Here is a 144179-nt window from a genome sequence, read left to right as displayed (position 1 = left end):
AATCGAGATCACTCGCAACCTGTGACTTTTTTTCCGTCTGAGAAGCTCAAAGTATCATAAACCAGTAACGAGAGCCCTGGATAGCTATGCAGAACAGAAACATACTACCAAATTATCCTGATTTTCGAACGAGGGGAAGGCTCGGGGCCAGAAACAGCCGAGGACCACCCTGAGAGGTGCGGAGCAACCGGGCTGGGCGAGGGGAGCACCCCTCCGAGCCGAGGTGGGCACTCGTCCCCGGCCAGGGCAGTGCCGACCCCGGGCCGTTCCCACGCCCACCCATGAGCCGGTCTCGCTCCCTCTCCGTGCCTGGCCGCTGAGGGGTAGACAGCGGGAGGTTTATTTGCAGCTGGTTCTCAGGGACAAAAACATTTCCACGCCAGGACAGCAGAAGGCAAATGTCTCTGCCCACTCCCACCTCAAGCCTTTTTGGTCTGGTTTGACTTTATTCAAGAATCTTCTTCATAACCAACCTGCCGCAACACTTTATTTCGGCATTAAGGAAGGATGCTGCCACCAGCATTAAATATCCTACTTTTGCCGACAGTTGCGGTGTTTTATCCTCGGAGAAAAAACTTCATTAGCTTTCAATCTTTTTCCTTCTAAAGAGGCCAGTGTCTTGCAACAACAGAACAAGAGTTTTTCTCTCAGGGAAAATACTAAGGAAGCAGCATCTGTACGGGGGGGGGAGGGGAACGTTACACCACTTAATTTTCACGTCTGGAGGAAACGTTGCCTATGATTAGATCATGAAGAATACGAACATACTTGCAGGAGATTTTCAAATCCCAGAGCAGCAAAACCAAGAAACAGATAGCGGACATTTCCGACGGGCAGAGAAGCTGCAGGCGGAGCAGAAACATCGCGGGACAAGCGATGAGATACGAAAACGGCGGGGAAGCAGGGGCCGAACGGGCACAAAAGCCCCAACGGCTCGACCACTGGAGTAGACACGCACGCCAGGTCAAGAGCAAGGCAGGTCCTTACCACAGCACGGTGAAGGCGCTGTGCCCGCCAGCGGCACCGTACCCGTCCCGTGATTAGACCGTCTCTCCCCGGTGGTGACCGTCTGGCTCCTTTCGCTGCCAGCAGGACACTGCATGCAAAGGCCAGGGCTCCGTGCCAAGCGCTGCGGCGTGCGAGCAGAAAGGCTGCCAGGTTTTGGGAATAAAGCCACGAAAAAGGCAAGTGGGAACAAGGCAGAGCTTAAGCGGAAGAGTAAAGGTACTTAAAAATACAGCGAGCCCCAGTGCGAAAAGGGCCATGAACCAGCGCCAATGAACGCGTTGCAGCCGAGCCCAAAACGGAGCAGGTTGAGCTGTCTGACCCCAGATAACAGCGTGTCCCTCTGCGAGCTTCCAACTAACCTTGGTCCACTTAATTTTCTCCCACTTTACCTACCTTATTTTCACACCAATGGAAGCCCTAACCAAGATAGCAGCCAGTCAGAAGCTTGTTTAGTACAATAGCATATACATCATATTTAGCACATCATATACATCATATTTAGTATGAGAGGAGGTGTTTTTTTTTTTTTTTTAATTAAAGGAAAAAGTCAAACTTTATTTAGAATCCAAAATGAAAGCTTGTGTGAAAGAATCACAAGATGCTAGGGCCAGAGAGGCTCAGCATTAAGTACATGTTGTATTGCACCTTCATTTAGAAATCACCTTAATAACCACCTTTCTCACTGGGGACAGTTAATATTAGAAGCCACATATATCCTACACAGGGACACCTTTATGGAACATCCTACATAAGGATGTTCCTAAAATCCAGTAATTTAAGAAAATGAGCTTTCAATTCACATATAAAATTCTGGTTACACCAAAAAACTTGAATGTCACTTGGTCATTTTCCACCATTTAAACTGGGGATTGTATGGGAAAGGACCATTCTCAGGATGGTCTACTGATCTGCTCTTGCACAGAAGGAGAGGTAGCAGAGCATAGGGAGTCCCCATCCCCTGTGCAGAGTGGCTGCTGCTAATCCTAATCCTTTCACTCAAAGACTGCAGAGTCCATTTCCTCAAATTGTACCTAAGAATATGCATCACTCCCATGGAGCAGGCAATAGAAGCAATGGAGATGGGAGAAGCAGACAGGATTATCTCAGAGAAGGAAATTACATCCTTCACCTCTACAGTCCAAGCACCTCTATTACATTAGAGAGCAATTCATTTTGGCAGAGCATCCTCCACAGACAACAAGAGATTGCTCCAATGATAGTGCCAGTCCTTATTTTTCAAGGTACAGAAGGACTTGCAGGCAGGAGCATGTTTCTACCTCAGTTCCTTTCATCCTACAAATTTGTGAAAAAGAAAGAAAAAAAAAAAAAAAGAGTCCCTCCCACGTCTATATAAATAATAAAAACATAGCTGCTGCTTTAACTGCACGGCAAAATTTCATTTGCCAAAACACTAGTTTTAATCAGGTACAGTATAAAGGAAGATAAAAGAACGCACAAGTTGCTCTGAATTTGTAGCCCAGTACCTTCTGGTGGCTTACTGGCTCCAGTACCTTAAGTGCTTTTGTGAACGTAAACAGTCAGTTGTTAAGATTTTCAATAGCAACAGGGACACAGCCTCAGAAAGAGGTAAAGGCCATTTTACTTCGATTCCACTGGAAAAACCTTCAGTCCTGAGCTCCAACGCAACTTTGTCTTGCTTCCTCCTTGTTTATTACCTTGTGCACAGCAAACAGAGTTAACAAGTCCATCACTGAATCATCAGTATCCTGGGGGCATGGCACAGGGAAAACATTTTACTGTAACAGCCATCAGCACAAGAAAATCACCTCATTGCAAAGTCCAAGAGAAGACAAGCAATAGCTTTACTTTAGTGTAACTAGTCCAGATAACCTCTTAGGTATATAGCACACCCTTAACCCCAGTTAAGATGAACCTTAGCAGATGTTAAACTTGTAGAGTATTGGTTTTAGAAGATGAAGCAAGTAGAGATGAGCACCAGACAGGACACTATAAAGGCAATGAGGGTTATCTCAATGAGCCAAATGAGCATGAGAATTGAAGTACCAAGAAGGGGTACACAGGCCAGAACAGTTCATATGAGTTGAGTGCACAGCACTGAACAGCAAGCCACATTGAAAAGCCAAACAGTTGTTTGCATCAGAGAAACAAGTCTCAAGCACATAGCCACCAACAAGCAAGACCACATCCTTTTTCCATCAAGGATTTTATTCCCCCTACTTTATATGAGCAGGGAACCTGAAGGTAGAGCGCTCATCTGCTATAAGATGAAATTAGTTAGGTAAAATTTACCACAGATCCTACCAGGCTCATTAAATCACAGTAATTCTCACCCACACAACAGCAATGCAGCTTGCCATAATGCATTTCCCCTTCCTGCCTGCACCACTGATTCTTACTCATTAGGATATTTATTATAATCTTATATAAGTTTCTTTTATTTATGTAATCATTCTCCTCTTCCCTTGGTAATAAAAATGAGACAAAGTTGTAAAAACTTACTTCATTTGCAGTTTATTCCATGGTTCTACTTTCCAACAATTTCTTTTAGATGTTCTTTTAAGCCTCCAGATATGTTGGGTCATTACAAATGAACGTCTCATAAAAACACAATATTTTAAGAAGTTTTGTGTGGAAAAGATGAGTAATTTAGGAAGCTTTAAATCCCCCAAATGATTTGGCATTTCCTGCCAAAAGAACCCCTGAATTTCATCAAAACTTGAAAAGCACCGATGAATTCAGCTCTCCACTCCAAGCAGGGTATACTGAGTTCAACTAACACTCAGAAGTCATGTCTGTGCAAAACGAGCACAAGGAAGAACAGCATGACACAGACACTCCTATTGACCTACACCATGAGCAGGGGACAGCTACGCCGAGCTCGGTCTCCTCCAGTTCGCTCCATCTCAGGAGTCACGGCAATACTACCTGGTAATTACCCTGCAGCGGGAGCTGGCAAACCGCAGACCCCTGCCTTTGGGGTCAGGGCTCTGCTGCCAATTCATTCAGGGGGCCTGGGCACATCTCTCCACCAGATTGTTTCAGATTTCCCTCAGCCAAAGCAAGAAATGACAGTCTAACCCCAGAACCATTTCTCAGTACTAAGAATACAGTCCTGCACATACAACACAAGCTTTACCACTCTTCAATGGCCAATTTCATTATAGCTTCTGTAATTTGTTAATGAACATGTATGTGGGTCTTTAACTCTGCATGCTGAGAAGATCACCGCTGAGATAATCACTATCATACAGTGATTAATATTTCCTGTGAGTCTAAAATAGGGAACACAGATTTGTACTCAGCCCTCCCTGTAGTTCAAAAGTGTTCACAACAGATTATTTTTATATTTTAGCTGAGCCCTAGTCCTTGTACAGAGCCTTCAAAATTTCTGTAGACACTCACCAAGGCAATGAACCTGAATCATTTGCTTTCAGCACCTCATTACGTGCAAACCTCGTAACTTTAGCTGCTTAAAACCATCCACCTCAAGCAAAGAAACAGGTAGTAATAGAACAGGAACAGGTAGAGACTACTATAGGTAGCAGTTACAAACTCTAAGCAGCACAGAATAATACTTTTTAGGCAAAAGGAGGAAGAAAATTGGTTTCTGAAGAGTATAATTCAATTCAGAAAGCTAGTATTTGCAAAGTTCTTCTACATACCTCCATGCTTCCGTGTTTCCAGTCTTTCCATAGTACAGCAAGTTTTATATTACTACTAGCCACGTACAGAGAAATAAAATTGTTCTACGTTAAATATTAAGGAGTTGACCTACTATACAAGGGCTTTACAACATTTAATTAAAATTGTACAATGTCATTAAGACTATGCAAATCCGACACTGTGAAGGTCAGCTCTAATAAACAAACATGTAATCTTAGAGCTTCCATAGAAGGATGCTGAGACAGAATTAAAAGTAAGCTTTGTTATTACAGGAAAAAAAAGGAAAAAAAAAAAAAAAGAAAGAAAAACAATTAACTAAGTGAGGTACAGGAAATGTTTTAAAAGACTGAATTTAGCAAAATCCATCCTCAGCATCTTTTCAAAGCCTATACAAGCCTCCTTGGTTCTTCTCTTAAGCAAAGAGTTTTAGAGTAATGTATTCTATCAGATTCTCAGCAGTTGGAGGACTGCAACTGGGATTTCCAATTGGGCAACCAGGCAAATCAAGGAGAGGCAAAGACCCCACAACGCTGCAAAGTCAAGAAAGTAAAGGGTTTCAAACAAGATTAATAGGAGAGTCTGCTAACCCAGGCCAATAACCAAGCATTTTCTCTGTCTAAACATAGAGGATCTAGTTTTGACTCAGAGGGTCGTTTTTACATAGTTATAGCATTGACTTAATGGAGCAATGCCTGAATATCCATTAGCTTGAGCCAACGCTGAATTAGTCAGAGAGCCAAGTTCTGATGTTAATACTTGCACATCATGAAAGTAGAAAAAGAAGGTGCCTGGGTAGAGCTAACCAATTCCCAATCTTTCCTAAATCCTTTCATGTCGGTCACAGATCCTTTACCGCGAGGGTTGTGAAGACACTGTCTAGTCATGAACCCCGAGGGAGAAGGAGCCAGACGTGCATATACCTGCTGAATCAGTAGCTGGAGCCACCAGTTGCCTCAAGCAGTGGCAATTAGCTTTGAGAAGGTAAGAAAGGGCAGGGTAGGGTGGGAAAGTGTTTCCAGAGCTAGAGGAAATGCTGGAAGAGCATGGAGGTGCTCAGTGACCACCTGAGAGCCTCTGATGTGGACCAGAAGTCAAGGCTTCTCCCTTTCACTCTGCTGCTTTCATTGCACTCCCACACCACAGTCCCACAGCTTCTCGTGCACAAACCTGCCCAGAGAAGGGAGGAAGAAAAGCTGGAGTGTGCTGGGCTGGCAAAAAGTCCCCGGGGGCTGCTGCCAACTCATGCAGGTTAAAATTGCTCAGAGCTGGTCACAGAAACAGGGAGCTGTACTGCACCCCTGTGCCAGCCATCTCTTTGGCTTTGCTAGGCATAAACTTCATGGAGCTAATCATCTGGATGAGTATCTACATAAATACATACTTAAACCTCCATGCAGGGTTACAGCTACAACAGCCGAGAACTCTACTTTGGCGAAGCACAGGACCATTCGGAAAGCACAGCCAGGAAAACGACAAATAAAAGGCCTCAAGTAGGTACAATTTGTCTCACTGGTCCTCCCAGTAGCCATGTCATTACATCACTATTTCCCTACCTAATAAAGGTCGAACTGTAATTTATTTTATTTCAGATTTATGGTTTCCCTCAAATAAAAGGTATTTTTATGCCAGGAAAAAGCAAAAGGGGATTATTTGTCCTATAAGATACTGCAGCAAACTCGATTCAAAAAAAAAAAAAAAAGAAACCATTGTTTTCCTAGTCTTTGTAACAAGGCAGGGGGGAAGTGAACAAGAAGCCAAGATTTTTTGTAGACAGGACAGAAAACAAAGAAAAAGAGCATCGAGAGCCTGCATTCCCAAGTGCTCTTTTCAAATACTTTAGGAAGCAGCAAGCAATGCAGTTGTACTTCCTCTGACCTGTAACACTAAGTTTTGGAAAAAAAAAAAAAAATCAAAGAAGGTCATCAGGCTGGAATACTTCACTACACCCACGCCGTGCAAGCAGAGCACTAAACTCTGAAATGTATTTCACTGGGGCATATGGATATACTGAAAGATACTGTGAGGAAGTCCTTCCTGATGGCACAGGAGTGAAAAGATGCTGATCTACAGAGCAGTCTGTCTCTAAAACAGCACATGCTCAGACCTTTATAGGGTAACACAGATGCACTACTGCTCCATAGCAGAGAGTCTGGGGCAGCAACAGGAGGGAGAGAAAAGCACTATCACGACATATAGCTGACACTAAACAGATCACATACACACGCTCATCCTGCTCACAGCCTCAAACAGAAATGCTGGATATCTCCGACAGTGATATAATTACATAGCAAATTCAGTTCACGATAAACTATAGCGCATTAGCATGCTCTTCTACAGAAACATTTGGCTGTGATGCAAGAAGCTATACACACAATGCATTTTACAATACACACACGGCCGGAGGAACGTCGCTTGATGTATTATTAATAGGCAGCCGCTTCTGAAACAAGACAGACTGTTTGAACAGCCTGCAGCAGAAGGGAGGATATAGGACAGAATGAAAATGCTAAACTGCTGCAGGATTTAGATAAACAGACTAATTAGCAGAGAGCTTGTCTACACTGAAAAATTAACTCAAGTGCTGCTCCTAACTTGACCTTCTATCTGCAAGCAATATATCATTAATTTGAGCGTGGTGCTTTTAGCTTGAGTTGGTGGGTGACAGAGGCTAAAGTCTGATCGAGCACATTTCAGTAACACCTAAGCAGGCAACACTTGGGTATCCCTAACTCCTCCAGTTTTCCCCCACCCCAGCAACGTGCACTGGAACAACACCCTCGTACCCTGCAGATGGAGTCGGAAAGCAACCAAACTTTTTTTTTTTTTAATAGCATTCAAACCTCTAGGTGTGCTGCAAGTGCAGATACAGCTATCCAGAGCAGCTCTTTCAAAGCATGTCCAAGCTTGCTTGAGCTAGACTAATTTGAGAGGAGCCAGCTCCACTGAGACACAAAGCTGGAGACGAAGGGGTGGCAAAAGCACTCTTCAGCATTTCAGGCACATAAGCCCTTCATCACATCTAGATTAGCAGGAGCCAGCATCAAGCTTAATATAAATTGGCAAGACAGCTAAGAGTTTAACAGAGTCCTGAAGGGTGCTAGCAAGAGGAAAGCGGGATGAAGTTGCTGCTCCTCCTGGGGAATAGGAATAGGTAATAGTTACACTTGCAAGAAGCAAGCAGGCATTTTGCCTGAATCTTGCCAGATCACAGCCCTTGTGATCAAAAAAACACCACTGAATCTTTACTGCCCACAAGTTGTCTGGAATACAGTTTTAAACTCAGTTAAAAGACTTACAGAAACCTCCCCCCCCAGCACCCTAGTGAGATACTCAGTTGACACTTTCTCCATTCTTGCTTTGACTGTTTTCCATTATTCAGTTCCCCATCATGTAAATGCTATCTAAAAAAAAAAAAAAAAAAAAAAGAAAAAAAGAAAGAAAAAAAGAAGGTTTATAAATAAATTTTTTTTATACTTCCTCCGTGCACATGATGCCATTGGAAACTTTTAAGTACATTCAAAGTACTGCATATGCATATGTAAGGAAATTTTGCTCCTACCTAGATTAAGTGTCTGCATTGCTCAAGTCATCTAGCTTGAATCTTTAAAAAAAATAAATTAATACAAAGCACCTTTTAATAACTATAAAAGCTCTCTGGCAACTCAATTTGCAAAAGGATAGGCCAGCATTCTGCATTCTAGTAGGCGGTTTATCAAGTGTTTTGAGGAAAGATCTTGTCCAAAGTCTTGTCCCAGAAATTTAACACCACCATTTACTATTCTAGCTATGCAGTCAATGAACAGCAAACAATTACGTGAGCGCAGCCAGGCAACTGCTCATTCTGTTCACAGGCTGAGTTGCTTCACAATCTTAAAATCTAGAAGTCTCTGGGTACCAGCTAATGTAATCCAACTGAGCTGCAGCCAGGATCAGCTCTGCGAAGTTAATACTGATCTGCTTTATTCCGATTTTCTAAAACGAAGCCAGCTCTGAACAGCCGGAGGCCTCAGTCTTGCAAAGGAGGGAACTTCGCAGTTCCCACTCCTGAAAAGTTGCATGGGGTCCTGGAAAAAACTCCACCGCGTGATTCCCCTCAGAGGGCTCACACAAGAGGGAAAAGACGCAGAGAAACTAAGACAACACCAGAGCACCGAGGCAACTCAATACAACGGAAAAGCCAAAGAAGAAAAGCTGCTACGTGCACACGAGCAGATGCCCATACAGAAAACAGGAAAAACAGCCAGGGGCAGCAGTCCAAACCACAGGAAAGCAGCGCTTCTGCGAGCAGCGCCGTCGGAGCCCGGTCGGACCGAGCCCGCCGCGACGGCCCCGGCTCTCCGTTCCCTGCACGCCGCTCGGCTTCCCGGTGCTGGGCACACCGCGAGGTCTCCGGACACTGCGCTGTCAGAGGCACAGTGCTTGAGGAGCGTGGGATCCAAAAGAGGGAACACAGACAACAGGAAAGCAGAGAAAATGAGTGAGGTGACGACACATCCAGGCCTCGGGGGAAAAGAGCGGTAGAGCTACGAACAGACCTCGGGCTCTGGCCCCATCCAGCCACCCGCAGCAGCATTCGAGTCATGGGTACAACCAGCTTTTCTGTAAAAACTCAAACAAAAAGCATATTCTGAACAAAAATTCCCTAAGGGAAAAATGCATCAAGGAAGATTTTTGAGCTAGCTACTTTTTCTCCCAAGTTCATGAACTATTTCTGTACGTTGTCAGTGCCAAAACAACATCTCTCCCCCTCGGCAGATACTCAGCTGGACAACATGAATCATCGCCTATAGTGCGACCTGACAGACGGTATCTGCATTCAGCATCACAGATGTGAACTACAATAGGAAGCCTTGAGAGGAAGCCTCTTCTCTGGAAACCTAAACAAAAGTAGTTAATACACGCTCATATGCTAAAACTTACAGCAAAGGGGAGGAGAGACCCACACGTGCATGGGGGCAGAAAGCTAGGAAGTTCCTCCCCATCAGAAGCATTTCCTCGGTCCTTTACTCCTAACTTGTCTGCTTGGAAAAAACAACAACAACAACAACCACCTCAACATGCACGATTCAAGCAATATAATAGCAGCTTTAATAACAAGCATTATCATTGCACACGATCACAGCTAAGAATCAGTGTTTCGCTCAGAAACCGCTTTTCCTCAGCCATTGCCGATCTGCAGAGAGGTAGCAAACTTGTTTTCATCCGCCCAATCCAAATGATTTCTTTACATGCAGGGCAGGACTGCAAAGCACTGCTTTCACGCAGAAAACTTCTGCGTTCCCACGCTGACCTGCAGTTTGCAACTCTCACGCAGCCTTTTGCCTCCCAAGCCTCGGGGCTCTGCTCCTGCTGGTAGCAGATGGTGCTGCGACCCTTCCAGGGCAACACGCTGTCTGACTGTTTAAGCTCAGAGTAAACCGGACTGTAAAATTACCCAGGTCTATCTCTTGTCCCAGCTGCTCTTTGCACCCCAACGCACCTTCGAGGGCACACGTTCTGCCTACACACTTCCAGCTCTTCAAGGGGACTAAAAACCTCCGGAGAAATTCGCCCCCTCCAAAAGCGGCAAGCCAGCAAAGGCCCGCGTGAGCCCCATGGTCTGGCCTGGACTCCACCCAGGGGAAATAACGCTGGTGTCTGAGGCTGTGTGAGTGCCATCACTGCTGAGAAGGCCAGCACACCCTTCCTCACCTGCTCCCCAGCACTGGGGAAAAGGGATCAGCCCTAAACCAGCTTCCCCCAGAGCAATCTTTCCTGCCTTTGCCAACAACGGCTAAGCTCTCTGTTGGTTGCTTGGCCGCCAACAGACCTTCAGCCTTCCCTGATCACCATAGGAGGTTCTGTAACCAGAACCGGGCTGTCTCCTGTCTGGTCCAAGACTGACCCAGCCATATTTTTTCGCTCTCGTTTCCATATTCCTACCACACACTCCATCGTCAAGCACGAGGAGGAAGCATGCATACCAGAAAGACATGCAAAATCCTGTCATGTAGGCTAACCAGCTGCAATTCAGATCATATTAGTGGGGCACAAAAACTGACCTCTCCCTCATTTGTAGGGAGGAGTGTGCAAGTCCACAAACGCACACTGAGTAGGCTCGTGTTTTGTTTAGCTGCTTTCATCTTCAGCACTGCTCTGCCTCCCTATACTCATAGTCCTCTCCCATAAATCAGTTCAGAGAACCTCCTCTCTTGTAAACGCCTACACAGTGAACTCCGAGTACTGGCTTGTCTCAAAACTTTGTCAAGACTAATACAGACCCAGCCAACTCTTAGAGAATGATTTGTGTTTCATTTTTCATATGCTTTAAGCTACGCAACGTGTTGAATCTGTGCTACAATCTCCTGTTTATCATGGAACGTGTAACCCGGTTTGGATACATTTCACGTATGGCTTCTATCAGAATTTGGAGAACCTCTGGCTGCTTGAGCACTTCTGTATAAACATCAGTGAAACCCAAGCACCAGGCTTTAGATACAGAAGACAAAGTCTCTGCCTTGAAGTTTTACAGTGCAAGTTAGACAAGAAGGATTAAAGAAGGGACTCTGCACAAATTACAGACTCTTGTTTTCCTTGTGCCTCCACAGGAAGCTGCACACCACGGCACACAAGGCAGGGGTGTACGAGGCATCACTCAGCAGGCAACAGGTCACCTAACAAGGTGCAATGCAGCTATGGAGCATGACTTCCAACAGGGCTCATGCCCACGCAGACACATTTGAGGGTCGCTCATCCTTTGGCTGCTAAGGTCCCTCTTCCTCCCCCCAGCTCTCCGAAGCAGCACAGCTGTGTGATAGCCAGACAGGGCAGAGCATGCAGGGCCCAGCACTATAAGCTTGCAGGACTGACAACCACTGTGGCAGGGGATAATGTGGGGGAACTAGCCAGCTGAGCAGGTCTGAGACAAAACTTCACAGGCCTGCAGGGGTTTTTCATTAGCTTTAAGTCAAGTTAGTTTTAAGTCAAGCTATAATTCAGCTGAATACCTCAATCTCAGTCTCCTTACAATATCAAGTTTTATAAAGGTATAGTAGTTCTTGCATCCTTTTAGGAAACTGTAAGGCATGGCAGGACTCTTCTTCCCACAAGTTACATACAACAAGACAGTATTTTGGATTGTGCTGTTATATCATCCACCTTCTGATTTCTAGCTCCTGCAGCCTGCTCTGCTACACCTGGCTCTGAAGAAGCTCTCATAACCCAGCTAGCCAGTCCCTACTTGGCCAGCTCTGCCTGGTCCCCACTCCTACTCACCCAGATCCCACCGTGTCTTATCCATCCCAGGAGATCAGTTAATCCTGACAAAGATGACAATAGGAAAAGTGTCTTCACTGGGGTCATCTCTTGGCCCCCTATTTTCTTACAGCAAACTCATGTTCATCACTTTCTTTCCAAAAGGAATGGCAATATAGACAAAGTAATGTCCAGGTCCCACTAGCACCAAAAGCAGGGCTTTTCCCGGCCTTTAACAGGTATTTCATCCACTGTGCTGTTATAAACTGGAGGATCAGGTTCTGATCTTTACATTTACGGCAAGTAATATCCTGTCCAAAGATGGTCTCAACGCCTTTGGGCAAAAGGAGTAGCAAATGCAGTGAGGCTCAGAGGAAAGGTGGCAGGGTATGAGGACACGCTGGATACCTTTCTTCTTTTTTACACAAAAACAAAAACTCCTACAGACAGTTGCCCCATTTTGGTCATAAACACACATGCTGTGAGAGTCACTTTAACAGAGCAGATCTAAAGAACAGAAATGTTGCTCCTCAGCGCATGCAACAGTAAAGCCTGGCCATGTAGTCATAGAAAGATGATATAGCACATTTTGTAAGAACAGGAATTAACTGTAGTGTCCCAGCCAAATTTCAGTTCAGCATCAGCAGTCCAGCTGAATACACTGTCCCGAACGAGTGGGTAACTGATCCTAAACTATTGCCACATGTGTTGTAGTTTCCCTGCCCGTCCAGTCCCTCCCCTTCAAAGGAAGTGGCTACAATAAATCAGTATATCAAAGCAAGCCCCTACAGAAACATTATCTTGTTTCGACCATTTTTGCATTTACAGATGCCTGACAGTAAGACAGCCTTGCGTAAATGCAGCTGGCCCAACTCTGCAGTCTGTTATTCTTATGCAATGCCCTGAAGCGAACAGAACAGCATAAGGCACAAATACACGCAAAGTATGTCCTCAAAATATGTTTTGACAACTGCATTTTCATACCAGTACTGTATTTCACGAGGAGCAAAGTGACTGCTCCGGACAGAGCGGGACAGCGGAAACAGCTTCTCCTTTCAGAAACAAAACCAGCCCAGGCATTTATTGTGAGAAATTCAAAGATTCCCCCATCCCAATTTTTGTTCCTATCTCCAAGATATTTTCACTGATTAATAAACAATCTTATTGTTTGTACCAAAGGCAAAATTTCCAGTGGGAATTATTTACTTTCACCTCAATCACAGCAGTTCTGACAGTCTAAACTCAAGGTACAGATTACGTACAAGTCAACTAGCAAGGGCTCACATGCTGAGAACTGTTCAAACAGGAATAATTCACGCAGTTTGTAGTTTTATCCCAGCTAATTTGCACAAGCTCTCTCTTTTCAGATGTGAGATAAAACATGCAATAAAACAAGCTGGATTAAGCTGGCAAATTCAGAATCAGGTCATCGACTAAGAGTTCAGGTCAGGTAGTTTCCCACTTAAAACAATACTTTTTCAGCTTCACAGGGTTAAAGGAACAGAAGTTTATTGCGCTAAACAAACAGTTCTCACTAGACAAGTTTGCAACAATTACTGAACCAATGCAAACAATTCCCAGTCCTCACGCAAGGAATGTATGCTGTAATTGCAGGGCATTTTCTCCTCCACTAGCATTTTGCAAATACTTTTTATGTAGCTATGGAGACATTAAAGCCTTTTTTTTCTGCTGTCATAACTAGACAGCTAGTGATTTATTTGTAAAATTACTTGAAGAAGGAAAAAAGGAAGAGGGAGTTTTAAGTATCACAAGGTCCGAGAACAACAAGTTGAAGAACACTGTAATGGATTTAAGATGGAAACAGCAGCATGACAGCTCCTTGCACGATGCAGCCTTGAACTCCAGGTACTGCTTTACTACTTCTACCAAATAAGAAATAAGAAGGGAAATAAACACCACTATGTAACATGGAGGCAACAGACAGCCTCCCAATCAGGTCAAAAAGGAAAAATGCCTCTAGCTGCCACTACCACCATCACCCTGTACTGAAGGGGGTGATCTCCAAGCATCTCTTGGATGGGAATCCATCCTTGCAACATTGCTACAACAAGCAGGACAAAACAGGGCTCCAGCTTCCAACCTCACTTTGAATGTATTTTGTAAAGCCGGGAGACAGGCAGTAAACGGAGGGAAAGAAGGAGGGACTATGAAGTTTGAGAATGTGCAGAACTGCTTTTATTATGGAAAGCCTTCAATCACGCAATTGGTAAGGGCAATCATCAGCCGCAGTTCAAAGACGTCCCCCACTCCCTCCAAACAGTTCATTTGGAAATTTCATCCCTGGGGTGTTCCTCCTCAGGTCTATCCTACCTTCCTTGTGCGTTGCAGCCCCATAACAGTTGACTACTTGAACAATTTGGCACTTAACCCTTCTTTCTAACAGCAGCTCAATAGTCAGTTTTATAAGACAAGTAAAATGCTGGCTTTCAGTGACCAATTCCATCATGAAGTTTAAAATAACCCTGAAAGAAATCTCCTTCATCATATTTATGTCTTTATGATCAAAAATTTTTGTGTATGTGGATTTAGGACTGCACATTGGGACAAGTAATTCTGAAATCAAAGATATCAACCTGGAAAATACTGTGTTGCACAGATAAGGACATGCAAATAACTGCAGACTGAAATCCCGTTCAGAAACTCCCGCAGTAATGAGAACAACATATCAGGCTGGTAGCAGATTTTTTCCTTTGGATAAAACAGAAAGGAAAGCCTGTTCTACCAAAATATTTTTTTTTATTCACCTTAGACCCAGTCACAACAATGGAGCCAGAACCTGCAGAATTATCTCTGTGACCAAGTTATGGGAAGTTTACTAGCACCACCCTGAAAACAAATTACAATGCTGTTATCTCCAGGTTGCATTTTGCTTCTCATGGCTGCTCACTGAAAGAACACTCTCCAGCAAAGCAGGACGTTGCTGCAGAAGCACTTGCACTGACAGCGTGTTTATTACAGCTCTTTTCATGTAACACCCATCCATCTACAGAATTGCGTGATCAATACTATTTCGTTAATTCGCATGAAGGCTGGGAAGGGAGAAAGGATTAATCGCTCCTAAGCTCCCCAAAAAGCTGGTGGATGACTATCAAAGCCTGCAGAACATAGGGTGCCACCACCTTCTGAGGTGGCAGACTTGGCCCTAGACGGCACCCAGACACTTTCACCGCTGTCCGTAACAGCCACGTGGGGCCACGTCAGAACCACGTGGCCATGTCCTTCTGCAGCTGGCATTACCAGTCTCCACCAAAACGGGCTCCAGCCCTTCCAAGCACAAGGTGGTGGGAAGAGACACACACTCCCCTGCAGCATCTAAATTCCTGAGGGAATTGCATGACTTGAGGATATGTATTTCTGTACCAACACTGTCAAGAGATGCCCATGGTCCTGTCCAACACTCAGCAGGATGAATTACAAAACCCTCTAGAGGATATTTTCAGTTAAGACCTGATAATTGCAGGTTTCACATCCAAGGAAGGAGTAGACCAAGCTGAGAAACCATCTGCTTTTTTTTGAAGGGAAAAAAATACGTATATAGAAAAAAGTGCCAGCCTAAGACAAGAAAATTTCCTCTAATGAAATAAGGAAAGCAAGGTCTCACAGCCAATCTAAGCCTAGCCAAAAAACATAAATATGCATTTATATTTCCCTGAAGTTTCCTTTAAAAATAAAACAAACTAAAATGCTTTGACAAGTTGAATGAATCTCAGTTAAGTGAAAAAGAAATACTGAAGGGCTCTAAAATTCAACTGACAAGCCTTTTCAAGTCTCTTATCAGAACCAAAACCAACTTCCCATAGAGATTTAAATTAAGAGCACAAGAAAATGTCCCTTTGTTTAACCCTGTTTCGACAGCAGGAAAGAGCATACTATAACAAAGCTAGAATCTGAATCCATCAGGAGGATGATAGTTATCATATGCCTTTCCTAGAGATTAGCTGATCAACACCCCTCTCTCTCTGAAGCAGACCTTTTCCCCCATGGCCTTGCAGGAACAGACAGAAATCACAGACATTCAGTGTGCTTCAGTTGTTCCACCATATTTTTGTATTCCTCCCTTTATAAATTACCACTTACTTGCTGAAATTGTCTGTATTGCACAGTCCTCCCAAAAGATTTCTATATTTTCGGTCTACACGTCTATCCCTTAACAGTCCAGTGGTCTGCCCCTTGACTAAGAGGGGGGCAGTGGCTCTCTCGGCCTCCCAGCTGTGCCGGGAAGGTGCTCCCCCCTTGCAGCACAGAGCGGTCCCCAAGAGGTAAGGTACACAAAGTACTCGTCCACATACAGAGCACGTTGTATTTTCTGTGCATCAGCATTTTGAGGAGGATGAGTTTTTCGTCTTGTTCTTAAAAAAGGAACTCAATGTACCTTTCCTCTAATTCCACATAACAATAGGCTCTCAGAGATGCTTCTACTCCAGGGGGAAAGCAAATGCCTCCAGCTAAGCAGCAGAGGCAGTAGAGATACCAGACCCCTACCCTTTCACCATAACAGCATTTTTTCAGCTCAAAAATTTGGATGAGGTCCCAGCAGCCACAAACACTCCCTGCTCCTACACATCATGCCACACCACCACAGCCTGCTCTGTCCATGCCTCAGCCCCTTGCTTCCCTCCAAAACCCTGTTCAGAGCAGTTCTCTGGGGCAACATGCTACCTACCAGGCTCGCTCCCAACACTCCTCTGGGATGGGTAAGGATAAGCCCATGCTACATCTTAGTGCAGGTTTACAAATCTAAAGCTAGAGTAGTACAGAAGACGCTTCAAATCTACAAGTTTCCATAATTATGTAAACCAACACAACCCTGTGCACATGACTGACATCTACGAGTATTCATCTATGTTCAAACTGAGATGTTCTCAATGGGGTATGTTCTCCTTCCCCTTGCTAACACTTTATCTCTGCAGGACCACTTCATATAACCAGAGTATCTGACTTCACACTAAAGAAAAACAGAATTCTAACACTCCTGATACGGCAAAAGTTATTTTTCCACATCACTTTTGCCTTTATTAAACTCTACAGAACCTCAGACCACAAGCGCAAGTGCTAAAACCATGTTGGATGTTAACTATTTTCAGCAACACAGCAGCAGTTCAATGCTTTTTTACAATCAAGATGCTTTTTCTTTACTTGCTGTTTGAGGCAGATGTTAATTATTAGCATCATACCCCACAGAACCTTGATTTAATCCTACAGATGCCTTCACGTGACAATCCCACGACTTCTGAGAACACACAGACCAGACTCCAAAGAGCCTAGATGTTTTTCCAGCGTCCCTATCATCTGGGCCACTTTAAATGCCTATCCTCTTTCAACAGTGCTTACATGTTCCACATGTTTTTCTCCCTGGACCTCATACATGGCTATAGCTAATGCACATATACATATTAGAGAAAAGATATCAAATCTAGCCTTCAGTGAAAAAAACAATGTAGACTTTGTGGATTAGTCGGAATCCTTTGAATAGACTTGAAGTTCCCTGAATGTTGGAGGTAAAGTAATTAAAAATGAGATTCTGCTCCAGTCAAGACCCATGCTGCAGAAAACCACCCAACTTCACGTAACACAGGCTAAGCACCTTCAGTAAATCCAGCACATCCTCAAAGTGACTAATTTACTGCAAAAAGCTCAAATCAACTATTGTCTGTGTAGCAAATGCCCTCCTCCCTTCTATCTGAGGGGTCTCCAGGAAAGCAGGTAGCCAGCAGGAAGCCACAGCCACAAAAAAAACCTGATGAACAGAACAGAGCCCATGAGGCATGGATCCATCACTCCTTTGAGTGCAAATGTTCCACAAATCTTAACTGTGCCTTACTGCTGCAGGAAAAGATAACAGCTAAATTCTGTTTTAAGAGACAAAAGCCAACAAAACACCCCCAATTCAGTCACCAAATGACTCCTCTTTACAGGAAGAAAAGACATACTGGAAATAATTAAGGACTTTCTTCGTGAATTTTGGAATTTGGCCTGAAACAGCCTACTACTAGCACTGTGCTAGATTAAATCCCTCAGCCCAAGAACAGTCACACCATTTAACCAGGAAGAGAATTAGATTCCCATGACTGTGGCCACCGCAGAGTGGATGGACAGCAGTGTACAAAGCTGTCACAGGACTGACGTAAGGTACCAGCCATCCTTATACTAACAGATCCTGCTTCTAACTTGGTAAATGCATGCACTTTCTTGATTCTGTCATTTCTAAGAGATCGTTACAGGGGAAAGATTTGTAAATGAGGAGATTAGGGGCTTTCTTGGGGGAGCTAGTTTTATTGCTGTTTACAGTGTTAAAGTCATCTTTCTGCTAATAATTTAAAAATTGCACACCTTACATTTCCCTTTTGAGTCACTGCAGTATGCATAAACTTTGGGGGTTGTAGTCTGCCTTCGTTTTTAAAAAGAACCTATACCATTTCCCTAGGTTTTTACTTCAGAATTGACCACTCCAAAAAAAGACATTTAAGACCAAATCATTAACTAGAGGCAAGCAAAATAAGCCTGCTAAAACCTCATCATCCATTTAACTGTTCCCAACTTAGATCTCTTACAATGTCTCTTACTTTGCCATACCTGTTGCAGAGCAAGCCAATGAAGTTGTTCTGACAAATCAGCCATACTTGGTGCCATAAGAACTCTTTGAAAATACGACAACTACTAGTCATAAGTCATAAATCAGCACATTTGAAAGCAAACTGAAACATAAATAATTGCTGTCTTTGAGAATACAAAGATTCTCCAGTTAAGAGTCCAGATGCTGTAAAAGCTGGCTCAAGTCTCAGCCTTAAGTTCTCCACTAAGATTTAGCAAAAAGCCTTTAAAGATGCAAGTCCAAATCTACTCTTGCATTTATGTACTTGCTCTTGCAGCCTTTGTTCACAGGTAGCACTCCCTGAAATCAATGGAATTTTACTCATGTAGGAGTTACAAGGCTGTGACTAGTGGAAGTGTGATTACCATCAGGTTGTATGCAAACGGCTGCTCAAAGTCACACTTTTTGTTATTTTTATATTGCCTTGAATACCACAAGACAGAGGCTCCTTAAATGACTTCTGGCCCAAACTCTTTGACTCGATCAATACTGCTCGGTGATACACAAAAACAGAGGGGAAAGCAAACATCCCTACTTTTAACAGTCTGGGACATCAATCTCCTGTCCAGTTCCAGACAAATTATCATCTAAATCTTTTTCTTTTTTTCTTTTTAGTTTCCCAGTGGTTTTAGCAAGAATTCCTGCTTGCACCATGCTTTTGAAGAAACAGGAGATTATTACTGGTCTTCGACAGGGGCCATTCCTGGTGCTCCTGAGGTGATTTGCAAGAAAAGATGGAGGAAGCAAGGAAAGAGGCAGGGGAAGATGAACAGCAGCAGGTCCCCCACTACTCCTAATGAAGAGAGCCCCGATGAAACACTAGCTCTCTCAGCCCAGAGGGGCCCAGCACTCACTCCCACCCCAGCAAACATCTACCAGGGCTCTACAAGGCCACACTGCGCAGCTTAAACCCTTCCCAAGTCTTCCTCCTCCTCCCTCCCCTATTACAGAAGGAGATGGCCAAGGGGGAGTCAGAAAGAAGAAATGCTATAACTACAACTGGTTTCAAAACCTGTATCTAAATATATTTCCACTGAGGAAAGGAATCAGCTCTTTCACATAATTGGTTTATCTTGGCCTTTTGACAGAAACAGAAGCACAGCCGTTGGAAAAGCATAGAGCTTCTACCCCACCGCACTTTCCTCTTGTACAACAGAAGTCACGGGAGGAATAAAATGCTCTAGGAGTTAAAAATTTCAGGAAATCATATATGCCCATATCAAGGGCAATACACATCACAGGCCCGCAACTGCAAATCCTGTGTGATGACTGAATTATTAATGGAAAAATCCAATCTTTATCAAAAATAAAGCACTATCCTGGCAGTACACACTACTAGATAAATAACAGCTGTTATCCTCAACCTGAGCAGAGCCAAAATACAAGTTAATTTGTAAGACAGAGGTGAAAAAGAGAAGAAAAAACAGATACCTCATTCACTGCACCTTGAGGTGTGTTCACAGCTGAACCCCCTTGCTTGGCATTTTTGTCAGAACAAGGAGAGATCCAAAGGAAATATCCCACCAAGATAACTATGATTTAGCAAAATCTCTTTCAAACTCTCAGCTGTCTAAACTTAGAGACATGCAACAACTGCAGATAACCCAAAGGCAAGAGAAACATTGTCTTAAAAAAAAGAAAGAAAAAGAGCTCTAATTCTGGATTGAATACTGACTTTTCCACATGTTGGGCAGCAGACGTAATCTCTCAGAAATAACATGCAGCCTCTCCTATATGAGGCTGCAAAGATTAATGCTGATAAACCTGTCATCCTCAAAGAGCTATGCAAGCAGTACACCTCATTGATTTCTGAAGTTGTCTTTAGGTGGCAATCTCTTCGTTTGCAGATCATCTGCTTAGCAGTGAAAGTTTCAGCAGTAACCATTTTCCTATCAAGACTGACTCCCACTGAAGCCAGAAAAGTTAATCATAGAATCAGTAAGGTTGGAAGGGGCCTCTGGAGATCATCTAGTCCAACCTCCCTGCTCAGCAGGGTCACCTAGAGCATGGTAGACAGGGTTGTATCCAGGCGGGCCTTGAAGATCTCCAGAGAAGGAGACTCCACAACCTCTCTGGGCAGCCTGGTCCAGGGCTCTGTCACTCTCACAGGGAAGAAATTCCCCCTCATGTTCAGGTGGAACTGCCTGTGGTTCAATTTCTGCCCATTGCCTCTTGTCCTGTCATATGGGACAACTGAAAAGAGTTTGTCCCTGTTCCCCTGACATCCTCCCTTCAGATACATCACAACTACAGAGATACCGAGACATTGCAACAGTCCAGTTAGAGCCTGGGCACCCGAGCAAATTACAGCAGGGCAAGATAGGGTGTGAATTTTTAACAGATCAGCCATACTGTGCTAAACGTCTGAGTAATACGTCCTTGCCACTAATAAATACGAGGCAACCCAATGCAGTTTACCTCTCTTGGACTGTATCCATGAGCAGTCATTAATGAGATGACTAATGGGATCTCATAGTTACAAATGGGGCAGAGGGTTACCAATCAGCCTAAATACAGGAAGACCCTCAGTGTCTTCCTATATTTATATTTTATTTATTCTTAGTACACCATCTTATTTATTCTACCTTAGTACATATTTCTTCTTAGTACACTCTCTTATTTATTCTACCTTAGTACACTTTTTATTTATTCTTAGTACACCACCAGGTCTGTACACAAGAGCTCCACACAGAAAGAATGATCACAGCAAAATCAGGCCAAACCTTCTAATAAATTTATTCTTGGTACTTACAAAATTACAGATTTGGCTAGGTCAGACAGAAGGACGTCAGATTATAATTGCACAGCTTTAAAGCAGCAACTTAGCTTGAGTTTTATTTTGAAGTTTGAAAATAACTAGGGAAGTATGAGAAGAAGCTGTCTCAGGTACACCACCTTGCTAACTCATATACTACCCTTTATGAGCTGAGGCACAGGCTGCAGAAAAAGCAAGGAGATTCAACAGTGCAAAGGGGGCTTCACCAACCACACATAACACCACAAGAATTTCCAGGATGCTCAGTTATCTCCCTATATCCTGCTCAAAATGCGAGCTATGACAATTTCTACTGAAGGCTACTTCAAATAAAACTTTGGATTCCCCAGTCACAGGCAGTTATTTTCCTGCACCCCTCTTACCCAATCTTAAGAGTCAGAGATTCTTTTTTGGACTGTCTCTATCAGATTTATGGTCAAGTCACCTCTCAGTGCTCCCCTATCTTCACAGATAACACGTAGCATGAACCAGTCAGTTATTCAAACAGGTTTGCAGCAGCACTCTCTTGTTCTCAGTAAGCCAAAGGTGTATTTTGATGCAACCACACATCTGTTAAGAAAGTGACCAAACGTTCTTTGGCCCAAACCTCTTACTTCAAGGAACTCAGGTGGTTGCCATGAATACTAAATCCTTCCCTTGAAGCCATGAAGGGCATAAACCTCAGAGAAGCCCTAGATGGATGGATTCAAGAGACACAAGACCTCCTGAAGAAAACTGCATCATGCATCTCACAGCACACCGTGTTTCTTGTTCTCTGACCTGTTGCATCCAACCATTGAGACCTGACTGCTGAATAGGCTTCATAGTGTGTGTCACAAGCAAGCGATGGGACCAGATAGACTGTCAGCACTGCATGGGAACCTCAGTCTCCTGGGAATGGCCATAATTTCAGGAACAATAACATCTGTCTTCACTTAGATATGGGCGGCAAGCAAGGTCTCCCCATTCCTCTCCACAGACCTTTTCACCAGGACCCAGTGCTACTTTCTGCCGCATCTTATGCTACCTTAGTAGCGCAGTGCAAAGTAGAAGCGGTCCAACATCTTGGCTCACTAGACCCTAGCAGCAGCTGGAAACTGGCAGACGTCAGGCCACGTACAGCACATGCTGGCCTTGCATCAAGTGAGCTAGACATCTATTCTCTGAAGCTGCTACCATATAGCAGGGCCAAGCTGTCCAACAAGGTGATGAACTTTCTCCACAAGACAGCCTCTAGCACAGCACTGCAAAGCCCCAAAACCTGCAGCTGCAGAAGCTCTCCAGGAAAGTAAAACAAACACTTATCAATAGTGTAAGAAATGTCCTACAGGCTCAGCCTGAAGGTCCATCCAGCCCACTGTCCTCCAACAGCAGCAGTAGAAAATGTCACCCAAATACAATTTAACTCCAAGGAGCCAAACAAAGAAGGAATTTACCACTGCATCTTTTTCCTTCTCACCACTTACAGAACTGGGCTTTTATTATAACAAGAAGGACAGAAAATGTAACAGTTTGGACACAGGGTTTTCTACCAGAGAGCCACTTGGGAACTCGGTGGTACAGTAATGAGACAGGATTCTTGTCAGATCCTTTACGTACTCCAGTACAGAAGAGACCAACTCTCATGGTCATGCTCTTCTGTCCAGGATTTGGATCCAAGTGGGGAAAAAAAACAAAAATAAACACATTCAACACAGCCTTCCACCTCATGTGACACCACTGACCTCAAGGTGCTCCACCCTGTATTTTCAGGGACAAGCAAAAATGTTACTCACCCATATTTCAGGAGCATGGATCTGCTGTAGACACACACACACGACAAAACAGCTTAAATATTTTCCACTATATCTATTAAATCCAGAACTTAGGCAGAAAACAGCTTGAAAACCCAAGTCAAAACTCACCAAAGCTGAGGAAGTGCTGGAATCTGGACCCATGTGTTTTAATTCAGGCTCTCACCAGCACTGCATTTAAGAGGGTCAGCAGCTGTTGAATCCTTAATAGCACCTTGTTCAAAGGGAGCATGCCCCAAAACTGGAGAAATGCAGGTTAAGACAGAGAATCAGCTCCCAAGGACCAAGCTGTACAGCTGGCCTAACATATGGAGCTCCTACTGCCAACAAGCAGGACAGAAACATCAACTTCATACTCCAGGCACAGGAACACCAGTCTTAAACTATGAGCAACACGGCACCCATCAACAGTCTCAATGGCAAATCAAATAATTCCTTTTCCTTCTAGGAACTGATCTACATGATACAGCTTTCTAGGAAATGATATTAAATCCTATTGTCAAATGCTCCCAGAATAGGATTGAAGCTAAACTACAGGACATTTCAGCTCTTAATTTCCTACTCACAAGAAGTTAAGAGACAAAAATGTTGGTTGCATTTAGAACCAAGAGTTTAAACAGATTTTCATTTTCCTTGTTACTGGGACTGCCTCTCTAACCTACCTGCCATACTGCACCAGCGAGCAAACTTGCTTTTACCGATATGTATATTCCTGGTTTTATTATGATCATAAGTCACTTTTGTCCTTCACAAACGTAAATCCTCAAGCTATGACTGCTACCTTTAATAGAAACCATAAATCTGGATTTGGCACACCGGAACATCTTGCTGTCAGACATTTGATCACGTAAGCACAACGAACGGTCTCACTTTGAGTGACCCATTTCTGTTTAGCTTTTGGAAGGCAGATATTTGTATTGCTCAACCAAGCTGCCATTTCAATGGCATACCACGGCTTACACACTTTGCTGTTGATAGAGTCTTTCCTGGGGCTGAAATAAAAAGAACGAGCAAAGGCTCTGAAGGCTCCAGACACGGCCGAGCTCGAGCCCTAAACCCTTCGCCCGTGCTTTCGCACAGAATCGGCAGGGCTTCGCCTCCACGGGGAGCACACGCGTGCTGCCGCACCACCGTAAAGCGTTCAACAACACGGCTTCTTTCTTCTCCCCACACGGAAATAACTACATAGGTATAAAAGCACTTTTTTTTTTTTAGCGCTACGGCTGCACCTCAGCCAGGGTGCGAGTTCGCACAGCTATTTCTGTTTGCAGAAGTATCGCGGACCTAAAAGAAATAATTACAGGATGTGCAAGCCCCAGGCCTTAAAGCAAAACACTTCTGTTAGTTCAAGGCACAACTCACAGCTTAAGTTTTACGGAACTTGTAGCTGAAACGTCCTACCAAAACCTGGAAAGATTAAACCGCAGCTCTCCTCTCGCCAGAAGTCTGCGAAACGCGACGCCGCTTCCAGGCGCGTAAATAAGTTTGCAGAGAGTCACGAGCCAAACGCGAAGCCTCCCTCCGAAGCGGCCCCGCTTTCCCCTTCCCGGGAGGATGCGGCGCTCAGCTCCAGCCTCTCCCCCCAGCTTTCCCTTCCAAGCCCACGGAACGACCAGGCGGCCGCCCCAGGGCGGCATTTTGCCCGCACCCGCTTCCTCCCCTTCCCCGAGGGCAAACGGCGGCGGAGCCTCCCCCCGCCGCGGCTCAGGGCAGGCGGCCTGCACGGGGTGGGCGGGAAGCGCCGGCGGGGCAGGGCACAGCGGAGCTGCTGCAGTTTGGTTTTGCCAGGCGCTGCGCGGGGCGGTGGCGGCGGAGGCGGCCCGGGGGCTCCCCGCGGGGCCGGACCCTCCCCCCCGGGGCGCCCCTTACCTGCGCCCGACGCCCCGCGGGCCCTGCCGCGGCGCGCTGCGCCTCTCCGCTGCCTGCTGCGGGCCGCTCCGCCCCGGGCCCGGCCCCGCCCGCGCCCTCGCACACGGCGGCCGCGACCCAGCGGGGCCGCGCCGGGCTGCGCCGCGCCGCGCCGGGCGCCCGCTGGCGTCACCGCCCGCCCCGACGGGGCGGGAGGGAGGGAGGCAGCGCCCGGCGCCCGCTCTGATTGGGCCCGGCGGCCGTCACTCCGCGAGGCCACGCCCCTCCCCGCCCGGGCCCGCGGGTGGGGAGTGGGGGGGGGCGGCGCCCCCCGCGCGCGCCGCGGCCGTTGCGGGTCCTCGCGGCGCGCGGGGTTTCCTGCGCCGCCGCCGCCGCCGCCGCGGGTCTCCTGCCCCGGCCCGGAGTGTGTGGAGGGGGTGTGGGGGGAGAAGAGCCCGCGGTCCGGCCTGGTGGCTCTGCACAGCCCCGAACGGCCTTCGTTGTGTCTCGGGTTGACCCCAACTTTTCCGTTCGCGCGGAGCAGCGCTTCTGCCACCTGTCCGCTCCTCCGGAGCCGGGGGGGGGGGGGGGGGCGGACGAAACGCTTGATTTCCTGTTTTTTAATGGGTGTGGGGTGTGTGTGTGTGTGGGGGGGGAGAAGTTCTCCTTGTACTCCGTTTCTAATCACAGTTTCTAAGAGCGTGCAGCGTTCCGTTCAGGAACGCGTTAGAAGGAAACTTTGCGAATTTTCGGCAGAAATTAGAACATAAGCATTTGTTGTTTAAGCACAAAGAGGGTAAGTTGAGCCAACACGTTTTTCAAGGCAAGCTACCTGCGTGCAGCATTAGCCATATAGCTGTTGTGTAGCTCAGATTAAACTGAGGTATGAAGTTTCAAACTACAAGAAAAGGAAAAAAAAAGCAATCTTTCCTGGCTTGCTTTGATCTCTTTAACTTCTAGTTCTTCTGTTTCAAAATTTAAGCTTGTAACTACAATTTTTGAGGGGAGGATGCACTCTGAAGTTAGTTTCTGCAATTGGTCTTTCTGCCTGTTTTCCCAAAACTTCCTTAAAACTCCAGCCAGTTAACACTTTGCTGTGCAGCTTGCTGTCTGCTAATGAAAAAGCATTAGGGCTGGGCTGAAGCACAGACCTCCCGGATCCAAGCTCCCCATTCCTCATCCCTTTTGGAAATGACTGAAGTTAGGTTTGCGCAGTAACGAGTGCTTAGAGCAAATACCGATCCCTGTTGAGCCCCAGTATTGATCCGTCTTTGCCTTCTGAATCAACCATTCACTTCTGGTGATTCTTTATTATTATTTTTGTAATATATATTTTAATTACTTTTTAACCCAGACAGTCAAAGAGTGTTATTAAAGACACTAATCCAAAAGGGCTTAGTCAGGACGGTGTATGAGTGAATTTTGTCTGAAAGCAAATCTGAGCTGACAGAACGTTTCAAACAACTATTTGAATTCTTTCCTCAAAGAAAATACCTTTGCAAGCTAAGACAAATCTTTGATAAGGCTTTCTGGCTTGCTTATCGCTCATCTCCCAAAATAGTTTGGTCATTTTTGCTCCAGGCTGGTTTGTAAGGAAAGGTGGATGTTCTCCACCTTTTTGAAAACACAGTATCTGAAAATGCAAACATCTCACCAGTCCCTCCTGTGAAGGCAGCAAGAGGTTGTGACAAATAAGAGTGTTTTCCAACATTTTTCGCTGTCTGCCGTGAAGAGGAAGACCTCTTCCTCACTTTGCAATAGTAGCACTTACTGTCTCTGTAGTTACAAATCAATAAATGTCATTAAACCTATAATTTCAAGAGCTGTCAGAGGCATTTTGAAGGCATAGCCTACATGATCTGCCATTATCTTCTTCAGGCAATATTTGAGTCTTTTATACATCCAAGGCACTGCACAACTAGGGCCATGGTTTTGCCACCCTAGACTGCCCTATTGCCCGTCTGGGTGCTGCTGTCTTTCCTCCATCTCTTGCTTCGTGTTGCCGACCCCTCTTTAGCATCAGCCTTTAGTGGTCGGGAGAGTCTTGGTTGTGTCAGGTTGATTTGAATGAGTGAAAAAATAACTGTTTTCTTTTGTGTGGTTCAGGGGAATGGGCAGACTCACTCCAGACACCCAAGGTCTCTGGCACGAAGAAGGTGCCTGGAGCATGCCGCAGCCGGGGCAGGGCCCAAGCAAGAGCATGCCTTCCAGGGGCAGCAGGCCCTGAGACCAGACTAAGCCCATTGCAAAACAGCAGTTAATAATACTCCTATTAAATCTGCAGCCCATCTGTTCCATGTTTTTGCCTGAGCCTCATTCCTGAAGGATAAACGTACTTCACAGGTTTTAATGCAGTTATCCTCACAACACTTGTGCGGGCACTGCTGTCTCACGGTACGCAGTTTACGTGACTCGCCTGCATTAGCTGGGAGTGTTAATGACTTCTAGTGGTCAAGACTCCAATTTCAGAAGTCATCTGGCTCTAGCAGCACAGCGGCCACGAGCCCTGCTCCCCAGTATCAGTGCTTGCTCACAGGCAGCGCCTTTCACAGGCAGCAACAAGCCGAGCGTAGTGCAGCCTTCTTTTAACTTCAGCACCTCGTCAGGCCCATGAAGTTTTCATTCAGACCGAAACCACTCCACAAAATACAACAGCTGAAAGAGCTGAGAGATCCTGTTCCAAACGGGAAATGGTTTTGCACCCAGGCTGCGCACTCGCTTTCCTTTCGGGCTAGATCAAAGGCGGCTTCTGCGAGTTGCCGTCTTTACCCCCAGCGGGCTGTTAACCCTGGAGCTCGGCCAGAGCACGTTCAGGTCAGGTCTCTGCTACCAAGTCTCCTGGCATGGTTGTGTCAGCCAGAGCTGTAATGAAGTAAGATCCTTTCATGGCAGAGCTCTGCCAGCAAAAGCACCTTGTGCAGACGTAGGTATCAGCAGAGAAAACTGTGCTTTTGTCAGGACAGCTTATTTCACTCGGGCAAGCTGCAATTAGCTCTCTCAGCAAAAGTATGGTTTTACCAGTATAAGTAAAACCATCTACAATGTCAACTACTGTAACTATGCTGTCAAGGCTGCCCTGGCTTTCTGCTACCTGAAGTATCCTGACTATTAAATACTTAACCATTACAGAGCTAATCGTTTCAGAGCTAATCGTTTTAGTCCCACCCACAGGTTTATGTATGCCGTAGAGTTCAGTCCTGGGACAAAGCACCACACAAACAGTTTCTAGCTGTCAAGTAAAGAATTTAACCTTCCTCCCCATGTTTAAATTCCCCTCCAATTCCTTCCTAAAAAGGAGAGGAGGAGAGGAGATTCAATTCAATGCCAAAAGCACCAGCTCACTCCACAGCAGCCTAAGCACAAAATGCCCCCAGGCTGAACCCCCCAGAACTGCCATACTTCTGACCATAGCGATTCCATCCCTGCTTCTCCCAGCAGCTAAGCTTTTACAAATACAGTAAGAAAAGCCTAGCACACTGAATCTACTCTTGGACTCTCCAAAGGGATGCTGCATTGATTCCGCTGGGCTGGCCAGGAAGATCAGTTTGGTGCAGCAATGCTTCAGGCCGGGAGATTCACGCTGGAGTTTCTCATTTAAATCTCTCAGAAGGAAGAATGCCATTTAACGAGAAACCCGAGAAACCCGTCTGCTTCTGTGCATGGGATCCCCCTGAGGCAGGATTACGCAGCAGGCCCAAGTCTCAAACTGCAGTATTTGGTGAGATTGCAACATGAAGAGGCAGAGCACATCACTTTTACCTGAGACTGAGAGGTTAATAGTGAAATCAGTCTGTAAAGAGTCTTCCTGAGGGCTGAATAAAACTCAGCCTCCCAAAGAGGTGCTGGAGATGACACACTTGTGTCATCTATGCTGTCTTTAGCATGTTGCTCGGTGTGGCCAGCTCCAGCCTACTGAGATAGGCAGTCTGGAGTATTTTGTCTTATCTGAGAACCTTGTGCAGCTAGTCCCTGAAGTGTTACCAGGAAAAAGCAAGCTCAGGTTCTTTTCAAGAGGGCAAGAAACCTTTCCATAAGACTTTGCACACCTGTGCGGTTGAAAAAGTAACTAGCTGCAGGGACTTCTCCAGCCTGAACATGGAGGTGGACCTCAGAGTAAGTTTCAGTGTGCAGCTGTGAGAATCGCACAAAATAATAATTTGGAGGAGAAGCAGCAGCAACACCATTTATGTAAAATATGCAAGAGGCAATCTCCTGGCACAAACAGGGAGTACAGCATAGGTAGAGGAATTCATGTGTATGTGGTGACAGTGGTGTAACTGTTGAAAAGATTTGGTGATGGGCTTTGTCTTCCTCTCATTACAGATGATTGCTACCATTAAGAGCAGGAAAGGAGAGATTACAGTTAAAAGGTAAGCTCTACATTCTTCAATTTCTGCAGGCCTACAAAACATTATTTTTCCTTGTCTTGAGATCTCCCACTCACATATTTAGCTATAAGTAACCTTAACTGGGATGAAATATTCATTAGGTTCATGCAAATGCAATTTTCACAGCATTCTCTCTGTATCAGAAGTAATTCTACTTCCATTCAGTAGCTGCTTTCTGGTATATTCTGTAAAGACTACTAGATCAAGAGCTAGTCAGAAACCCTTTAAGTATTCAGAGTGTTTAAATTTAGACATAGAAAAAAAGATTCAGCAACTTACCGGTGTAACAGTAATCAGAAAAAGGCATACAAGTACTGTAAAATGTTTTCAGAGAAAAGCAGGCCCAGTGGATATAGTGGGTCACAACAAAATGTGCATATTTCTCCTAGTGCCTACTGAAAAATCATTCTGAGAAACTCAGTTTGTAACATCTGCTTAAGCCAAGGAGGCTTTTCTTCTAGACACAGGCAGGTCATTTCCTTGTAGAACTCAGTCACGCAGTTGATCACATCGGACCTCGCAGCTACTCTTCATCCATGCCTGGAGGGCGATGACCCTACACTTGTGCCACTGGCCACTGGGGTGATTCTGAACTCACATTGCTCCACTTCACCTAGCACGGTTTACATACAGACATGGCGTTATCATCCTTTAGTTCCTTTCATAATCACCTTCGTATTTCCATGTGGGAAGGTGATTCCCACTAGGAAACTGTGTGAAGACTGTCACCTTAACTTTTTCCTCACTTTCCCAGATATGACACTCACCCACTGCCTCTTTTGGTCCAATTTGTTCTAACCGTCAGCCATGAGATTGTACCAGAATAAAAAACTGTGGGTGCTATTGAGTGTAGGCTTTTATAGATCTGCTAAAATCAGGCCTTTAGGTTCACCCCAAATCCTTCTAGCTGGGCTCTTTAGCTGGAAAAGCCCTAGTAGAGCAGTAGAGTGTTTTTCTTAAGAGAATCTCGAAGTATTGCATGCCGTTATGTCAGAGAAGATTGAAACTAAAGCATTCTCTCCATAGTGCCAGTGAAGAAAACAAGGGATAAAGTAAAGGCTATATTGAAGTTTGCAGTGTAACACCATACAGAGACCCTCCCGAGCAAGGCGGTGCGCTCACGCCACGCAGAATAGCCGAATAGTGGTGTTCAGGCCGTCCTGCCCCTGGGCTAACCTACTCTGCCTTCCCGCAGTGAAGAGCCTCCGAGGTGCAGTGCTGACCCAGTTCCTGAGTAGCGGACATCACCACCTGGCATGCTGTAGACATAACCATAGTCACTTACCCAGGATCACGCGTGACTCAGTGTCAAAGCCGGGAACACTTAGCTCAATCAGCTGGCCCCTAGGCTTATGCCTTAACCGCAGAACCAGCCTTCAGAAGAGGAAAACAGTGCAGGTTCAGACATTCCTTAAATACTCGGGCCGTAAGGGCCTCCGGGGAAGGCAACAGTATCCTGCTCAGACGAGAACAGGAACTGAATTTGCTTCCCATTTCCAAGAGTCTGCGATACTTACTTGCGTTTGGTTTGTTCCTGGATGGACTTCCCTGGAATGTGTTTTGCTGGTGACTCACTGACACGGGAAACAAGGACGCCTCTCCGAGGCTGATTCACCCTGGCACGTGCAGGGTAGGAAGGCGTGCTTTAAGGAGTCAAACATCAAACAAGTTGATCTCTCAAAATTACAAAAACCTTCTGGTCTAGAGAAACAAGAGGTGGCAAGCAAAATCTTAGGGGGCTGAGTAGGATAGTGCCCAAGCTGTCTTACTGTATCAGCCAACGTGACACTTGCTATGCCCCAGGCAAGTGACAGACAAGTATAAAGTAGAGATTATCTTATTCTGAAAGAAAAATAAAGGGAGGAACATGCAAAATGCAGGCAAGAAAGAACACAAGTTGCTGGTGATAATCACTCCAGCTACAATCTCTTTTGGTCTCTCTCTGTCTCTAAAGAGAGAGTTTACACCTTAGGAACAAAAAGAATAAAGCTTTTATTTGTGGAAGATAGATGGATGATTTTTTAAGATTAAAAAAAGCATCAAAATGATCTTTATTCTCCACATCACTTTTGAGCTTTGTCTTTGCTTATTAGGGATAAATAGAAGAGCAGGAAAAGGGATTTTGTTTAAGTGAGGAGAAAGTCTTATCTGATTTAATATGGCTGATATGACAGCTTATAAATAGGACTTCAATAACTATAAAACTAAAATAGTTGCATTATTTGCTTAAAATAAACCCTTTAAGGACCATTCATGACCATTCATGAGACAAACATGGAAAACATTTCAATTAAAATCACTCTTCTTCTGTATTGTTGTCAGAAGGAATCTAGGATGAACAGAACTTAACTAGCTGCTGGTTAACAGGAGAAATATAGTTGCTCCCTCCCATTACAACACTATCTGAATATCTTACTGGAGTTATTACACAGAAAATTTAAACCTAAGATGTCAAGTGCTTTTTCAGATTTTATTTACTCAGCAATGTGTCCATTGCAGCTGGTTAAATGTTTTAACTTCCAGCCCAGACAAAGTGCTGATTTTAACATTTTGAGATAAAAGCAGCAGTGATTTGGGGTAAAGAGATGAACATTTACGATTTTCATGAAAAAAATATTCCAAGCACAGGAGCTCAGCAAATTTATATTAAAAAATAAGGTAACTATTGAGCTCTTTCATGAGAATTCATCAATGTTCGTCCACCTTTAAATCCCATCAAAGCAGTACCAAACAGAGGAAGTGAAGGCTGCGTCAGGATGAATGCAGGTCGGCAGACAAATGGCACGGAAGTGTTGCCAGGCTAGAAGGTCACTCTTCCTTGTTGAGCTGTACCTTCTTCGTTCTTTTTAGATATCCTGCTGCCACAGCAGCCCTTTATAGAGATGTGAGATGGACAGGCTGTGCGGGGGTTGTAGAAGTAAGTGAATTTGAGAAGAACGAAAGCTATAAAAGAAAACTAAGGACTGGAAAACAGGCGAGCATAACAAAGTAAAATAGGGGTGGATAAACCAATGTGCATCTCGGACCAGATTAGCTACGTTCTCAGTCCAGTCTTGCTGAAGGTGGAAAGCTCACCTCCCCTGGCAGCTTGGCTTTGCAGAAATACCTGCAGCTGTCACTTTGTGTTGGCTAAACATCATCACGCAAAATGGTTTAACTAGCCCCCTCAGCTCCTTAAGGCACGATTTGCTAATGCAGAGGCATCAGGGTTGCAAGGCTGCATCAGCCGTCCTGTCCTTTCGTTTTTGTGCCAAAAACTTCTGAGAACGTCTTTAAAGAAACAGTTCTCCTTTATTTCAGGTAACAGACTGAGATGCACCCTCAGTTTCACCAAAGCCTCTAAGAGCTGAAGATACCTTCCAGGGAGAACAGCTGCATCCACTTTCTTTAGTAATGTCTTTTGTTCCTAAAATAAATATTTATCTTAAAACTATTCTTAAAGAAAGTTCAAAATTTAAGTGATCAAAGTTGTTGTCTTCTTAACATCTGTGAATAATTTAAAATAGTAGGAATAATAAAGAATTATTTACGTACTTCCAAATAATTAATTCTCCAGTTCCCCATACTCACATTATGAGAACATTATACAGGATTGCCATAAACCACCTTAAAATTCAACCAAAATGTCATGAGGTTCAGCTATAAGGTCTTAATTCATATACAAGACTAATATAAGGAACATTCAAAAGAAGTTTTAATCCATCTTAGGTTGCTGAGGAGTGACATTTTCATGTTTAAGCTAAAATACGAGTCAGAAGTAAACAGTGTCTTTTGCATGTGTTTTGCCATCATAAATGCCCATTTGAATCTTTGGAAAATAAAGACTTTGGACATGATATTTTAAAATCTTGTTTTCTTTTAAAGTATCTATCTATCTATCTATGTAAGCTGTGAAACAGGATTCATTAATAATTCAACACTCTGCATTAGACATAAGCCTGTTTAAAATAAAGCATGAAATCCTTACACCGGGTATTAAAACATAAGTTTAATGTGTTTTTTAAAATGAATTAAATAAAATCCAAGGTGAAAACCATAAACGTTTGCTGTTAAATGTTCAAAGAATATAAAATCTCTGAACTCATGGAGCTACCATCTGAGCATTTGGAATAAGAACTGGCTGAACTGAGCCAGCCTTTGATAACAGTGATTTGCCTGCATGCGCAGAAAGAATATCGACCCTGAACAAGTTGAATAATCTGAAATAAAAATAGCAATAAGTCCAAAGCTGAGAAACTAACAGGGAACTAAGAGCAAAAACCTTGAGTTGCTCTCTAAGCTGTGAATAAAAGTGAGGAATGAATGCATTACCACTCGGGTTTTGTGGGACACAGTGACCAGTTCACCAGCTAGGAGTGATCCTCCTCAGTTAACTAGTTTCAAGGAAAAACATACTAGGGTAAGTTTCCCCTTGTTTCTTCTGCATTCAGCACATCTGTAATTGCACGAGTGGTTAGTTAAAACTGTTGAAGGAGGAAAAGTTTTTAAATGAAGGTGCGTACCGGGAACAGAGTCATGACTTGCAGCAAAAGAGTATGTGGAGACCCCCAAGGGCTGCTTGGATGCACTGGTCTTCCACCCCTCCACGAACCGTGCAAAGTCAAACAACGACCCCTTCCAGCCCGCCGAACAAATTCGCAGTTTTCTCATTCTTGCATAAGAGGGTAAATATTTTCCTTTGCCAAGCTGGGCCTGCTCTGACACCAGCTCAGCTCGATTTGCCTCGCTGAGCCACGCGTGCGGTGGCCGGGCTGGCTGGGGACGCAGCTCGGCGCCCCGCGCGCCTACCCCGCTATCCTCGGTCTCAGGGGTTTCGAGGCCGCCGGGTTAACGCCAAGCCGCCGCTGCTACGGTCGAGCGACGTTTCGGCCGGTCGCCCTCTTGGGGCCTGTGTTTGACCTCGGTTCTGCCAGCTGGCACCTCATGTCGGTCACAGGAGACAACGGAGGACGTTTTAGGCTCAGAGCAGGATCTGTGCTGCGTTTCTTAGCATCAAGTACACTTGTGGTGAAAAGAGGACTTAAAAACATCGTCATTCAGCACACAGAGTCCCTGTAGCTAAGAGAAATCAAGTCGGGCTGTCAGCTACCCAAACTACATTATGTACATGATGATATTTTTAAATTAAACCTATCTTACGTATAGAAGAACATTAAGGCAAGCTGTACTCCTATTTTTCGTAAAAATTATGCAGCGGATTGATCCTACGTTGCTGGGAGACACACTTCAAAAGAAAGCTGGGAGACTCGCGCAGGCCCCCAGTGGCAGCAACAAAATGAGTTTCAGGCAGTTTTGAAAAATTCATCTCACCCAGCCCTCGATGTAGCAACGGTGTTCCTAAAATAAGGGGGTGGAAGTGAAATCTCCTTCTGCCCAGAACTCACAGCCCCTCCTTTGAGCTGAATTTCCTCATTTATTTATGTTGGAATTTGCTTTTGATGGGAAAGCAGCTTGCCTGATCATAGCACCATTCTGCCGAGAGCTTTGGAAATCTCACAGGTGGAAATAACCTCTGTTACTAACAATCTGAACTTCCAGCATCAATAAAATATTACAGCGGGAACGACTCAGCCTGTTGCTGTGTGGATGCATGAGACTGCAAAGAGCCGGGGAGGCGAAGAACGGCAAATAAGGTTTAGCACGCTCTCAAAATGGGAGACGTTGTGCATCTCGGATAGGTGCGCACCGTTTCCTGTGACTCCCCAAAATGCTATGGGAAATGTCTTCTGGGCCCCATAGAAAGCTGTTGTCCCTCAACGCCCAGGCCCAGAGTGCAGCAGCTATTCTGAATCTTCAACAAGAGATATTTCAAGACATAAACGCGAGAGATGTACTTTGAAAAATGGATTGGTGGGACATAAAAAAACCTGCAACATTCTTTACCAGTAAAAGAGAAATCTGAACAAAACCACAAATGATGCCAATGACAGAAATGCAGTTTCAACAGATGAGGTGCAGAGGTGGCCGCGCGTCTGGCTGCTGCCATTCGTATCGTGGTGCACAAGAGAAGCGAAGGCGTGCGGCAGGGCAAACCTGCCGCGGCTCTCCGGGCTGTCAAGCAGGAGACCCAGGCTGACGTCCCCGGGGCTGCGTTCCCTTGCTGCAAGCCGGCAGAAGCTGGGGAAACGGCAGAGGCCGGACACTTGGCTAACAGCGGCTTGGGCAGATGAAGTCTCGCATGAGAAACTTGGCGGCTTCTCACTGGGAAATAAGACAGGGAGCTAAGGGAGGAAAATAGAAAATTTCCCAACATGGGAGCCTATTAAAGCCTCCAGCTCTGGAAACTACGGACACGCAGAACGCATTTGTGGATGCAGTCACAGATGGACCCTAAACTCTCTGCCTTCGCAGGTCTAATATATTTTGAAAACGCCAAGTTACATAATAGCAATCTACAGTCGTCTCATCCTTGTCTCTGTCCTCCATCCCTCACTGTTGCTTGTTGTAAACACTTGCTTTCTGTTTAAAAAAACAGAAGCAGCTCCTGGAGGCAAGAACATATAATTGCCGGACACCGCCGAGCTGTGCTTCCGTCTCGCCGGTGGCACTGAGGTGCCAGGACTGAGGGTCCCGATGGACCAGGAGGAGCAGATGTACGTATCGACAGTTGTGCTGCCCCACAGCGCTCTGATGTTTGCATCTGCCTGATGTTCAGCGAGCGCCAGTGTCATTCGGCTGTTGGTGCTCTGCAGCTTTCCTGCCCATCTGCCTGCTTGAGGGCTCCCACTTGAGGAAGAAATTCCCTCTGGCTTTTCAGACAAGCTCTGTAGCATGTGGGGGAAAAAAAAGTCAAAACAACTCAGAATGATACTTAAAGCAAAGCGTCACCAGCCAGAGCCAGTGGATCTGGAGGGAACGTTTCTGATCCTAAGCTAGCATGAACTTTGTTGGGAATAACTTGTTCTGCTGCCTGTGCCCCAGTGCACTCATTACGGACTTCTCTGGCTCCGTGGCAGTTCACATCTGTCAGTTAAATCACACATCCACATGCTGTCATATTAGGCTAGATGCCGAGAAAGACAGAGCCACAGCAGTGATTTTTCCGTGGCGATGCCAGTGTATACAAGCTGGGGATCACTTTCAGTGTATGGACAGTTTTCAGATCCCAGGGAGGGTCACACGATGAGAGAACTCAATGAGCAGTAACCACAGTCATTCTTTTTCCATCTCTGATTCATTTAAATCATGTTCAAATAATGTTCATGTGACAGAGGAAAACTATTCACTTTCCTCAGACCATCATCATAATGTTTTAAGAGAAAAGTATAGCTTCTAAGCTTGAAATGACAAAGAGTAATAGGAGGCAGGAAATTCAGCATCTGACTGTAAAACGTCAATCCTGAAATGACTGGAAAGGCGCAGCTTTGTTTCTAACTCATAGAGCAGAGAGCACTGTGGAATAAAGGAAACAAACTGTAACGTGAGAACGAAGCCTGTAAGCAAGCCCCATGCACCCACTTGGAGCATAGATCATCCAGATTCTGCCAGATAAATAACTACTCCGCTTTTTCCTAGCTATGGCAATATATTGTGCCAGCACATTGCACACCTCACGCGCCTTTGCTTCTTTGCTGTTGCACATTGTGCTGCACTCCCCACTGCGCAGTGCTGCAATGTATCTCTCTCCCAAGTGAGCAAGGCTGATAATGCCTACACTCAGTGTTAGGACTTGCCTTGGTAGTTGGAAGGAGGTGCTCAGGCAGGAGCTTTCTGAGGTGTTTCATTGATCTGGAAGAAAAAATATTTACTGTAAGGCCAAGCAAAAGTTTGAAAATTACCCAGTAAAGCAGCAAATGAAATAATCTTATTTTCAAAGGGCATTCATTTTAGCACACTCACCTCTTACTGTGAGACTTTCAATATGTTGGCAGGTATAATGTGAGCAGCAGCAGGTCCACTATTTCATAGTACATTGAGCAGAAGAAAGGACTGAAGCTGGGGTTGCTCTGTGCCATATCCAACCATTGTGAAAGTCAGAAAGACAAAGCCAGTACACTGGGTGTGAACAAGAAACATACTTAATTTAGAGAGGAAACAAGGTGGGAAATGGAGGAAGAAGCTATGAGAAAGTGTGTTTCTTTTTAGGTTTCCAGCTGCTGCACATCATTTTCTGATGCTGGAGCCGCTATGGGGTTCCTTCTGCATTTCCTCCCTCCGTTGCTCACACAGGCCGGTGAACGAAAACGTGAGATTTTGCATCAGCTCTGGCGTTCTCACACGCTTTCTAATCGGGACTAACATTTTGCAGAACTTCAGAGAGACCTGCATGTTTTTTCTGGATTAGTTTGAGCGCTTTGTGCTGTGACTAAAGTAGGTGACTGTTCCAGCTCCCAGCAACCCCCCCACGTGAACCTGGAATGCCCCAGAGATGTGTTTAGGCCATGCACCTCTTTTCAGTGGGCCCCAGTCTTAGAGGGGGCCTGAGAGGAACCTTTGTAGTCTGTTAACATGTGAGGATAGTGAGTCTACAGCTGCCATTGGCAGTATATTGCATTGCAGAATTATGTTCTCTGTGCATCATTATTTGGGATTTAATGTTCAGCTATACAGAATGCAGCTGTGTGGACTATTGTGAGGCAGGAAATGGATAGAAGCACAGCACTGACTTTATTTTTAGCACAAAGCTCATCTTCACATGCAATTTCCTCCAAAACTTTAGAAATGTCAAGTCACAGTTAGAACTCAGACTTACTGTCAGCCTGGTGAGATTTCAATATAAACAATGTTTGCAGTAACAGAAGCGTACAGCTAATGCGCTCACAAGTTATCATTTTCTTTAGGCAATCACAGATCAACTCCATCTGCTGGTTTCTTAGTCAGCAGCTGTGTCCCGGGTATTGATTAGACTTCAGTGAATTGGGCAGAAAAATGGGGTGGCTGCTTGCAAGTGCAGTTTCTCATAAGCAACTCAGGTTTGGCTGATCATGCTTATTTTCTGCTCTTCAAGTAGACAGTTACCAAAAAAATCATTACTTTCATTACTCCAAACTTTCCTCATCAGGCAATGAGCCAAAAGCAGCAAACAGTGGCAAACAACAGAGTTTTCAAGTTCTTGACATCCTGTACTCCAGCATTCCCCAGTGCTCTTCTGCAGAGACACCTTGGACTGTGGGAGGTTTAGTATTAGGAGAATTTAGCATTTCCAGCCCATCCCCAGGCTAGAGTACAAGCTACCACAGTATCGATTTCCTTTACACTGGTATGACATTATCTATCTACTCTGTGCGTAGTTTGTAAATGTAGCCTCTAGCTTGGAAATAATTGCATTTGGCAATTATTAACTCTCCATATGTGCTGCTTTCCTGAGAAAACTGCATTAGTGTATTATGAACGTCTGGTGTTCCTCTGTCTTATGCACTTTATAATCCCTTTTCCCACAACAGTTGAGTGTTCATTCTCACAAAAGGCCTTTGAAGTGTGGAAGTACTTTGAGCCCTATTTTCACAGGTGAGAAATAGAGACAGCAGTACTAACTGAATTCATTCCCCAAGGTCACACAGGTAGTCTGTAGCAAGGCAGTAAAATCAGACTATATGAGGTTAGTTGATGATTATTCAACTTGGTATCCTTGTATGTGCAATGTAACTTAAAATACAAATAGAGATGAAAGAGCTCCCTGTTAATTTCCTTCTCTTCCACAGGTTAACAGAAAATTCTGCATCAATACTTGCATCGTCAAATGCATCTTTAATGTAACTAAAGAGGGAGCTCTACTCCAGCTCCTTGTGAGATCAAGAACAAACTCTCACCAAGCAGTGAGGACAGATGAAGGTCTGGCCACTGATGTTAAAGCACTGAAGTCCGTCTGTTCACCAAATCATTGCCAAGAAGCAGATCTACTGCAATGAGGATGGTTTACTCATGCCCACTTCTCAAAGGCATGAGATTTTACGGGAAATTTAGTTTCTTGGGGCCAGTATGCTCAACCTTGTAACATTACTGAAAATACCAGGCAAGTATTTGAGTTTGGCTCTAGATCTGACTGGTTTTGAATTAAAAATCTGAAGAAAAACCTTGATTCCAAAAGTTGTCCCAGTTTGTTTGTTCTCAATTCAGCATTTTCTGCTTCCTGCCTGCTGGTAAAAGTTCCCGTGGTGAGGATCACCCTTTACCTTGAGGTTCTCACAGACCCAAGTATCACAGACACCTCCTCCCACGTTCACAGTACCTTCAGCTACAAGCTGCAAACATATAAAGCTTATCAGGTGGGTCACCCCAGTATCCGAACCGCAAGTATTTACACAATACAAAACGAACATGATCACAACTGACGCCTTGCTATAACCTGTATTTGAAAACTTGGCAAAGAATGGAGAGTGAGAGAGCACAGCATAAAAAAATTCACAGACTAGCAAGTAAGATCTTTTAGCATGACCTTTAGACAGGGTCATTCAATGCTCACATCCAAATTTCTAATTCTGTAAGAAGACAAACATGTAATGTTCAGGAAGTAATGTTTGCAGATGTACAGCATCTAAAGGTACACATACCTATTCCTACAAATACCTAAACTAAGTTGTTTTTGTTGTGTGCTGTGCCAGACATTCAGGTATAAAAATTCCATTAGCAGTATTATTAATCCAGATTAGTTCTGTTTAGTTTAGCATTAGTTTAACATCAGTAAAAGGTAAAAAAACAAAACAAAACAAAACAAAAAAAACTCCCCTGCCAAAGCTACAGTTAACAAAAAGACCCCATAGCAGTACAAGTTGGTTAGCTCCAAACACCAGTAACACCTGTACTATCCTAGTAGATTTTTAGATGATCTAATTACTCTTCTCAGTCTTCAGCTCAATTAAGAGGTATCTCAGATGCACTTATAGCCAGAGGACTTCCATGAATATCCTCCAGTTAAAACCCACACAATGAGATTTTGTAGATCAAGTCAGTCTCAGTCCAAATTTCTTATTATGGAGACTAGATAAAAACCTATTTGAATCCTCCTTATTCAGAAGACGAGGAGGTGAGACACAGCTCTGAATCACCCCTGTTATGACTTACAGTGAGACTGGGGATATCTCATAAAACTGGAACATGAAAAATGCCAGTTCTGTTGAGCCCATCTCTGTTTCAATTTCTACTTGTCGTGACAACAAGACTTGTTACATGTAGGCTATATGCAAATGACTGAAGAGCTGATATTTTCAAAGAAGCAGAAGAGGGTAAGACCTTTGCTTCTCATGGAAATGCAATAAGAGATAGCACCTAACTCCCTTACACACTTTAGAAATACAAGCCAAGCAAAGGTGCTAAACTCATCACTTAAAGACGTAAGAAGAGAAGTATACATATAGAAAAAAGCTGGGGGACTCAAATCCCAACCAATAATTCCTCTTCTGTTTCATTACGATGTAGTTGTGGGGAATGATCATGTATATTTTTAGAAAAGGCTACTTCAGCTCTGAATGATCAATATTCATTTTGAGCTAGATTGCAAGCAATATGGTCATTTCCAGAGACTCTCATTCACACTAGTCAATCGAATTGGGCTCCCTAACTACTTATCCTTCTGGCCCTGTGAATCTTTCCATTTTTTCCCATACAGTGGCCCAGGTTTCAAAAGTGGATTGGAAGTAATTTCTATTTCAGTTTATGGGCCTGAAGAAAGTAACTGAATTGCAAAAGACATGCAGCGATAACAAGGAGAGAACATTGAGAACTGATAGGCACAGCTTCAAAATCTAGAAGTAGTATCCTGAGTTTTCAAAAGGGAAGACACATCTGTTTAGTAGAGTTTGCAGCTATTTGTGTATGGCTTTGCTTAAGCTAAATAACCGCTGAATTCATATGTTTATCCTGGCCAAGTTTCCTATTGCCACGGCAGAAGCTCTGCTCAGCCAGTCATTACCATTTACATTTGTTATGGAATTTCAGCATATGCCCTTTGTATTGCAGTGTTGTCGTGAGGTAAAAAGAAGTTGGTGCTTCTTTAGTGTTTATTGAAATATATACACAAGAAAATGCTATTAATACCTTTTCTACTGTTAATGATCTTGCACATTTCTTTAAGAAATACTTTGACTAAAATTGTTGCACTATATATCTGATGAATTTAAAATTGGGATGCAGATCCCTTTTAGGTGATTTTTAACTATGGATCAGCAAAAAACCTCATTGCAATTTTGATGCTGTAAACTTTTACTAAAAACTGAAATCTTTGCCTGTGGTTCCATCTGGTTTTTTGTTGTCTCTCAAATGTTGTGCTTCCAGTGCACAACTCTTGTGCCGACATAAGCTGTTAAAAATTTCGCTTAACTACCAACTAAAGCGGCACTTTAATCCATAGAGGGTAGTCCTACCTTGTAAACTCTGAGTGCAAATACTTAAGCACATGACCAATTCTGAACAGAGCTAGTCAAGTGCATAAAGCTACTTACGCTAAAAAGTCACTGAGATTAAGCTTTTAGGTTATGTTTACCTCATGCTGAGCAGTGCTGCGTGGAGATGCCAGAGCTGGACTTGGAGCTAGAAGCTGGAAGAAAAGCCAATTAGGTTAGTTCTGCCAGCTCTGCTGTCTTCCTTAGATGATTTCTAGGATTCCCTTTGCCTCGTGCTGGATTGTGCCATATGCAAAACAGCCTGCTCAGAAGTAGCTCTGGGATCTCTTGGCACAGCACTGCATAGTATTATTGCAGAATTAGTGATATTTTAAAGCAGAGATCCTTCTGCAGGGAAGATGCTGCATCATTTAAAATAACTGCAACAGCACCTTTTCATACACTGCAGGTATTTTTAAAGCATTTGGTTAAAAGTTATTTTTACTTATGCTTTTTCCAGCTGAAAATTCAAATATATATAATCAATTCTAGGCCACTATTTCAAAATCTAAGTTCATAAAATAAGCCCCTCTGATAATTTAAAGCTCTTTTGAACATCTACCAAGAACTGTAGTTTTTTAACAGATAGTTAAATCTAACCATCATGAAAGGGAGCAATGATAAGAAACATCATTAAGAATCTACCACACTTTTATGTTTTATGATTTTCAAAAACAATAAAAATTAATCTTAAAATATAAAGTGACCATTCGTATCTCTCAGCTAAAATAGGTCCTGTATTTCCATCAAGACACTGAAAAGCAATTCAAATAAGTATTCAGTCCAAAGAAAAAGGAGACAAATTTGCCTGAAATGGCAGAAAGGCATCAACACATCTTCGGTAGAAGTATTGAAGATCCTTTGTGCTATAATTTAAACAATTAAGTAAGCTAGGTAAAATATGAACTTATTCCGTTGTTTTGATGTAACCATCTTGCCAAAATGCTCTTTCTAAGCATGTTCTCCATGTGATTAACTATGGCACTATCCTTGAATGCAAGGTATCAGCAATGCTGTATTTTTTATTTTTCTTCCCTCTTAGCTATGAACAGCTGTACACAATTTAAATGTATTAATTCCTAGAAAGCAGCAACCTTTAAAAAGTTTGCTCTTATTAAAAGAGAGATTACTATATCCATAAGTGGCAAAAAATGTTCTGCTATGATGATCTTATCTACAGTCTATGGCTATAGTAGATTAAATACACACACACACACCTCTCAATATATTTATGCAATATTAATTGAAAAGAAAGAAACAAAGAAACAAAAAAGCCTAGCTGTACAGAGAGAGAGAGAGGATGTCTGCATATGCTTGGCCCATTTTCATACTTTGAATTTCAGTTTTACCAGTCACATGGCAATTATTCTTAATGTTGATCTTGGCCACACTGAAGCCAGAGGCAAAGAATCTTACTGATTCCTGTGGAGCCAGGTTGGCACTCAGTAACATTGTATAGTATAATTAACGATAGTGTTAATGTCCACTTGGGATATAACAGAAGTCCTACAAATTCTGGTCTTGCTGCTCAGTGAAACTCAACTTTCAGAAGAAACAAAAGTGCAAAGAGCTAAAAAGTCATTATAACTATTTTAAGGGTTGGGAAAAGCGTACCAAGTTGTTTAACAGCAAGGAGTAGTTTAATGATCCAATGACATACACAAGATTACTGGGGGCAGTTCACTGAATTACAAATACAGGCTGCCCACACATTCCCCTGCACATCACTGTCCAAAATAAAAATACCTATTAAACTCTGATCACTTGGGAAGAAAAAAAACCAATCCAGTCATCCCATAGAGTATGTGCCTAATTCCCCTATCAACAACCGGAATTATTTCTTGACATGCAAAAACATTCAGTTAGGACTCTTGGAACTGGTTAGAAGTTCTGTCCTATAAAAAGCTTCCTGCCATAAAAACGTAAAGCTAATTGCTAGACTCTTTTAGATTAAATTACATCTTCCAAATTTCTTGTTCCAAAAATACTAGAACAAATTTGCCTCTGTATTTGTTTGGGTGGGACTGTCAGCAGGACTGCAAATGTCTTCAACAAATCCAAATTTTGAAAGCCTTATTAACTATTACCAGGTCCTAACGCCGTAGCTTGATTAAAGCAAGATATTAAAAACAGGTTGAAAACAGCAAGATGTTATAAATGGTAACTTCCCAGTCCTTCCAAAAAGGCACATACTTACTTATACAAATGATCTGTTGCAGCAGTACAAGTTTCACCCAGTGTGCCCAAATCCTTTCAGATTAAGGTGAAATTTCAAATTCTGTTTCTAGGTAACCTCTAGAAACCTAAAACCAATACTTACAGAAGTGCAAGGAGAGAGTGGATTAGCCCAACAAGTTTGATTATTCCGTGGAGATGACTGCATGAAAAGGCAGCAGTTGCATTCTAGCCTAAGCAGAAAATAATGAAGTCCAGTAATTTTCCCTCAGATTGCTGTCAGCTACTGAGCTACTAGCCTTTGTGCTTACCAGCGAAAGTTGAAACGCCATTAAAGTGAATGTGATAGGAAAACTTACTGGAATCTGTAAATATTTGGAGGTGTAGATATGACAAATACGAAGACAGAAAGCAAACAGCAACCCAATCCCCTTTGCTTTAGCCCAGAGGAATGGAGCCGAGTACCATTCCACAACCCTAGCTGTACCAGCATTTTGCTTTAGTATGGTATAGAATTGCACTTTAGATCACTTACATTAAGTAGTTATCCTCCTGACTGTCCTTTTTTTGTGGAAAACTTTAATTTTTCCTGCAACTGTATCTAGTGTTTCATTTTATTTGATCTTTTTTGTTTATCTGCATACTCCCACAACGTTGGACTGTTTCCCATGGCTTTCTACCAAAGCAACTGTAAGAACTTTGAAATAATGACCTCTCTTTTCTGAGATACACAACACATGTTTTTATACTGGAAACTTAAATGTTCCTTACAGAACTTGGACACAAAAATGCCCCAAGAGTTAAAACATACCACAACAAACTAAATAAATGTTTTTTTAAAAAGATGATCTAGCAGCATGTTGCAAATTACTGTAATAAACTGCAAGCAGGACAGTTCTAAAGAGCTGTAGGATTCATAATTTTGAAGCTGTGGGTCCATAAAGCGGGACTGTCATAGAAAATCTGAAAAGCCATGAGTAGCACATAAACAGATGATAAAACACAACTGTTCACTGTCTTTGCCAGGACAAGAAGCTGCGATCACCAAATGAAGCTGGTAGGAACCAGGTTCAAAGCAGATGAAAGTGGCCTTTCATGCAGCAGTGGGGAGAGCTGTGGCACTCCAGATTAAAGGATGCTGTAGATTCAAATACTTTACATGGACTTAAAAGAGTGCTTCACCAGATGCATTTGGAATAGACCTCCTTTAGGATTTACTAAATAGACCAAATCAAGGGCAGAAAATCCCCCAAGCTGCAATCAGTTGCTATGCTTATCCTGTTCTTTCTTTCCCCTGTGTCCATTGCTGGCCACAGAATCAGGGCAATCTGAAACACTGCAGCTGCTCTTACAGTCCACGCAGCCTGAAGTGGCCACCAGCCCTGCACCACTCTGGGCTCACTTCTCCAAAGCAAGTGTTTAGCAGCTGGTTATATCTTGCCAAAGTCCCCTAAATTTTGTAGAACAGACTGTTGATGCCAGGGCACATACACTCTGGACATGCAAATGCTGGGGGAGAAAAAAAAAAAATCTACCTCCCAGATGGGGCCAGCACTGTGAAAGCAATGACCAATGAAGGAGACTTTTCCCACACAGCTTGTCATGTTTTCCAAAGATCTTGTGTTTATGTCTAGAGTTTTGACATGTAAACAACTTACTCAGGGATAAAAAGTTCTATGCACTTTAACCCTCTTGTAATTGCCCATACATATGCAGTTATCCTTTAGTAGATCAGATATATTTACAGTATTTTACTCTCCTTCCTTTCCCATTTACCATAATTGGAAAACACTTTGCAGAAGTTGATGTGTCATAATATGTGCACCTCTCAGAGCCTTTAAATATGCTTTATTTAATGTAATAGGCTGGTATGTCTTGGCAGTAGTTCCCCACGACTTTGAATAAGAAGAGTGAAACTGCTCTTGGCTACTTCCAAGGGACATGAGAAGTTATGACATGTCTCAGGAAGCCTGTCACTTCCATGAGGATGATATGAAGTCTCTGAAAGCAATTAAGGCAGGAAAAAGCCAGAAAATTTAGCCATGACAGCATAGTAGAGGGGACCTCTCTAGAGGTATCCTCTGGAAATGAGGTACATGCAGAAAGTGCTATAGCAGCAGCAGCAGCTCATCTACCACTCTACTTACCTTTTTCTGGATTATCTAAGTCTGCTATTACGAAACACAACTTTACATCTTTTAACCTGCAGTAACCTACCCTATACCCCTAGGTATCTTCTTGACCTCCACATTTGTGTACAATAAAATAATTCTCATCAGGGATGGGGAATAAAATTGTCTTCAGAGAAGTCCTATGCAGCACACAGCTTTCCAGCTGACGATCACTTCCTTGAATTCCAGAACATTTTATGAACTTATATGATTTATGTAAAAATACAAAAAAGCAGCAAAAGACTAAGTGAAAGAAATCAGAAGTTAGGGTTTGGGCAGAAGCAGCATTGCTTATGCAGGAAGAAATCCCTCATTTCAGTTCAGACCACAAATAGGAACACAGAACTGCCAGGGGTCACCAAAACACTCAATTAGCCTTCTGCAGTTGGGACTAAATCAAATTTTCCAACACACTAACGTGCATAAGATCCACAGAAAAAATCCAAACTACAATATGCCACAGAAAAGGAAGAGCAGGAAACAAAGCTCTGTTTTAGATCCATGCAACTGCACTGTGTTTTCCTGAGAACTCCAAGGGGATCCAAGAAACAACTGCACCTTATAGTGCAGAGAAAGGATTCTTCCCCTCTCCTCAGTAACTACTGTCAATCACTTTAACAGGAAATACAAAATTAAAGTTTGATATACTGACCTCTTTTCATGATTTCTCACTGTGAGACATGGTGGTATTCCAAAACACTATGTTAAATCTCTGCATCAAAAGTTGCTTCAAGCCTGGCTGCAGTCCACCTCTACTCTTGACTCAGCCTGCTGGTAGCCAACAGATTATTGCTTTTAACCCAGGAGGAATACTTTCTCGTTCAAGTCATATCCCAGATGATATTGATCTGTTCCATATCTTCCTTCCCTTCTCCTGATTCTGAAAAGAATTCTCTCATGTTTTCCTGTCAACACAGGTCTCGGTTTCCTGGAGGAGCTGTTTCTTCTATCAGAACTCTTCTCCCATCAAGCTATTCTGATCCCTAACTCCATAAATTCTCTCAGTAACAAATCCATTGACTCATCTCCAGTTACAGTCATGGTAATTAAGCTTTTAAGGGCTCATTAATACTTGCTTTATCACTCACCTTGCCCACTTATGGCAAGACTTTCTTTGTAAGAACTGTATCCACACACTCCATTTGCTTCTGCTGCTGCTCTGAGAGCCTCCTTCAGGTACAGGCCATGGGTGCTCTCCTTTCCAGAGACAGCCTGATTGGGCTGCAACATTGTCTTTTACTAGGTCCTAGAAAACACGTTAGTTTAGATTACAAAGTTATCCTGGCTGGCAAATACTGCCCTGAGCTACCAAAACCCACATTAGCTCAATCTTTCTGTTTATGTTTGTAAGGAATGAGCTCAGGATCTGAAGCCTGGAGTGCTTAATGTTTAAATTCACTGACCAGGTAGAATTAATCCTCAGACTCTTAAAACAGTGCATCAAAGGTAATATTGTATTAACCACATGCACTGTTATATTGTACTGTTGTTGTATGTTGTACTGTTATATTCAAATAAGCACAGAAGTACCTTAACTGTATTCAAAAATTAATATTAATTTTGCCTCTTTGTTCATCACAAATATTTAAAAGTAACTTTTTGTGTAGGACAGCTTTAAATCAGAAAATTTTGCAAACAGTAAATAGAAGATTTGATAAATTAATTGAGAGCCACAATACTGATCACTGATTGCAGAAGATTCAAGGTTACTTTTTTCTTTTCATTTTTTAGGGAAATTCAAGAAGAATCTGAAAAACAGTGGTTTGATTCTGAATGGTTATATAAACCTTGTGAAAGAATTAACATACTTGTTCAGTAACAAAATCTGAATAATTTTCAACTAATTCAGTTAAGAAAGAAACTTCGTGTCTGGAAAGTTTAAAGTTATTTCTTTATTTCTCTGTGTTAACCACAGTATTTCTTGTTTTATTTTAATTTTAGCTTCATGCTCAATCAAAAGCAGAGAAAAGAGAATTTGTAAAGGAATGCATTTTGCAATAGCAAAATTGAAATTTTCAGTTTTCAATTACATAAATGGAATTCAATTCTTAAGAAAGTATCTGTTTATTTTTCTCAATTTGCTCCATAATATTGCTTAAAATTTTCATTGTGTGGAAAAAACAAAACAATTTACTCCAGTAAAGCTAGACAACAGATCATTTTGGCCCTATGCAAAAAAAATACAAATAAAATAATAATAATGCAGGAAATTGCATATACGTTCAATGGAAAAAACCTACACTCAAAAAAAAAAAAAAAAGAAAGAAGAAAAGAAATTCCAATAAATCATTCTAGAACACTTGGGCCAGATATAACCAAAAAAACTGACAAGTTCCAAAATGTCTCATATCTGTGAGATATATAGCTGCTCCATTAAAACATAGCAGTCAATGTGTGACAAAACCATATATCCATTCATGAAAGGGTAGTTATTCAACAGCAGAAGTGTGACATCTAGTGGTTACCTACAGAAGTCACCTATTTGTTCTTTAAATAAAGTTATACACACACTTCAGTCTTTGTAAAAAAAGATTTAAAACAGGCTGCCTTTCCCTCACTGTTATTGTCAAACAAATGAAAGAGCGCTTATGATTGTACCTGTGTTCAAGCTTTAATGTTTGTAGTAAACGAAAATATCCAAACATCTCAAATCTTCCAATGTTTTCCTTTCATTATCTGAATTATTATTTTTTATGCTATAGTCCATTGATGCAAAAATTCTACCTATACCTACAGTACCAGAGATAAAAGATCCACTCTGGATACTAATGTTAAATTGTTCTAATACAACCTATTAAGTGCCATGTTCCTGGGTGATCAACTGTAACTGGGATACAGGCCTTGCAAACCCTGTCCCCCAAAAGATCATCATACACAGCATTTACTTATAGAGCATTATATTACACAAAAATATTTTAAAAAGTTACAAACTCAAGTAATAGAAAACCACCTTAATCTCTCCAAAACACAGATACTGTAACAGATACTATATAACTCAAACATTTTCACTGACAGACACTGATATCCTTATTCAGAGACCAAGACAATCTATCCAAATTTCTCTAATTAGCCAATAATCTGTAGTGAGACCAAAGTGCTTTATTACAGTTACAGTATTACTTTTCTTTGGTTATAAAGCTTTGTCTCTTTAACAATACTTTATATATAATACAGTATAATAATTTTTTCCCATCTTTTCTTATACCTTTGTTATGTTTGCCCACTGGGGCAATAATTTTTTTTTCAAAACCTTTTGATTTTTATGACGATCTAATTCAAATACTTGTTCCCAGAATTGTATGTTCTATTTTTACATTTGACTACAAAAGTTGCCCTTCCAAAAAGAACAAGGAATCACTGCAGTGTTTAGGAATTAAACACCTTATCTTAAAACTTCAGAGTGCGCAAACCATCATCTCAATGAAATTTAATAGTTACAAATACGCTAAAACTGTGTAAGTACAGTACATTCTACAGAAGTAACACAGATAACCAATACTTCCTTTTGAAACAAAAAATAATTACAAGCTTTTTAAAAGTATTAGAACTAAGAAAAACAAATTCCTGTACACTGTACAGTATCTTTTGGTTAAAGTTTCTTAGCAAAAATATAATAATAATATCTTTTAAGCATTCCAGTTACATATGGTTCAATATTAAAATTTCAAGGTTCTCCATCATGAAAAAAATATTATATTTTTCCATAGGTGCAGCAGAAACTGTCTCTCTGTGAACAAGGTTTAAGTATTTAAAAATATATAGATAGTAGTATGAATTGAGATGAAATGTTAAAAAATTATAGTACAGTACTGAGGATGTATGGTTGTTGTGCATTAAAAACTTTACACTCCTTCTTATTATGCAAAAGCAACACTACAGAGCCCATTGTATATCACTTAGTTCAGCTGGATCCCCAAGTCCTCCATCAGCCTCCAAGTAATTCATGAGAGCAGTCATAGCAGTATCATCATTTTCACATATTGCATCAAAGTCCAGCTGAGAATTACCACCTAGAAAATTAAAACATTTATTTTTGTAGTACAAAGCATGAAGAATAAGCTAACTTTTAAAACTTGTTTTTAAACAGCATCTGCCTTTGAAGTCAAGAGAAAATGTTTACATCCAAGTGTTCATACAGATCAAGTAATTCAAATAATTGCTGTTAGCAGACTGTCATAAAGACACACATAACTTGATTTTAAAGACTCAATCCTTGCCAATGCTTTGGTCTAGCCCAACCTGCCAGCTAATACAAATTGTATCCATGCAGTAAAGTTCATATCACTGAAGCAGAAAACTGCTTTCCAGTTCGTGTCACTTCAGCGGGAAACATAATCACGTGCCTGAATTCTTGTCTAATGTACTACGCCGGAAGAACTTCTGAAACCTTACAAACTGCTATGTGTTGGCTCCAGAAATCAACTCCATACTCTCAGCCTTTAACAAGGGTAAGGTAAAGTAAAGTAAAATATTTTAGTTTAAACACCAATGAAAAATCTTGCCTTGCTTATCTTGGATAAATGCTTTTTCAAATCCTTACTTGAGGATCAGCATCTGTACTTTTTTAAATTGATATAAAGGGCTCATAGCTCAACTGGAAGAGAGCTAAAGTTTTAAATAAATAAATAAACCTCTAGTAACTGATCAATAAAAGAAGATGGGAAAGTTTCTCAAGGTTGAAATACAGGCATAAAAACTGCTTTATTAGCATTTTGTCTTTCATGTTAAGAGTAACACCATGATACTCACAGATCTCTTAAAACTTTACAGTTTTGAGTGTACCGCTTTACAACAATGTATAAAATTATATCATTTGTAAGAACCATCTTGCCCTGCATCCCCTAAAATAATCAAAACAGAAATAATCTTACTGAGGAGAGGTTCAGTACTAGGAAATGAAACAGCACCCTGGTTTTGTTCTGATGTCTCTAGAACTTCTGTTTCTGAAGGACACAACTGAATCAACTCTTTATTTGGCAGCTGGAAGAACAAAAATAGTAAAAGGGATAGAGTTAAAGCCTAAATTTTATTACAATTATTACAGAAGCATTATAAATTGCTGTCAAAATGTTAACAACAGAGCAAATAAAATATGCACTGGAAGGTACATACACTACATTTAAAAATCCATTTCTGAAAGGGTCACGTAGCACTGGATTTGGTTTAAATACACGTTAATATTTGCACAGCTGTTGAAGCTACTTCACAGTGATGGCATCTGGTTTCTCAAGGGTCTAATTCATTATCCAGCAGATAAATCCAGTGCAACTGGCACATTTTCCATGTCCAGTACCATTATCTACAAATTCCCAGTCACATCACCTGTGTTAATGTCAATACATTCTAGTTTAAAGGCAAAGCAGCAAAAAACCTCATACCTCCTATTCAATTGTTGCTAGACTAGTGCTTCCAAAGCACTAAAGGTAATTTGAAACTACTTAGACTCATTCTGTGATGATAACAAGATGCAAAATAACAGAAATTATATTTTTATAATTCATGTAGTTTGATGCACATAGAACCAAGAAGTACGAAATACATGATCCTGGACACGGAAAATGTGTAGCTTTGAGCTATCTGACAGTAATCTTTTACTTTTAGATTTTTATATGCAGTGGTAATACTCACATTGCTGCAGTTTACAGTTAAAACTGGAGAAGGTGACTTCCTCAAGAGATGTGATGGACTTAACTTCCCAGATGGTGAAGAATGCAACCTAAAATTATATATGTATAGTGGATTTATTTTTTTTTTTTACGATCATATTGATCATAAAATGCAAAATGGTCTGTGTGCTGCAGAACCCACCAACATCCTCCTATCCACTGAGAAAATATAAGCAAACTGATCCAAGACAACGTTGTCTTAAATTCTCCTGTAGACTTTAAATTCTCCAGGTACAGGTTTTGATAAAACAAAAAAACAGAAGTGACCAATAAAGACCGTGGGTTGTAATTTCTTAAGCATACTTTTATTTTTCTTTTGAACCGTCCGTATTGACAGACCAAAGAGTGGCAGGTATCACAAGTAAGCACACTGCAACACACAGATGCATTTTAAAAAACAGAAAACACAATGTAAGGAAGCTTTGCTAAATGGTGGAGGGAAAACTAAGAATATCTTCTCATATTCCCTCTGTTATTGTTACATCTGTCTTTCCGTATTTTCACTAAATTCCAACTATAAAACAAAGATCACTTGTCTGTTACTAGAATTCTTTGAGCTCCTGCCCATCCTCTCTCACTGAACATGCCAGATATAAAACTAACAGTGAAAACACCACACTTGTGCCCTTCAGACAGCTCACTCCCATTTTCCCCTACTCACTCTGACTCTCTAAGAACAAGACTATAAAAGAAGTGGGGCACTCTGGATGCTTTACTAACTATCACTTGCTCAGATCCAAAATGTGGTAAGGAATTGGATACAATATTCTTTTTTTTTAAAAAAAGTGAGTAAATAGTATATCTTAAACAAATCTAATTATTTGTGCAAAATCTTTATTAATTCTCTACATTCCAATATCAAATGCACAATCTCTAAAAACTAGGACACGGACTCTAGACAGTATAGGGATTTTAGACTGCCTTAGTGAAACAATCACTCATCAGATACTAAACCAATTTAGATATGCTCATAAGTAGAGCTGCATACATAGTCCTGAAATCTTTTAAAACTTAATGATGCTTAAGGCTCAGCTTGAAAGTCATCTGTCTTAGCAACACTAAAAAGTACAGAGAACAGATTCAGGTAGTAAGTGTACTCATTCTATTTGGTTAAGTTTGTGGTCACAAAGGAAGAAAATGGTGTTTGATGAAACAGAGCTGGCATTATCTCATTTTGACCATTCCTTTGTCTAATTTTGATTCCCTCAGCATGCACAACACAGTAACTTGGTTTCATATGAGATATGAAGAAATAGCATGAAGTCTTATTCTGCAGCTGAAAATAAATACAGCATTGTTCTCTGCAATGGTTTCTGAAAAGTGAAATATATCTGGGTGCAGGTAACTATATCTGGACATCTCCAGAAAAATCCTTTTATTACTGATGAGGCCTTCAACAGCCATTTGTACTTGTGAATGTTACAGAAATAAAAGCATTTATTTTCTCCTGAGATACAGAACTATAGGATAAATATGATGCCAGAGATTCTACTTATACAATGCTATTGCTCTTTTCCATAACCGGATGAAGTGCCTCACTTTGTGTCAAATAGTTTACACATCCCAGATGATTTTGCTCTTAAGTCTTTTCTTTCATCTGCATAGCAACTTCTTGGGCTTCAGCAGAAGTTTCTTTCTCAAAATTTCCAGTGTTCCTGGACAACTAAGATCACTGAAACAAACATATCTGCTCAAGACCAAAATGGTTCAGATTGCTGTGGCTGATGGAGCTGGCAAGTCAAACATTTTTCCTTTCAAACTATTGTGACATTCAGTCTATTAGTTGTGAAGTAAGATGACTGTTCCCCCAAAAAGCAACATATTATTGTTTCATCTGCTAGTCAGTACTCAAGGTGTGAATGTAAACGAGAAAAACACTAAGTTCAATCAATCACTTGAAGAATGAGACTAACCTGATGCAGCTTCTTGAGGTGAGTATGCATTTTAGCCAGCATTTTCACAAGTATTTGTCATGGAAAGTAGGATTCCACCATTCTTTGAATATTAAACTTGCCCTGAATGGGGTCTTCTGTGATTTTTATTTCTTCTAGCATCCTACTTTTTAAATGAGAAGCAAGCCTGGACTATCACTGTGATCACATTTTTCTGAAGAGATGCTTTGGTAAGTCAGACTGGAGTAAATGTCCTGTTGCCTTAAATTGCTGCTCCATAAACCAGTAAAGCCACGCTTTACTTATACAGTGTAATCAAGACATCTACAACATGAATTTCAGACAGACATATGGAGGTAAGCATCATCAACAGCTTCTAGCTTATGACAAGCAGACAGAAAGAAAAATGATGATAGTGTTAACAGTATCAAAATTGAGTTTCCTGATACATAAACTCGACATCTGTAAGGTCTGTTGCGCACTAGAAACCTCCGATGATCTTCTGGGATCTGGAAGAATACAAAATAATAAGGATTCTCCTGAAGAGGCCTCAGTCATCCTGCCTTCACAGTAGAACCAATTTCCATTTAAGCAGACTTCTTGGGGAGGGAAAGGAAAAGAAAAAAAATAAAATAAAAAAAAATAAATAAATAAAAGAAAGAAAGAAAAAAGGCCACCTTTCCAAAACATTCCCCTCAAACTGGGGAGATTAATTCAGTACCATAATCTCTGCTCTAAATTCCAAAATTCTGTCCATCAGGATGGATTCCTGTTTCCTAAGGTGAAAACAGATATATTTTGCTCTCTTGTGATCTGTTGAAATCTTGAAACTTGAGACTTGAAACAGAAGAGAAATGGGTTGATTTGATCTTTATGCAAAGCTTAAACTTTCCCTCCGTTCCTTAGGAAGATGCTGTTTCTGAAACTGTTGTCTCTGTGGTACCATAAAGAGAAAGAGTATTGCTTGAGGTTCTTAAAAACAAACACAAAAACTTCAAGGGGTAGCTTCCAAGAACTTTCTCAGGCATGCATCCATTCCTCCATCATCCAGTAAATTTATTATTCATGTAAGTAATAGACTGGTTCCATTTAGTTGACGACATGGATCATCACATGGATGAGCATTTGCAGTGAAGACCAGGTGATCTTAACCAAGAACATCTCCTTGCTGAGTTAACTGACACCTCTAGAACAAGAGTCAAAATTAAGCTCTTGGGGAATGCCTGGGTATTAGTCAGAGATGAGAACTTCTGCCAACTTACTCTGGTTTTCACAAAGATTTAATAAAAGCAACCATCTTTCCTGTAGGCAATACTGATTACAAAGCATTAAGCACAGTATTACCAAAAATGTAACATCCATCCTTTTTGCTGAGTGCATCTGTCTTTTTTCCCCCATTTGTTGTTGCTTGTGGTTTTCTTCCTTCCGACTTCACTGCTGGAAGGTGATTCCAAAATACTGAAAACTGGGTAAGAAGCATCATACTACTAGGCTCAGTCCATTGTTTCCACTGTTTCAGAAAATTAAATAGCATTTTCTGATGAAGAGACAGCTGAGAAGGCAACTATGTCATCAGGAGATGATCTACAATACTGGATTTCATAGAGATCTTCTAATATCATTTCTAATAACTTGTTGGACACTAGTAAGAGAAGTCTTTCTAAATTGGAAGTACAGGCTAACCTGGTCTAATCAAATCCACTCTAAGGTTTTATCCTGTCCTCTTTCAAGAGGTGGGACCATATAACAACATTATTGGTCAGTATCCTGGTATATTGGTACGAATTACGCTTGAACATATTCATCATTTCATACTTGCATTATTCTGTAGAACAAATCTTGCATTTCCTCTATAATTATGGCTACAGTATGTTTGTACAGTGTTTTCTATTTACTTAGAAATGGTCTCCTTGGAATGTGTGTGAAATGACTATCAGAGTTATCAATCAACTAAGTCTGGAATTTTGAAACAGGTTATTCTGACCTTGGTAAATATGGAACAGAAAACTCCGTATCAGTGCACATAGGGAACTTACATGTCCTAGAGGAAACAAAGAAAAAAAATAGGCTTTGCTCTTCTGTCTCAAAGAGAAAGAGGTTTATCCAACCTGGTTCTGATTATGTATTTTGTTTGTGAATCTCACAAAAGCACTTCAGCTACTACTGAAATAGCAGAAGTTGAATATGCCATGGCATATGAAACTATTCCTGACACCTCTACAAGCACTTCCAAAACTGGTGCATTCCTTACTGGAAGATTTAACATTAATATGGTCTTTCAGGTGTCGTTGAAAAGTGGCACTGGGAAGATTTCAGTGGGAACCTGACACACACTGCTATACAGACATAAACAATTTCTTGGCACTTCTTCAGCTGAAAGAGGAGGGCCTGAGGGATGACTTCACTGGCCAAAGCTGACACTTAAATGTCGTGCCTTGTCCTGATGAGATGATAGTACCATTATGCTATACTTAACCTTAACAAAAGAGGTTAGATCTTCTGATGAAGTGTTCATACCTGAAAAAGTTGTGATTGAAAAGAGACTTTTTCAGTACAGTTCACTCACACTGCGCCCTGAAGTCCTGAAATCAGCTAACTCAGAGCCTTTTAAAAAGTGTTCTTTAACAGCAAAATGTTGATATGGTACAAAGTGCTAAAGAGTAATCTCTCCCTTTGTAAGCAAGTCAGGCACCACCATGGGCGCACAAAACAAGATATGCAGGATAAGGCAAGAATATCAAAATTATCTTTCTTCCATTGGATTCTCATTGCTATGCTGACATACCTATTATGCTGGGAACCTACTAAAACTTATTACAAAATAGCTAAACTTTAATTAACAGTTTAAATCTTGAATTGATTTAATTGACTTGGAATGATGAAGTGAGGTTTCTTAATCTACAGCTGAACATTGAGAAGGAATTGAGCTATCTGGGAGGCTATGAAAGTGTTCCACTGGGCACTGTTTCAAGGCAAATTCTGCTCATGGAGCAGCTCCATTAGAAAAATACAAACTCTGTTCACAGGCAACTAATTCTCCATTCTCCATTTCAACATCAAGTGAAGAAGTTGCATCAGAATAGCTTTTGAAATCATGATTAAATAGTCCTTTAATTAAGGAAAATTTCCTGCCCAGAACGAAACCATTTATCAAGGCCAGTGATCTGTATGGCCCGGCAGAAGGCTCATGTTAGGCTGTTATAATTGGTATCCTGTAAATGCACTTGTGAATCAAAAAAATATTTTTAGATGCAAAATAATAAAAATGGAACTTGAACAACCCCCACATAATCACTTATACTTCTTTTCCATCTTTACTTAAAAGCCTAGTGTAAGATTTTAAAATGTTGTTACCTTTGTAATTCTAATATTTCATTTGCAATTTCAGTTCCTATACTTCCAGCACCAAGAACTGTTCCAGAGGACATTCCAGGTACACTTACTAAAGACTGTTTTGTGGTATCTACAGTTAAAAAAAAAAAAAAAAAAGTTTACAGCAGTTTTATTATACAACAAATAACAATCACCTCAAGGATTCACTTTAAAGTGCTTTTTGTTCTGTATCTCTTATTTTTAGAAATTAAATTCCTTAAGACTAATCTTACACATGGTAGATTTCTTACAGAGATGTTAAGAATCTCGCTCAAAATAAAAAATAAGTGAATAATGTAATTGTGAAAATTGCTGATCTTCACCAATAAAATTATTTAGTTTTAAGCACTACCACCTCTACTCTCTCTCACAGATAATGCAAAAAGCATGAGAAAAATACTTGGATTTTCACAAACAGGAAACAGTTATTCAAAAGAACAACTTCAAAAGTGAAAATAAACAACTTTATAGCAAGATGAAAAAGGAAACAGCACATACAGATCAGATTCTATGCACATCCAATAAATGTTAAAAACACGTATCAATATTATCCTACATTATGTTTTTAAAATCAGATAGTACAATCAAATAAGCCTCATTTCCTTGGAAAAACAGGCAAAATATGAAAAGGCTCTGTGATAGAAGCACAATACCCTATTTTTTGATTAGCAAAACCTAGCTATAGTAGAATTTGCTAGAAGAAAAGGAGATTCTACAAGCCCTTCTGATGACTATTACGTGAATTAGGATGCTGTGAATAACCATAAATTGTCACTTTGAAAGAAGTAAATCCTCTCACACAAAACAACCTAGAATAAAAATCTGCTAGACAGAGTAAATCTAAAATGGTAATGATTGATCAGGACATGCACCTATGATAATCCTAAGAAACGACACTTGCCTTCTGCAGACTGGGAACCACTGGGGACCAGTTCTTCAGCTGACTCATTGTGACCTCTGAGATTTAAACAAACAAACAAAAACTCAGCAACTTTGTCAAAGGCAAAATGAAGCATAGTTGTGTTTGATTTGAATCATTACCTCAAATAGTGTTAAACCCAACTCCCCCAAACTAATAATAAAATAAAATATTCCTCAAATATTTTAATGTTCAATCCTTTGCACTATTGTTTCTGAAGCACTGGGTGAACTATTTATTTCCACTTATTCTCAATAAAACAGGCTAATATAGCTGTCTGTGTTCCCTCACAAGACAATAACGCTGCCACTTTGCCTTCTAGGAGGTAGAGCAGTTAACTAGAAACAACCTTAACTAGAAGAACTGCTCCTTCTGCCACTAGTTGCTGCCCACCTCCCGCCTCTAGACAGCTGCAGATGCCTAGATCTCCAGGGCAGGCATATGTGGCATTTGGCTGTTGGGGCAGCACTGACTGCTTCAACTGCTCTGCGCCATCTTCTCAGGAAAAAAGGTCATGGACAAAATAAGTGGACCATGTTGAATGAACCGACTACAAGATGAGGGAAAGACTCCTTGACAACTTGGTTTAATGGAAATAAAATATACCTGTCTACTTTGCCAAAAAAACTCCAGTCATTGGTCAAGACCCACAGTATCTTTTGAAAAATTTAAATTACATCTCCACTGTCAGGCACAGACAATGAAAAAATAACAAAAGAATGAAATACAAAGTCCAACAATTAATTTACTGTTTCATAGACTCCTCACTTGCAACCAATTTGGAGATTCTGTCCTTTTTGTCCTGCCACTCTACCACTTTATGCACTTTTCTAGTCTTGGTCTGCTTCTTAAAACAGGCTGCGTTCTACTACTAATTCTACTGCTAATTGTAATCAAGACAAAAATTAACATGGAGATCCATATCATGAATTACTTACAATACCACAGTGTTGTTTGACACAATGTACTCCAACTCTTTGGTCCACGGATTCATGAAACTAAACCACTGACTCTTTAAAGTAACGAAAGTCCCATCTTTTGCTCTAAACTTGTAGGAATTCGTAAATATTTTTTCTTTATTCTGCAATACTAGATAAGAAAGAAAAGGTATAACTACAGTATTTATACTTAGGAGAATAGAGTTAAGTCTAAAAAAATGTTTTATAACATAAGAAAAAGTGTTCTATAGGTAGAAATAAAAATCAAACAACGAAAGAAAAAAGACAGGACCCCTAATGAAATCAAACTGCATTTTCGGTAATATCATTAAACTAGAGCCCATGTACTGAGTTTCTGAAAACTACTGGTAAGAAGACTTCCGATTTGGTGAACTTTTATAATCGGTGTCTTTAATAATATGATTAGGCACATTTGCTCTTCAAGACTCCATCTTCATTCTTATAAAGAAGAATTGAAGCAGAGGGCTGAAAGAAGCATTAATGATATTTCTTTGTGACTAATGCACTGCACCAAGATCCAAGACAACAGAAGCTTCTCATTGGTTCAATCAGAGGCTCTAGTGGGCATGTCTTAATGTAGAAGCAGAAAGGGCCAATGTTAAAACTGTTTACTTTTATTAATTCCCAGCTTCTGAGTTTTTGATTTGTACTGTTTTCACACAGCAGTTACATGTAGTTCTATGCAGTCTGTGATGACCAATCATTCTGTACCTTCTTTATGTTTTTCAGCTAGATGATTGTGATCATCTTGATGGCAGTACTCGTAACAAGAAGTTCCTAGAAGCTCTTGTGGCAGATACCCTAAAATTGCTGTTGCACTGTTAGAAATAAAAACATGAACTACAGCGGATTCAAACAACTGCAAAGCTTGTTTTCTTCAATATCAGATAAAGCAGAAGAAAAAAACCAGATGTTGTGTTCATGTTTGGGGAAAGATACAGCACTAGTACAGCTCTAAAACAAGATAGATTGACTGCAGTTTACCTTGGATCCATTTGCAATGAATAATACAGGATATAAAAATCTTTAAATAAATGGCAATTAGAAGATAAAATAACAGCGTTTAATCATGCACACCACTTGCATACACAATTTTAATGCAAACAAAGTACATATGGTTATTAGATCTTCTGGCTAGCTAATAAGGGCACTGGTCACAGGTAATGAATGATTAAAAAAATTTAATAGTTGAATTTTGCTCTGCTACTTTAAGGAATAGATTTAAACTGATGCTTTTAAATGAAATAAAATTATTACAAGCAATAAAAACTTTCTAGTGACATTAATCAAATCCAAAATAAGAAGTGGCAATATAATATATACCACAGGTAAGAGTTTGTTTTAGAGAAGTTCAGAAAATATTAACTTTGCTTTCACTTCTAATGAAATAATTTGGTATCTCATTTAGACATAATGCATTTGTTCCAAATAATAAGATTCTAAGAAGCAGTAATTTTTGATTAAGTCTTAATTACTTGCATACAAATATAAATCATACATATAGATATGCAGCTCTAACATGAGATGTTTCTTTAACAAAAAAACAAACATGAATGCATTTTATGACTTATATTTTAATCTTGGTAGCCTGCCTTTTCCTATAGGACAATATACCTATTCTACACCATGTTTTATGTATAACAAGAAAAAAGCCCAACTATCCGCAGTTTTAGGAGGCACCACTCTTTGCACAGAACATCTAGAAATTCTATCCTGCTCAAAAAACAGTTCTTTGTGACAGAAAATACTAGAAACCCAGCTACTGATGTCATCTGCATTCCCCTATTAAAGAACAAAACGCTTACCGCTGATCTACATAAACAAATTTTCCATCCATGGCAAATCGTGTAACAAATTCTGTTGCTTTGACTTTTATCTCTCCACACCTTTGTGGAACAACATAAGGGTGTAACCTCCCAATTGCAACAAGACAGTTAAAATTACTACTGTCTTTTTCTACATCATTTTCTTCTTCCACTCCCACCTCATTAGGAGACCAGTTCTTCATATATCCAGTACAGTGAATGGTACAGTACTTTCTGTGATCTAGTAAAAAAATGAAACAAGCAGTTATGGCTCAAAATGAAATTTATATTTCTGGATTATTTTCACCATAAGATTAGCATTTTGATTTTATAATTACCTACAACAAGGTACAAATGCAAAATGCTGTAAGTAATTTTACAGAGCATTTAATTAATTAATTTTGTACTAAATTTTAGCTTACCTGGAGAGAGCACTTCTGTATAGTTACAGGTATTGTCAGTTCAAACACATTCTCACAGAAGAGAAAGCAAGCCAACAGTCTGGTAATACACAGATCACTTTCTCTTTCTATGGTTTCACATGTATTACGAATTCAGACAAACTAGAGAGACTCTCCCCATAGCTTCCAGTTCAACCATTTGTCTTGCAAACACTATGACCATAACATATTCTTACTGCAGCTGCTAAAAGAAACTTCTGGGAAGAATGGAGGAAGAGCAACACAAAACCTATTTATGTCAGGCTTCTGGATTTTTCAATTTTCTGGGACCACAAATATGAAAAAAGTAAAGTCCCTACATTATAAGATACACTGTCACTCACTCCTGCAGCTGGTAGACCTATACCATGCAAATACTCTCATATATTCCCAAGAGTAGAGATGATATACTGTCTTACATCGTTATCCTTCCAAAAATTACCAAAAGATTCTTGATATCCATATTCTGAACAAACTATGCTTTCCATAAATTTAACTGCATCTACTCTATCAGCTATGGAAACAGTGACTTTGTCACAGACTGGCAAGATACTCTTCCATCAACGCTGCCTTCCTGAAACACATTTATAAAAGTTAAATTTTTATCTCACCAAGTCAGTTGGCACATCAAGAGAGTTAGAATTCTATTTCCTTACAACGTCAGATCTTTTTAAAAATTTACTCTTGAATGGTATTTATCAGTAATAACATGTTACATTAAAAATAGTAGCAAGATTTTTTTTAATGTCAATTTCAGCACTTCTGCAAATATCAATATTAAGGTGTTAAAAAAGAGCTAGTAATTAGGTCTAAAAAGGAAAATTCATCCACTGAAAGCTCAAAAAGAATTCAGTGCTGTACACGCATGCCAAAATATGAACTAAATTAAAATTACTGGAAAAGTAAATGGAATTACACTGATTAACTAACTTTATTATACGCAAAAGAAGAAAATTCATACTTTGCAAATATACACAACAGTAAAAGTAGCCCAGGAAAAACAAAAATTTTTTTACTTGCTTTTTTTTTCCTCCAAAACAGTAGCTTTTGCAGGCCTTATTCTTAGAGTTATCTTCAAGACATAAGTTAATCTCATTCTTCTGATCGGCTCCAGTGCTTTCAACTTTCCCTTAGACTTCTAAAATTTGACTGGAACAGACTATGTGCTCCTAAACACAGCCACTTACCACAGGTTCCTCCCCCCAGTTTTCAGGAGTGAGTAAGGAGGAGAAAGAATACAATTAGACTGTTTTTCAATACATGTCTCCAGTACATACTCACACTTCTCTACAACTATTTTGTGAAGTCACTGATAACTACTCACTCAAAACTTAAATATACAAAATTTCATGACAGAAAGTTCCCCACTGCATCTATACTGTTTGAATACCTTTCTTCTTCGGGTTGGGCAAGCATTCCTTTTCTTCTTTGACTGAGGTCTTACTACATTTTATCCGACAGAAGAAAGAACGTCGAGCACCAGAATTCAGTCGAGCTGGTCCAGCTTGAAAATCTGTGTGTACTTGCAAGCCAGCTTACAAAAGTTTAGTAAGAGTAGTTTAAAAAAGAAACAACAACAACAAAAAACCCCATAACCCCAACAAAATCTTCAGACTATTTTCATTTCAGTTTCTAGTACATTCTTCTTACTGCTTAGTTGTCTATATTCTGTACTTAAAATTAATTGTGAAATCAGTCTAACAACTTAAATAGGGAAAGAAAATGTGACTGTCACATGGATTCCAAAATTAAAAAGATCAAATTATTTTAATGTCTTACTTGATAGTATGAATTTTATTTTAATACATATACTTTATAAACTTTCAACTCCTATTTGGTACAGGGAAGAACTGCAAAGATGTTTTATAAAAAACAGCTATAAAATAGTGATTGACTGCACAGTACATAATGCTTTCCATATTAGTAATAACTGTAAACAAAGTAAGGTTTGGTTAAATTAGGATTGACACTTAGCATTTTCAGAGAAGACAGTGATTCTTGATATTGAAGTATTTTATCCCATGTTCGACTACATCAGGTCTTTTGTACTGACAAGACCTATCAAATACAAGAAAAAAAAGTAGTATGCCTGGTAGGAAAAACATCAGACCATATCTTGGTAAATGTTTAACAATGAAAATTTCTATCATTCTTATTACCTAAAGTAAGTTCTTTACTGGGCTAGCTTCTAAATTGTAAGCACACTCTAAGCAGCAGATAAGCATTCAAGTATGTTTGGTTCTTAGAAGCTGTATCTCAAGTTTGTACATATGAATACATGAATATGCCATCCATAATAACTGAATTTATTAACATCTGTTAAAAAAAATCTCAGTATATTCATAAATATGACTTACTTTTGCCATCTATGAGCTTTTCCCTCGGAGAAACATCTGAAGAGGAAAGTTGCTCCTTAACTTTGGCGACATCTTTTGGATGCAAGTAATCAAACAAACTTTGTCCAATTAAACTGGCCTATTAAAAAAAAAATAGAGAAAAAGGACTAATAACCACAGTGTTCTAGAATAGAACACCATATATATTAGTCATCTCAGTAACACAAACTTATGCTATTTTTAAAAGAAATCTTTCAAATACCATAGTATTCTAATTTCAATATTTTGACTTGCTTTTAATTTACCACTGTATAATAATATTTTCAGAAAAATATGGTAGTAAAAATGTAATTGACAACTTCCCTTTGAAAAACACTGGATCTAGTCAGATATTGGAAAACTGTCAGTACTACAGAATACAAAGTACTTACTGATTATGTATGCTTTAGTTATTTACTTAATGTGATTCTTGATCATCAAACGTGATTCCAGAACCAAAGAAGGTTAAGTGCAAACCACGCACCCTCACAGATTTTGTTCTGAGAATAAGTATTTACAGCTGCTGAATGACTTGTGCTTTAATTTGGTTGGACAAAATGGCATTAGCGAGCCAGAAGCTCTTTGGAAGCTACACAGGGGTCTGTGCACTTCAGCACTCCTTAGGAGGGGATACTTACAGGGATTTCTCTGTCTGGGAAGCTCTCAACCTGCTGACTGGCAATTCCAACAGCCTCTGCTGATCCAGTCAAAATAATCAGTCTGCTGAACTTCAGGCACCACTACATTCTTTTGAAACAGGAGGAAATTCTCACAGAAGTGAGCTAGCTTTGTGGGGTTGGTGAGGGGTTTTTTTGTTGTTTGGTTGGGGGCTTTTTGATATTGCTTATCTTCACCAAAGCAGGTCAGATCACTGGACAGAAGGCAGCTGCTCTGTTAAGCACTATTCTAGATCCAAACTACAACTCATCTTAGACCCTTGCCACTTGCTGTGTGTTCCCTGCATAAAGGAAGCACCTCTCCAATAAACTAGAGTCAGAAATGGGCTAAGCTTCTAATGGGAAAAGGTTCTAAGATAGCAGAACAAACATACATCCTTTTCCATTTGCCCAGTCCCCATCTAACCCAAATGCAAATGCAAAATGCTGAATGCCACTGAGAAAGGCTAGTAGCAGTTTTGTCAAAATATATTCGAATGACAATGGGATTTATAGCCAGAAATGATTCCCATATAAGCTAATAAGTCCATGGTTTAAGTCAGTCATTTCCCCTGAATCTAGTCTTTTTTGCCTCTATGGCTGGAACAGCAATGAGTCATTTCCCCTGTCAGTCATTTCCCCTGAATCTAGTCTTTTTTGCCTCTATGGCTGGAACAGCAATGATCTTATGGGTCTGGAAGCAGACAGGACTGATGGGAGAGTCTCTGAAAGGCACTTTTAAGATCCTCTCAACAAGTTCTGAGATTCCCCACAAAAACCTGCTTTATGCTTCTTCCCATATAAGATGATTCATTCCACTTTTTTAATTCAAAAAAATTTAAAAAATGATTAAAACATGCAGCCCATGATTTCTAACTTATAAAAGTAGATAGACAGAATCATGCAACTGTCTTTGCTTTTGAAATGGAAATCTTAGATACACAAACAAGTTACTATGCCTTGATTATTTGTGGTAATTGTCCATGATGTTAAGTGTGACCTAGCACAAAGTAATTTACAGTACCTCTCTTTTCAGGTTAAGCTAACTCACATTATCTCTTTTCCTTCAGGTTAAGGGTATATACATGGATAGTTACTGTGGATCAGGAGATATTGGGAAATCTGAGTATAAAGTCATTACCAAGGTGAGCTTTAACTTGCATAGCCGAAATACTAATTTCCCTGAATTTAAAGGGGGGTGGTGGTGGAGAGAAAATTTCTTAGAGGTAGAAATGGGACAACTAGTCCCCTCAGACTAGCACTGTCCTTAAGGATGATCAATTGCAATCTGGCGTTGTCAGTCAGATCAGGAACACTGACTGTACTTGCAAATGCTTCATTCCAGGAAATACAGCCTTACTCTTAAGAAAAGGTTAAATCAAAGGGATTCAAAGAAACGATGCAGAAGGACTGTTTCTTAATAAAACACAAAAAAATCAGAATGTTTAAAAGTTTATAAGTAGAAAAAAATTCAAAATAAAAACAAAACCTCAATTACAGCCACCTGATCATAATTAAGTATTTTGCAAACTGATTCTGAAACAAACAGAATTTTTCCTCTGTTGCATCCAACCACAAACAGGAATCCATCTGCAGCCTGAAAATACAAAGATATAGCCTTTATAAACAAGCAACTAAAATATTTTATGAATATTGATTACTGCAAGGAAATACACTTGTAAACCTCAATGTTTTTATTAAGTTATAAATCACACAAAAAAAGCAATTAAAAAGATTGTAAGAACCAAATTAGACTGCAGACAAGTAGTTTCCTAAACATAGCTTCGGGAAAGAGAAGGCCAGCTGTAAAACACCTTAACTCAGAGTCATTTTACAGATGTTGCCAAATTTTGTTATTGCAGCAAAGAAAAAAGAAAACAGTTGCAAATGAGAAAGCATAAAGGAGTGTGGGTGTATACATGTGCGTGAAAACAAGAAGAAAAATGTTCTTTTAGATATTATTTCTACTTCTACTTCAAAATACATCTTGAAAACTTAAAACAAAACACAGCAAACAACAGCAAGTATATTTACACATAATTAAAAGTATTCTCTATACTTGCAGGCAGAGTTCAATATTAGCATTAAAATATTTTACGTATTAATTATGCAGTTTATATACAGATTTACTATCCCCAAGGGTTGCTGTTTACCCTACTAATGTATTATCTTCCATATCTCTTTATATAAAAAAAAAAATCCTGTATAGTGTACGAAGTTTATCAACCAATACTCACCAAGCAATTAGGATGCTTACTTTAAGGAAAAAAAACAAAAAACAAAAAAACAAAAAAAAAAAAAAAAAAAAAAAAAAAACAAAAAACAAAAAAAACCCCACCTCTTTCAAACTAAAAACTTAAGTTAGAGGCTGGCTTTAATAAGGACATCACTTGACTGAGAGTTTCCTTCTACTTACCCTAAGGATTAACTGTCTAAGCTCATCATCCTTTAAAAATGAAGGTTTATACCGGACTTCTGAATAGGAGCTAGTGGAACCTGCAAAACAGCTTATTTGTAGACTTATATACAATGGCAAAAGTTACATTTTAACAGGGTTATACTTGGTTCATATTTTAGAAATTTTACTTGCAACCAACACCTAAATAAAACAAAAAAATGACCTCTTAAACGTAGCCACAAGAATAAATTAGTAATCTCAAAAAAATTTCTGTACTAGTACAGAAATGGTGTTATGAGAACTGGATTACATAGACACATTTTTATAGGTTTGTTTCAGAATCCTTAACATTTGCTGAATATGAATTATTCTTATGCTGTCAATTATCTTTTGGGCACAAACAAGGCTTCATTAGCACAATCTATCTAGTGATCCAAAAATCACTCTATACAGTTAAATCACATAACTATTGTGTGGTTGATTCACTATGTTCATTGTTCTAGCTCCAAAGGCAAATACTCTAGAAGCATTCTTAAACACTGCAAGTATTTTGGTAACTGCAAACACTTACCAAACAAACAGTTTTTTTTTTAAGGTTCCCTTTGACTGCCGTTCTTGCAGGCAAAGAAAAAAAGGATGAAAGATGACCGTCTGTGTCCAAAACCAATTCTTTCTTTAGTTTTAAGTGAATGGCTTTGCTTCATGAAATTACACTGCACAAGTGTTAACCCACCACTTAAGTGAGTTCTCTATGCTCCCTACCAGTGTAATTACTTAGATTAGTTCTCTTAGGTAAGCATTAACATTGTTTCCCATTGTTCAGGAGACTTTTTTCTGATCTCACACTCGCCAAATAACTCTTCAAAACTACTCAACATTTCTTGAATGACTTGGCCTTCAACTTAAAGCTTTCCCAGATTTTAGCAGGGGGGGATTCTTTTTTTTTCTTTTTTCTTTTTTTAATGTTTTCCACCTTGTTTCATGATATTGTATATTTCAAAGTCATCAGATAAACATGAAATTCAATGCAAGGACAAAGAGTTGATGCAATCACAAACACAGAAACAATGAACAGGAGCACAAAGACAATTTGCTTCTCTATTAGCAGTACAGCTAGTGGTTTTGGTAGAGCACTACAGGTACTGCTGCTGTCGAAAGTATGAGGGAAAATGGAGAGTTTGCAGAACACATATTGACTTAATTACAAAGCATATCCTTAGCACAGAAAAAAAATTAGACTTTGAAGCACTGTTTAATGCACAGCAGAAAAAAGAGAGACAAAACAAGAAATGAAATTTTGGAAGATAAAAGTATGTAAATTTAAATGAAGAATAGACAAATTACAGAGATAAACTTTTAAATATGGGAAATATACAAAATCACATACTACTGCTAATGAACAAGAAGTACAAATGTATCTAGAAATGATTATGTAGAAGTCTACACTCAATTGAATTCAGTAAGTATATAAAACAGATTAGTTATTTATCATTAAAGAAAATATGTATTATAATTCTTGTTAGAAAAAGCACTTTTAGGATTTTATTTTTTATTATAACCCACCTTTTAAAGATTTTAAGTGTTGCACAGCCATCCGTAACACTGTAAGCTTGTCTAGTTTTCGTGCCATGGGATTGCACTGAGGTATCATAGCAGACAATTCTTCTATCAGATTATTCATTTTGTCTCTTCTTCGTTTCTCTGTCTGACTGTGTGCCTCTCTAAGAAGAATTATTTTCAGAAAGATGCACAACAATCTCCCCCTCCACCAACACATCTATTTAATTTGAGAGCAGAGCATACCACAAAAAATACTACTGTGTTGAAAGTTTTCCTTGTGCTTCATATACTTGACAACTGAACTGGTTTAACTTAAACAAAGCAGCAAGTCATAATAATGATGTGAACTATTGAGAGAAAAAGCTGTCAAGCAACAACTTGATTATGAAGACTTTTACAAAGCTGTGAAATTCTCCTTGCGATCCTTGAGGGTCAAGTGAATACCTTGACAGTTTACTGTATTTCAGAGATTATTTCACGTCATTAGTAATCACTGGAAGACATTTCTGCCTCCTGGCCCTTCTGATGCTATTTCTACCTGGCCTGTGTAGCTCAGATGAGGGACTCATTCTACTAGCTTTGTTATAATGAAGAATGCTCCAAGAAGCACCTGCTAAAGCGCCTTTGAACTCCAGTTTATGAAAACTCACTGTAGTTTTAGATGAGCAATATCTTCTTGTTATCTATCTACCTTAAAAGTCACTTAAGTTGAGGTAAGACACAAATAGAAGCATTTATTCATAGCACAGCATAAGCAACAGACAGCACATTTATATATGCTTATAAGAGATACTGTGGAAACTGAAAGAAAAAGCTGTGCCTCATCTATTTTCACTAGAGCTGCTTCAGAATGCTTCCCTTTCAGTCATGGGATAAGGTGGTAGAAAGGGTTTCAAGCTCTGTGCACACCTTATATCTCAAGTTTTATCTCTCTGTAAGCCTCCATCCAAGATCTCAAACACTCTTAGAAGAGTTTTCATCAGAAAAACCCTCTTATTGCACATGACAGTACACATTACAAATCTACTTACATCTTAGGTCATCTCTTCTTTAATTCCTTCTAGTATATTAGGCTTTCTATCTAGTCTACCTCCACCTAACACCCTCCAGCAGGTCAAAAGAAGTTTAATTCATTCTATTTCCTCCTTAACCAGAAGGCAAACTGGCCACTCAATTAAAATCAAGGTAACTTTTCTTCCTGATTGAGACCAAACACAATTGTAGTGAACCAAACTGCGAGACAAAGTTTTGTGTAACTCATCTCTGAAATGCTTCCTCTGAGGCATACTGTTACAGAAGTTAGTAAAGGTAATTAAGTTCACTAAATCTAGCCTGATGAGAAAGAATAAAGTACAATTTTAAAGTCTTCTATTATATCTATTACTTTTCTTTGGAAGGGAAAAGAAAATAAAAAAAAAAAAAAAAAAGAAATTCCTTTCCCTGCAAATAAATAAATAAATTTGGGTCATTCACCTAAACAATCTGCTTTTCTCTCTCCCCTAAAGCTTATTAAAAATTTACTTTCATCAGCTGATTCTCAGTTCTACAGATTCACCCAACTTCTTCTTTGTGTGAGTCAGCAACAGTAATACATTATGCATACTCCTTGAAATGCGAATGTCTGGAAGACAGATAGAAATATATGGGCAAACAGACCAATATTCCACATTGGGAAGATTCAGTAAGAACTTATGGAACCTAGAACAGGTAGATACAGAAATTCCAGTGATGACTGGATGATTCAAAAAGCCTTCTATGATATTCACCAGTTATAAAGAATGGAAGAAAGTAATTTCCTCTATCAGCTTGTACCAACACTGGAGAGGTACGCCTGCTAAGCAAACCTTCAAAATGTCTTCCAACTTTTCCAACTAAGGAACCAATACTTTAGAGAGAAAAAACCAACAATATAACACGAATGTTATCAAAGCACTACACAAAATAGAATCTTGCATAGTGACGGAATACTCATTAAAGAAAAATGAATTTTGGAGTCAAATAAAAAAGTCTGTAGAGATTAACATATTTTGGAATGAACTTTGTCATTCATTTCTTCTGTTAAACTACAAGAATATTTCACAATTATCAGTTAACATACTGTAAAAAGACTACTTTTGACAGCAGAGTGAATTGTAGATATCTGCTATTACATCTTTGCTAACATGTAGAAAAGACAAGTTTTATTCTGAAATAACTCTAGTTTTACTAAGTGGCTTGCCTATAGTTTAAAATAATTACTTGGATGAATCACAATTGCATTCAGTCACACTGGGTTTCAATGAATTTTAATGTGGATTAAGGTAAAATGTGAATTCAAAGCGCAGTGGCAATCCCTAAACAATTCCCTGTTTAAGCATTTTTTCAAGAATAAGAAGTCTTTGACATGCTCTAGCTGCATCTACTTTCACTTGGAATACTTCACAAATAACTCCATGTTTACACAAACCTAAGAGACACAATCCCCAAACTCATATAGTCTCTCTTTATATTCATCAGCTCCCTTTATACACAGCTTGAGCGACTTCATTTAATTCTTACCTCGAAAATTCTAAACCTCAGGTATTTGCTAATGTTTGAGCTATTCTGCAACACAACTTGCACTGAAGTTAGTAGAAAATAAAATCCCAAAGACGGCTCTAACAAATAATGTAAAAGTAGAGAAAAATAAAGGAAAAGGTGCTAAAACTGGTAAATATTTGGAAGTTTTGATGTAAATAATCCACAAACTCATTTTTTAGTGTGAATTTCAGTATTTACTAGCAAAATCTACTTGTCTTGTAAATTAGTACCTGAAATCTTTTATTTTAACATGTTCGTCATCTTCACTCCTAGAGAAAACAAGATACAGCTTTTTAAATTGCATATTTAATACTAGACACTTCTTTACTCCCATGAATTCAAGAAGATACAGGAAATTCTAGAAAATTACTACACTCCAATAAAATCAAAGAATTATCTATTAAGTGATGTATAATACGAAGAGAGAACAAAACATAACTTTGAATGTTCACAAAATTATGTGAACATACTATAGAGATATTTCATAATTACAGGTCTACTTATATTCTAGGGAAAACAGAATCAATGGAACATCAACTAGTCAAAGCTCCAACTTGATTTTTTTTTTTAATTTTGCAAGAGATATCCTCTATTGTGTGATTATTTCCAAATTCTCACTGCGAAAAGATAAAAACAGTTCTCTTAGCTTAGATTGGGCCTAAAATATCATCCTACAATTGCTCATGAGAGCAAACAATTAAGTATTTTCCCTTACTATACAGTAATGACTAGAAAGAGTTCATATAATAAAATTGTAAATGAAAGAAAATTAATTGCTTGTATCATGAAAAGCACTTGGCAGAAAAAATATAAATGATGATTCAAATGAGAGTAATTATCTTTTTTTTCCCTCCAAAAATGACTGTATTCTTCTCCAACAGCTTTTAAAAATGTCATGAAGTGGCTTAATCACCATCTTGCAAATTTAGTATAAGCATTTTTGTTCTGGCAGAGGGAATTCAGAGCAGTTCCCACGTTAACATTGGCTACTGCTTGCTTTAGAAGGAAGGAAAACAAATATGAGTTTTCCTGAATATAGCTGCAGCAGTACTTCAGCTTTTTAAATTTAGCAATGGAGCCATCTCATGCTACACTCCAAGCTCCATTTGACAGGAGACTCACTAGCCTCAGAATGGTCCCAGAAGAGACGTATGTTCTACGAGAAGGGAAGCAGGGAGACAGGCCAATCAGTCAGCTGCCGCTTCCCATGAGAAAATGGAAGCAGGAAATAGAAGAGTAGTTGGAGAATAGAGATTTATGGAAGATCTTGAAAGCTGCTTCCGGCTGTCAGTGGTGTAACTGACAGTGGTGTGAGAATACAGCAGCACCACAGCCAAATTAACCTAAGATTCAGAGATCCAACTCTTCAGCCTGGGATTTTGCTAGAACATAGGCTTCTTCTAGACAGTGTTATCAATCAAAACACAGGAGTAGGTTGGGTTCACATGACCTTAGGTCTTTTCTTCAGTGAAGCTGTTTCAGATTTAGAGGAGTTACCTATAACTAATTATATAGATACGTATGTATGTATGTATTTAATAAACTTTTATCAGAGATGTGTATGTAGTACGAACTCTTAACAGTTACTGGACTACAGTCTGACTGCAAAGTGAAAACAGATAAAGGAAGCCAGACCAAGTGCAATGAAGCATGTGGCCTACCGACTAACCCTCCTCTCTCAGGAGTGCAATTCAGGTAAGAAACTAGAACAACCTTGCTAGTCAAGGAATCAGTCACAGTCTTTGATGGGTTTGTATAGCCTCTGTCATAACTGCTGTGCTGCTACTGACAGAAATAGCTAGGTTAAAACTACTTTGATTATATGAACACAGGATGAATTACTACCTTGTGGCTGTAATGCAGGTGTATTTAATTTTTACAAGCAAGGATAGAATCTGGATTATTCAGAAAAAAATAAATAAAATCTTTTGCTGCATTTTATGAAACATACTTCCCAATTAAAGAGAGAAGCAGAGGTCTTAAATGCAAAGAAGAATCATTTTTGAAACACTTTTCTATCATGGGCATCATGGAAAAGTCTACAAAGAAACAAACAATTTTTCTACAGTGAAAGATTTTAATACTATTCAATAAGCCACACACAAATACTGACTAGAAGGATAAAACAGAATACTGGATAGCTACACACAAACAAACATACATTCTAAGTAAAATAGTGGGGTGCAGAAAAAGAAATTACAAAAAATAAACCACATAATTAAGACTTCTCCTGTACTGTATATTTCTCATGCCTTTTTTTTTTTTTTTTAATGCTGTGCAACCAATCTTAATTATGGCTTGTTGTAATAGAATTTGGAATAGAATTCTTTCTCTGTAATAGAATTCTTTCAGCTTATGTTTGTTAGGTTTATTTTTAAAAGCACATTGACAAGGTTAAAAAATCAAACAAAAAATGTTTACATGGACCAATCATAGATGAGTATCAAATTTTCCTTTTCCCTCCCCAGCCTTCTTATTCCACTGTAACACTTCTTTTTTTCCCCTTTCTTATCTTAATTTCAACCAGAACAAGTGAAGTCTGGCAACGTTATAAGCAAGTCAGTGTTATCTTTGGAAGAAATATCAGAAAATTTTAACAATGGATGGACCTGTCTATCCTGTTCATTAGCTACATGTGTATCATCTCATGTTGTACAAATTTGTGCCCTGCAAATCTGTGCCCTTATACAAGCATTTTTTAAGGCAAACAAACACACAGCTTATCTTACCAAACAGAACGAGTATGTGACATGAAAATAGTAATGCGTTCATTTATAAAAATGTACCTTTTCTGAGGATCACCATCAACTTCAACTGTGTCCCTGCAGGAACAGGTAATGAAGTAAGTTGAATAAACTTGAAGCACAGCAAGACGATTTGATATAACAATGAAAAAAAGTTACAGAAAAGTGTTACAGAAAAATTTCAGTTAAAATGCTGTACTTCAGCAAGACCATCTGCTTTTAGGAACTAACTCGTTCTTGTAAAACAACACTGTTTCGACTGAACAGTCCATCTAGCACGTGAAAACTCTTTCTGACAGAAGTTTCATGATTATCAGGGACTGATTTAGACTTTAGGGAAACACTATTGATGAATCAGCATCTTTACTTAACAGATAAAATTAAATACAAGTGCTACTGAAAAACAATAGAGATATTTTTTTCAGAAACTAATGTAGACCCCTGGAAACTCCAGAAATACAAGATGCACTTGAAATTTTGAGTTGTACAATTTTATCAATATCCACAGTATGGATACATTCTGAAGATCAATGGATTATATAGAAGAAGTACAGATTAAAGAGAACTGCTTTCATAACCACAAACACAAATAAGTTCCCTCTTTCCCCCCCTTTTTAAAGGTGGCTCCTCCACGCTAGTCTGGAGATAGCAGTAATGCTCTAATCTACATGCTGACTTGTCCTCACTTGTAACTGGCAAATGTTTAAAATACAGCTTAGAATAGGTCACTTTTTATACACAATTTCTGTTTCTAAACATATGTGTAACTAGCACTTGTTTGGCAGCTATCAAAGAGGACAAAAGAGTTGACAGTATCATCTCAGGAGTAAAGGGTGACCCACTTAAAGAGGCTGAGTATTAGTGCAGTAAGGTCCTCATTTTCAGGTCACATTCTGTCTAGGTATTTAAGTAAATAGCTGCCCTGGTCACTGAAGAAGCAGTTCTGATTCTGCAGTTCTAGATCAAAGAGCTTAACTAGTAATCTTATTTCACACTTTAAGATGATATTCTTGTGCACACTTGTGAGACTTCAAGAAATTTAATAAAAATTCCCTACAAACAAAACTTGCCTTTAGTTGGTGAAAAAGAAAAAAAAATGAGTTAGGATTGAAATTTCAGCATTAGAGATGCACTACCTAGATATTTCAGGCCAGAAATCAGCATTACAGAATCCAACATATATCTCCTGGATTCAAGAAATTTTTTTTTTTTTTTACAGTTTTAAACGCTCAGGACTGCCAAAGAATGTATATTTGGAAGAAACTATAATAAATAATCATAGCATATATGGCATTTCAAGAAAGAGGATTAGAAAGTTACCATATCATTGAAATAACAGATGAATTTATCATCTTTATGTTGAGGCACAAACTGAATCAATTTGCTTACTGGTTATCAGAATCACTTCCTTTGCGCTTCCTTGGAATCTCAGCCATAGAAATGTTGAAAGAAGTGGTGGCAGCAGGCTTAGATTTTGTATTCATGAGGCTGGAGACTCCAGAATCAACACATGGGCTTCCACTTACCAGGCAACTATCTGTGAATGGGGGAGGGGGAAAGAAAAAAAAAAAAAAAGAAGTGTCCAACAACAGCTATAGTATCATGCATCTATCCTGATTTTCATTTGGGAAAAAAAAAAATCCAATTGGTAACTTCTAGGCCTCTAACATAGACACCATAAAAGCTGCACTGCTACAATGTAAGTCTAAAAACAGCATCTTGTCTCCTCACAGTCATATAATGGTCTCAACAACGCAATCAGCACACCAATAAAATATAACACGTACCTTTCCTTCTCCTCACACAATCTCAGCAGACTATACTTAAATCCTCCAATAGCTCAAATATCCTGCTGCTAAATCATAAGAAGATGTAGCATTACCAAGTAGATGAAAATACTGAGACTGATTCTAATTTAAACTTTTAAAAAAAACCATAGATACGCTTTTTAAACAAGCTGGACATCCAAAAATGCAGACTTGATCTAACGGTGCCTGAAATAACATCTACAATTACATATAACCCCAGTCACGTCAGTTAAAATAGTGCTAAAGACTTGTCAAGCTCTATCTCAGACTCCCCTTTAAAATTCTCCTCTCAATCAAAATGGCTTTATTCTGGGAGGGGACAAAAGAGCAGTCACAAGCCAAAAAAATCCTATCAATCAACTGGAAATCAGTCTCAGGGAATCTAACCACTACTGCACTTTTTCCTGTCACATTCTCTTATTTTACAGATGATCTGCTAACACTTGTCATCCATCCTATCTCAATGCATAGCTATCACAAAGCATTACCCAGTTGATGTTTAAGTACAAAAACAAAATTAATTCTGGTTCAAATGTGGGCAATCATATATGCTTCTTGCACTAGTGAGGAAAGTATTCTGTATTATACATCTAAAAACAATAAAAAAAAAATCCATGAAGGGACAGATGAAGGTTTAACAACAGTCATTTAATGTAGTGAGCATCTCCTATTTTTAACAGGAGCAAAATCCAAGTTGGACACTTTTAAAATCTATTAGAAATGAAAACTGGATACTTTTTTCTGAGCACTGTTAACACCTTTTCACATATTTTTACCTATGCTTTACTGACATCACAGAACAATACATGGTATATATTTCTTCTCGTCTTAGGTGTAAGCACATCTTACACCAGAAATTTTACATCCTAAGTTCTCATTTTTTGCTAGAACATTACTCTGGAGAGTACTAGAGGCTAATATTTGAACAACAGTTTGCTAAGTCTTCTACTAATCCTCTCTCTACCAAGTCAGTGTCAGCCCCTTTTAAAAATTTCTTTGACTATTAAGTCACAAAGGAAGTTCAAAAAAAAAAAAAAAAAAGAAAAAAAGAAAGAAATAAAGTAGGTAGAAAACCAAAGAATCAATAAATATGTGACAAGTAAGTAACAGTCTGTAGGCACCTGCAAAGGAACGAAAATTTAGTCACTCCATTTATACCACATATTCACATTAGGGATATTAAATAGTTATTAAAAAAAATGACACCATAAATACAAGGACAGCCATGGTATATGTTTGAAACAGTCTGATTTTATATTTCTTCTATAAATGCTTGCACTTAAAAAAAAAAATCCAAAGGCATTCCGTTTGTAAAGACTAATTTTAATTCACACTGATATAAACAGCAGTCTACAACTACTAGATTAAGCTACTGAAGTATGATTGTACTTTATAAATATTTATCAAAGAGTACTGACTATACAGAAACCTAAATCAAAGACGAGACTGCTTTCAGCACAACAGATCCTTTCATCCTGTAATAAAGCAGGACAGAACAGACCCACTGACCTAAATACTCTTTTGCACACAGATGGCCAGTATGCTTTCTAAACCACTTCCCTTTAAAGAAAGGAAATGAATTTAATTGATATATCTCTTACAGCTTTTCCAAATTATCCCTCATATGATCAAAATAGCCATCATTTTTCTCAAGCTCAACGGATATATTCTTAACACTGCATCTATTTCTTCTCCATCTCCTATTAACATCCTTTTCACTTTTGCTTAATTAAGAAAAGTTTTTAGATTATCAGCAACAACAATCCATTAAGAACTTGTAAACTGAAAATTTTAGGTGGTATGCTGCATTCTTAAATACTATTTAAAAATTCAACATATCAAGTATCAAGATGACATCTTAAATGCCTTCTTAGATAAAAAGATAAAGGAGCTGATACTGATTTCTGCCATGAAGAGCATGCAGCACTGAAATACCCTTAAAGAGTATCAAAATAAACAGTAAGCCTAAAACAAACAAACGAACAAAGAAAAAAGGGAAACAAATCTAAAGTCTCAGGATTAACACACTTAGAAAAGTAGCTGTACAGAATTTAACAGACAAGACAATTTCTTTAATACCTAATACTCATTGAACAAGAAGCATACAGAAGGAGTTCACACGGCTAAGTCAGTTTCGAGAAGTCAATAAAAGCGCTTTAAATTAATCTCTTGCAGCTTTCCATAATAGCTATTTTTATGATGCTAGGTGATTCCAAGGTGCTTACCTTCTCCTTGAAGACTGTCTTAACCTCCTATACTTTGTGATGAAAGATTCCTTTACTCATCTGGCTATACCATTTTGTGAGGGATGGATAAAGGATTTAAAGATCTTTTGGGTCAGAAACAGAATAACCTAGAATGCAACCCAATAGCTACAGGGTGCATCTACAGCAGGAAAAAAAGCTAGATTCTGACCTTTATTTGTGCACCTGACTTAATTTTTTAAATATTTTTAATTTTGTGAACATTTTCGTATCACTAATACCCCATAAAACATATGAAGCAAAACTAAATGTTACCCATATTCAGAGCATGCTTGATGATCAACAGTATTCAGAAGGACTGCGCCCTACCACAAGTTTATTTTTCTGGATGATTTAAATCATTAGCCAAGTTTTAAATTGCTGAAAATAGTTTAATTTAGCTACAGAAATTTTGTTTTACTACTCCAAATGCCATTTTTTAAAAATCAGGCTGGTTAGCAGGTCAAATAAAATTCCAAGTGAGAAATACTTAAAAAGTGTAAGATGCACTTTAAGACAGATGAAAGTAATATTGAAAAAAGAAATCACTGTAATCATTCTCTCTCTTAAAAAAGAAAGCATATCACAATATTACAAATACAGCATACGAAAAACAGCTCTTCTCAGTAAATGCATTAAAAATAAAAACTATTAACACTCTAGTATACTTCTTAATCAGACAAAACACAGTTTTTATGGAATAGTTATCGATTTATACAGTTTTTACCACTTCAACATACCAGACCATATTCTACTAAACTGCAACTTTTCTCATGTCTTCTACAAAAGAATTTTACAGTCCTGAAGAGGGCTCGTAAGGAAATGAACAGCTTCAGATGAGCCATATGAAACTATCATTCAAGGGTGGCATAGGAAGTAAAGATATATGAAACCAATTCTATCCCTGAGTTCAGGGAATGTTCTGTGTAAATCATACGCACTGCAGTAACAAACAAGACTTGAGGGCCTTAGTTTGCACCTTTTTCTAACATACCTCATACCACTTCTGTTACTGTCAATAACAACTTCAAAACATATACCATATTTCCGAGCTGTTGTCATCACTATCTGTTTTAAAGTTCTCCGTTTCTAAACAAACACATTCTTTCAGAAAACACTTACGGTAAAACTCCACCTGCCACTAAAGGCAAGATTCATCTGAGCACATAAAGATGTCCACATCTAAACAAGCCATTCCAGGCTTCCTTAATATTCAATGGAGAAGAGAAGACATTTCTAGGGTGATTCATCTCAACCTAAAATAGATTCCTTCAGTTGGTTAGATGAAATACAACATTTCTAGGGTGATTCATCTCAACTTAAAATAGATTCCTACAGTTGATTAGATGAAATACAGTTTAAGAGTACCAACTTCCCATCACTAATAATACAGAGACCTAAGTAACTAGCTCAGATGTTGATATACCTGGTAGACATCTGAAGTTGGGTGAGATGAAAGTCACCCAGAGATGACTATAAAACTACCATGCAATTGTTAAAATGTAACATAGACAGCACCCGGTGGATGACACGCAACAAGATTAAGTCCAAGGCAATCTTTTAAACCTGTAGCCTTGATTACGCACTACCATTTCACAACCTCCCTTTCTGTTAGTCACAATATTACTCCTTGTAGTCTTTCTTCATAAAATATTAATATAGTATTAAAACATTTATTTTGACTTTTTTAAATTATCAAAAGGAAATCAAATAAGAGAAACAAGCACTGCAAAAGTCAACAGAAAAATGTAAGCTATGCAAAAATATTAATTTAGTGACAAAAGCTATCAGTCCCTATTCAGACAGTTAAAAAAAGAATGTCTAAATCTATTTACCAGGATATTACTGTGAAATACACTAGAAATAAAGGTCACAGGGTAAATAGATTTTTAAAACTTACAGCTGGCATTCTTCACATTTTAAGAAGAGAGGTACACACTAGACACCTTTCACGCTTATAGAATTAATTTCCATGTTGCATGTCTGCAACTATTTAAGTTATCAGTGTGGTAATGCTGGTATAACCTTTCTAAATACAAGGCATTTTCATTCCAGTTTCCTATTTTAAAACACTTTCTGGCAGGAGGAGGGGGGAAGAAAGAAATTGCTTTGTATTGAAATTCCTAAGGTTACAGATGTATTTCTCAGAACATTTGAAGAGACTTCTATGAGAACTTCTGAATTACCAGAGTATTAAAATATTTATTTTCTCACGTTGAAAAGTATGCTTCCCTGGCATGTACAGTAACCACTAGCAAGAAATTCAAGCTTTGACAAATTTAAAGAAGACAAAATTGTGTTAGAAATGAATGTGATTAGGTGGCATATAATTTTTCCTTTTTCATAACCAGATGAGTAGCTTATTGAAATCTAAATCTTCTCACTCAAGCTACTAGACTATGCCTACATGAGTAACTACTGTGGTACATCAACAAGTCTGTTTAGAAAAGCAGATGGTACAGAAGCCCTCATTTCTATGTAGTTCAGGGGTCTTCTGTTAAATCACATTCAGTCTGGTTCACTGGACCAAAAATCCCTACAATGTAAGAGTTTTAAAACTGTCCAAGAACCAAGTGTAGGTTCAGTCCCTTATATTGTAGTTAGGAGTACATGTGGGGTGTGCCTGTGAGTTACACTAACCTTCCAACACTAAAATTCTGGTGTAGTTTCTTTTGAGATCAACCTGGTTTGTTCATACCCAAACTGCTCTGCAAACCAAACCACTACACAGTAAGCGGGGATGATTGAGGATTTACTTTAAACAATGCTACTGCTCTAAATAAAAATGTTAATTTTGATTAATGCTCCGAGTACTTACTCCTTTCAGGATCTCAATCTAAAATCCTTACAAGTGCAGTCATACACAGAAGCAGATACATACACACACACACACACACAAACCCACACAGTTAACCACCAAAATTTTCTAAGGGGAGGTATTATTCAAGATATCCGATTGGATTCTTAAGGTCTGTAGCATTTGATATATATATATATATTTTTTTTAAGATCTAAAATGTCTTTGATTACCTAACCAATTATAAATATATCTACACACACACACAGGACAGCTGCCAAGTCAAATAATTCTATATAATTATGTCATATGAATTCTTTTATTTTAATAAGGAGTTATTTTTCTAGAATTATTTTAACGAATTCTTACTGCAGATGTCCATTAAAGATTGAGAAAACTATATCTATTTACAGGTAAGCAAAATGCTTCAACAATATAGTACAATGAGATGTACTGATGCCACGTATCACCTTACAAGTCCTACACATCTGAATGCATAAACAAGCAGCAGAGAGATTTGGATTCTTTATATTTTATAGAGCTTTAAAAGAAGCCATGAAAAGCACCTTCCGGCAACTTAGAGTGAGTCTAGCATTCCAACCATAGCCCACACTACATTTTTAATTTAAAGTTGGAGCAATCATTTTTTAAGGGTTGTTTTGAAAATAGTAGGAGTGTACTTGTCTAAAACAGATTTTCTTCTGCATTTTCTAAGCTTCCATAAAGCAAGAGAAAGATACTGAGAATTTAGTAATGAAGTATCTTATGCTCAATACTATTCAGAGAACAGTCTATTTATAGGTTAACTTAAAAGTACAACACTGGATTTGTTTTTAATACCATGAAATGGTGAAAAGAAAAATTACTACACCCTGAATTACAGAAATGAATTTTAGCCAAACATATTAACATGGGCAACTGATTATTTTATGCATCTATTTTTGTCTATTTTAACCATTCACTCATAATAAAGTAGTCAAGAATCATAACTTAACAATTAAATAATACAGTTAATAAATCTCAAACACCAAGTATTTAGCCAAACCTATTAGTGTATTAAAAAGTATGACTTTAACCTGATAATGAAGAGATACTACACAAGCCCTTGAAAGATTACCCTGCTTCCCCAGTCATTTCCAGGTTCAAATCAGGTCGCTGATAGAAATCTAGTCTCATATATCTTAGTTCATTACTGAAAAAAAAAGTACCTTGCCAGCAATGCAGTGCTAAAGAAATTGAGGAGCTAAAACTTCCAAGTTTTACATCCAAATTATTGTGAGTAAATGCTGACTTTGTCAAGTCTGCTGCAGAACTTCCTTGGCCTTAGCAGGCCCAGGCATTCAAGAAGGGAATTTTCAAAGTATTGATATTGATTCACTTCCCACAATCACCCACAAAGTGATTTTCTTCTTGCAGTGAATTTGACTCTTAGCTGATCTGAATTGTCCAGTTCAGAGTGCGTTTTTCCTAATGTGCAACAGAAACAAAAATACGTTGCTCAAATGAAAAATGACTGAGCTGACCTGGTTCTATGCCAATCTTTAAGTCCTTTACATAAATTGATATAAATATATCTTTTAAAAAGTAAATTGAAAGAGATTTCGTCTCTTCAAAATATATTAGGAGAATAAAGAGCATAAATAAGAAAAGAAAACACAGTGCGTGTAGCACAGGTTCTTTCACAACATAACATAAAAACCTATGGTTCATTGCTTTCCCATGGCTGTTCTTATAGGAAAAGTCCACATATTTTGATTTTTATTTAGATTTCATACCACAACTAACTGTATATCAGAAAGTGCATATTACATACTAAGTTAAACACAAATATTTTTAGTCCAGATCACTTAAGTATGATGACACATTTATAACTAATAACAAACCTAAGCAGAGTGTGAACATTTCTTTGGGAGTACACAACATAACACCATTGGGACCACCACTGTGTACCTTAACTAGACTTAAACTAACTGCACCTTAACTAAACTAAATGGGGAAAATAGTTACTGGAGTTCAGGTCGAGACACTGGGCGAGAGACAACAGCATAAAATCGGGGGAGCAAAGAATGAAAAGCGTTGATACTGGAAACGTAACAGCACCGCAATGGAAATAGAAGGCACACGGCTGGTCACGGCCTGCGTGGGCTCCTACACACGCGGGAAGGGAACGCTCCGCACACGGCCACGCACGGACTACAGACCCAACGGCCACGCAACCCCCTGACGGTCGCACAGGGCTCGCTCGTGCCACACCACGCAGACAAGACAGACAGACAGGCAGGCAGGCACCCCCCCCACACACCCCGCGTTACCCAACACGGACAGCGCACACAGACACGCGCGCCACGCGGCCCCACGGACACCCCGACCCCCACGCGCGAGTCTCGCCCGCTGCGCGCCCCACCCGCAGCCGTTACCCCGCCCCCCACTCCCTCCAACGGCTGCTCCCGCTCGCGCCTCCCCCCTCTAACCGCCGCCGCCTCCCCCACCACGACCTTCCGTTACTCGCCGCTCCTCCTCGGCCCCCTCGGCGCTTCCCGCTCCTGCCTCGGCCATGGCGGGCTGCCCCTGCCCCGCTCCACAGCGCCCCCGGCACCGGCGGCATGCAGGAGGTGAACTAAGGTGAGGAGAAACGGCCCGTCCTGCCCGCCCAGGGGAGGGTTTACAGACGCCCCGCTAGGCTCTTCCCTCCCTCCCACCCCCCTAAACCCCGTCTCCGGCGCCGCCTCGGCGACCCCGCCGCCAGCGCCGGCCCCCTCCCTTCCCCTCCCCGGTTCGCCGCGGCCGGCAGGACGCTTCTCGCGAGACTTCCGCCCGCGCGAGCTCGCGCGTGGCGGGGAGGGAGAGGGCGGAGGCGGCAGCCCGGCGCGTGGGGCGGCCGTTGGGCCAACGGCCGCTGAGGGGCGGCGGGCCGAGCCCGGGTCCCAGCCCGGCGGCCCTTCCCCGCGCCGCTAGATGAGGAGCGCTGAGAGTGAGAAGCGGGTGAAGGCTGTCGGTCGTCTGCAGCCCTCCCGGCGCCGCGCGGCAGCCCTGTTGCCCCGAGGTGGCTCCCCTCGGGGCGTATCGGGGAGACGGGTAGGGGACAGGATGCTTCTGAGCCTTGCAGTCTGGGGCATGTGTAAACTAACGAAAAAATAGAGGTAACTTTTACCAATATTTTAAGTTGTATTAATGGACCTGGATTCCACTGGATGCTCAGGGTGTAGCTATGTTTTTAGCTTATCAGGAGTGCACTTCTGAAGTGAATCTACCCATCATCCTCCTTGTGCTTTAGTTCACATCCTGGAGTGGTCTAGGAGCATGTGAACCATATTCTTTTCGTACAAAACGTAAACTTAAGAACACACTTAGTGTGCCTCAACTGCAAATGGGCATTCACTCCATGGGACCTCACTGGAGCTTATCTGAAACTAAGATCTCTAAGACACATACAGTGTGGACATTGGGACCTCAGCGACACTAGTTCTGTTTGACAGAACTACCGTTTTTCTGTTACCCTACATGTTAATACAGCCTCTACTCACTCAGTTCCAGGCCTGTGTGTGGCAGAATAGACTGTTGCCAATGCCTGATACTTCCTCACTTCTGCCATCTTAATGGGCTGAGTAACTGCTTGCTTCTGCCTGTTGAACTCACATATGAGGGAATGTGCATGTACAGTACAGGTGGTATTACTCATCAGTAAGGCTGGAGCCTCATGGATCTATGTGGAGGAAGCTACTTCCTCAGATGTACTGTACGGTGGACTTTCAGAGTTTTTGTCTATTATTAGTAATAGGGGTGTTCTTTGGACCTAACAAGATGTACTAATAAAAATGGAACATTGGGCTCACTGACTTTCTGCATAAATAAAGGGTGCATACAAATTACCCTGACTGTGTGCGCATTACAAAGGACTGTCATTGAGGGCTAGTTACATTGACTATCTTTTAGAATTCAGTATCTCAAGAATTGCAAAGAACATTGCATTCTTCAGTCGTCTGCCCTAGTGGTTAATATCTGAACTGTTAAAATTTATATCTTTCAGCTACAGAGCAAATGATTTGTTCATTCAGGTCTAGAAAGAAAATAACTTACTATAAAAAGAAAAAATTTTCTTAGCTGAAAGTGAAAAGAAAAATATGCAAAGTACACTAAAAAGATTCAATTGCTCTTACTCAAAAGAGGAATATTATTTACATAAGTATTTTCCTAATTAGCTCTATTAATCCATTATGTTATAGGAAAAAACATGCATATGAATGCCAGATACCTGGCCATGTCAATTAAAACTGCAGGTGTGCAAAGGGTTAAGACAACCCATGAGTAATAAAATTGTTCTTGCAGAAATAAATTACTTGAGAGACAGATTTCTGGAAGGTGATTTTCTTCAAAGGACTACTCCTTCAAAGGACTATTCATGCACAACAGAATAATGAGTCTGGAGCTGTACGAACAGTTCAGAAGGACTCCTGTAGTAATGTTTTTAAGTACCTCACTGCTGCTGATAAGACTACAAGTGGTTGCAGCTGTTTATAAAATCACTGGAAACTATTTACTACCGAGTTTCTTAAAAAGCTTTTTTTTAAAAATATGCAAATTAGGCAGTGCTACTAAAGAGTTTTACTATAGTTTGATCTGTCTGGCTGGATGAAAGCCTTACATGTGAAAAGTAGCCTTTTCTATGTCTGTTTTCTCTGTGTAGCTATGCTAACACTTCTTCTTAGAAACACCAGTACGCTGAAACAGAAGTCTCCTCAAATCTTTGCTTGTCTGTTCCTGTCATCCCTTTAACAATCTCTTTTAAGACAACAGTTTGGTGTTTTCTTGGTTTTCATTATGTATAAACGTGTATGGTCAAAATACTTCATAAAACGTAAGAAAGTAAATCTTCACAAAATGATGTGGGCAAAATCCATTTGACCACCTATAAATTTAGTGTAACATAGTGGAGGATGAATAATTTCCCTAGTTACTGTTAGAGTTGGGGGAAAGTAAAAGCCAAAGATGTCTTTTCATTTATAGCCTTCTGAGATTTAAACAGAATTTAGTTGCCTAAACTGCAAGCTATAACCGTGAAAACTGCTAGACAGTTGCAGTCTGCAGCTCTTGGTGCCATCTTTTTTTTACCTTGAAGTTCCCAAGACATGTCAAGTTCTGCTTTAGTGCATAGCAGAAATATCTTGTCCATGTAAGAGTGGGCAGCTCAGCTTATTGCCCATAGCTAAGCCCAAGGATGCATTAGAAATGGGTTTTCTATCAATCATAGTCTCCTGAAGGTCTTAGATTCCAAGTTCGTTAATACCTACTTTGTGCACTCTTAGGCCTGAAAAACATACATTTGATCAGAATTGGACACAAACATAGGATCACATTTTTGTCAAATCAACCAGCACATGCAGCACAGTGCTTATCAGCTTATTGTTTCATGCCAGCTTCAAAGTGGCTGCAGGAGAATGTATGGCATTGCTGTCTTTGAGAAAACCATTACTATTGATACACATTTATTAATATAGAACAACTGGTATTGAAATAAATTTCCAATAAGTTGTTCACAGGCAGCTAAAATGTCATGTTTGGCCCTGCCAACATACTCTTTTACCCCAATTTTGAAGCTGGAGCACCCTCTTACAAAGTTTGCATCATCAGCAGGCACCCAACTGTTAAGGAGAATTCAGAAAACGGGTAAATTGCAGCTAGTCGGTCACACTGGTTGAAAATAGTTCAGATGGTATAACTGCAGAAAGTTGAAGATGGCCACTCTTACAGAGTTCAATGAATTAAAGATATAAATAGTTCCAAAAATATGTATGTTAGGCTATCAAATACAAACTCTCTCCATATGAGAACATTCAATGAGGACATTCAGAACTGAGCATGTCAAATGCAGGTTTTTTTTGATAAAAGCTGACTTACTAGAAATGGTGCTAGTTTATCGTATTTACTTTTCATTTAATATTTTAAGGGCAACAACTGCACTTGTAATGCAGTGAGTGCAGAATTTTTTGTCAGTTTATCATTTTACTGGGCCAGAAAATCAGATCAATCCCTTAGCAATGTTTCTGCATGTCACACTTTCTTTATTATCTTCATATTGTAGGCATTTCTCTTCCTTGCTCGATGTCACTTCTCTTGTCACATACTGCTTATAAGCATAGTGCATTGCCAGTTCATTAACACAGATTTGAAACATTGTCTATTATTCTCATTTCTTGAGTCTAAAGTAGGGCTTGGGATTTTCACTGAACATTTCATATATGACAGTAACTGGTGTTCATAGTGTATAGTAAGCCTTGTTTCTTAGCAGAGGAGGATCCTAATTTACTGTAAGGCACTGATTTTTAGTAGGCCATACTTGGTATTTTTGCCCTGTTCTTAGGTGAGTACTTTCTCTTGAATAGCTTTTAGCAATAAAATAGAGAACAAAATGCTTTATGTAAGCAACAGATAACCTCTTTTTTTCCAAACAACTTATACAACAACTTGCTAAAGGGAGAAAAAATAATAATCAAATCTAAGAGCAGTTAAATAATAGTCCGTCACCAAGCAGTAAAAGAAAGGTGTCTGTATTATTGCTCCTTTTTTTTTTCTTTTTTTCTTTTCCTTATAGATGGTTAATGAAATCTGAGGCCTAGTGTATCTTAGCACAGGACAGGAGGAGCATCCAATCAGCTTTTCTTTGACTTATCATCCTGAAAAGGTTGCGAATTGCTCTGTGTATTTACTGGGGCCAACCTAAATTCATGTACACTACTTTTAAGATACCTGTTTCAGAAGAAGAGAACGATTGGAAAAAAGCATTCCAGCCTGCCTCTCCTCTCTGAAAGAACATTGAGAGCTCTGACTGTATCAGTAGTAGACTGACTTACATTGCCTCATGTAAAAAAGATATTTAGGTGACTACTTAGGGTTAGCTAACTAGCTACCTTTTCCTGCTGGAATTTAATACCAATAAACTGAAGTTACTCAACACTCCTGTAAATGCAAACAGATTCTTCACACTTTCTTCGAGAACACAAGCAGAACCCCTCAGACCAGGGTTCTACATGGCTCAGACTAATAAAAAGAATACCTGTGTCCTGAATCGTAAGTGCTTTTTATAAAGAATGTGTGAACAGACTAATAATTTGAGGAATATGAATGAATACAGTTTTTTAAAAAAGTCTCAATCTGTTTTTAGAATGTTTTATGCTTTCCTGGAGCTCAGTGGATTACATTTAAAGGTATGGCAAGAAATTTATTGAGATTGCTAAAATTCTCTCCCTAGAATTCTGTGGCTCAGTGATTTTTTTCCAAGGCATTCATAAATTAAAGGGAGCTGAAAACCTATACTTCAAGGTGTTGAAAACGTATGCAAATCCCCAGACAAGGTAAAATCTCATTTATATTGCTGGAAAAGCAGACCAAACAAGAAAGTCAAAACATCCTTAAGGTCAATACATTCCTTTTTTTTTTTAATGCACTATATCCATTAGAAAAATATACTGTCATTTTAAAGCAAATATTCTCCCCCAAATCAGGAGTCATCTGCTTTAAAACTTATATAAATGGCATAATTATTCTGTAATCAGCATGTAACAAAATAAGCCTTTTAAAAATATTTCTATTCAATAACAACTGATACAGAAGCCCTTCTAAGAAGTGAAAATCCAGCTCAAAACAATTCAGGTTTTGACAGCAACAAACTGCACTGTATTAGTGCAGTTCAGAAACTACTGAGTAAAGTTACATGACTTATATTACGTAGTATGTCAGACTGGATTGCCATAGTGGCATCTTCTGGCTTTAAAGATCTATGAGTCACTGGACAAATTCCTTTCATGATGAAACAAGTTTAATTTGCTCTTTGAACTCCTACTCACTTCCTCTCAAATCTAAGTATTGGGGCAAGTGAGTGAATTCATTCTCTTTGTGATTTTTGTAACAAAATTTAGAAAGTCAAAAAGATAAGCGTTTTCAAAAGTGTCAAAGTTATTTTGGAGTTCTAGTTGATGAGGTTTGTGCTGTAAAGTTTAATTCCTTGTAAACCTCTTAACTAAAAGTCGCTCAATTTGGTGGTGCCACTTTTGATTAAAAAAAAAAAAAAACTTTTTAAATAGCCTTTTCATTCCTGGCAGAAACAGGTGTTTTCTGAATACCTAGCAATAGCCTAATACATGTTTTTGCAAAACAATATTACAAATCTCTACATAGGAATAAACAAAACCACTTAGGGGGCTGTGTTTAGGCAATTGAAATGTGCCCACGGTGTACAGCCCCACAAGCTGGATCCTAGCTCACTAGATGATCCCATCCAGCCCAGTGCCTTTTCTGCTATGGCTAGAAGAGAAAGAAAGCAGCTATGAGGGCAGCGTATAGCTTAAGGATTAAAAACATGTTTTCTTGCACATGACCAGTATCTAAACCGCTGAGCTGCTATTGTCTCATCCATCTTGCCTGCACAGAAGGTCCCAACAATATTTTACATCACTGTCATATACTTCCTTGGCTAAAACAGTCCTGTCACCCATAATACACATTCCAGTTCCCTTCCAGTGTTAAGATCCTCAGCTTAAACATGTAGTGTAGGAATAATGTAGAGATAAAGTAATGTAAACCACCTGAAATATATGCTACTAAATCATGACAGAATTAACTGAAAACAGAAAGCCAAAGACTTGCACCCAGAGAGCTAATAACTATATCTAACATTAATTACCCAGCAGAATTGTACCTATTGAATGCAAGGTGCTCATTATTCACTGACTGTGAACTTCACAAGTCAAGGAGTCGCACTGAAATGTTTACTTCTAGAATATCATTCAAATTCCATGCTATGGACAAGTCTGAGTCAAATCCCACAATAATGTACTATGCTGTTTCAGAAAAATATATTTAAATAAAGCAATAAAGCCTTTATGTGGCAGTGAGGCAAAGGAAATTTGATCTGTAACATCTGCAGTTTAGAACAAATTGTGCATTTTGTCCTTGATGCATTAGTTTAGTTTTGTTGATCAAACAAAATAGGTAATGCTGCTTCTTTAATACCAGCATTGCCATGCAAGTTTTGTTTTAACCTTTGTATTTCAGGCCAAAGTGAATCCTCCTGAAGTACTGCTTTTCAACCAGTGGAGTTCCATGTATAGTGTAATCTTTCTGTGCATTCATAAAGAATCTAAAACCATTGCATCAGCAAACAGCTTGCTTTTGAGATCATACTTGTTCACAGGTTTTCTTGGGTTGTGGATAGAGATCTTTTATCAACATAACAGAGAGCTTGATGAGACAGAAAACCTGGAGACATGTGTTTCAGTGTCTGGTTTACCAGTAATTCACTATGTCATGATCCAAAAGTTGCTAAAGCTTCTATGTGATTACTTGTTTTTATTAAACAGATGTATTAAAATCATAGGTAGACTTTACAGGGAAATTAAGTGTCCAAGAGTAGCAGAGCCATTACAGTTTTTGGCCCTAGAGATGTCTGTGTTTGAATTAGGGCCTCTGCGTTGACCCGTCAAGTTCTGTAGAGTTGGCACAACTCTACACACACACACAAGGGCACAAGGGATACATCCAGGCACCAGCTCCCTGTTTGGATTAGTGTTTATTCATACTCTGCATCCATACAGAGGTGCAGATTCTGCTTAAATCCCTGGAAGGACACGATGTATTTTACACACTTGGAGTGTATGTCACACTTGCTATCTGCAGCTGCTGTCTCTCTGTCAAAACATGGAGCAGGGGTGGTGGCAACACCCAGCTTTTACACAACCACTTCAAGATTACAGCATTTACTTTGCTGATGCCATCGTTTAGTTTCTGAGTCAAAGCCAGGAGATACAGAGGCAAATGAAAGATTTGTTTTTTGGATGGGGGAAGAACAGACTTCTGGAGCAGGCAGGAAGTAGATGGGGAGAAACTGTTACCAGCTGAAGGTTGGGGACAGTGTATATAGAGGGCAAGTGTTTCCAGAGAGAGAAGCAGTAGCAGGAAGTGGCTCACTGGAAACATATTTAAAGCAATTGGTGTGGAAACAAGATGTGGTATCATAACTTTTCATCTTTGAAATTCAGCTCTTACGTAGGCATTTTAAAACCTCTGTGATACTTGGAATTTATATATATGATAAATAAAATTACCATTAAAAAGCACGTTAAGCACTGAATGAACTACAAATGCATCCTTGTCTTGTCCAGCACTTGTAACCGGTGTTGTCATCCCTGCCAATAGCAAGCCAGACAAACTAAGTGCCTCCCTTCTCTCCTCACAGGAAGATTGTCAGAAACAGTTTATTGTTCAAAGCATAAATATTTTGCTTATGTACATGGAACACTTTGTGCAAGAAGAAATAAAATGAAAAATGCATATCGGATATTTGCAGTATGTTTTGTAAACACAGAACTATAATATATTTTTAACAGTGGTTGATTAAAAAAAAAAATTGAGCGTGCTGAAGGCATAGCCTCTATGTTCATCTTTAAAGTGCCATATTTTTGAGGAATATCATATTTGGTAATTCAAGGCAATTAAGAACTAAGCCTGTGTTCTCGTATGCTATGTAACTCAGTGAGAGATGGTATCTGGTAACTGGAAGAAAAGTGTGATCTCATTAAATAGAATTGGTAAAATTCTGTTCAAATTGTATCAAACTACTGAGAGCAGTGACTCTGAAACAGAGAGTTATTATTCACTGGAGGGCTACAAGGAATGCCAGTCACTAGCTTCTAGCTCCTCTTTGCTTTCAGATGCACAACCCTGTAATAGCGTTTTATATGTCTGTTTTACTGTTGTATCTGCTGCAGCTGCTGTAGACTCGGTAAGAAATCAGGAACAATAGGACAAAATTATTTCTGTAATGAACTGAAGAACACTCGACCTATAGAAGCCTTATTTGACTAAATTATGGTCTATGGGGAAGAAGAAAGGGAATCTTTTGTGAAAAGCAATAACCACTTCTAGCCTCACATGATTGCAGCTGGTATAGTTAAGGCAATTTTTACCCTCTATAAAATCTGTTGGAGAGTTTTCAGCACTGTCAATGGAGTTCAAGTATCTCAAACAAAGTATTTCAGTTTTTTAAATGTCTACCATTCTGGAAGGGAAACAAATCCAGTCCCTTCAAATAAAGTACACTGGCATAAAAGCAATAAAATAAAAACTGCAACTTTACAAAAAGAATGCTACGTTTATTTTCAAATGCTGTAAAAAGCCTCATATAAATTTTTATAATGCTTCTATGTAACTTTCCCAACCACAACTAGTGAAACAGTCTAGGAAAAAATATAGCAGTTGCCATTTAGACTCCAAGAATGAGCTGCTGTAATATAATCAACATTAAAAGGACAAAGTACAGTATGTTACAATGCTTGTAATTGCTCATATTATTGAAAAAATGAGAGCACTTTCTAAGCATTAAGAGTATAACCAGGCTAAACTGCAGGATTCCCTACTTGTTGTTGCAGAGGAGGAAAGTCACCCCACTGTAAGGAGCCCACACAACACCCTTTGTACTGCTTATGCCCCTCTATCTCCATAGTGTGGAAAGCTTCCAGCAAGCCCCTTTGCACTTAGGTGAATTTACCTATATCAGATGCAGTTATCCCATACTGTATCCAACAACTCAGGTGTTTAACAATTGACCTGTAAAAATTACACTTATATAACTCTCCAGCAAGGCAAATTAACAGTGCAAATGCAGTATCAACAATGTGACTTCCGAATCCTGGCAAAAAATTTTTTTTTTTTAAAAAACTCCTTTTGCACATGAAATAACCTTTGCTGATGTCCTGGACTTCAGGCTACTCGCTCACGCTGATTAGAGAGGGAACCAAGTGCAAAAGCTCAGTTGTGTTTTGCAGTCCAAAATTCCTTCCCAGTTTCAGGGTATTCAGATCCAGAATTTGGGTTCAGGCTCGCCACTTCCACTGATGCACTCAAGACTTCCCTGCTGGAGTAGGTTAACTTCCAAGAACAATTTGCATACACAATTCCACACTTTAACAGAAGTTAACAAAATATACTTCCAGAAAATAAATTTTCACATGGTTGCAATCATCAAGCCATTTCAGGATCTTTGGTACTCCAAGAAAAAAAAAATAATGGCACAATGACAAACATTGCCAAAGGAAAAAAAAACAGCCATTCAAAAGAATAAGACAAAAATAAAGAAGCAAAAGATATGTTACACTTCCATTCTTTTTGAAAGCCAGTGTAGATTAACCTTCTGTTCTCTTTAATCCATTACAGTGTCACAGCTTTACCTTTAAAAAAATTCCATCATCCTAAAAGCAGTAGTTAATATTCTCTTTAACTTGACTTACTGGTTAAAATAATGCCATATTTTCAAAAAAAAAAAAAAAAATAAAAAGATCAACTATTGCAATACAGAAGTGTTTCCTAAATAGGCTGCAGGCTGTTCCTGTAAGGATATAATTCCTATATGAGCACTGATATGATTAATCATCTGCAATTTTATATGCATATTATCTTTAGTGTTACAAATATAAGAGTTGAGCTTTTTTTCCAAGGTTGTAAACCAGTGAGTATGTACAGATAGAGTTTTTTAATAGATAGCTTTAAGTTAAGTGTATATTTATCTCCCCTCCCCCAAATCTCACTGGAAAAAAAATCATCAGTATTACTGAGCATTTGCAGTTTCCATGAAACTTATCATGTCTTGGCAAGTTCAGGCAAAGATTTCTTTTTATATTACACAAACAGGGTAACTGTGGTCTTTTGAAATGTGTTGTTCACAGAAATTTCACTTCTAGTGCACATAAGCCCCACAAACAAGATTGAGAATTAAAAAAAAATCTTTTTAAATTTAGTTTTAATAGCAGTATCCTCTGGGGCCAGGCTTACATCTTGGCTTATCCCTAGGAGATGACAAAATAGTGCCCTACTAGTTCTAGGCCACTGGTAGAAATAAGTTGTAAATATAAATGTGCTGTAAGTGAATTACAAGTCTTGGATGGTTATAGATGACCTTTACTTTGTTGACAAGGCTAAAAAATATCCAGGAAAAATTTCAGAAGGATTCTGTCCTGATAGTAGTCAAGGGCATAAATTCGTGCAAGTTTCAGGAAGAAAAACTGGGAGATGATAAGCTGTTCCCATGTAACTCAATCCTTCAGGCAAAAATTTAACTTAGCCATATTCTGATACAATATTGTATAAACGGAGTGGGCCTAGAGGCATTGGATATTCCTCTTGGATGAACTGAAGACTGAAATTTTTCATAGAAAAGCAGTGTAAACAACAGATGTTAGATGTTTGAAGGGAGACAAAATATTGAGGAAAGACATCACTTAGACCCTTAAGCTTAGCAACTGTTGGATCAGGGAAGACTAGACACATCAGTAAGCCACCAATGCACAGGAATCTTTCTGCTAAATGGGCTTCTGTGCAACAGATGAACACCCCGGTGTGTTTGAAAGCATACAAACAATTCAGAACAATTGCTGTCATGGTGCCTAACAGCAATATTTATTTTTGTAATGGCTTTATAAATAACTGGTTCCATTTTGCTGAAGGAAAAAAAAATCAGCCTAATGGAGTCTTTCCTACTACACGCCAAAACATCCTATGCTTCACTCTAGTGGGTGTCCTGGGGTGCCCTAACATGCCTTTCGCTACCATTCAAGGCTAACTGTAGGATGGAGGAAGACAGTAATAGTGACTTTGCATGTTTGATCACTGGAATATTGTTCAATTACTGCAAATCTTTCTATCCAAAAAAGGACATTAGATCTCCACCACACTGTGATAAATTCTACGTACTGCAAACAATGTGCTAGTACAGGCAGAGCTGTAGATAAATTTGCCAGCAACCACATAACGGCAAGCTGCCAGCAGACCTAGCAGAAAGAGCCCCATACCTGCTGTCAGTTTGTTACGACTCAGCTCTGGGCAGCACAGCATTTAGAGGCTCTGCTGGCTTCAGGCATGGTTGGTTGTGGTTTCTGGTGACTGGTCTAGACTCAGCTGATCCCTTCAAACCCCATGGTCCAAATTTGAGAGGGATGCTGGAAGAACGTCCATTTTTTCTTCTGAATTTGCTAATAGGTGTAAAGCTCCATCATCTTAAACAGAAATACCTGTAACTACACTTTGAAGCAGAAATGCTACTAAACAGACCACAGGGACTGTCTCACTGTCACACACAGGGGATAAAGGGAAAAAAAAAAAAAAAAAAAAGAGAGAGATTAGAAAAGATTAGGGGGGGATCTGCTATTACAGGCCTCTGGTGGGAAGGAATGAGGCAGGATACAAGTAGGCCCCAGGACACTGCTATTTTAAATAATCAAATATTGCCATGCGCATGGAGTATCTGTAGACCACAACTGCAACACCTTTGAACAACTGCTCAGAGAATTTTGCAAATATGGGCAATGCTTTTCTATACTGCATATCTAAAAACCACCAGGTAAGCAGTATAATAACAACGCTGCATAAAATGATATGTTTTTGCACCTGGGTGGATTAGATGGTTTACAGTACAAACAAAGCCACAGTACAGAGAGGCTTAATTAACCGTTATACACATATAGGCAGTGCAGTTACAAAGGGATGTACGTTCCTTTTATTCCAGTACCTTTGTATAATAAAGTTAACAAAAATATTCAAATATTAAAAAAAAAAAAAAAAAAAAAAAAAAGCCAGCTGGCACTGCCAACTAATTCCTGTAGTAGTCTTAGAAATCCTAATCCTGTAGAATTTCCAATGTGAAATTGATGCGCACCAGAGTCAATGTATTGATAACTAACGCCAAGCGGGTCTGGTGATGCAGCTACCTGAGGTTTGTATTTATTTCTTTTGTGGGTTTGTGTTTCGTTTCACAACTTCCCAGCTTTCATGTAGGAAGGGATCGAGCCACGCTGTGTGAGCCCTTCAAACCTCTTGTAGGTATAATTGAGGAAAACCCAGTCTTTGGATTTGTAGTCAGGTTCCGTTGTGTTTGGCACTGGAATTCAGAAATAGAAGTAAAAAAATAAATAGAAAAAATCTAAGAGCAGTACTACTTATAAGAGGGCTTTTCACAAGGCACTGAAGTAAGTAAGTGTGAACTTCATTTCCCTAGTCATCAAGAACCCCCTGAAGAAATTTGGTTTTTATTAAGGTCAGTGGCATTTGGCCACTCTATAAGCTCAGAGTTATATTTGGCCACTCTGCTCAGAGTTATAATTTCAGCATAAAATGTTACTTTTTAGCATGCGTGCACACCATAACAAACTCCCATCCCCTGACAGGAACCTCTCCTACTACCATGAGATACATGATTACTAAAAATGTAATGTTTAGGATGCTTCATGCATCTTACATACATACAGCGGCATCTTCACCACAAATAGAAGAAAAACAATATCTATCCCAAGAAAACTACATATATCACACATATTTTGCTTTTCTAGGACTTCCTCCCTTCTTATAGTGTCTGCAAGTCTTCTACAGCAATTAGGAGGCCTAGTCACCTTTTATTTAAGAACAACCAACATGGCTTTTATGATAGTTGTTACAGTGAGCTTTAAATTTAGCATTCTAGTGGTTGTTTTTGGAGTTCTACAACAATATTTTCTACTCCAAGTGCCAAAAATTCAGGTGTTAAGTTCATATTGAGGTATCTAGATGTACAGTAACATTTTCAGTGATGCAGTGCATCTGAAATGCCAAAAATAATACAATATACTTTGCATTGCCTAAATATGGACTTAGATACCTAACCTTAGGCACTGGAGATTGAATGCTTTTGACTTAAAAGGACAGATTTCTTCACCATTAAGTAAAAGCCATTTCAGGGAAGAAAAAAAGCTTTTTGTTAATTCTGATGTTTGCAAGCATGTCACTTATCTGTAATTAATAATCGCTGTAATGTATCTGCCTATCTTTAAACCATAAATATTTCATTGAAAACAATGGAATCTGTAAGAATTTGGTACCTCAGAGAATCAGGCCTTTTATATAAAAGAATTTCCTGCTACTCACCAATAGGAAATAACATTAAAAAAACTAAATGATTTGTAGAGCCACTGAAGTTCATAAATTGCTATGTTAAATAACTTACAGTTGGCTCTTATTCATCTGTCTTTAAAATTTCTGCTCACAAATATGCTAAAATTCATGTTTGGCTCAAAACTCAAAAGTAAAGATCTAAAGTAAATCAGTGCATAATGTTTTAACAGAATTTGGTTAGACAGATAATACAGTAGAAAACTGTACTGTTTTCTATGTTCACCTGTGTGAAAATAAATGCAAACCATTTTTACTAATTAACTTAACAGTTAAAATCTATTTGGTCCTTTTTTCTCCCCAAGCTCTACAGAAGCAGAAGCCACAAGAGTTTATAGGTTTACATTTATACTTGAAAGATACTCTCTAGATCAAGCTTGTATGTTGCCTGGGTTTGGATATCAGAAAAATGAATACAAACAAATAAAAAGTTCATAGAATATTCTGATATATCAGAGATTAAAAAAAGGGGAGGGGATTTAAGACATCAGTCTCACCTGGCTGTAAAATATCAGATTCAGGAAATTCATCAAAGTTGGAAGTATCGTCGATGCTTTTGATTTCTATAGGGATTGCAGCTGGTCTTTCCCTACACACAGAAATAAATCCAAGAACACTGAGTACATGACAAATTAAGTTCTAGTTTTGTCTAACTTAGCTTTTTATAATTACAAAGGCTCTTATTTAACACACAAAGGTCCACTGAGTCCTTTAAAAGTATATCTGACTTGTGTGCTTTACAATATCATGGAGAGATTTATTGGTCTCCTAGCAATAGTCTTAGCAACCTTGGGGAAAACATGCTTTTCTACCAGCTAAAACTGCATTCCACATTAATGTACCACATAGCTATCGCTATGATCTTTGCTGTTACCAAGAACCATTGTGGTTACTCTCGTTTCCAGATGCAGCCTACCCAGCTGAGCAGGATTTTGCTCCCATTTGGAGTCACTAGACATTTGCTTTACAAATTCAGCTCTTATCCCCACTATAATAAAGTCAACTACAGGAGTAGCTGCAAAGCCTGTTCCCACTGGAAGAGCAGCTGCCTAATGATATCTGAGTGTAAGTCGGGAACAACATAGCCATCCTACCACAATTTCTTTCCATCCCAGGCACTCTGGGCCAACCTGCAGCATTTCAAGATGATGAAACCCTGATCAGATCTATGGACGTCAGCAAGGCCTGAAAATCTTGGTTCCCACACACTAATTGGTAGCAATTGCCTTTCAAAATAGGGGATAAATTGGGGAGAATTATTCTTGTCATCATAGTGCAGGAAATCCTCGCTTTCCTGGCTTTTATTCTTTATATAAAATGGATATATACCTGATATGTCCCCAGTCCACTCCTTCAAAGAACGGATGGCTTTTTATTTCTTCTACTCCATTACTACCAATTCTATTTTCTGAGTCAGTACAAAATCTGAAAAAGAAAAAATAAAGAAAATATTACAATAAAAGTAGACAGAAGCAGCAGCAAATAAAACTGCTATCAGGAATTCCTGTATCAGGAATTTGAGGAATTAAAAAAAAAATCCATCACTTATGAAACAGAAAAACAGCACATTGCATCTAGGAGAAGAGGGAAATATTAGAAGGAGAATATCATCAGAGTCCCAAAACAGAAGGCCACGATGACAGTAACTTACACTTTATCTAAACCCTTTCATTCCCATCTTCAAGTTTCATTAAAAGTTGCTGCTCTGCCGGTCTTGCAAGATGAGTTTGGAACGGTGCCTTCTCAGTCCCTACCACTGAAAACTCCTCTGCACATTCTCGGCCATTTAAAAAGCACGTTTTAAAGTCAAGCTCACAGAAACATCCACACTAAGTAAAACAGGACTCCTGTCTGCTTTGACATTTTGGAACTACGGTGAGCCAACAGACAACTTCAGAAACACGCCGGGTCCGTAACACACCCAATCCTCTCTGTCACCCCCTCCTTTCCTCCCTCAGGGGTCCCGCTGCTGGTGTTTCAAGGACCCGAGGCCGAGCTCTGATACGGCCCAGCCGCATAACCTTGGCTCAGACTCCTGAAGAAATCACCAAGCTGTGAGGAGGAGCTGTGAGAAAGTCTGCAGAGCAGAGCCAAGCAAGATAAGAAAGGTAAAACCGGAGGCAGAGAACTGCCATGTTCTCTCAGCTGGAGTTGAGCAGCACTTGGGAAATAACATCTCGTATTTCTGCTGTAGCCCAGCCAATTGCCTGCTGCTACTAATAGACCTCAGACTTTGTAGTAAGAGTTAGCCAGACCAGGTCTCAGGATTTTTCAGGCCTTGTCTGAACTTGAACTTAGTTTAGTTTGGTTTTGTCCGTATCCACAGAATCTAGGACACTTTTGCTTTGTCTGCAACTCGTCTTAGGCTCAGATAACCATTCTCCTAGCTATAAGGCAAAAGTACCCAATGGTCACGTGTTCGTTGTCTAACCTGCAGTTTTGGCCTTGTTTTGGTAAATAGTCTGACTAAAGATGTTTTTAACTTAAGTTCTTTGCTTAGTTTTGTGCAACTGTATGCTTGTACTTGAAATGAAATAATTTAAGCATATATATATCTATATATAGATATATATGTCTATATCTGTATAACTAAATTTGCAAGCCAATCAGCTAGACATGTTAACAAATAAACTGTCTTAAATATATAAAAATGCCTCAAGCAGACCTAAGACTGAGGAAGAAGAAATTCTCAGCAGCAACACTGTACTATTCCCAGTGAAGAACTCAGCTGCCAACAACACATCGGAAAGGTGAGGAAAAAAAATAAAAAAGCTAGAGAAATAGATACTAAAAAGTTTGTGTGTAACAATTTTATTACATTATTAATCAGAATTAGCACTAATTAAGTAACTTGGACTGTAAGTGCTGGTATCACTAACTGTCTGTTACAAGAATAACTGTTTGTTGCATTTGTTGCCTTTGTTGTATCCTGCTGAAGCTGCTTGGACTAACTATATATCCTAGTTCTTAGCTCTGTGTATCAAGCTCATTCCCTTTTTGCCTGTAACAAATTCATATAAGCTTGTAATACCATCTTTGAAAAATACCAAAGTTAAAACCCCTGAAAACCTCCCATGGCAAGAGAGCATTTCTGCCTGACATCAAAAACCCTCCAAAACTTCAATGCAGACAAAAGAATGGTAGTTTTGAAAATGTGACTGTATCCAATACATCCAAAAATTTATTTCTCTTCTGTACTGGTAAGTGGTTGCTTTTTAGTTCCTTCTCTCAGGACTGAAAAACTGTATTTTAATCACTATTTTCTTTACAGTCTGCTCCATTTCTCCTGATACAGTGGTACAAATCAAGATCTTTAGAGCTTATTCCCTCCTGCTAAACAAAAGGCAAAGGGAAAAAGACTGGGAAATTCATCAAGGATGGTGAGATGTAACAAGCAGCCAACTCTTCCTCCTAGTCTGAAGCTTCCTTTCTGCAGGATGGAAGATGGCTGTGTCTCTATGTAGATTCTTGTTACTGACCTTAGAATTAAATCTTTTGATTTCTCTGAAATGGGCACCTCTGGAGGAAATACCAATGTTTCTTTCCAGTTCATAACTTTCCTGTAAGTTTCTTGCGGTGTTTCTGAGCAGAAGGGTGGATACCCTGCACAAACAGAAAGCAAAATTAACAAGTTTTTCCCACAGTAGGAAGGTGACCATAGCTTTTGCCACCATGGTTTTTTCATAATGCAACGTTAAAGGTTATTTTGTTATGTCCAGGTATGAGACTGAACCTCAAAACATTTAACTGTGGAACAATTAACTGAGGCATATGGTAAATTCCTCCTTTCTTGCTGTCTTCTCGGAAAGAAAGATGGGAGTACTTTAAAGTTTCCTGGAAACTGAGTTTGGGGCTCATTTCAGGAAGAGGTGAATGAAATTCTATTGCCTGCATTATGACGGAGATCAGTTTAGATGATCTAATGGACCGGTTACCCTTGAACCCTCTGAACAATTCTTGGGTTGTGGTTTTTAACATACCTATTAGCATTTCATACATAATCACTCCCAAAGACCACCAGTCACATAGCTTGTTATATCCAGTCTGCATAAATACTTCTGGTGCAATATAATCTGGTGTGCCAACAGTAGAATATGCCTGGAAAAAGAAAAAGAAAAAAAGGAGTAAACTCTTTAAAAAAAATTATTAATTTTTATATTTTGGAAAGCTTTTTGCTGGGGATTCATATACAGTATCTTGTTGTTTGGATGGATGACAACGTTTAATTTGATTATTCACAATATCTAAAATCCCGAGAACATTATTCTTTTACGTAGATGAGCACAGACACAGAAAGAACCTTGGACGTGAATGGAAACCATTCTCCCTAAACGTCAAAAAATCATAGAATATCCTAAATGTAATATCAGAAGGTCAGCTTAGCTAATGTTTCAGGGATGTGATAATACAGGTAGCTGTATTACCAAAATACCCAAGAAGGTGGGATTTTTTGGTTTTGTTTTATTTTTTAAGTATATCAAAGTGCTAGATTCCCATGCGTGATACTCTTGATATGCTAACTGTTCCACATATTACCTTGTCTTCACTGCAAAATTAATTCAGGCTCTAACTGGACCCAGGCTTCATCCCTTACAAACCAAAAAAAAAAGCCCTTAAATAGGCAGGCCACATGGTTATGGGCTAAAGACTAAATCTTGAGGTACCTGGGAATTTCTGCTTACTGATGGAAAAATCTCTGCCTCCTCCCCCCTCCCCCCTGAAAAAAACAAACAAATCAAAACAACTCATTCAAAAAAAGAAAAAAAAAGACAGTTTTGCCAAAAAAAAAAGACTTTTACTTTGGAAACGGAGTATTCTGCTGTCATTTGTTTGACCAGGAAAAGAAATATTTAATTTGGCTGAACAGAGTTGAAACATTTAGTTTTGAACCAGTTAAAAACAGAGTGTGTGTTTCCTTCATGAATACTTTTGGATACAAGTCGCTATTTTAACCTTTTCTTCTCTTTGTTGGACTGTATTATGATCCATCTAGCTTTACTGCATAGTTCTGCCAGGTCAGTCTTTACTAAATTTTGAGATTTACTTTTTCCGAGGATGCAACTCCAAGAGGGAGAAAGAGCCTGAACTATGAGGCAACATGACTGCAGTGTAATTCAGTCTATCTCAAAATGAAGACAAGAACAACTCAAAAGCATTTCCGAAATACTGTAGCATATCCCTTCCTAAACAGAGGGATCAAAATAAAAAGTTCCAAAATTTGCAGATTTAGGGTTCTGGAACTGCAGCTTGGAGAGAATTATAGGAATGTCTGAAATGCTGAAACCTCCAGGGTGACAGACCGTCTTAATTTTACTTCCATTCAGTTAAAGCCAGAGTGCCTGTTACAACTTGTCTGCTCTGCACTATGGACTCCAGTGCCAGTATCCTCCACTGCCTTTCCATAACATTCCCATTCAGCACAGGAACAATTTTTTTCCCACGATTCTCTGAAAAAAACATCAGCTACTCATCTCACTGCAGCACTGCCAACTGCGGGAATTAAACGCAGGAGCTTGCAAACACAGTGTCAACATGAAGTCAATCGAGCAGATAAATCAAGATAATCAAGATACAGCTTTGCTGAGTGGCTGCTGACACTTCAGATTAGTTTGTCCAGATGCTTGTAAAGCAAACAAAGGCATAAAGTAGTGCAGGGATTCACTGGTCACAGCTCTGAAAATTAACAAAATAACACAGCTGACAGTCACCCTGCCCTCTTCCCCAAAACTCATGAGCTATTCCACAGCTGTAATCACTAGACCATCTTGTTTTCAGTGAACTGGAATTTCAGAAGCCTAAAGAGAGCTGCATCTGTGATGAGGGCCTCTCAGATTTTAAGAAACAGTAGCATTAATGTCCAGTCTTTATTTTATGTTTTTCTGTATATTGTTTCAGAGAAAAAAAATAGATATTTAATTTTATTAACTCACCAACTGTCGCCTGTTCTTCTTCCATGTTTCTGCTTTTCTCTTTGAGTTCATGTTCTGAAATGCTAATTTACAAAATAATTATTAGCTGTTAAATGCATTTGTAAGAAGTAAAGGCAGAAAAGATTGATAGCATGCCATTTTCAATGAATTGCTATTTTGTCTCTTTAAGAAGCTTTCTTCTAGAAACAAACACCTAATTACAACTGAAGAGTGGAAAAGTAACTACTTGAGTAGTTACTATGAGTAACTACTGTCCAGTTTGAAGCTGAGAATCACACAAGTAGGATACTTCATCAGCGATTCGAAACTAGAACTTTCTGAAAGCTTTACAGATTAATCTAAGATCAGCAGCCCTTGCTGTTGAGGCTGTTAGTGTACATTGAGGTACGATACAGAACATTGCAATGTCTTTTAAAACAGCAAGTGTAGAATCTAAGCAGAACTGTAGAGGAAGTTTGTGTTTGTAGAATAAAATACTAACATGGAAGTGTGACTGAGGCATAGAGATGAACAAATTTACTCTTATGAAAAGATTCATGAGATCATCACTGACTTCAGTCAGTCAGTACATGAAACCTATTTTTTTATCTGAAAGATATTTTGGCAACTTCAGTAACATTGGTATGAAATACACATATTCATTAAAACACATATGTAAAAGGAAAAAGGAAAAAAAAACTATTGAAATAATTTCTTTCCTGTGAAATCCTTCCATGTGCTGGGAACAGGTTTTCCAACTAAATGTAATCAGCCTGACCAATGTTGCTTAACGCAGCAGAAATAAATTATGATGTGGCATAGCTGCAGCCCAACACTATTTAAACATTTGATTAGGACACCTTATACTTACAGAAGTCACTTGGTGGGTTGTGTGTTAGGTTCCTGTAGAACTCAGTTCTGTGAGCTTTCTTTAAACCTGTGCATAGCCCAAAATCAGAGAGTTTTACATGACCCTAAAAAATCAGAAAATAAAAATATAGTAGTGCTCGAAAACGCAAGTTGTTTTAGTAACTGCACTTGCCTTCTAAGGCTGAATATGAAAAACAGACCCGCACTGGCCTGTCTAGTCCGAGGCAAGCAGGCAAATAACGATTGAATCCTGACGCACCTGGAGAGCGTGTTTTCTTTCAGAAGGGTTATCCTTGCCTACTGGGAATGTTTACAGTCAACAACTCCACCACAGTTGAGGGCAGCTAGTTTGCCTGGGTTTGTTTTAAACTGGATACCATTGAGACTCGGAAGCCTCCAGCAGAAATTGCTTTTGTTTTGTTTTAATGGTAACCTGGTTTTAACCACATTTCCAGGTGTCAACGCCAGATAGTCTACAGGTTTGCGTATGATGTTTACTGGGTCCATTTCAGGGCTCACAACAGCCAGTCTAACAAGATGACCGTTCCCTCTGGCGAGCAGATAATAAAACAAATGAGATTGCTTACTAAATGATGATTTTAATTCCTGCAGTTATCTGAATGTCTCATGCTTTCACACTTCCTGAATTAACCTAAGTATATCAGTTTTTACTGTCTATGAATACAAGCATGCGGACACTCGTAAGTGGGTCTTTTCATGCTCAAAAGGCTTTCCAACAAAGAAAGGAAAAGGCTAGTTCTGCTTTGTTAAGTATACAGATATTCTCCAAGGAAGAGCTAGTGACCATTTTCTGCCTTTACTACAGTTAGTTTAAATCACTGGTGTGACACTACCGTTTCATGGAATTACTCTTGATTCACACAGCTGTAGATGACATTATCTGCAGACTGAGATGCTTAAAACATAGGCAGTTTACGTGCCTTAGCATCCAGCAAAAGGTTGTCTGGTTTAATATCTCTGTGGATGAATCCCAGCTGGTGAATAGCATCTATGGCCAACACAGTTTCAGAAATGTAAAACTGCGTCTCCTCTTCCGATAAGGTGTCTTTCTTCATTAGTAAGGTCATCATGTCACCTTAGAGAGAGAGAGGAAAATACAGCACGGAAATCAGACTGTTTTGATCACAAGGCTTCAACGGATTCCAAATCTAACCTTGTAACTGACCTTCTAGTTACTAATCATAAAACTACTATTGCAAGGACCTACAAACCGAACATACTTTTTAGGAAACTGCATATAACCCCGTTGAAAATTCTACATATGAATTTTAACTGGATAGCCCAGCAGGATACTATTTTTTTTTTAACATATATAAAATTTTAACACATACTACATCTGTTGCATAGATAAGCTGTTTCAACAAGAGCTATCTTTTACTTTACTATCTTTAGCAGAAAAGAGGTGGAACACTGACTAGAAGAATTATTTAATCCAAGCCTGAAAGAATTATTTAATACAAGTCTGAAATTATATTAACACCCTCCTTAGCCTTCCCTTTTCCCCTAAAAATCAGGAAGAGCTACATTACTGACACTACACTTCAAACCGCATTAAAACTTTGTATTATCATAAATTTCATAGCATGCCTGTTTCTAATATTTTTATAAAGCTGACAAAAGCATGGAAAAAGTACTTTTATTACCCAGCAACACAATACATAAGCTTACCTCCAGGTAAGAACTCCATGATCAGGTAGAGATTTCTTTTATCCTGAAAACTGTAAAACATTTTCACTACCCAGGCTCCATCTGCTTCAACCAGAATATCTCTTTCTGCTCGGATATGGGCCACCTAAAATATGTGGGGTTTTTTGTAAATACTGTTATTAAAGGACAATTTAAGTACTTAAGTACTGAATGTCGTGTTATATTCCTAGTCCTATAGTATATTTGCATGATCTTTGACAATGAATCTTTTTAAAAATCTTTTTTTAAAAAAGAGACTAGATCCTACAAAGTCCTCAAAAAGCCCCAAGAGAAACCCACAGAATTCAACTGAATGTTGAAAATAACTTTTATGTAACTTTTCCAAAGCAATCTCTAGAAACACAAAGCATAATTATTTAAGCTATTTCTCTTTGTTTGCAAGAACTGAAAAAGTTGGTGGGAAAGTGCAGTTCCCCCTTTTACTGTATCCTAAAAGGAAATAAGGTCATGAAAAATATATATATAAAGCTCGTAGGGGTCAACTCAGTAATGTAGCATCCCTACTGCAAATTCACAATCACACAAATAGCAAAAATCCAATATGCAACTTAATGTACAAATCCTGATATAACGATTGAAAAAGATAGAGCTCATCTTAAATAACACAAGACTTACGGGTGAAATGACAGACGCATCATGATTATTGTCAGAAGTTATCAAATTTCTCATGTAAACATACAAAAAAATGAACTTTGGGGAGGAAATGGGAAGAACCTTGGGCTGGAGACAGGGGAAGAAGGAAGAAGAGCAGATGGAGCCACTCCTCCAAGAGAGGAGCAGGACGCCAGCCCAGAGATGATACAGCCCTCACTGCTGCGCATGTCGGTCCTGGGCAAGCGAGTCTGGGACTCTCTGATCCTCGCTCGAGATACTGAAGTCCTGGCTGCATCTTTGAAAACTATTAACAAACTTGCACCAAAAACACATTAAGGAATGTACTGGGATTTGAAACTCTTACTTGAAAACAGCATCAAAATAGGACTGGTCACAAGAGATGCTGGCACACTGCTGCATTCTGCCACAGGTGAGCAGGTCAACTACATGTTTTTAAAATCAGGGGATTTTTTTGTTTTGTTTTGGGGCAGGAGGAAAGGAAGAACTTTGTTCTCTGCTAATGCTTCTTTTGTTAGTTTTTGCTCCAAGTGTTGTTTTTGCCACTTTCACAAGGAGCAGAAAGCACACAACAGATGAGGCTGGAATGTGTGCACCAAGGGGTGGTTCTCCCCCCAGATTCTCATCCAGGGAAGAAGATCCTCTATCACATATGTCTATGCAATGCTCTTGGAATGATTGTGTGGGGAAAAAAAAATCACTGCAGATCATTATAGGACATATGCAAATCACATGTAATCTTTTTGGTGCTTTTGGAGGGGTAGTTTAAAAGTTTTAACAGCATTTCCAATCAACAACTTTCCCTGACAGGAGTATTTTAAAGGAGAAGAGGATAAAATGCATTTAAGGTTGGGTCAATACTGAGAAATGAAAAGGTACAAGCCCACCAACGCTCACTTCAGTCTTGCTGGTAGAGAAAATGCAGTGGCTTTGAAGTCCTCTGGCAACTTTACTTGCACATGCTGAAGTTAATTTACTTTATTTCCAAGAGTGCTGTTACTTGAACAGGCCAGATTGAAATTCTCGTGGGCAAGCCTTCCATGGGCTCAAAGGACAATGTCATTTTGAAGTTTATGCTTAAGAGCTACCACCTCATGTATTTACTGGAAACTAAGAATAAAGCGCATTGGAATAATGAACACTTGCTGGGTGTTTTACTAGAATTCTGGAGCAAAATGAAAAAGAGAGATGGAAGCATTTCCTGACAGCTCTAAGATTCTCCTATTTCAGATACCAGAAAGCAACTTTGGGAAAGAAAATATGTAGCACTCTTCCAGCTTTCAGGGCTATTTCCAACAAGTAGCAAATGAAGAGTCTCCTTCACTTTCCCCAATTCTACTGGCCAGGAGTGGCTCTATAGCAAGCATGCATCCAGTTCATACTGTCTTGCGTCCCCTCCCTGTAGTAGGGGCTTCAAACTCATTTGATTTATCTAGCTCTATTCTAAATATTCTCATTAGAAAATATTTCTTTCCACTTCTCTCTTTCTACATGTAGCTACACCATAAAAAATTAAAATCTTGCTTAAAAAACAACCAGGATATCTCCATTGCCACCCTACTTGAAAGTCTTAGTTTTCTTGTATTTGTGCCTGCGCACATCCTGGCTGCTGTGCAGAATATGCTGCTTCTCTCTGGTTCTTTACATCCAGTACACAGCATTGAGGAGCCAAGAATTCAGCAGTGGGGATGGGGTTTAAAAAAAAAAAAAAAAAAAAGCCCTGGTACCACTTCAGGAGGAGGATGCCATAAAAGAGCTAATGATGGGGTTTGGACAGTTCGGAAGATGGTAGTCCTCTAGCTATCCTTTCCTTGGGACATCTGCACTTTGTGGTACTAAAGTATTTGCCTCATCCTATCAGGAATTTGCAGTGAATTGTTGACTGAAAAGCAGAACAAAAGAGATACAAAGCCTGACTAAAAAGCAAAACAAAAGCAAAGCAAAGCCAAACAATGAACAACATGACATCTGTTGGTATCTGACTATCCAAAGAAAACGTCAAGTACTCTTGATTTTTATTTTGGCATGGTATTATTTTTCAAAGAGCATCTTCCTTGGAGTGCAGAATTAAGGATTAAGCACTAAAAGGTCTGCAATAATAAAGGAGGAGAGAGAAAATAATCCTTTGTTACTGTTCCAGTTTGGTTGTAAATAAAACATTTTCACAAATGTTCTTACATGACCTGATTTCCTAACTTCTGCTTTTCCTTTTCTACTGTGATAGCACATCCACAGAGGCCTTGGACTGCAATACCATTATCAGGGCTACACAGAGTAGGAGTGGAAAACACAAACAAATAATATCTGGCACAAAGAACTTCAGCATCTGGCAATTTTCTAGAAAAAGTAATTTTGAAATCTAGAAGTCTTATATAACACAAACCTGCTCTTTCTCCAACATATCTGCTTTTCTTAGTATCTTCATTGCATAAATATGGCCTGTATCCTTCTTCTGAACAAGGCGTACCTATAATGAGAAATACAACCCAATCAATCCTATATACCTCATAAACTAGACCCCAGTGAGCTATCTACTGGAAGATTCAAAATTGCAGGGCTTAGAAAGGTGCTTTTATTACACATTCAAAAACACATGGGTAAAGAAATATATGGTGTAGAATTATGCGGTATGGCATATAATGCTGCCATTCTAACACTAGTTAGACAGTAGATAGTAGATAGTTTGAGGTAGTTATTTTCTTTAAAAAATTACTAGTTACTAAATCCCAGATGGCTGTGAGACTGCATATGCTAAAATGTAGGAGCAGATAAAATCATGATGTGACACAGGGCAGGGAAGAGGATGTTTGTGGGGAGGAACAGTGCAGCTGCAACTCAATCACTTCAGGAGGCAGCATGGACAACATCAGCAGGGGCAAACAGAAAGCTGCAGGAAACTAAGGCCCTTTGATGACCCTTGATAAATCTGTGCACGTAATCCATTCATGGTCTTAGTCACACTTGCCGACTTGCTAAAAGAACTATTCTTCTACAATCAAACTACCAAATCAGAACTTCTTATTCTATAATTAAAATGGTTAATTTTAACATTTGATCCAATTTTAATATCCTGTTCAATCAAGAAATCCACAAACCTCCCCAAATGCTCCTCTTCCTATAACTTTCAAAGATTCAAAGTCATCCAAGCCGAGTCTAGTCCTCTTCAGTCGCAGAAATTCTGTTTCTTTGCGGGCATGTTGTGACCTGCGCAGTTTTTTCTAAAGAAACACATCACATGGGAACTTGTAAGTCATTTGATAGTAGAAAGTCCAGATATGTAATCTCCCTTCCTTTGAAGTATTTCCCATTCTTATCCATTAGGATTATAGAAAAAAAAATATGATAGATAAATCTTGAAATTCTTCAAGTATGAGCCAGGAACACAGTATTTTATATAAGTTACTAGTCTTAGTTTCATCCTTTTTTTTTAATATTACCATCTCTTTATATTTAAGTAACATAATCAATGAGAAGGCTTGATGCAGGTTGTTTGAACCAGTAGCCACTGGCCAAGGCAAGCGCTCTACTTTTGGACCATGTGAAGGAGGAACATCAATAAAAGCTAAGACTTGCACATGGCCAAAACCCAGTGACGGCAGGCAAAAAGGAACCTGACAAACAGCAGAGCACCAGATTTTGTTATCTACACCATCTGGATCAGGGAAGGAAAATACACTTGTATTTGAAAGAGAGTTCTTTCCAAAGCCTATCATATATTTTACTCTAGAAAAATGTCAGTAGGATTCACTCTGAGAGAAGATAAGCACGCACCTATGCTCCCCAAAGATGCCACACAGATGGCAGAGACTGCTAATAAGGCCCATCTATGCAGCCTGCTGGATTTTGTACTAGGATGATAATGTCACTTAAAACCACAAGGCGGCATTATACACCCACATTCGCCTTTCACTCTTCCCAGAAGTTAGGTTCAAACTTGAGAATTGACTGAGACACTGTTATTATTTATTTCAGTGCCTACGCTGAAGGCAGTGAAGGCAGCAGTGACGTGCTGGACATCGGAAAAGTAATTTATTGATCGCAATTCTGAGACATGCCAGCTGGACAGAGCTCCCTTCAAGTCCATATCCGAATGGAGCAAGAGTGCAACAGCTTTATTGTTTAAATGAGAAAACTGGTTCAGCATTTTGTTTTCTAGTCACTTCTCCCATGTGTATCTCACCCTTTTCTTGTGTCTAGGCCAAATCAAATGTCAAGCAATTTTAAACTTCATTTACATGATAAAACATACTGTTATACTAGCTGATGTTAAAGGTAAGCTCCACAAATGCCAATTGGAACAACTGTTAGCAAAGCAATCTATTCAGATATTACGTTAGTGTTACCTCCTCATCTGCTAGGCCTTCCTCTTCCATAGCCACTTCTAGCTTCTTCTGCCTGCAAAGGAGGGACATGGTAGTTTGTTTGGAATTAAAAACAAATACAGGATTATAGCAGGATAACACAGATACCAAACACCAAAGAGCCTGCCTCAAACTGCACATCGGAAAATCCATTATTTACTTTGTGCCTTTACTCATTTGTGACCAGATCTGTTGAAAATGTATAAGCACATTTAAGCACATGCTTTCTGGATGTGTTTAACCACATGTATTTACAGATTTAAGCATTAGAAGTCCAATCACACAGTTATCACTCTAGGAATTTGTATTTCTTTAAACAGTCTTGTTGAAGTAAGGATATTTATTCTGATTTGGAATCCTAACTAATACAATAATAGAAATAGCGGGGGAATTTAAAAAATCTCAGCTTTGCCTCCAAACACGTATCTCATCGCAACCTAGCATCAGCTTCCACCCGCAGGCGCAGCCTTGTCGACCTCTCCCAGAAGCTCAAGCCTGCTCCTGCTCACCCGACTCTCATGCCAACTAGTTCTCCCCTCCAGGATTCGGCACCACCCTCTCCCACTGGCCTGCCGGGACCCCGGCTCCCCCCTGCTGCGATGCCTGAGAGGAGCGGGCAGCCTGGGAGCACCCCGCGACCAGCATGCAGCAACAGGAGCCTGCTCCTAGCAAACCTCTCTTTTTCCACCCTGGAGATGTGTCCTTCTGATGCTCAGGCTGCAGTTTTTGGAAAGCCACTTGCCTGCAAATGGCAGCTGAGAGTTTGAGCGCTGCGTATCATGCAGTTTTTGTCTTTCTGCACTTCAGGAAGTGCGGCAGGATACCCTAAATTAAGGCCCCCATTAGACAGCCTATTCTCGTAACTACAAGCAGCTCAATTGCATGGGATAATCACTGAATATGATGAAGAAATGGAAACCCTGCTGCTTGGCTGAAAACTCCTCAATTAAAAACATATTACCAGGGGAATGATAATTTCAGATGCTGATGACACTCTGAAACACAACACTTATCATAATCAAATGCTTGGCGCTTTGACACGTAATTCAGCAGCACTTCACCACAGTGGAGGCAGATTGGGGTCCCGATGATGACAGAAATTAAAAGGATGACAACCGATCTGCACTCCAACACAAGGAGCGCCAGCCTGTAACACAGTGCCAGAGAAATGTAGAGGTGGGTCCTACACTGCCCCCAAAGTTCTTCCAGCCCAGCTGAGAGCCTACCAAACCCACCATCACCGACCCCCCCCCCGCACCTCGTTTCCACCCCAGACCACGCTCTCTCTCCTTACCCGTCATCCTATCAAACCCCACAATGTTGATCCTCTTCCCTATTTCTTACCCGCTCCTGTCTGCAGAGGCAAGGGGCCTCGGCAGGAGTTCAGCACCGCAGGACACGAGGAGATGCCACAAGCCACTGCCTTGTGCAGAAGCAGGTTACAGCACCTACAGCCCTGCGCTATTGGGCCCTCTGTGGAGTTTATTCCTTGGGGGAACAGGGGTTAGTCAGTCACTAACCCCTCCATCCAAGTAGAAACCTCTCACGTGCTGCAAAATGAGACCCTGCATAGGGCGGCTTCCACCAAGTAGTAATAATTTGACGAGGAGATAAGTTGTACGGGAACTTCAAAAGCGCAGGCTCAGCCGCTCGGCGACCACTCCGCACAGCTCCGGGGGACGCTCACGGGTTTATCGGCACAGATGACCGCTCAAAGGCATCCCGTGCCCTTAGATGATCAGCTCTTTGCTTCCGAGTAAAAAAAGCTTAAGAAACACTCTACACCCAGGGATTAAAGTGCCCTCGTGCAAATGCCACCAAAAGCCAACCCCAAACAGCTGCAGAGAGGCAAGAGCGAGCCAAGACAGTACCTGGTTTCTCGCTCTTCGTGCTGGATAATGAGGTTGCTGTAGAAGTTCTCCAGCGTGAGTTTGGCCACCGTCACTCTCTCCCGGGTGTGGTTACTCATGGGAAAGGATGTTGTAGTCCCTGCAGTCATCGCCATGGTAACATGTACTGAAACAGAGCATGGCAAGTCATTACTCACTTGAAAAATATATATATTTCTCTTCCCCGCTCTCCATCCCTAAATTCTCTGGCACTATGAAATTCACAGGAAAGGCTTTAAGGAAGTCCATTAAAAAATTGTATTAAGTTTATTCTAAGATAGGAGGACTTACCACGCACTCTCTGGAAAAAAATATGTTGGCAAAACAAGGGGTGAATCATTGCAAGAATTAGGCAGACTCTGGGCAACTCGGCCAGCAGCACTGTTCTGCAAATTAGAAAAATGTACCTGTGGCTGACTGGAGCCCAGTTTTGGGGAGAGAAGAGGTAGTGGAGCAAGAGGAGGAAAGCAAAAGGAGAAGCAGGCTGCTCCTGTGACTGGGCATGCAGAGTGGTATCATGACATTTTGAGACTGAAGAAACGCTAGGGCGCTACCAACAGGACAAGATAAAATGAAAAAGTAAATGAACTGAAACCCTAACACGATCCAAAAAAGAAGCTATGCCCAGTATAAAAAAAATAGCCATTAAATATCTCACATTTCTGAAGCCACTCAACAGAGCTGCACATGGACAGCTGGGGGATTTCTAGAAACCATCCCATCAGATAATGCAATGGCCACATTTTAAATGGAAAAAAAACTGTCGTTGCTTCCCCCCGCCCCACCAAGCAACAAATCAACACGAACAGAAAACTCTTCCACAGCCTAAGCGCATTAGGCAACCAGCTCTTTCCTTCAGGACTATCTCTATGCCACGCTGACAAGCAAAGGAGCATTTTGTGGAGCAGCTCATTCTTTGGAGAGCTCCCTGCAGCGGGATTCTCGGCTTTTTGGAGAAATCTTAGAACAGCACGCTCCAAACGCAGCTGCACATACACTCTTTATGTAGATAAACGTGGATAATCTATGGAGATACTTCTGGGTCAGGGCATGTGGTCAGTGAGCACTTAAGAACTGGAAAAAAAAGAAGAGATAGAAAGACTGCACTTGATTAGACTGAAACCTGGAACGCAAAGAACTTGGATGTGCTAGAACGACCCTTTTAATGCTGGGCAAAGATGCCTTAAGGATGCCTCGACTGAATGCCCCATCCCATTCCCAGGCATGGCTGATCCAAGGAAGCAGAGAGCATAAAAAAAAATAATAAGAAAAGTATGGTTCGTCCTAGAGCTGCTGCTCTGTCTCTGAAGGGGTTCAGGCACGCTAGGGAAGCGCTGCAGCACCCAGCAGGGCAGCCAGGCAGAGCAGCGTCTCATCCTGTTCGTTTGCTTGGCTTCTGGGAAGCAGTACCAAGTAAATCCACTACCTTTGCTAACTTCTGCAACCCCTCTGCTTCACAGGGGCGTTTTTGAGGAAGACAAATCCTGAGTCGGTTTTATGATCTCTGAGCCGGTCCTGATGCCTTTGTACGCGACTTGATTAAAAGTTTCAGATTGGGTTAAATTGTCATTTTACACCGCCCACGAGAAGGTTGTTTAATTCTGTTTGAGGGATTTTTGCATCGGATATGCCTGCTCCTCTCCCTCCGTGAGGGCAGCATTTTATCTCGCAGATTTTTAATTGAATTTGGTGTGACAATAAAGTATTTGTTGCCACAAATGCAGCTGCTGGGTCACAAATAAAGGCGTTTTATAACATTATGTGGATATTACTATTTTCGCTGTGTATCTTGGAGTGTGCAAGACACCAGAGTTTGGAGAATAAAAATGTATTCAGCCATATGCCTATAAAGAGGCTGGAATAGCACTACAGCTGCTTTATAATGCTGCGGCTACTTCTATTTTTTAAAATCAGTATTTTCGCCCCCCCCCCCTTTACTTTTCTACAAAAGAAACACGAGAGCTGTCATCTGTTAATAACCGCTGCTGTCTTCTCTGCCCAAGGCCACGCTCCGTAAGGGGCATTTTCCCGAAGTTAGAGAAGCCAGCCGTGCTCGCCCCTACTCCGGGGGCTACACACCTTCACGCTCTCGCGCCTCTCATAAGTGGGAAGAGACGAGCACAGGCCAGGAAAGGCCAGCAGAGCAGCCCCCCCAAAACCGAGCAAAAACAGCCGCTGGACACACGCCCGCATCGGCAACTGGATTATTTCAAGAGAGGGGCTAATGTGGCAAAAAAACAAAACAGAACAAAAAACCACATATTTTCTCCTCCCCCCAAAAATGCCTTCTGATCACTCGGGAATGTCCAGATAGTGTAGTATTAACCCAGGCTCGGCAGGGATTAACCTCTACTCAAGGTATAACAAGCGTACTCCGGCACGAGCAAGCAACTGGATTATTTATCGTTTGCACAGCCTGTATTCCCGGTGGGATACAACAACATGGCAATTTTGTTTCCCATTCATTTGTTTCCCCCCTTACTCCCATACTCACAAACGCAGACGTTGCCACATAGCAAAATCTAAGTCACTTGATTCTGTTAAGCCTGTAGAAAGGAGATAACAGTTCTGGCACTAGCACACCGAGCTATAAATAGCAGGGCTGAGCCTAACCCCAGGTCTGTAGTAGGAAAATACAGAAAGGAACCCAAGGGGTAAATTAGTGAGCTCAGGGAAAGCTTTTTAACAGATAAGAAACTTGCAGGGACATCACTGCCGTCCCAAAGAAGGGGGGATGGCTCACCATAAGCGCTCGCTTTCCGCCTCCCACATACCCTCCGCATCAGCCAGGCCTCTGTACCAAAGCATAAAACGTCCTTGAGGAAGGCAGCAAACGCAGGCCTGCTTCTTTGCGGCTTTGTAAAGTTACTTTGAAAACTTTGGGGAGCAGTTGAGTAAACTGCTTAGGTACGACCTTTACAAAGAAACGATGCCAGAGGGGACGGAGGCGGAAGGAAGAAGCTTCACAACGGGGCCTTTTGAGAGTTTACTGACCTCACCACGTTGACGGGAATGTTTGGAAAAGGAGGGAGTTCTTGGAAACACCCTCAAAAACCTACTAATTCACCCAAGTTCTCGTCATCTGCTCAGCGGAGCCCTTCTATTTCTGTCGCACCCGCAGCGTCGCGTTCGACTCACTGGCCGGCGAAGGAGGTCACGTTAACCAAGCAGCCCTACTTGGCAGAAACTCCTCTGGCTGAGGAAGACCTAAGACCTTTCTTTCCAAAGCGCCTGGTACTTCGGAAAAAAATGATACACCACAGGCTCTGAACGACAGAGACATCAAAACGCTCTAACCGAGACACGAAGCAGCCTGCCGCCCGCAGGACTGCGCCTGGGAGCTGCCAGAAGCGGAGCAGCCGTATGTGCTGCTTGGCCCCGAAAAGGAGCCGGTGCCTCTCCTGACGGACGGCTGAACTCACCGTCACCGAGCGAGCGTTTCGCCTGCTGCCCCGGCGGCTAGCGGGCCAGCACCCACAGAGCAGGCACGCAGGAGAGGAGCTGCACGTACGCCTTGTTCAGTGTGGGACGGTTGGCAGCGAGAGGCCGGTGGGACGCTGGCGCAGAGGGCAGGAGCGGCAGGATGCTCCCGAAGAGGAGGAGATGGGTACAGCAGTGGGGAGGGTATAGCAGGCCCCATACTAACAGGCTGGATTTTTCAAGAGCCTCGCCTGAGCGAGTCTCTCTCCTGACCCACATCTCCCTTCTGGTAGGAAACACTGACTTATCCAAGCACGTTTCTTCTTTTTATTCTCAAGTCTGCTAACTGGAAGGTAAAAGGAAGATCAAGTAGTGTTCACTACAGCTTCAATCTCTGCTCAAGGCTACCCTGAAAGCTCTAGGTCGAAGCTGATTTTCCTGAAAGCGTTTCTAATATTGACAGTCCCTAACTCAGCTGCTGCTGTGCAAATGGTAATTGCAAACTCACGTCCTCTCCAAATTCTTTTTGATAACTGCCACGGCTCATCATTAATGCTTGTGTATTAGATTAAGGCTCTGGTTCATCACAGCAAAACAGCTGAAGCACCCAAACCTGCTCACTATAACAGCTAGGAAGAGGAAAGATGGAAGAGGTCAAGGCACCTGGAGAACTAGTCTCCCCTAAAAGAAACATTTGCCCCTTAGACAGGATCATAGGAAGGAGAAGACGAGGCTCAAGCCCCTCACTCCCCACTTCTTGCCTTCAGCACTCCAGCTCTGCACGGAGGCCCGGATCACGTGGAGGTGAGGGAGCGCCAGCCCTCAGCCCCTGGCCACGGCTCCTACTCAGCATGCAGTGCAGAGGTTCGGCACCCTTGGTCGTTTGGAGCCTATTTCTACACATCCAGGTAGCTCTTGACTTTAAAGAGTAAAGCTTACTGAGGAAAGAAGTGGGAGACTGGCACAGAGGTGCTACAAGTCCTCCAAAAATTTGCTGTATGACTCTGTGCTACAGTTTCCCGCCTGCAAAGTGGGATAACAAGACATGGATGTGGAGCAGACTGCCTTAATGGTAAAACTGGTAAAACATCATCATCAAACATTGGAACTGTAGCGATGGTGAACTGCATTCTAGCAAATGCTTCGAAGAGAGAAATATGTAGAATATCTTACCAGCAGTGAGAACTGAGGCCAACCGTGCCATCAAGAATGATGCCTTCCTTTTTAGAGGGTTTCAGGACATTGCAGTGACCAATATAACCAATTCTTGCCGTCTCTTGCACAGCTTGCCGGTGAAAGAGCAAGCTTGTGCAAGTCAGACAACAGCAGACACCACTGTTGGACTTTGTTTCCATCAGAACTGGTCTAAAGATGCTACTCACTTTATGGATAACGGTGTTGTGTCACATAGCTTGTTCTCACTATCAGATGAATCTGGATCTAACAATGAAAATACTCTTATTTTGGAAACCATGCTTGTCATATAACTTTACAGCAGCCCTTGAGTAAATTTACTCTGTACTTGTTACTAAATGCATATTTAAGCTAGGCAGCAAACACCACATATCATCCTTTCAAGATAAAAACATACTTCTGCCTTACAAAGTTCTCATGGTCCTCTCAGCACAACATACTGTCACTGAAGTTTCTCTCAAAAACAAGCAAAAAAATGGCATTTTCAGGAATTAGAAGTTAAAGGAGAGATATAGTTTTGGTGTCCGAACTGTTCCAAATAAAAGCACGTAGCTCAGTAAAGCGATTACCTTTAGAAAAAGCCAGTTATCACCACTGTGTGCAGAGCCAGAGCCCTTCCGTGTAAGAAGCTGCAGCATTTGTGGCGAGGCCGCTTGGCTGTTTACAGACAACACAGCCAAGCAACCAGCAAAACTGAGCACTCAAAAATAACAGTGGCTGGGACTATATTTCAAAAAATGAAGTGCTATCTAGGAAAGTAGTATGAGTACAGCAAGGCTGGAAGTACGATTGCTAGCCCTATTGCCTCCAAATTGTTCGGATTCTTTTAAGGAGAGACAGGATATATACGTGCGTGTATATATTTGTGTACAGTACACAAATAACTGCATGAGTCACACCAAAAGGCAGTGGGCAGAGACAGATAAATGAACTAAGCAAGCAAAGGCTCGGCGGCACGCAGTGGCGTGATGCACCAGCGGCACATCGGGGAGGAGCAGCAGCTGGAGCAGCAGCTGCCCAGGCCCCCGGGCAGCTTCGGAAACGTGCCCGGCCAGGTGTTACGGGCCGATACGCCAGCACGTGCTAAAACATCTGATACCTCCAGCGATGAAACAGAAGCAGAAAGGGGCCACACTGCGTTAGCATCCCTGACGGAAAACATCTTTATGTACTACAGTTCCTGCTAGCACAAATTTGGCAATCGCGTTGCGCGTGTTTTCACCACCCAGTCATTTATACTGAACCTCCTCTGGGAGAAGTTCCCCATCTTCTTTTTCTATAAGCCATTTAAAAACCACTTCCAAAACTTTTGAGAAGCCTCCAGAAACAAGCAGAAAACAAACCTACAAAATCTTGAAGACTCAGAACAGGAAGCAAAAAAAAAAAAAAAAAAAAAAAAAACGCTCTGCTCCAAACTATGTCATATGTGGGCTAATATTTGTCAATATTTTGTGTTATTACTAAATACTGATTACTACATTCAAAACGGAGCCTTACCCAAAGTTCACTAATGCCAATGAAAACAAATTTCGTTTCAATAGATTTTTACTTAATATTCTTGTCCTGGCACCTGGACAGTGCTAGCTGTGCTACTGCTGTTACTGAAATTCATAGTTACGAGATCAGCATGTCTTCGTGCACATTCGCTGGGACACAAATCGGAAAGAAAAATAAATATTATATTGCTACATAATTCTTGTTTTAGCAGTGTCACCATTCCCAAGCCTCTATTACACTTAGTACACTACCTGAGGGAAGTAACTTTCTCTGCCAAATGTAGCAAATCAAATACTTCACAGAGATTTTTCTTCAATGTTATTGCCAGAGTAGATCTGACATCTTGTTACAGTCTCTATTTGAGAAGGGAAAAAAACAAAATAAAAAATTGCAACAGGCAGCCACTAACCTTTAGCATTTCATTTACCTCATTTATATACTTTATTTCCTTTAGTTTGTTACTAGTTTCCCAAATATGCATTATGTCCTAATAAGTTTTGCTACTTTAAAGTTACAGAAAAAACTACTCTTGTTCTATTTAAAGCAGCACTAAGAAACAGAGTAAAATTAGTCCTGTCAGAACAGGCTTTGCTATTTAAAAGCAAAAGATGTTCATATGTTTTAGCCATTTAAAGTCATTCTTCCTTTCCCTGTGGAGCGTCCGTAATGAGTCGCCCGTTATAGTTGCAGCTAAAAGCAGACAGAGCTCCATGGCTTGCCTAGCCCCAGCTAATAAACCAAAAAAAAGGAGACATTCCCAGTGCCTGAGCCCCACGCCTGGGAGACAGGAGGAGTTATTTGCAGACGGAGAATTCAGGGATAGAAATACTTCACAGCTCATGCGCCCTTTGCAACTGCTGCACTTCTCATTGCAAAGACACCAGGTATACCCAGAGCGCTGCACGGCCCAGAGCAACTTCTTGTCTCCAAAACGCCCTGTGCATTCAACATCCCTAAATTCCAAAGAAGATTTTTAATCCAATGGGCCTCAGATAATATATATATATTAACATGAAGTTACTTTCTTACCTTTGGGTAGACTCTTAAATCTATAAATCCCATCTACCCCAAAGTATAAGAGACGGACTTCTGAGTAGATTAGGCAGAAGGATGAAGGGAGGAAGAAGAAGGGGAAAAAAAAACAAAGAAAGTAAAACAAAAAACCCCACCTAGTTGTATGTGCATGGTACGCTGGCACTAGGCAGCCTGTTTCTGGAAGAAGCTGTCCCACTTTCCTTGAAACCATCTGCTTGTTTCTTTCCCACTGCCATTCACTCCTCTGTGCCAGCACAGGGGACTACGTAACCTAGATTGGGGAACCGAACTGTTTTAAACTATTCCCTTTAAAGCATTTTTGCTGGTTTTACTTGCTTCAATTGAAATAGATCATATTTTTCCACAGGCTGCTCCCAGGCCAAGATCAATTCTTTCCAACGGAGTTTGTCTGAAGGTAAGGAGCACTAAGCAAACAGGGCTTTACGCATCCTTTTAGTTTGGCTCACAGAAAATAATCTCACAACAAACCATTACAACACACCCGTAGTAATGGTAAGGAAATATTTCCAAATATGGAATAAAAACTGAATATTAGAGTTCTGCTGCACTTAAGGATTTCCTGCTATTCAACTAAGTAGAGCAGCAAGTCTCCCATGAACAACAGCCTGTGATTCAGTTCTATCCTGCTTTCAAAAAGCAGCAAGCATAACTGACAAATGCAAATTCATTTCCCTGACAGGAAAAGAGACTGGGTGGGTAAAACTATGTGTATACACATATATTTTATTTATACATATATATACATACACACACAATCATTTTTTAAGAAGTTCATTTTTCATCTACTTCAAATAGCAAAGAAACTTTTCACTAACAGAAGGAGACAGTAATTATCTGAGGTTTAGAATTGCAAAACCACTGATAAGGTCACTTTTCATCTCAGCTATACTTGATTCAACCTTTGACGATACAATTACATTCTTTATGTTCCACCATCAATAGCTCTGTTCCAAAGTTACCAGCACAATTCTGAGATGTCCTGTACTTAGAGCATTCACTCAACGTTGAATGACTTGCAATGACATATCAAAATCCTTATGAGCTCACCCTTTCAAATAACTCATTTTATTTTCTTTACAGAAGTGCTCTTTAAGAAAACAATCCAGTGCCCTCTGAAATTACTTTACTGTGCAGGACTGTGGTTGCAAGATAGGCAAACACCATCAACCTCACACAGTGAGAGAGGAAAACAGAGTTTGTACTTCTGCTCCATCATTAAGAAGAGGGCTAGAGCCAAGACAGCAAAGGATTGGAGGAGTCTGCGTCCCCCTCAGCTGTTCTGCCCTCCAAGGAGGGCTCCATCTGGAAGCTCAGCTCTGTACAATACACCGGGAGGCTAAACCAAGCACAGCATGTGATGGGGAACCTCCAGTCCCATGCAGCCCTCTCTCTCATTCAGGGTTTACCATGGTGCCTGAATTGATGTTTTGGTTAATTGGCAACAAGGGAATTCAGTAGTACTTGCTGGAAGACAAACAGTGCTGTACAGCAGAACAACATTTCATACCTTGCTTTAGCTCACTTGCTTCTTTCCTATCTCTTGGCTCTCCTCAAGATTCACAGTGTTGCAACTCTGTCCTCTCGGAAGAGTCTCTAACAGGAAGCTCCTCTTCTACTAAAATAAATGCATTCATGTGCACTTAAGCATTTTATCAGCTTTTAGCAGGTACTTGCATCCAGTTGTATTCACCAAAACATTGTTTTAAGATCTGCTAAAGTAACTCGCACATAAAAGGCCATGCTTCACATTTTGCTGCAATGTCTTGGACTCCTTGGAGTAAGTAATTAAGAACAGAACAAGGTTAGTATTTCAAAGGTCACTGTCCAAAAGTCTGCTTCTTTTCTAGTTACTTCTTGTTTTTTTGGATAAAACTCTACCACATACAACCAACGACATGTCCCACTTCAAAACATAGACAACTGTCTGAAAGTAAGATTCGGTCAAATGGATTTCTCTGGATCTGACTCCATCATGACCAAGAGACACAACTTAAGACAGTAGTAAAGAATAAGAGAAGGAGCTTCTGATGTGACAACTGCATTGAGGTTCCTTGAAACTGTAATATATCTTCAGCTTTGGCACAAAAAACTCAACTCAGCTGAATTTTAGGGATGGTGCAAGCCTTTCTATTTCTAAGCAGCCTATTCTGTTCTATTTCTAAGGCAGGAGAGGGTTGGCCCTTGGAAACTGGGAGGGATATCCGTACTGGACAGCGCTGAAGGAAAAGAGGGCATTAGGCTTGTTTTTCTTTTTATTGATGTATGTTCAAATACCTGACTCTTGCTAGGCTCTTTTTAGATCACATCAATCAAATTAAATATAGTAATTACACATGCTAAGTCTGTGCCAGCAAAGGAGCTGACTGCTAAATGAGACACAGAACATCAATGACCGCTATGGCCTGTGCAGTGCTCATAGTCAGGGTTAATGAGCACAATGCATCCCTCTGGCCTTAAAAAGCTCCAAACGCAGGTAGCAAATCTTGTTAGTACATGCACCATCGGAGAGCAGACATTTGCCCATTCAAATCCCCCCACTGTAACAGTTTAACTATGTTTTTTTTTTTTTTTTTTTTTTTTTTTTTTTTTTTTTTTTTGAGATGGAAACAGCTGTTGGCACATAAACCAGACTACTGCGATGAGGCCCAAGATACACAGAGCTGAACAGATGTTTGACCTAAAAGGGGAATACACACTACTGCCTTTCTAGTGCCTGAAGCTAGGAAGCAAATTTGGAAGAAGCAGAGGGATAGCTCTGTGCCCTAATTTTACCACCAAGCCCAGAGCTCCCGATGGTTATCAGTACTAAAGGTAGAAGAAGAAACATTATTTCAAGAAGGCATGCCACTATGATGGCAAGATCACAGTTCCTACAGTAACAACAAAGACATCTGAGAAGAGTGAGTACTACCATTCAGCCTTATTATCAGGCAATTTTAGGGTAGAAGAGTCAAGGGATCCATGCCACATTTTTTTTTGCATTCCAACAGCAGCTATACATCACCCTGAAACCAAAAATACTGCTCAACAAGCTTCTGTCAGCAGCTGAGAAAGGTGAATAAACCCCAAACCATAATTTTCTCATTGCTTGGCACTGCATGCAGGTAGTTGAGGGATTTTATCCTTCTGAGATTTAGATGCTTAGCTGTAGAGAAAAGCATCTCTTTCATATGCATTCAGACTCACAACCTTCATGAAACCCAAACTGTCCAGCAGCCCATTGCTTTAAGCGTCACAATTCTGTTTACCCACCTCCTCCATGGTGGAAGTGTGACCACTAGTGTGTTTTGTTACGGATATGTGTATATATACACATAACCCCTCCTACACACTCACATATCCACAATTCTAGAGAGGTCAGAGAAAGACACAAAAGAAAAGAAAGATCTGCACCTAAGTGAAACTTGATGAGGTTTGTCATGGTTATTAATTGCTGTGGAAGTTCATTCTCCAGTGTTGGCCTGAGAAAGCTCATGCAAAATGAGTGTTTTCCTTTAAATTAATATCAGATATTTGATTAAATTATCTGGTTTCCTAGTTAAAGAATAAGAGAAGCAAAAGCAGAGTGTGGGCAAAAGCTCTCACCATGGCCAACTACACGAGAAGATGAGAAGGAAATGGAACAGAGGACACTTGCTCATCTACTTATGTTTCTAAAAGGTCCTAAGGCTGCAGGGTAGCTGCTATACTATGGTTAAAACATGCAAGTATCAAATTTCCAAATAAAGAAATTCCAAAGAATCTAGTTTCATATGCTTTCAAGATAAAATTGATTATGGCCACAATAAGAGAATGACAAGATAACCTCTCTAGGAACAAAACCCTCCTACCAAAAAAGCCTACAGAAAAAAAAACAGTCCTGCAACTTGTCCTTAGGGCTAAGCATGCTCTGAATGACTGAGAAAAGGAGCAAGACTCATCAATAAGAAGCACTCTTCATGGAACACAGGTCACTTCATACAAAGGTTTAGGCTTAACAGGAAAGTAAAAACAGAACCTGTACATCTGCTCCCACAGAAGAGCTCTCACTGCTCCTTTTCAATCTATAATCACTACAGCCCTGTAAGGTGACAAAATGTCATTATGTCTCCACTTTATCCATCAAACAGACATGAAGACAAGTGGAGTTACCTGCAGGAAATCTGAAAGGAAACTCCAGTTCAGCACTAAAGGTTAAAGATGGAGATGGATGGAGTGGCAAATAAAGAGGTCTTTCAGGCAGTGATCTGGATTGCTTGACAAGTAGGATACAACCAGCTATTTCCCATAAATAGTAACCTGAGAAAAACCCAAATAAGCTGTAGAAAGAATGAGATCATCTCCACTTCTGAAATACTGTTTAACATTAATATTTCTTACAGAGATGGGCCCTGGGCACAAGGCCTTTGCACAGTAAGCATGGAAGTTGCTGCTGCCAAGTCCTGTTTCAAGGAACGTCAGTGCAGGTTCCTGAACCGCTTTATGGAAGGTGAGGTCTCTCTCTGCATTGATCCCTTAGATCCTGGTCACGCACTCCTACTGCTTTCCTGATAACGCAGCTTGCAGCGACACAGCCACAAGGCAAGCTAGGTCAGCTCACCAATCTGAACAAAATTAAGCTACAACCCCCTTTCATACCCTGGTAAAAAGATGATCGTTTTCCTTAAGATCAGTGAGCTAGATTGTCCCACACTGTAGCTACACAGCTGCTAAATCCAGTCAAGGCGAACACTGAAACATATGAGTAGGCTCGGGGCCAACGCAAGGGGACCACCCCTTTTGCAGGCATCTCAATTTAGACTACACACAACCCAAGGGCAGGGTTTGGATATGCTTGTGCTGACAAGAAGGCAGAAGAGTTATGACTGCTCTTTTTTCACAGGGGACAGTTAGATCATATTAGGCATAACATAAAACCACAGCCTAACTGTGAGAACTGTTCGACAAATGTTAACTCCTACCAAGGAATTACACACTTCTTACACTGAGTTCTGCTGGCTTCGCTTGGATGTAGGCTTTGGAAAGCTTTCAAAAGCTAGGCCACGACTACTTCCTCACTACCTCCTCCTTTACTTCAATCTGCATCAATATGGAAGATAAGTCATTTGATTCTGATGAAAAGGCTCATGGTGAGATTGATCATGATGAACAAGCGGACACCCCTAACCTAGGTGGTACACACATGACCATTGCTACAGAGGAGCTGACATACATCACTGACAACCTCTGGCCAGACTTACAAAAACTGGGGAGGATTTGTGCTCTCCTTAGGCTTGCTCTTGAGCCCAAACCAAGTGCTCCTCCTAGAGCACTGCTTGGTTCTTGTTTGTTGAACAAAGCCCAACACGGGTATGAAAGCTCCAACAGCAATGCTGACACACTTCATGTCTGAATTTGAATAGTTTTACGATCACCCAAGGAATGCTGAGAACAAAGATCGAGAGCAAAGTCAGGTACCTGAACTATAGTAAAACACCAGGAAAGTCCACTGTAAGGCCCACTCTAGTACCTCACTCATTTTGTAGCGTCTCCTCTCATTTTATCCTACTGACTCTACCAGAAGAGTTCCCAGCAAAGGCATCCTTACTGCATTCCCCTAGCAGCATCCCTACCAGTGACTCAAGGTATACAATCCTTTCTGCAAAATAAAACGTGCAGTAAATTCCTGCTATTTGCCAATAAGCCAAACATTTAAATCACGAACAATTTAAGTCTTCTCCATGCCCCCCCTCTTTTTTTAAAAAAATGTTGCGGATAATCCTTGGTATAGAGGAAGGATGCTCTTGTGGTTACAGCACAGGAAACTGCATTAAGTAACAGATGATCTGGATTCTATTCCATTTCCCATGTGACTCAATGCAGAACCAAAAGTCAACATGAAAAAAGTATATATCTACTTCATGTATGCCTCAGTCATCCTATGTGAAAACAGACATATCGTTCCTGTACCTAGCAGGTAATGTTAGGAAGCTTAATGAGTTCAAATGTACAAAGAACCTGGAGTCTTAAGATGATGATAAGGAAGTATTAACAAGAATTTAGTAGCACAGACTCTGAAAATACCCCAGAAGTATGAAGCATGCGGCCCCTTTCTTGTAACCAGACTTCTATGAGCTACTCCATTTCATCAGACTGGAGAGACAGTTAAGTACTCTGGCAACTCCAGAAGAGATACTAATCTGTATATCGTGCATTTGGAACAGTGTGTGAAGAGATAAGCGTTGTGCTTCCAAAGAGGGGGTTGAAATTTCATTCTAATTTCAGAAATTGGAGGAAAAAAATATAGGGGAAAAAGACAAACAAGAAGGGGGACAGAAAATACAGGAAAGGACAACTTAATATTCATACACTGCAAGTGGTCAAGTTTGCTGATAACATTTCCAGGTCATGCTACATTCACCCTTGGCTAAACGTTGCTGTTGTGAAGTACTCATTTGAATGACTCCCTAATCAATGTTGATACATTCTGCTGCTCATATGCAAATAACATTAACCAGCTGTCTTTAGAAGTACTGATAAATGGACGACATTTGGAAAGTTTTACCAGTTTCCCCACTACAGCCATAAGTGACAACAGGAATGTAGTTTGTCCCACTGAAATAACATAGGGTAGGAAAGAGTATTTCTTGGAGGGCAGGGTGCGCCCTCCCCCTTCCAGCTTACCCAAAGTTGCAAAGGTCTCTTGGGGTTATTAGCAAGCCGGAACTGCTTTTCTCTCCCCTTTGGGATATCTCTCATAATAAGGCTAGAAAGCCTCTTCCAAAGAACGAGAGCTGCAGGCGTTCCTCCGCTCCCCCACGTGATGTCTGCCCTCCCAGCCTTCAAGCAAATAAGGTTTTGCCTCACTTTAAAGTGTCTTCTAACCGCATCTCAAGGTATTTTGCAAAACTAAGGTAAAACACAAGATCTTTGTGAAGCCAGTCAGCAGCAGCAGCATCACCATTTACTACAAAGGGAAGTAAATGAACTCAGTGCTCAGAGGACTTACAGGAGCAGGAGGGCAGAACGTGAGCAGCAAACTGTGCCTTACAAGAGCAGGTCTGCAGGGAGTTGGGACCAGACCCATTCCCACCCCTCTCATAGCAGTAGCAATACTAGTGTAGTCGAGATAACCTATCGGCTGCCATAGCATTCTCCACATGTTGTTCTCAAAATACAAGGACAGTTTTAATCCAGTTTTAGAAACGAGGAAACTGAGGCACAATACAATTAATCAGACTAGCCAAAAAGATGCCACAGCAATTCCGACATCCCTGAAGTCCCATCGCATTCAGTCTCCTTGCCAAGGATACACAGAGATACAATAACATCACCCCAGGCCCCCGTGGCTTTTCTCATATAGAGCATCATCACTTAATAAAAATAACACAGAGCTTTCTTTAAATGCTATGAAGGGAGAGGACAATTTCTTTATCTGAGTATCATTAAAAAAAAATCCACGATGCAACACCACTCTGCCATGTGAAACACAGTGTAATTTGTGTAAGCTGCCAGAAACCTGAAAGAACAGCTGAGAAACGAAATCACTGCAGTGCTCCTGACTCTTACCTTTAGTTTAGTGTTATGGAGTCAGATCAGGTCAGCAGTCGAGCACTGGGGAAAGGCACGCTATCTCTCTGGCAGAACCTCATGAAGATATGCATGTTTGAAAAATTAAAACTTGTGCAACTTCAGAAAAAAAAAAAAAGTTTTATGAAAGCCTATTTTTAACACCGAACAGCACAATGAACTATGGGAAACCTGGGCTTTTCAGAAGTGCGACTGCAGGAGCCACACCTACGTATACTAATATTTACCCTGAGCCCTGGGGCTTTCACAGCTGCTAATGAGGAAGCACATTCTCATGCTCTTTTGGAGGAAATTAAGCCTATTCTGACTACACTGTTTGCCAAACAAAAGGAGTTTGTGAATTCCCAAGTTTTTGCATGCACCTGCAGAGCTATTTTACCAAGGTGAGGCCGGTTGATCTTATCTTTGTTGAACTACCCACTGCCATAGGAAATAGTAGTCAGAAGTCACACTCATGCCGCAGCGCATATACACGCGTGCAGGGCAGCACAACAGGTAGCCCACTGGGGCCTTGCTAGAACCTACCTTTTTTTTCCTCCTGAAAATTAAGTTACTTTGTTTTACCAGCTATTGCAGCACAGTGCTAAAATAGTTCAGTAAAACAGTCACCTTCATTGGAAAAAGCAGCAGATGCCTCCTCCTAAGGCATTTTAGAGGAATCCCCTTCTGAAAGGGCTTTTTCATCTCCACTGAGCACATGGCAAGTTAGGATGCCTAGCTTTGACTTGGACATGCAGCTTTTAAGCACCTAAGTGAAGGCTGATGAATCCTACCTGGCAGCTGATAAAACCGCCAGCCCTCATTGCAATGAAGATACCAGGTACTAACCTTAAGGATTTAGCAAATTGCTTCTCCTGATCATCTCAAAGTCTGCAGCTGTTGGCTGTGTCTGTAACAGATTCCTCAAGCACTTTCAGAAACCCAGCCTCATCAAAAAGTAGTCCTACAACAAATGGATGTGACTTATAGTTAAAACATATTTCTAGTGCCAAATAAAGCAACCAAACTAGATAGCATCTCTCCCCTATCCCCATCTCCACAACTGTGCACTGGACTCTCCGGCAAAAGAGGACTGGGCAACTGTCTCTCTAATGTGGATACACTCAGCTTCCACCAGAGTTGAGAATTTGTATCCAACTGTGGTTTGAGCATCTTGTCATTTTTACATCCTTTAACTCTGGGCACCTCATAGGCAGTAAAAATATTCTCCACAAAAAGATGAAGATCTGAAGCTCTCTATATAGTGTTTGGTAAAAATAACTCTTTACAGACATCCTTTGCCAAATAAGTGCCCAGACTTCAAAGGCTGAATTATAATGTTGAAATATTTGTAATGTAAGCTTCTCTCTCTCTCTCTCGTATTCCTTGTGAAGCATGGCTGGCAGTTGGATATGGCATCTTTCAGCTCAAAGATCTGGTCCAGGCAATAACTGGAAGTAGCTCTCTTGTGGCTTACGTGAAATGAGTCAGTGGATCTCAGTCCAGCTCTCAATAAATTAGGAACCACATCACAAAAGCATCTGTAAGAGTTACTTCCTGTGTTGATACCATGCAAAAGGCCAAGGACTGAATGAGGTGGGGAGAATGAATTACCCTCTCTCAAAATAGTTCCTTCAAAACATGAATTGCTTTTCCCTCGCATCTTTTGTGAAAGCAACCCAGTGCATTTTATGACCTGTGAACTAAGCATTTCTTCAAGAAATATATGCAACCTGATACTTTTGCAGCAGAAAAAAACCCAAACCTGTTGACTCTCAGCATGTCACAGCCATGCAAAAGGCAGGTAGCCCAGAAGAACAGTCCAGCCCCTCACATAAGCTGCCACCAGCCTTCTTCCCAACAGAGCTGCTTTGGGTGAGGGGCAGCTCACTGAGGCACTCCATGCAATTCAACTCTGCAGCCAAAACCAAAGGATTTCTGGTTTCTGGAGCCAACAGTTTAATTCTCATGTATTTTTCTTGAGGAAAGTTTAGCACACAAATATAGAATCTTCTTGAATAAACTATTCAGATTCAAGGACTCATGTCATTAGCAATCTTGGCATAGTCTCCTGCTGGTAAAGGGACATGAAGCAAGTAATCCAAATTTAAAGCAGTAAAAAAAAAAAAAAAAAAAAAAAAAAAACAACATTTTAAACTCTGCTTTAAGAACACAATGTAATTTTAAAAGGACACAGATAATATAAGATCAAAAGCTTGGATCATGAACATCAACCTTCATTTGTCATAAAAAATCCCCACACCCACTGGAAAGCATTACATAAATCCCAGTTAATTAAGTTTGCTAGAAAGCTAAACTATAAACATCACAAATACAATTCAGAACAGTATTTTTGAAAAACAATCAATAGTACTAACTAATCTGAACTCTTGCCGTGCTCCAATGATGCAAGATAATTGAATATTAACACAATAACACATTATTAGCAATCTGGTGCTGCTAAGCAAATTTAGAGATACTGCATTGAGAAAAAAAAAAAAAAAAAAAAGCATGTTTCATTTGAGGATGAAGGCATTCTGAATTTTGGTCCTTTGTCAACAACTTCTAACCTGAGTGAATTATACAGTGTCAAATGTGGTCAGTATCCCAAAGAACATCAAAAACACCTATGAAAAGATCTTGGGACACTGTATATTCTCTCTCTGCCTATCACCTCAGAAAAAATCTTCTGAGTATTTAGAGCAGAGAGTGGAGTCTCTGGAGTTTCCTTTTCAGTCCCTTCTCCCTTGAAGTTGATGAGAATAAAAGAGGGTTCTTGCATAGAAGTAGCACTGATTATGGCACCAAAGGAAATCAAAAATTAAAGACATTGCTAAGTGTTTTTTATTTTATGAATACATTCTTCATTAGCAAATATTAATTTAGATACCATAAATTTAGAAAACCATTAGAATGCATTCAGTGCAGCTTTCTTATAAAAGCATGGGTCTGCTAAATTTTACTTCCCTTAAAAGCCCTACGCTCTTGGTCAAGCATAAACTGCACTCCTGATCTAGCCTCACAACGAAAGAGAAAAGAAGAGGAAAAAGCACAGAACAGGTGCAGCATTTACTGTATCACATGCAAAAAAAAAAAAAAAAAAAAAAAAAAAAAAAACTTGCTTCCCCTCCCTGGGTATCCATACATGATGGGAGCCTACTTCTGCAAGTGACTTCACCTTGTAACCCAGACGCTTTGTTGACAAGATGATCACCACCCTTGAATACAAGGAAGCTGCACCCTAAGCGCAGATTCAAACGTTCCAGACAGAAGTCTGGCCTCGCATCCAAGACAAATACGGCGTTTAATCTGCACTGCACTTACTGCGCTTTATTAGTCTGCACTATCTGGAGACAATTTACTTTACGATTCAAAGGGAGCAGAGGGGGGGAACCTTACTTAACCAACGTCTACGCAGCAAAATCCAGCCCTGCCTCGGCAGCCAAGAGAGGGAGGGAAAGCACAAAGATTTCACAGCGACAGAGGAGAATCTCATCATGCAACTACATTCTTCAGCTGCACACAAGGCAGGTGCCAGCTCACTACAGCTTTCTTATGTCCTAAGCAAGAACAGAGAAATTTACCCTCTTACTCTGCACAGCAGGTTGTTTAGAGATAACAAGACTGCTTCAAAAGCACTTGCACCAAAGAACCAAGAACATGCATTTACGTTCTATTTCACAGACAGGGAATTACAGCCAGGTAGGAATAACAAGGATACTGTCAGGTATGACTAGTCTCAAAAGTGATCTTCAACACAGAAAAAAAATACGAAGAACACTTAACAGGTTTCATTATTTTTTTAAAGAGACAAATAGTCTCATGGAAATTGTTGTATTCAACAATCATTCTTAATTTTTCACTTCCTAAACAACACCGGCTCATCCAGCATCACAGTCCGAAACTGACTGAACCGACAAAACTGGAACTGGCTGTTTGAATCATACTGCTGGCTTGATAAAAAGGGCAGGGGGGAACTAAACTTACTTAATTTTCATTACAGTATAACTTATTTTTTTTTCCTCTGCTTATCTCATAATTACTCACTTCCTTTTTCATTTTTGAACTTTCCACTATTCTTTCAGTCCTTTAAAATGCAGTGATCATGTGCATCCATGCATGTTTTCTTTTCTAAAAGAATGCCTTTGATTTTAAAAATTATTTTACAAAGCAAGTTGGTATTATTTAAACAGACAATGTGTAAGCATGTTTCTTCCTTACACCCTCGCTGCGGCCAGAGCCTTGCATCTTGCAGAAGAATGAAAATGAAGGCAGCAGCATTTTTGGCAGGCTCTAAGGAACCACTTTGCTAGTTCCAGCAAAGGTATTTGAGGTTGTTAGCAGCAAGGCTGCAGCACAAGCTGTGAGAGGCCGCTGAAATCAGTGGTGTAGGCCATGGTAAATTCATACAAGTGAAGTTCTTTCACCTCTGATTCGGGCACTGGAACATTCACCTTTTTTCCTAGCACAAAAATAGTTTTGTCTGTTTTTTTTTTTTTTTTTCCCTCTTATTTGCCACCACACTATTGGCTTAGCTGTCTGTGGAAAAAAACACAAGGAATTGACATGAATATGATGCCTCTCATAAAAGGGACTTAAAGCCCTTCCAGTGAGAGCCTAAGATTTTGGAGAGATGAATGAACCATCACTGTCAGAAACAACGCTTGCAGTGGGAACACAGAGCAAGCAGCACTGTGACAGCAGGGACCATGCAAGCTGTAGTCAGATGTGTCCTGGAAAATCACATAGAAAGTTCCTTTAAGTCACCCCACAGTAAAACACCACTCATATTGACTGAAGGAGTTGTGGTTAGAGCTGTATATACATGACTGAACTCAAATCTCCACATGTTGGTAAGCCAGTTAACACACCCACACTCTGCGACTCCCAGCACTATCAGCAGGATTGATGATACCAGCACAGTAATGTCTGTACTCCTCAGGGTGACAAAGCAGCAGAGGAGTAAGTTTGGGAAGACAGGAGGATGCTTCACTGCTCCCGTCACAGGAAACTTTGATGAAGTTCACCTGGGTCTAAATTACAACCGTGGTATAAGAATCCTCAGGAAATGCAAAAATTTATACACTTGAATTGATTAGCTGGTAAATATATTACAATCCTCACCTGGACACCTCTATCCTTCCACGTATTACTACCATGCCACAACAGATGAAATTCAGATTTTAATCCTACGTACTTGTTCTTCTGTAACACTATTTAGATACATGATCTCAATTCTTTAGAGATAACTCTGCATTTCCTTGTGTACCTGGAGCAAATTGACTTCAGTGTGTTCCTTCCTCTGGAAGGAACATAGCCTGTAAATACTACTAATCACTGACAATCAGAGATGGTCTAGAAGTGATGCATGCTACAATGTATGAAAAGTCGATTTTTTTTCCAATTTCTTTGAAGGTTTGCCAGGAAAATTTGAAAATCTAAAAAGCATTCCACTTGGTTCCTCTCCCCCCAACTTTATCACTGGTTCATGAGAAAAGGAAGGAAAGGGAGGAAAAAGAAGATGTAATAGGGAGGGGAAGGAATTGTGCTTTTTCTACTCCCTTCATCTTTCAACACCAAATACACGTTTTTCCAGGTCTTTCTCCCTCTGAATGAAAAAGTTATCATTCTTAAATGAAATCATTCCAGAATTCAGCTATTTCCAACTATAATGCCATGAACGACGCAGAATAAGTATATCCTTCAAGCTCAATCCATCTGCCAAGAAAGACCAGATTGCTTACAATAACCTTCTAGAGAGAGAAGAATAAATAATCTGTAATTCATTTTCTTACCTGAAATGACTTCTAATGATAACTGTACTTCATGCCATAGCTTAGCTGATTCCAGAATGTGGTCCACAAGACACTGCCAGCAGCATGGGGCATGGTCAACAGAACAGCCTTTTCTTTGGTTTGTTTGTTTTAAATCAAAGATGCAAGACAGTCTGGGGAGTATATTGTGGGTTGAGAAAAGCTTGCGATTCAGTGAACTTGAACTATAGTTCAACTTTTGCTGCTGATTCCTTCTACCCCATAGTTTGCATAACTCAACTTCACTGACAGCTGTAACACTTGAATTCAGCTGAAGAATGAGTTGTATTTGACTTCTTGTGTATATCCCTTCTAATTAAGTATTCTCTTAAGGTCAGTCATATTCACATTATACTAAATACTCATGTTTTTTATTTTAACTGTGGAGATCTGCTAAACTCTGATTATTAATCTGTTTGATATGTCCATATTTTGCACTTTGTTTTTCAAGTATTTCCAATAAATAGTTTCGGCTCTATAGATTTTTATTCTTCTTAGTGTAATTTTGCCTGACTTATTTAAGTTCACTCAATTAATATGACTCAAAGGGTGATAGTGAACATAATGCTTTTCTACAGAGAAAAAACACTGAAAACATTTTAATTGTTACTTATGCATCTGAGCAATGAGCTTACCACATCTAACTTTGCTATACAGAGTACAAGTGGGCCAAGATGCTCACATAGTACATATTTCATATGAACTCTCCTTAGCTGTTAAGTAAAACTCCCTGGGACATACATGGCAAAGCAGGGAAAAGAACCTCCATAGAAACATTAACCACACAAGAGAACCTAACACATCTGCATATACAATGGTCACCTACATACATTGCTATACAAGATTTGAGAGGTGAATTCATAGCAAATTCCTACTTTAATAAACCTTGCTTCTCTGCCCTTAACCACTACTTCATAATAAGATGCTAACTATGCCTATTAGGATTGTGGCAGAATAAAATAGTAAGACTTTACTATAAATAATATTTGCAGTGTATATGAATGTGAATATTTCCCTCCCATATTTTGAAAACAGGCTTCATCACATACTTCCTACAGTGTTAGCAGAAACCAAGATCTATGCTGTAACTAACTTCAAGAAGTGAAGGAAAATAAGTTAAACCATAAGGTTTAACTTGAGAGAAACTTTCTTTAGACACAAGAAAACTTTTAATTTATGCAAATGAAAAGTGGCAGGTCAGTCATGAAGAACATCAATCCAGCTGCTCATAATCCAAACACAAACAACAAAACCAGTGACAAAGACACACTCGCTCGATGCTACACATTAGTGATACCGGCAGTGGTAATTCCTCTCATTCTCCTTATCTCGAAAGTCAAAACTCCCTGTAATAAACATCACTTTCCAATACACGCCGCTATTTTGAACATCACCATAAAAACAGGGTAAATAAGTATCATCAAGTGTGTTTACTACACAAATATCTGTTAACCAAAAGCCATTACTCCACTGAACAGGAACACGTGTCAGCAGTTGGCTGCTACCTGTTTGTAGCAGCCATATCTTTCATTGTCTCTCATTGCTGTACATTTTTGCCTACTATCCCACAGAGAAGCTCATATTCTGAAAAGAGTTCCCTTACAGTTCAAAATGTCTGTGCTTAGCAAAGTATATATTTAATTTATCTCAAAGACAGACTTCATTCTCAGTCTTCAATTTCTCCTTTTCTGCACTGCCAAGCTCTAAATACCACAAAGCAGAAGAATCTAGTTATCTTTAACTTCAAGAAACAAGCGCCTTAAAACAATACCATACAATGCTATTATCTGTGGAGCTACGAATGTAAGCTAGCCCCTTTATGCCGGACACAGCATGCTAAAAGTTAGTGACATTTTAAGTGGAACAATTCTTTCATCGCCAGGCTTGATATTTGGCTGGCATCCTGGTTACCTCCCTTATAACGCACCAGTGAGAGGGAGGGGCTGGGAGCATATTATGCAATTGCTCACTGTAAAAATAATAATTAAAACCAATTTTACGAAAGGTCTGCAATAAACCCTATCCCAGCATACACAGGTTTGACCCTGCTGAACTAAGGTCTGTTATTTCTACCTGGCTACTTTGGCAAAAATGGATTTTTCCCGAAAAGGCATTTTTCTCAGTTCTTATAGAAAGAAAGTGAACACTTAAGCCTGAGAACTTCTCCTACCTTCTCCTCATTTTTGTTCCGACCTAGCAAATTAGCCAAGGAGGTAGCTATTCACTGAGAAATAAAGTGAACATACCAGGTCATGCCTATGTCCTGTCATCTTCTCCACATGCTCAGTTGCAATGTATGAAGACCCAAGATGGCTAACTATGTTTAACTTGAAAATATGGTAAAGGATTTCTGGGGTCAGGTAACCTGCATATGGGCTAACTTGTAGAAAATGCCTTTCCTGCAGATTATGAAATATCATTTGGAACTTTTCTATCAGTTTGGCTATAGGCAGGTTCTTCTATATTAGTGCATCATAACAACACTAGGGCTTTACTATCGCCATTGTGGTGTTAGACAGCAGTTGACTCAGACCTTCCTGAGCATTAGATTCAGCTCTACTCGTTCTCTAAAAGGCAAGTATTAATTCATACAGTTCTGTATTAATTCATACAGAAAAAATGAAGTAGAAAATGGTGAACTGTGAGAAAGGTCAGTTTTAAAAAGCAATCCCCTACAAGTGATTGGAACCTTTTCCAAGGAGAGCAGACTCGGCATTCCCAAACTGGCTAGGGTCTGCAGGAAGAGGACATACCTATCCTCTGCAGGGATTCTCAGTGACACTACCAGAGGTTCAAGGTGGGGAGCACAAGCGTGCTGGATGTACTACCTCTCTGCTGTATCAGGGACAAAGAGACGGATCATAGTCTTGTAAACCCTGGAGAACCCACCTAAATACACTTCAACTCCCCACTTTTGGGAGAATGCTTCTGTCACATAGCTTTCTTTTGCTTAGTCCTTGAGTTCTCCTTAGCAGAAAGTTTCAGGATAGTCACATGTCTTATAGAAGTATGGTTTTAATGCTTTTTCTTTTTATTTTTTTCTTCAATCCAGCCTCCTTCCTAGAAAAGCTGACTATATTTGTAACTCCTGTGGCTTGGCGTAGCCCTAGCATCTTCCTTTTAAATGCACCCAGCTTAAGCAGAACTGTATTTTGAATAAGCATTATTCTTGTACATAAAAAGCTCATACAAAGAACCCTAAACAAGTACTTCTTTCTACCAAGGTAGGCACTTGACTGAAGTTTTCTAACTGTTTGTCTAGGTCATTTGTTTACTTTTTTTTGTTTTACTACAAAGAGATGTTATATCTAGAATTTCTCAGCACATTTTAGCAATGTAGTAATGCTGCCTTACAACTTAACATGACATTACACACAGTACTCTTGGAAAGTTGTAAACTAGTATCTTTATTACACACTGTAGAGAAAGGTCTGTTTCTGTTTTTAGAAGGGTCTCACAACCTTTCATCTGTTCAAGAGACAACAAAAAAAAACTTATTTCCTTCCACAGAAGTGGAAACAAATATAATGAATTCCAATATGCCAAGATTTTGCTAAGTCTGCAGCTCCTCTACAGCAAGTCAGGGATCACAGGCTCAAATTCTGGAACATAAGAGACATAGCTAATGTAAGTTGCAATACAATAAACACTCTTCCTCTTGCACAGTTCCTCTCCCCATATATATTTGAGTTAGCCCCTTACTTCCTCCCTCCCATTCACTCTCCCAGCTGACACAAATTCTGTCTGTTTGTGCAATCTGTTTGCATCAAACTAGTACTTAATACTGTCTGTGCTTAGTTATTAAAAGGTGAATAGTCTTCTCTGGTTTTACTGCTCCAGGACATTTTTGCTATTGTGAAATCTCCTACACCCAGAACTACTATTTCAAAACCAACCATCCTTTCCTTTTACTAGCAAAAATATGGAAGTCCACTGCTCATCTGACAATGAAGAATTCTTCTGAAGCAGGTTTATTACATTAAATTTTCAGTATCTGTTTTCTTCATCATATTCAGTTGCAATTCATACAAAAACAAATTTCAGCTAAAAATTTTATGTTTAATTGTTTATAGGTATAAATATTAAAAACTGTACATCACCATACATCTTGAATTTACAGTTCAAATCAGATCTCAAAATTACTGAGAAAGAAAATGAAGTACTATGATCAGTGAAGTTACTTAAAGATTAATGTTCTTTCTCAATATGCTGTTTTGTTTTGCTTTTTCAATCACTATGGAATATTAGGTGAGATATTAATGCAAGCCTCACAAAATGACCCAATTTCACGAGTAAAAGACAATATTAAGTATGACAATAGTCCATTTTAATGCTTCCCATGCTGATCAAATGATTTATGACAAGGAAAGTAAATTCTTCCTGATTAACTAAATTCATATCCGTCGTCCCTGTTTGGGTTTTACTGTTATGAAAGAAAAATTTTCTACTGTTTCCTCATGCAGATGCAAGAACAATAGGATTGTCAAAAGTCATTCTGCAGTTTTAGACTATAGAGCTGCAGGATTTTCCAAACCAATCAAGAGATCAAATCCACTGTTCTGTATTTGGCAGTCACTTAACTTCTGATCCTTCAAGGAAAGGATCCCTCATCTTACATCCATTTCACCATGTAAATTCACATCATGTGCAAAATAACTCTTCCCTTAGTTCATACCCTGCATCATGAAATTTGGTCATCCTCCTGTTATTTCTGCCTGCGCAACAAGAGATGTTCTCAACAAGAGATATTCTCAACAGTTGTTTAGTCACGAGGCTTTTTTAAAAAAAAAAAAGAGAGAGAGAGAAAAAGAAAAAATAGGAGAATTGCATCAATCCATCCTGAGGAATTAAACTTCAACCAGATATTTACCAAAACTACATTTTCCTGCTACAGCAATGCAGCTACTATTGACAGCAGGTTTGCTTCAAGAGTGGTTATATGTTGAAGTGAGCTGAGAACAAGAGAAGATTAAGTGATTTGGTGGGCAATAGTATGTTTGATTTATGTCAATTGTCATTACATTAAGACATACAAAGCCTCTTTCTGAGGGACTAACAGCAAACTATTTACTGTATAATATCAGCTTACTCTTTTGTGCTGATGAATACTGTATTCAGAAAGGTAATTCTTTTTATTGCAATATACATGTCTAGACTGCATTTCTTCTTAGAATACAAAGTTTATCTTTACATCTTTAAAATTTAACTTTACATTTTAATCCCCTGCTTATACTTGCTGGGTAAAGAACATTTCTATTGGAATAAATGTGGACTGAGTGAAGACTGAATTTATGGGAGAAAAGATATGCTTTTAAAAACAAAATAACTTCACAAGCTAATCAGATACAGTGGATAAAGCCAGTGTTCCTCAAACTGTGAAAAGTTTGCCCCCCCCAATGAAAAAATTCCTAACTACAACAAGTGGCTTAAATAGTTTTTTAAAAAGTCTGCCTACCATTCAGGTTTCCAAAACACAGACAGATGAAGCAAAGAAGGTCACACAAAAATCCCGAGGAAAAAAAATAAGCTAGACAAGCCTCATCTGTGTGCATAAAAAGTTATAAATTCTATACTATTATTGTCAGTGTGCAATCCTCTATCACTTTCATTGATGAGAGGTCCACCAGGGACTCCACTAAGCACAGGATCAGACCTCAGAGATCAAAAAAGAAGGTTTGAACAATTAGGCCCACAACGAATTGCTTGACAGAAATCTGAAATATATGTTCTCCCGTGGACATTCTCCCATTGCGCACAGAAAGCACAGAGGCCTGATCCAATCACTGCAAGGTAATAGGGCTTGAGGGTTTTTTAAAGATTAACTTTCTGCAGATTAGGCTCAAGAAATAAAGCATAATACCTGTCCGCTATAAATACTTGCTTCTTAATTCTGTTTAGTTAGAGGTTTTTGGCGTTCTTTTTCCTCTGAAATGGAAGTGACAGAAGATTTACTTTTAGAATTGTTAAGCAATATGTAAAGTGCATATACACTATGCCATGTATACAGTGAAAAACAGCTAAGTTTCAATTCCACAGAACAAAGCTGACATTTCCCAATTTAAAACACCCCTTTTATAAAGGTTGGAAAATGTAACTGTAAATCACAGAAAATAACACTGCATCAGTAACAGGTAAGCATTACTGTATGTATCAGCATACAGTAACAGATTCTTCATATACAGTGAGCATGACCACTGCTTATCTCTCAGATTAGGCATATTAGCATATTTATAAGTATTTCAGCTAGTGTCCTGAGTAAAATTAAGACTGATACTGTTTCACCTATAGGTTTCTAAATGATAAGGAACAAAAAAAGCTTTTTAAGATTTCTGTGTATTTTAGACATGTTTTATAGACCATGCATAATAACTTAGTGAGATTTTCAGTGATATATACACTTACAAACAATATTTCTCTACTTGAAGTGACTTTTTTTTTCCAAACAGCTGTCAGAAGACAAAATCAGTATATGTAAACCCAACATCTAGGGTCTTAAAAATAAATTTCACTGCTCTTTAGAAAAAAGAAGCAAAAAGCAAAACCACATGAACGAATCCCACTTTTTTTTCCCCCCCCAGTTCTTAATCATTGCTTTTCATTCAGAGACTATTCCAAGGCTCATTTATTCCTGTTCCAGATTTTTCAACAGGAAAACTGGTATACAACATCAGCAGAGGCAGTCTTTCAGCGTGCACATGAAAAATCTATTGTTGTGATCCAAGCCGTTTAAAACTAAAAACGCAAAAACACGAGAGACATCTCGTACTTCTTAGCACTTTTATGTCTGAGTTACTGTAAACTGGCCAATGCAAGTAGAACAAAAGCTGAACTGTCAAACTACAGGCCAAATCCCAAAAATCCCAAACTCCTTTAAGTCTGGGGAAACGTTACAAGAGCAGTTTTCGATTTGTTCACCTGAGAGTGTGGAAACAGCGTGTGTGTGGGGGGGGTAGCTTGTTTTAAGTATAGTACAGAGATTGATCGGTGCTTTTTTTTTTTTTTTTTTTTTTTTTTTGAGGGCACTAGAAAGCCGCATTAACTCCTGCTCGTACGCCCCGCAGCACCTCCCACACCCCAGGCGCAGCCGAGCCGGGTCCCTCCTGCGCCCCGCGCCGTGCTCCCACCTCGTTTCCCACCCCGGGACACGCCGAGCCTGCCGCCCGCGATGGCCCCGCGGCTCCCCGCCAGCCCAACAGCCGCCGCGGCTCCTCGCCCGCCGCGCCCAACCGCCAACCAACGGCCGCCTGCCAACGGCCGCCCGCCTGGCGGCGTGCGGGCCACGCGCCCGCCAGCGGCGCGCGGACTCCCCGCACCGTCCCCCCGCGGGGGGACGCAGCGGCGGCAGGCGGCTGCCTCGGGGCGGCACTCGGTGAGCCCGCGGGAGGCGGCAGCCCCCTCCGCTGCTGCTCCAGAGCCCCTGCCCGCCCGGCGGCTCGGCCGCTGGGGGCAGGGGCAGAAGTAGCTTGAAAGGGAGCGCGTCCAAACCGGGCGGGCAAGCCAACCTTGCACCTCCCGGAGTAGGGAGTCGCCCATCACCCTCCTCTCTAGGAGGGGTTCAAACAGGGCGGCAGTCACGGCCAGCACTATCTTCTCACAGACTCTACGGCTATGGCTGCTCCTGCTGCCTCATGGGGGGGGGGGGGGGGGGGGGGAAGACAGCGAGGAGATTCCCAGTCTCCAATGACAGGGTCTCCCTCCGCACCACGCCGGGAGAAGGCTCCTTCCCCGCCTCCAGCCCCCGCCGGGCGAGAGGGCAGGGCTGGGCTGAGCGGCTCCCCCAGGGCGGAGGGCTGCCCGCGGCACTCACCTCTCCGCGCAGCCCTCCCGCCGGCTCCTCGCTCGCCGCCTGCAGCCGGCGCCTTAGTGCGAGCACGGCCCCCTCCGCCGCCGCTAATGGCAAGAGGAGGAGAGCGGCGGGAGGGCCCTCAGCGCAGCGCTGTTTACTAGGCAGCTCTCGCGAGAGCGCCGCGTGCCGCCATTGGCTGCCGCCGCCGCCGCCGGGCGGGCGGCCGTTGGGGCGCGAGCTCGGCTGTTCGGGCGCCGCCGCGCGCCGCCGCCGCCGGCAAACGGCGGACCGGACCGGACCGGACCGGACCGCAGGGGCTGCGGCGCCTCCGCCTCCTCCTTCCTGCGAAATAGCAGTCTTTCCGGAGCGCAGACAGCGAAGAGTCGCCGGTGTGGGCCTGAGCCGCGTCCAGGGCCGGCCAGCCAGGCCGCCAAGGAGCCCTGTGGGTTTGCAGCCTGAAGGGACTGCGTTTCTCTTCGGTTTAAGTAACCAGCGCAAAACTTCGTTTTCGAGTGACTTTGGCGGTAGGCGTTCCCCCGAGCGTTTGCAAACGCGAAGAGATGGCACAGCTGGGAAGGTGCTACTGAAGTGGCACACACAGATGCCCAGATCCCCAAAGAGAAAGCAGAAGAATCACCTGAAAGAACAGTGTGTGTACAGCCCTTTGATGCCTTTATATCATTCTAGTTCTACCAGTGAACTATAAGTGTAATGATGTTACCTCAGGTAGAAGATAGCTAAAATGCTGCTTTGTTTTATTGCTACTAGGTAATAAAAAAAGAAAAAAAAGAGGCAGCAGCAGAGCAGCTGCATTTACAAGGAAACTTATCTCAAGCATACAGTGACGCAGATGACGAAGCCGACTGTGTAGAAGGCAAATCTCCAAACTCAGACTGGTAGAATGGCCATTGAGATACTACTGGTTTCTGCTTCTTTCACAAATATGCAACACATGAAAGCTAGTGAAGGTTTAACATAGTGTCATCTCTTGACTTGAGGATTGTTTGCTAATGAAGATGACTTGCTTAGATGTAACAATTTATTTTACCTCATTAATTTTTATATAGAAACAACAGAGTCTTAGGAGCTTTATACACTACAAAATAAACTTCCTGTCCAGAGATATTAAAATCCCAGTGTTATCTACAACACCAGGGCCTTATTCCTGCAAGTAGGTCTACATGTCCCCTTGGCCTTCGGGCAGAGCCAGCAAATACTGGCTCTGAGATATTAAAATCCCAGTGTTATCTACAACACCAGGACCTTATTCCTGCAAGTAGGTCTACATGTCCCCTTGGCCTTCGGGCAGAGCCAGCAAATACGCTATGGACCTATCTGAGCAAAGTGGTCTACTTGCAGAGATCATTTTCAGAAGCATAAGATTTGGTAGCCTGGAAGTAACAGAAGCCTAAAATTAGCATATTTTAACCTGAGTGAGAGTTAAGAGTGCTTTCTGGAAGGACTGGCGTTTGTGATAGCAGAGTTGCACATTTGGCACCTGTGGTAGTGAAGTTATGCATGCCCATTTACCATGTTGCCATGTTGAAAACATTAACATGTAACTCAGAAAAGGAAACAGCAAGAGTGGCAAAGACTGTAAGTAAATTCAAAATAAACTGTTCATGGATCCAGAAACACAGTATTTCACTAAAGTACTCTTCCTGGAGCAAAAGTTTAAAAAAATCTTTATAAAAAACTGGTAAAGAGGAGTGAATGGAAGCTGCCCAAAAGGTACAGGTGCTGATTTTGGTTAGGGTTTTTTAGTTGTTCGAGAATTTTGATTTCAGCAGCTTGTTTCTATTTGTTCCCCTCTCTAAAGCCATCAAAGGGAACTTGGAGGAGGGAAGGTCAGTCGCAGACATGAAGAAGACCAGCTGTGACAATGAAAATTGGATGAATATTCACAAGATGATGTTACAGTTCCTGACTTGCTCTTGCTGCTCCTCTTGTGGGTCCTGCTAGGATAGCAGATGGCAGACACTGAAAGGTTGCTTTGCCAGTGGAAAATTACTGAGTTTTATGTTGGTTTTGTGTATGAGTGTGTGTGTGTGGGGAGGGGAGTTGGGTGAGTATTTATTTATTTATAATATTCACAAGAGGAAAACAAATGGTTCAGACGGCTATAAAAATTACTGATGTCTAAAGAACTGGTCATTCACTTTAGACAAATGATACATGTTTGTTTACATTATAAAATTCTGAGTTTTCCTGAATGGTAGTTTTGACAAAAAAAAAAGAAAAAAAAGGTATCAATACAGGTCTATGTTACTTAAGAGATTGATGGAAAAACTAAGTATTTCATGTTTCTATTTTTACCTAGCTATAAAAGTATTAATGTATATAAAAGCATTAGTGGATTTTTCGTGACAAAACAGAAATAGTTTAATTTCTTAATTTTACATTTGCATAGCTATACATATAGGAGGTCATCTTACTTGATCTTGCAATGAAATCACTTCTGTTGCAATTGAAGGCAGTGGGCTACCTAGCATGAATAAAGTTAAACAAATCCACAGCTTTTGAAGGTCTGCATTCTTAAAGGAAGTGAAGAACCAAAATGCTCACTCTTCAGTGAACCATGGCAGAACCAAACTTGCAAATAATTTCTGTTCAGGCAGATAAAGTGGGGAGGGTTGATAGAAACACATAACATTTTACCCAAGGCGCTTATGATTCAGTTATAAAAAGTGGTTGCTTAATAACTTTTATTTGTGTGTATTTGCTGACTTAGCCCTTAATTTGGAGGTATACTAGCCTAGTCACTGCAGAAGAATAAAATCTTTTTTCTAAATGAACGTACTTCTGCACAACTGTATAATGCTCTATTCCTGCAAGTTGCAACATGCAGTGAAAGGTTCCGTGCCCTCTGCTGAAAAGGTTTGGGCTGCAGGATCGGGATACACCCTGGTGCACAGCAATTAAAGACAAACACAAAAGCTTAAATAGCGCTTGTCAAATTCCACTGAACCTCTGAAGCCCTCAAAAAAAACCTAGGGTAAAGTCTGTAGCAAACCAAAACAGTATTGCCCTCATTATTGTAGTTCAAAAGAAGGATCACTTCTCTGTGAAAGGACATAGATGTGAGCTTTTGACATGAATTTCCTTCTCCTACAGTCAGTTGAGGTTAACAGATACAAATTGCCATGTCAAAGCAAAGCTGGAAATGTCTTTTGGAAAGATTCTGCATTTTTAACCATTAAATATCCTTTTTTGACATCAGAAATAATGTGTAGATGTTTGTCGGAGACATTACGAGTAGTTTGCAGCTATCTACTTAATGTAGCGTTAGGAATCAATTCTAATGTTCTGTACTTGCTTTCTTGCTTTTTTCCTATACCATATAAGCCACCTGTATTTCTTCAAAATAAGCCAAACCATTCTAAGATAGGTTGTAAGAACTATTGTAAGTAACTATTGTAAGATAGGTTAAGAAATATGGAGAATTAGGTAACTATAATGCACTATGCAGAAATATTCATCCAGATTTTCCATTGTCTTACTATGACTTTCTTAGCAACTACTGATACTATTTTTAATACAAATTTTACTTATAGCTCCTTGATCTGCCTAAATAATAGAAGTATATGTTTTTGTTATTTAATGCATGGAAAACCAGGAGTAGCTGCAAATCCTTTAACCTATGTTATGGCATTTAGCATAACATATAATTCTGACAAGATTTTGCATCTCCTGAATGTACTATGTATCTTTAATTGCTTGATTCCTATGAGACATAGTAGTGAATCAAATACTTTGAAAATGCTTGGTCATAGAGGAAAATATTATTTATTAATAGACAGAATGCACAATTTACGAAGGCAACACACGGTTGCACTTTTTATGCAGTGTTTCACAGTTGAATTAAACAATTAAGAATATCTTGGTCTTGCAAATTTTTGAAGGTATCTGATTGAAATGGATTGTCCTGAGTACTTTTGTGAGACTATTCACATAAATAACATTATTCACATAGCTGTTTTCTAGGTCAGGCTCCTTATTTAGGAAACTATCATCAATATTTAAAAAGATGTAACAACATAGGAATGTCCGCACCGGTTCAGTCCCAGGCGCTGTCTCAATCACATTTCTGTCTTCCTGGTGATCATAGGCAGACACTTAGGGAAAACAAAGAGCAAATGCATGATGAATTCCTTTAAAACCCTCCCCCCTCCAACTATCCTGAGCTTGATGTGGTCTGTCTAAACAGTAACTTTCAATGGCTCACTCTTCCAAGGGTGTGTGTAGTCTCCTCTTAAAACCTTGTAAACTTCTTCCATGTACAGCGCACTTCAGCAAGGAGTTCCAGTCTGTTGTGTGAAAATCACTTCCTTTTGTTTATCCTGAACCTGGCTCCTGAGAGCATATTGTTAGGACTGCCGTTTTGCTATCAGAATAGACAGTGAACTGTTGATCCA

The 144179-nt window shown here is 40.1% G+C and overlaps 4 protein-coding genes across 11 annotated transcripts in view; 1 reads left to right on the top strand and 3 right to left on the bottom strand.

Moving 5' to 3' along the window:
* The window catches only part of PPFIBP1 (PPFIA binding protein 1), a 126859-nt gene extending 101835 nt beyond the window's left edge, over nucleotides 1-25024 (bottom strand). For all 7 annotated transcript variants that reach the window (XM_062592096.1, XM_062592104.1, XM_062592112.1 and 4 more), the window contains exon 1: nucleotides 24917-25024. The gene's annotated coding sequence lies outside the window, so the exon portion shown is untranslated. The remainder of the gene's footprint in view (nucleotides 1-24916) is intronic.
* Nucleotides 25025-48532: 23508 nt separating this feature from the next.
* On the bottom strand, nucleotides 48533-82814 carry BMAL2 (basic helix-loop-helix ARNT like 2). Its single transcript, XM_062592085.1, has 17 exons — nucleotides 82635-82814; nucleotides 74681-74828; nucleotides 73334-73369; nucleotides 70778-70816; nucleotides 67992-68149; nucleotides 66447-66526; nucleotides 65535-65627; nucleotides 63357-63474; nucleotides 62390-62533; nucleotides 60560-60800; nucleotides 59466-59572; nucleotides 58734-58884; nucleotides 57778-57833; nucleotides 56859-56967; nucleotides 51575-51662; nucleotides 50818-50926; nucleotides 48533-49956 (listed from the first exon to the last, which is right to left on the bottom strand). Exons 1-17 carry the CDS (start codon nucleotides 82693-82695, stop codon nucleotides 49820-49822), a joined length of 1875 nt encoding a protein of 624 aa, XP_062448069.1. The 5' UTR covers nucleotides 82696-82814; the 3' UTR covers nucleotides 48533-49819.
* An 8448-nt stretch (nucleotides 82815-91262) lies between these two features.
* On the bottom strand, nucleotides 91263-139860 carry STK38L (serine/threonine kinase 38 like). Of its 2 annotated transcripts, none has more exons than XM_062592073.1 (14): nucleotides 139786-139860; nucleotides 111454-111598; nucleotides 109565-109616; nucleotides 108317-108439; nucleotides 107605-107688; nucleotides 104571-104694; nucleotides 103823-103977; nucleotides 102883-102985; nucleotides 102033-102094; nucleotides 100083-100200; nucleotides 99582-99705; nucleotides 97432-97527; nucleotides 96600-96691; nucleotides 91263-95059 (listed from the first exon to the last, which is right to left on the bottom strand). In XM_062592073.1, the coding sequence occupies exons 2-14, from the start codon at nucleotides 111585-111587 to the stop codon at nucleotides 94932-94934; spliced, it is 1395 nt and encodes a 464-aa protein (XP_062448057.1). In that variant the 5' UTR covers nucleotides 111588-111598; nucleotides 139786-139860; the 3' UTR covers nucleotides 91263-94931. The 2 variants fall into 2 exon arrangements, with proteins under 2 accessions (XP_062448057.1, XP_062448048.1); XM_062592064.1 differs by lacking the exon at nucleotides 139786-139860 and adding an exon at nucleotides 116655-116715.
* On the top strand, nucleotides 117054-142279 carry LOC134136597 (uncharacterized). The gene is made up of 3 exons (XM_062568540.1): nucleotides 117054-117253; nucleotides 139798-140414; nucleotides 141584-142279. The coding sequence occupies exons 1-3, from the start codon at nucleotides 117054-117056 to the stop codon at nucleotides 141724-141726; spliced, it is 960 nt and encodes a 319-aa protein (XP_062424524.1). The 3' UTR covers nucleotides 141727-142279.
* Nucleotides 142280-144179: the final 1900 nt, after the last annotated feature.

The sequence above is a fragment of the Rhea pennata genome, chromosome 1, assembly GCF_028389875.1.
Source record: "Rhea pennata isolate bPtePen1 chromosome 1, bPtePen1.pri, whole genome shotgun sequence".
NCBI classification, from domain to species: Eukaryota; Metazoa; Chordata; class Aves; order Rheiformes; family Rheidae; genus Rhea; species Rhea pennata.
This window is presented reverse-complemented; position numbering and strand designations above follow the sequence as displayed.

Coding starts and splice junctions, on each gene's coding strand:
- BMAL2 (XM_062592085.1), bottom strand. CDS start 82,695: ATGGCCGAGGCAGGAGCGGGAAGCGCCGAGGGGGCCGAGGAGGAGCGG. Junction 74,829..82,634: donor GGAGCGGCGAGTAACGGAAG/GTCGTGGTGGGG, acceptor CCCCATTCACAG/ATAGTTGCCTGGTAAGTGGA. Junction 51,663..56,858: donor GAAATATTAGAATTACAAAG/GTAACAACATTT, acceptor ATATAATTTTAG/GTTGCATTCTTCACCATCTG.
- STK38L (XM_062592073.1), bottom strand. CDS start 111,587: ATGGCGATGACTGCAGGGACTACAACATCCTTTCCCATGAGTAACCAC. Junction 108,440..109,564: donor AAGGCCTAGCAGATGAGGAG/GTAACACTAACG, acceptor GTGTTTCTTTAG/AAAAAACTGCGCAGGTCACA. Junction 103,978..104,570: donor CATGGAGTTCTTACCTGGAG/GTAAGCTTATGT, acceptor TCTCTCTCTAAG/GTGACATGATGACCTTACTA.
- LOC134136597 (XM_062568540.1), top strand. CDS start 117,054: ATGCACCAGCGGCACATCGGGGAGGAGCAGCAGCTGGAGCAGCAGCTG. Junction 117,254..139,797: donor CTGACGGAAAACATCTTTAT/GTACTACAGTTC, acceptor CTCTCCGCGCAG/CCCTCCCGCCGGCTCCTCGC. Junction 140,415..141,583: donor GAATCACCTGAAAGAACAGT/GTGTGTACAGCC, acceptor CCCTCTCTAAAG/CCATCAAAGGGAACTTGGAG.